The sequence below is a fragment of the Bombina bombina genome, chromosome 12 (genome assembly GCF_027579735.1).
Source record: "Bombina bombina isolate aBomBom1 chromosome 12, aBomBom1.pri, whole genome shotgun sequence".
Taxonomy (NCBI): domain Eukaryota; kingdom Metazoa; phylum Chordata; class Amphibia; order Anura; family Bombinatoridae; genus Bombina; species Bombina bombina.
The window spans coordinates 121,434,109-121,577,656 of NC_069510.1; the positions used below are offsets into that span (position 1 = coordinate 121,434,109).

At 41.1% G+C, this 143,548-nt stretch overlaps 1 protein-coding gene across 3 annotated transcripts; it reads right to left on the bottom strand.

Moving 5' to 3' along the window:
* Window positions 1-8,305: 8,305 nt before the first annotated feature.
* Window positions 8,306-121,233, bottom strand: ZER1 (zyg-11 related cell cycle regulator). 3 transcript variants are annotated; one of them, XM_053695733.1, is made up of 16 exons: window positions 121,163-121,233; window positions 115,646-115,911; window positions 115,269-115,419; window positions 107,091-107,530; window positions 99,934-100,110; window positions 80,125-80,239; window positions 79,891-80,037; window positions 79,563-79,736; window positions 78,653-78,868; window positions 70,141-70,182; window positions 69,506-69,625; window positions 38,319-38,434; window positions 29,374-29,562; window positions 28,650-28,747; window positions 19,347-19,449; window positions 8,306-10,102 (listed from the first exon to the last, which is right to left on the bottom strand). In XM_053695733.1, exons 2-16 carry the CDS (start codon window positions 115,801-115,803, stop codon window positions 10,045-10,047), a joined length of 2,304 nt encoding a protein of 767 aa, XP_053551708.1. In that variant the 5' UTR covers window positions 115,804-115,911; window positions 121,163-121,233; the 3' UTR covers window positions 8,306-10,044. The 3 variants fall into 3 exon arrangements, with proteins under 3 accessions (XP_053551708.1, XP_053551710.1, XP_053551709.1); XM_053695735.1 differs by having other exon boundaries at window positions 121,146-121,223; XM_053695734.1 differs by having other exon boundaries at window positions 121,044-121,170.
* Between the last annotated feature and the right edge of the window lie 22,315 nt (window positions 121,234-143,548).

Sequence of the window (143,548 nt, forward strand, 5' to 3'; positions counted from 1 at the left end):
CCTGAAGAACAAATTTAACTTCACTTGGACGACCGAGCAGATTACCCATCTTGGAGTCAGGTTATCCAACAGTATAGCTCAGATGGTCAAGGATAACTATCTCCCACTCTTGGCAGAACTGAGAACCCTGAAGCATAAGTGGGACCATAAGTCCATTTCTTGGATGGGTCGAATTACTTCCCTTAAAATGTCTTTCCTCCCAAGGCTCACTTATCTTTTTAGATGTCTTCCGATTAGGGTTCCTACACACCTTCTATTACAATTTTAAAGCAAATTCACAAAGTTTATTTGGCAGGGTAAGCCTCCCAGAATTGCCCACAAAACCCTACAATACCCTGTTCACCTTGGCGGTCTGGCCTCCCCATCTATTGTTAAGTATTACGAAGGGGCAATGCTCACGCACATATCCCAATGGGGGGTACTTCAGTCACCTGACAAATGGAGAGACATTGAACAGGCCTCGCTCCCCCCCCAAGATACTCCTTAGAGATCTGATTTGGACCCCAGCCCATAGCCGCAGAACTCTTGAAATCACTAATCCCATAATCATAGAGTGCCTCTCTATCTGGGACAAGGTTTGTCACCGTCAACTGATAGCGCCTCACCCCTCTCCTGTTTCTTCTGTTGCTGGCCTCCTTACTGGATTAGCGGAAACCCACCCCAACACTTGGTCTCGCTTAGGCATTAAACAAGGATCAGACTTCTGGTCGACGGCCCATCAGAATAGGTTCATTGTGCTAGATCAACTAGAAAACCATACTGGTATTGCACCCTTCCTCCACTTCGAACTCACTAGGATTAAAAGTTTCCTTACAAGCTGGGGATTTGTCCCCAACTCTTCCCGTCCCCTTACCCCATGGGAGTCCATCTGGCGCAGGGTTCATAGGCTGTTCAAACCATTGTCAACACACTATAATCTATTAGAAGGTACTATACCTCCTGACCTAGCAAACCACCTACTTAGATGGGATGCCCTCCTACACACCCACATCCCAGCAGACACTTGTCAGAGATCTCTCACTTTGACTAAGAAAACATTGCACTGCATAACAATGTTCGAGACATACTATAAAGTTATATCCCACTGGTACCTTGTCCCCACAAGACTATCTAGGATGTTTCCAGGTACCTCCCCCCTATGTTAGCAGAAGTGTGGCCTTACGGGAGATATGTTTTATACATGGTGGGAATGCCCAGCCACAGCCCTCCTCCATTTAGACTTACATACTCTTCCTAAACACCACAGTCTACTATGCATATACCTCCTGTCCTCTATCAAAATTAATATTGCTAGGTCCTAGAAAAAGGAGTTCCCACCAAAATGGGCTGAAATCCTGAACACAATGGCATATCTGTACACTATGGAAAAAGACATACACCACTCACTTAATACATCTGACCTGTTTGAATTGGCCTGGGCTGACTGGAAGGATAAGTTTAGTACTCTCTGGCAGCCATCTATCATAGCGCAAAATGCCCTACCTAATAAATTAACTAATTGACTATACTCCCATCCCTAATATGCTCTCCCCCCACCAACTGCCTGCCTCCCCCAGATTTTTGAGACTTTACTGTAATGTATTGATTCTATTTTTATGTTGGAACTGTTCACTCAAATTTCCCTTCCAATATCAAGGAAGGGTTACCTACAGTATCAATGTTATGATAATAACTATAATTGGACCTGCGTGTCCCCAATTGTTACTTCCAATTACCTTTTATTATATGTGTTTTTGTTTTGATCTAAAAATTCCAATATAAATTTTTATTTAAAAAAAAAAAGTATCATTGCTCAATGCAATACTCTTGTTATTTTGATATATATATATATATATATATATATATATATATATATACACACATATACACACACATGATCATATATAGGCATAGATATATACAGATTTATATAAATACATAAAACATGACATGTGAAGTATATATAGACATATATAGACATCACAGACATATGTAGACATGTATATATCGCTATGTTAAAACCCTTTAGGTGTCTGAGATCTCATATTTTAGCCCTTATAATTTTTTTGTGCAATAGTTTTCTTAATAATTGTTATTAAATGTTGTTATTACGAGTGTAACTGTACTTTGTAGTGTATTTTTTATGTGTTTTGCAAAATAGTTAACCAGAGCTAAGGACGCGGTAATCATTCTAGCGTAAATCGCAACTGTGCTCAAGCGATCGCATTTACTTTCAACTCTTAGTATCAGCGGTAAACCTGACAAGCGCAAACACCCGCTATAAGCCCCTTATTGTTTTTGCGCAAATATTTCTGCTCCATTCGTAAGCTGGCCCTAAATGAGCAAGTAAATATTAAATGAGCAAGTAAATATTAAACAAGCAAGTAGATATTAAATGAGCAAGTAAATATTAAACAAGCAAGTAGATATTAAATGAGCAAGTAAATATTAAATGAGCAAGAAGATATTAAATAAGCAAGTAAATATTAAATGCGCAAGTAGATATTAAATGAGCAAGTAAATATTAAACAAGCAAGTAAATATTAAATAAGCAAGTAAATATTAAATGAGCAAGTAAATATTAAATAAGCAAGTAAATATTAAATGAGCAAGAAGATATTAAATGAGCAAGTAGATATTAAATTAGCAAGCAGATATTAAATAAGCAAGTAAATATTAAATAAGCAAGTAAATATTAAATAAACAAGTAAATATTAAATGAGCAAGTAAATATTAAACGAGCAAGTAGATATTAAATGCTACATTTCATTACATAATTTTGTTTTTAAACCAAAGTTTATTTCTCTGATGTTTAGCCTCACAAGGAGCTAAACAAATAGACAAACACACATACATGTTCCTGTACCACTCCAAATAAGGATAGATATAGTGAGCATGCGTAGGGACTCTAGTGTACAGTCTCTTGCTTACTGGTGATGTTTGCCCTTTACAGGAGTTAAACACAGTAAAAGTCATGGATTTGTATACCATTAAAAGTATTCAACAAAATAGTCCCTTTGTCCCTTTACAATGTAAACATAACCCAGCTTGGCTCTATAACAAAAAACTGTACTGTACACATCCTGTTGCATTGAACTAAGTTCTGTATATAGCGTTTGATATGCCCTTTATTTAACGTTTGGAAAATAAGCAACAATGCTTTCTCACCTTGTGTGTGCCCCAGACTGCCGTAGGTGCAGGTGTGCGGGGGAAGCCTGCGCTGTCCTCTCCTCACTTGGGAAGGAATGTGTGGAATTTCTGCTCAGTTTCTAATAAGGGAGGGAAGAGGCAGGGACAACGAGGCACCTCCCAATCTTTGTAATCCAGCAGTTTAAAGGGGCAATGGGATCTTTATCATTTAGATGTTCTACTGATCTTCTAAAAGATTACACTATACTCCAATATAATATAAGAAAGGAGATGATTGTGCGCTGGTTTTACGAGTTAGGTGCAACACGGAAGCTTTGCGCTCAGAAGAACGCGCTTCCATAGGCTCAAATGGGAACCTCGTTCTCATGCTGTGTCTAGCACAGCGAAGGGGGTAAGTCGCGAAGCGATGGGCAGCAAATATAAATATATATGTATATCAGCATATACATATATTTACTGGGGACACACAATACAGATAGACAGCAATGTAAAGGCACTTTTCAGTGCTGTTTTTTTTCTAACACCCCACACCAGCCACTTTAACCCCTTAAAAACTGCTTTGTGCAGTTAATTAAAAAAAAAAATGCTGATTTTTTTAAAAATTTTACTAAACTACAAAACACTTAATTTAGGGGCCAATTGGGGGATATTTTAATAATTTATCAGAGGTCTGACCTCTGGTTAATTTCTGAGTGCTAATTGTTACAGTGAGCTCACAGTAACAATAACCAGCCACTTGTGATTGCTGGTTATTTATCGCTTGCCCGTAAACTGGCGAATTTGCTCATTTACAGGCGCGCAATAAGTTAGTGCTCCACTTGTAATCTAGCCCATAATCCTTTATTAATAAAACAAATCCTTGGTTACAAGATGGTCAATACATGGTTTATGCGGCTATTAATAGTACTTTATAGATCTGCTGAAATGCAGCTATGTGTGCTAAGTGGCATAAACAGGCTATGGGGTCGATTTATCAAAGGCTTCGCAAGCTACAGCTGCAGGGTCTCACAAGAGAACCTGCACGCCGTATTTAACAAGCAGCGATCATCAGACCGCTGCTCTCCTAACCTCTTCGCCACCTTAGAGGTCTTGTCCGACCAGGGAGATTGACAGCTACTGGGGGGTTGAATCTTTGCCTCCTCCTACTGGTCAGGAGTGGAATCACCAGGAATAATGGCTTATGGACTCTCACTACCTTTATGAAAGAAAAAAGATCCCTTGCAGTTCTCGTTCTAGAGTGAGTGTGATTCCCTTTTTGTAGAATTTATAATTAAAATCAGGCTTAACATTGGAGGGCTGTGTCAGAACTGAACCTACCACTCTTGTATAATCAAGTGACAGAGGCATTTAGGTAGACTGGTAGTTTATATTTTTCACTTGTGGTCTTGCATTTGGTGGAGCACTAGGAGATGTTGCAAGGGGCCCATTTGGGTGCTAAGGGGATTGTGTATGGAGGAGGGGGGGCTGGCAATGGAGGAGGGGCCAGTATGGTAACAGTTAATGTGGACGGGTAGGTTGCAGTGAGTGTTCTAGAGGGATTATTACTGAGACACAATAAGTACCTATGCTTATCATTACTGGACGTTTGCTCACAGACCAGCTGTCAGGCACATGCCTACAGGGAAGATTACAGGAAATGAGCAGACAGTACAGCATCTATGGAGCATGTAGGCAAATGATAATGAGATCCTATGTAGCCAGGTTAAGTCTTAGGTGCCTCTCGATAGTTTAATGTCTAGATACAGTATTATGGGTCAGCTAGAATCACTGATACACAGAGCTCTCTTCTGCTAATACAGCAAGGAACATGAAAACTCCTGCAACCTCTGTTTAAAATGCTACAATAAATGTGTCCAACCCAAATGATCACAGAATGCAGACATGTCAGACAGAATATTTATCTGTGCCTAATTCAGTTTCTACCAGAGATGCTAACACATGGCAGGCTTGTAAAATGATAGATGTATCACTAACGTTACCAGCTCACAATGATTTGAAGACAACTGCAGTCACAGGAGGAACCATAATAGCACAGTGAATAGTAAGTAACCTGTAGTTGTACTCAGCAGTTTAACCCTTTCGCTGCTTTTTTGCGACCTACATTTAAACCCTATTGTAAGTCAAATCTCAGTGAGTGACCCACACAAATTATATATATTTTTTTTTCAGTAGGTCCAGCAGATTCACAATATATCATTATTATATTTCTATTTCATGGCATATGTGATAGGTGCAGCAAAAACTGTAATAAATAAATAAATAAAAAAACATATAGTTTTGCTTAGATTTTAGTAAATAATATTTAAAATAGACAAGTGACCACTGTTGTTACTGTGATTAGTAAATTGTCATCATGCCACTTGTGAAATAGGGGCCAATATAGATTAGCACTTTTTTTCTTGCAAGGTATTTACTGTTACCCCAGTGATCACCAGACTATACCGTTACCACAGTGGTCACCTGACTATACCGTTACTACAGTGGTCACCTGACTATACCGTTACTACAGTGGTCGCCTGACTATACCGTTACCACAGTGGTCACCTGACTATACCGTTACTACAGTGGTCGCCTGACTATACTGTTATCACAGTGGTCACCTGACTATACCGTTACTACAGTGGTCACCTGACTATACTGTTATCACAGTGGTCGCCTGACTATACCGTTACTACAGTGGTCGCCTGACTATACTGTTATCACAGTGGTCGCCTGACTATACCGTTACTACAGTGGTCGCCTGACTATACTGTTATCACAGTGGTCTCCTCACTATACCGTTACCCCAGTGATCACCAGACTATACCGTTACCACAGTGGTCACCTGACTATACTGTTATCACAGTGGTCGCCTGACTATACCGTTATACCGGCCAATATAGATTAGCACTTTTTTTCTTGCAAGGTATTTACTGTTACCCCAGTGATCACCAGACTATACTGTTATCACAGTGGTCGCCTGACTATACCGTTACCACAGTGGTCACCTGACTATACTGTTATCACAGTGGTCGCCTGACTATACCGTTACTACAGTGGTCGCCTGACTATACTGTTATCACAGTGGTCGCCTCACTATACCGTTACCCCAGTGATCACCAGACTATACCGTTACCACAGTGGTCACCTGACTATACTGTTATCACAGTGGTCGCCTGACTATACCGTTACCACAGTGGTCGCCTGACTATACCGTTACCACAGTGGTCACCTGACTATACCGTTACCCCAGTGATCGCCTGACTATACAGTTACCACAGTGGTCGCCTGACTATACCGTTACCACAGTGGTCACCTGACTATACCGTTATCACAGTGGTCGCCTGACTATACCGTTACCACAGTGGTCGCCTGACTATACCGTTACCCCAGTGATCACCTGACTATACCGTTACCACAGTGGTCTCCTGACTATACCGTTACCACAGTGGTCGCCTGACTATACCGTTACCCCAGTGATCACCTGACTATACCGTTACCACAGTGGTCTCCTGACTATACCGTTACCACAGTGGTCGCCTGACTATACCGTTTCCACAGTGATTGCCTGACTATACCATTGCCCCAGTGATTGCCTGATTATACCGTAACCACAGTGATCGCCTGACTATACCATAACCACAGTGATCGCCTGACTATACCGTAACCACAGTGATCGCCTGACTATACCGTAACCACAGTGATCGCCTGACTATACCGTAACCACAGTGATCGCCTGACTATACCGTTACCACAGTAATCGCCTGACTATACCGTAACCACAGTGATCGCCTGACTATACCATTACCCCAGTGATCGCCTGACTATACCGTAACCACAGTGATCGCCTGACTATACCGTAACCACAGTGATCGCCTGACAATACCGTTACCACAGTGGTCACCTGACTATACTGTTAGCACAGTGGTCGGCTGACTATACCGTTACCACAGTGGTCGGATGACTATACCGTTACCACAGTGGTCGCCTGACTATACCGTTATCACAGTGGTCGCCTGACTATACCGTTACCCCAGTGATCACCTGACTATACCGTTACCACAGTGGTCGCCTGACTATACCGTTACCACAGTAGTCGCCTGACTATACCGTTACCACAGTGGTCGCCTGACTATACCGTTTCCACAGTGATCGCCTGACTATACCGTAACCACAGTGATCGCCTGACTATACCGTAACCACAGTGATCGCCTGACTATACCGTAACCACAGTGATCGCCTGACTATACCGTTACCACAGTAATCGCCTGACTATACCGTAACCACAGTGATCGCCTGAATATACCATTACCCCAGTGATCGCCTGACTATACCGTAACCCCAGTGATCGCCTGACTATACCGTAACCACAGTGATCGCCTGACTATACCGTAACCACAGTGATCGCCTGACTATATCGTAACCACAGTGATCGCCTGACTATACCGTAACCACAGTGATCGCCTGACTATACCGTTACCACAGTGATCGCCTGACTATACCATTACCCCAGTGATCTCCTGACTATACCGTAACCACAGTGATCGCCTGACTATACCGTAACCACAGTGATCGCCTGACTATACCATTACCCCAGTAATCGCCTGACTATACCGTTACCAAAATGATCGCCTGACTATACCGTAACCACAGTGATCGCCTGACTATACCGTAATCACAGTGATCACCTGACTATACCGTTACCACAGTGGTCACCTGACTATACTGTTATCACAGTGGTCGCCTGACTATACCGTTACCACAGTGGTCGCCTGACTATACTGTTATCACAGTGGTCGTCTGACTATACCGTTACCCCAGTGATCACCAGACTATACCGTTACCACAGTGGTCACCTGACTATACTGTTATCACAGTGGTCGCCTGACTATACCGTTACCACAGTGGTCGCATGACTATACCGTTACCACAGTGGTCACCTGACTATACTGTTATCACAGTGGTCGCCTGACTATACCGTTACCCCAGTGATCGCCTGACTATACAGTTACCCCAGTGATCACCTGACTATACCGTTACCACAGTGATCATCTGACTATACAGACAAAATTTATATATTTTTTAAGAGAGGGACTTCTCCAAAAATTTGGCTTTCATACTCCTTTAAAGTTTAATTTTGGCTTTAATTTACCTTTAAATAAACATAACCTCATTAAAAAAAATACAGTAAAGCACATTTCTTATAATGGAAGTTTATTGACTTCATTGATAATTGTATCCTTTTACAAAACACACTGCACATGGCATGGAACACGTCTCTCTCATTTTACTGTCTGCGGACAGCACACGGGCCCTTACAAATGAGTGGATATGAGGTCTTGTGGTTAGTTCTCAAGATAATCTGCTTGATTCTGAATGTTCTTTACAAATCAGGAGATAAGATGTACATTTGATAAAATAACAAAAAGGTGTGCTAGATAGAACATCAGGGCCTTTATCTGGCAACAAGGCTTCCGAATTACTATTCAAATGTTCAGCCATAAAAATCATCAGCTGAAGCTATCCGAGGAGATACAGAAGCACCCCATATTCAGCTATACTGATCTCTCACCAATGCCACGGTATTAAGGGGAGCGTTTTGCAAGAGCCCTTGATCACTCTGCCTCACTGGTTTCTGCTGCCAGTGCAGATCTGCTAAGGAACACTTGGAAACAGTTGGATGCAAGGGGGGGGGGGGGAGAAAATAAGTAAGAAGAATTAAATCATAACACTTAAAGCAAAGAGAAAAAATATATATATTTATACATATACTTACAGGATTCATACGGATTAAAGAGCATTACTAACATATTGCTTAGGCAGTACACCTCGTAATGCAAACAGCAGTATTCTTTGTTAACCCTCGAGAGGGCAGCATTATAGCTTCCACCTGTGAGTTAGCACTAACAACGCGAACCAGCAGCTAAAATAATTCACCCAAAGCTGCTTTGGCACTGTGACCATAAGAACAATTTCATCCATATGAGAAAGAGCAGCCAGATACAAATACACTTTACTCTCCCGGTAGTGATGGGACTGATCTACGTCAGGAAATGGCATAGACCTATTATGGCCTAAACAGCACAGTAAATACATTAGATTTTTAAAAGAAAAGGGGATTCTATATTGTTTTTGTTGCAATGATTTAACATGCTATGACGTAAGCAATGTGTGTGCTGGAATAGAATATGTTATGAACGCTATGGAATTGCAGATGATCATTTTCAGTCCTAGGTCTCAATAACAAATGTTTCTTTGCATGACAGTGTCAGTTGAGCAACACTAAACACTTTATTGGTGTCATTAGCCTTTGTCACTCTTAGCCTGAACTTCTGGGAATGTTCAGAATACAGGACCTAGAATTCCACAAAAATAAAGCCAATGAAACCCATTCGTATAATTCCAGAAAACTGCGTGTATGATGTGAAGGAGCACACAATCTCACAAACTGCTTGTAACCCTAACGTACTAGAGAGTGTAGTGTAAAACACAAAGCAGTGCTCTCTCTCCCGTGTTCTCTCATTGGGGGAAGTATTTACAGATTTACTAATATCTTGTGATGGTTATTGAGGTGAACAATATCTGTATATTACAATTCTACCACATTGCTTTCTGGGTTTTAAGCAAGTCAGTGAACAACCTTGAGTTGTGTATGTGATTAACTGCTGCTAAAGTGCCTTTTTACCCAATCCCTAGAAAGTCTGCCAGAGAAAATGAGAGGCCTCTGAAGCGCAGCTTCCATGGAAGCCTACGCGCGTTTTCAGTTTTCTTCTGCTGCAATCACACCCAAAGTTATAGATAACCAACAAAATGAACCACGAATAAAAAGACTCTCTTGTGCAAATGAGTCCTCTCTCCAGACCAGAGACAGACAGGGAACTCTTTAGCTTTTCCGTTCTCTGTGAAGAACTCAGTCTTTTATTGAGTAGCTTTTCCTCATAACATAGTATCCATCCCTTCCTCGTTATAATTACTGCAATGGTCAAGGACTTTCCTGTAAAAAAAAAACAGGTGGATTTAGTAGAATATATAGCAGAATGCAGACACAACGAATATTAATTACAAATACAGAAGCTAATGTTAAAGGAAGCTAAAGGTCAAGGATCCATTGTCAAACTTATCTGACAAATCTCAATTCATAACAAATTCAATGTTAATACTCAGCCTTGTTCTGTGTTGTAATAGCTTAACCCTTTACCTGCTGAGCCATTTCCACCCAATGGGCTGAACGGTTATAGAGCTTAAGTGCGGCACACATTTAACCCTTACTGTAAGTAATTTTCTTCGTGAGAAAACTACACAAATTATAAAATACAAAAAATAGAATGCGCCTCATGGTACAGATCAATAAGTAACAGAGCAGGGATGAAGGAGTTAATCAGTCCTACTCACATGTAGAGGAGCACTAATATGTGCTAAACAGGCAAGAAATAGATGGAATGAACACTACAGAAACATGAAGAACAACGTCAAATTCCATAGTGTCCCCAAACTTTGTAATATGACTCATGATGGTAATTTGAACACTTTCTCTATTTGCCCGTTAGAGACTATACCTCCTTCCTATCTATATAATAGGTTGAGACAAAGTGAAACATATTGGATTTATAAGCTGAAGACTTTGTTTCCCTTTGGACTCAACATGAATATGAATTTAGCTGCTTTCTGATGATCATCGTGTAGGGGTTTTTTAGATATTTTTTCAGATATTTTTAGTATTTGATTTATTTGATATTTGATGTTATTACTAATATCAATTTTATATCTCTCGAGTCACGAATAGGATTATACACGAGTACATTTATTGATTTGTTTATTAATGTTTCTATATTCCCACTTTGTAGTAATAGTTTATTATAGACACCACCTTTCCATATTTTGCACTTCCTGATATGTATTCTTTTAGAAATTCTTCTAGGTGTTGCTTACGCCCTCTTCAAACAGATAAACCTATAGGCAGTTATTTTGTCCATGTCAGCAAGGGCGTATAATCTTGTAAACTTTCTGATTGGTTATGACGTCACTAAGGGTGTGTTATTCAGCGCACCGTTCTGATTGGTTATGTATTCTTTTAAATTTAGCAGCTGTTTGTTTGTAAAGCCTGAGGAAACGGTGCTGTGACACAGAGAAACGCGTTGCTGTTGGTTTTAAATAAACCTTTTAACCTTATCTTGCTGCTATTTCTCTCTGTTTGAGAAATCCTGCTGTGATCCACTGGTTCATCTATTGTGTTGCACGTCAGCTTCCTTCTGATCCCTGGACACCTGTGATCGTTGGATGAGGATTGCTCCTGCTGCTGTGCTGTTTGTGAGTATGTCGGATGATCTGACTTGCCTGTTTAGCACGTATTAGTGCTTCTCCACATGTGAGTAGGACTGATTAACCCCTTCATCCCTGCTATTACTTATTGATCTGTACCATGAGGCGCATTCTATTTTTTGTATTATAGAATTCTTTTTGGCTGGCGGGACATTCTAGAAAAGCTGCCTTTCTATTTGGTACTTCATCACATGTTGGGAGATCCATTCCCTACCGTCATTGGTTTGAAGAGAGTTCTGGTGTATTATTGGACTGTGTCCATATAGCACGATTGCGTGTAGAGCTGCAACAACTAATCGTCATAATCGATAATAATCGATTATGAAAATAGTTGTCAATGAATCTCGTAATCGATTAATCGATAAGTTGGTTTGCAATTAGTTGGTCTGTGCACAACACCAGCTGCTTCACTCCAATGAACTCCTGCATATGGTATTGTGTTTTATGGTTATGCCCTTAGCCTAAAGGACATCTACAGACGTTTACTTTTCACGTTTTCAGGACAGTAAGTTTACAACTACCCCTGGCTTATGTGCAACCCATATATAATAGTCATCATTTGGATTGTTTATATTAAATCTGGTGATTTGGGACTATGCTTTGTATGATATAGTGCCAAGCTTGTTGTTTACACCTTGCCCCTAGATTCATGGGAGTTATTTGAATTGATGTGCACTATTATCTGTTTGCACAATTATTAGCGTATTGCTTGCTATTGCTGATAATATGTACTGTATAAATAAATGTGTAAGGCTTTGTGCTGTTAATGATATACAGTCCTTAGCGCTTTTGATTTAGTTTATTGTTTTTTTATATTTTTAATAAATTGTGATAATATGTACCAGATTCAACCTTTATAAGTATATATTCGTTATTTTTAGAGGTGACTAGATGTTTCCCCTAACCTTATAGCTGGTTATTTACCATTGCATATAGATATTCAAGATATTTTTATGTTAGAATGAAGTCAAGGGTTACTTTATTGAGAGGCCCCTTGCCAAGGTAGAAAACACTTAGCATTGGTGAAGAGCTAACAAAGATAAATATCCCACTTTGGTGAAATTGGCAAAACCCTACTTATACACCTCAACAGCCTTTTCTCTGCTGCAGGAAATATAGCTGCAAACAGAGAACCAGCCTTAGCCAGAAGCATATGGACATGTTGAGATGTTTGCTTTTCAATGCAAAGTTTCTGAAAGAGTGAACAACAGAATGTTATTAAGTGATAGTCTAACTCTTTCTAGTTCTCTCTCTTTTCAAACAGTTTGTGGTTTTGTTTTGTTTAATTATAAAACTGTGCTCTGCTGCTTAAACATTGAAGAAACAGTTGTGTTAATGTAAAGTTTTAGTCTGAAGTTTATATTTGTAACACTCATTATGTGGATTTTATTTAAAACATAGAAAACTATTATTGATTCTCTTTTTATCCGATTAGTCGATTAATCGAAAAAATAATCGGCCGATTAATCGATTATGAAAATAATCGTTAGTTGCAGCCCTAATTGCGTGTATTTTACACTGACTTACTCATCATTACTTTGTAAGCGATACTATTTTGTATATATTTGTGACTTATATGTTGCCATCTATTATTACATTTGTTACATTTATTCTTGTACTCTAGCATAGAGAGATCTGGTCTTTATATTATTATCCTAACTTGGTTAGGCGCCTCATAAAGATACAGTCTAGGACACAGCGATCACTGTGACCTGACAGATCTGTGTATTTTACACAAATTTATATATTGTTTTCCGCAGATTCAATCTATTGCATTATTTTTATAAAAACGTTGATAACCAAGGTTGTAGCGAGTGGGTTTTTTCTAAACTGTACTGTAAAAATAAGAGGTTATCCTCATATAAAAAAAGGCCTTTGGCTATATCTATATAAGGTTTGTTTGCACATAGGGGCTCCCAAGCGCCTCTACTCAAATGCATGATCACTATTACAACAGTGGTCACCTGGCTATTAACAGGGGGCTTCTGAGCTTTAAATGTAGGGGTCTTGTGGGTCTCTACACCTTTCCGATGAGCTGTTACAGACCCATAGAGACTCCCTATCTACAAAATGTGTTTTTTTTATTTTTTTTAAATTGTGCTTTTCAAACGATTTAGCCTTTCAAATTATGGATTTTGGGGGAATCTAGGGCTTAAAAGGACAGACAACCCCAAAATTACTGTTACTTATTTAGATTAGTTAATTAACGATCTTTACATCAAACTCTAGCCCAATATTCATCTAAATAAACTTTGGCAGAAAATACACTTACTAGATCTCATCTGGCCGTTTTGAAATGGCCACCTGACTCCACCTTCTCTGACGTCTCCCAAAAGCTTGCACTGCAGCACTAGTACAGGATCCTTTCGTCCCTGCGCGCTCCTTTCATTCAGTTCAGTGAGACACTGGCACCCCCCTCACACTAACTATCTCCCCTCACTTCCTTTCAGCAGAACGTTCTGTCTGCACAAACACACCCACACGCTTACGAGCAGCAGGAGCTGTCTTTCACTGTAATCGCTGTGCAGAGTAAAAGTCGTTCTACATCTAATCCTTACACATTACCTTACATAAGCCGTATAAGCCAATAACACAAGGCTCTCTACTCCCCACACTCACAGCCAGAGTGAAGGACCACACTTTATGCCACCAACAAATAACGGCACATCCTATAAAATAGCCGTTGAGACCCATACACTGTAGGCGGTATTTACCCACCCTTACACAGCGATGTCAGCTTCAAAGGGAGACATCAAGCTCAAAGGTTGAATCTGTGATAAAACACTTCTTTATTCCGGAGTCATCTGCATGTGTTTTTATCACAGATTCAACCTTTGAGCTTGATGTCTCCCTTTGAAGCTGACATCGCTGTGTAAGGGTGGGTAAATACCGCCTACAGTGTATGGGTCTCAGCGGCTATTTTATAGGATGTGCCGTTATTTGTTGGTGTCATAAAGTGTGGTGCAAAGCAGCCTTCACTCTGGCTGTGAGTGTGGGGAGTAGCGAGCCTTGTGTTATTGGCTTATACGGCTTATGTAAGGTAATGTGTAAGGATTAGATGTAGAACGACTTTTACTCTGCACAGTGATTACAGTGAAAGACAGCTCCTGCTGCTCGTAAGCGTGTGGGTGTGTTTGTGCAGACAGAACGTTCTGCTGAAAGGAAGTGAGGGGAGCTAGTTAGTGTGAGGGGGGTGCTAGTGTCTCACTGAACTGAATGAAAGGAGCGTGCAGGGACGAAAGGATCCTGTACTAGTGCAAGCTTTTGGGAGACGTCAGAGTTAGGTGGCCATTTCAAAACGGCCAGATGAGATCTAGTAAGTGTATTTTCTGCCAAAGTTTATTTAGACGAAAATTGGGCTAGAATTTGATGTAAAGATCGTTAATTAACTAATCTAAATAAGTAACAGTAATTTTTGGGTTGACTGTCCCTTTAAGGGAGTTGAGAGTGAGGGGTATGAATACTTATCCCTTACACCCAGCTTTCTCAAGCCCTCTGCAGCAACCCAGTATCAGGTTTCCAGGGCCTGGTGATGTCACTGGCATCCTCAGATTCCCCGGTGATGCTAGGCCACCAGACGGTAGCACTCAAGCAGGGAATGAACAAAAGCTCACTACGGCTAGTCACCGACCCAGTCTCTTTATGCCAAGAAGGTAGCACTCAAGCAGGGAATGAACAAAAGCACACTACGGCTAGTCACCGACCCAGTCTCTTTATGCCAAGAAGGTAGCCCTCAAGCAGGAAATGAACAAAAGCCCACTACAGCTAGTCACCACCCCAGTCTCTTTATGCCCAGAAGGTAGCACTCAAGCAGGGAATTAACAAAAGCACACTACAGCTAGTCACCGCCCCAGTCTCTTTATGCCCAGAAGGTAGCACTCAAGCAGGGAATGAACAAAAGCACACTACAGCTAGTCACCGCCCCAGTCTCTTTATGCCCAGAAGGTAGCGCTCAAGCAGGGAATGAACAAAGCACACGACTAGTCACTGACCCAGTCTCTTTATGCCCAGAAGGTAGCGCTCAAGCAGGGAATGAACAAAAGCACACTACGGCTAGTCACCGACTTAGTTTCTTTATGCCAAGAAGGTAGCACTCAAGCAGGGAATGAACAAAAGCACACTACGGCTAGTCACCGACCCAGTCTCTTTATGCCAAGAAGGTAGCCCTCAAGCAGGAAATGAACAAAAGCCCACTACAGCTAGTCACCGCCCCAGTCTCTTTATGCCCAGAAGGTAGCACTCAAGCAGGGAATTAACAAAAGCACACTACAGCTAGTCACCGCCCCAGTCTCTTTATGCCCAGAAGGTAGCGCTCAAGCAGGGAATGAACAAAGCACACGACTAGTCACTGACCCAGTCTCTTTATGCCCAGAAGGTAGCGCTCAAGCAGGGAATGAACAAAAGCACACTACGGCTAGTCACCGACTTAGTTTCTTTATGCCAAGAAGGTAGCCCTCAAGCAGGGAATGAACAAAAGCACACTACGGCTAGTCACCGCCCCAGTCTCTTTATGCCCAGAAGGTAGCGCTCAAGCAGGGAATGAACAAAAGCACATTACAGCTAGTCACCGCCCCAGTCTCTTTATGCCCAGAAGGTAGCGCTCAAGCAGGGAATGAACAAAGCACACTACGACTAGTCACCGCCCCAGTCTCTTTATGCCCAGAAGGTAGCGCTCAAGCAGGGAATGAACAAAAGCTCACTATGGCTAGTCACCGCTCCAGTCTCTTTATGCCCAGAAGGTAGTGCTGAAGCAGGGAATGAACAAAAGCACATTATGGCTAGTCACCGCTCCAGTCTCTTTATGCCCAGAAGGTAGCGCTGAAGCAGGGAATGAACAAAAGCACATTATGGCTAGTCACCGCTCCAGTCTCTTTATGCCCAGAAGGTAGCGCTGAAGCAGGGAATGAACAAAAGCACATTATGGCTAGTCACCGCTCCAGTCTCTTTATGCCCAGAAGGTAGCGCTGAAGCAGGGAATGAACAAAAGCACATTATGGCTAGTCATCGCTCCAGTCTCTTTATGCCCAGAAGGTAGCGCTGAAGCAGGGAATGAACAAAAGCACATTATGGCTAGTCACCGCTCCAGTCTCTTTATGCCCAGAAGGTAGCGCTGAAGCAGGGAATGAACAAAAGCACATTATGGCTAGTCACCGCTCCAGTCTCTTTAGGCCCAGAAGGTAGCGCTGAAGCAGGGAATGAACAAAAGCACATTATGGCTAGTCATCGCTCCAGTCTCTTTATGCCCAGAAGGTAGCGCTGAAGCAGGGAATGAACAAAAGCACATTATGGCTAGTCATCGCTCCAGTCTCTTTATGCCCAGAAGGTAGCGCTGAAGCAGGGAATGAACAAAAGCTCACTATGGCTAGTCACCGCTCCAGTCTCTTTATGCCCAGAAGGTAGCGCTGAAGCAGGGAATGAACAAAAGCACATTATGGCTAGTCATCGCTCCAGTCTCTTTATGCCCAGAAGGTAGCGCTGAAGCAGGGAATGAACAAAAGCACATTATGGCTAGTCATCGCTCCAGTCTCTTTATGCCCAGAAGGTAGCGCTGAAGCAGGGAATGAACAAAAGCACATTATGGCTAGTCATCGCTCCAGTCTCTTTATGCCCAGAAGGTAGCGCTGAAGCAGGGAATGAACAAAAGCACATTATGGCTAGTCACCGCTCCAGTCTCTTTATGCCCAGAAGGTAGCGCTGAAGCAGGGAATGAACAAAAGCACATTATGGCTAGTCATCGCTCCAGTCTCTTTATGCCCAGAAGGTAGCGCTGAAGCAGGGAATGAACAAAAGCACATTATGGCTAGTCATCGCTCCAGTCTCTTTATGCCCAGAAGGTAGCGCTGAAGCAGGGAATTAACAAAAGCACATTACGGCTAGTCACCATCCCAGGAGCAGTCTATTTATGCCCAGAAGGTTTCTTTCACAACTTTCCTGGTCCTGTATTAGAACGGGTTTAGTGATATTGGTTCGGCTGTAAACACATCTAACACAACTGTTTCAGCATTCCTTTGTTTTGTCACTATAGACATTAAATATGTTTATGGCTATTTCTGATTGGTGCATTTGAATAAAAATACTTTGCAACATAACTTTTTGACTACACACAAACTAAAGTGTTCTCTAGAAATGTTGGTTCTTGATCAAGTATTGCCTGTCATACTAAAATGATTCAGAACGATAACTGTTTCTAGTTTACACCGGCCTATTGCCTACTAGCTTATAGGGGCTCAGTACCCACTAGTGATTACCTGGCCATGTCTTTACTATTGCCTACTAGCTTATAGGGGGCTAATTACCCACTAGTGATTACCTGGCCATGTCTTTACTATTGCCTACTAGCTTATAGGGGCTCAGTACCCACTAGTGATTACCTGGCCATGTCTTTACTATTGCCTACTAGCTTATAGGGGGCTCAGTACCCACTAGTGATTACCTGGCCATGTCTTTACTATTGCCTACTAGCTTATAGGGGGCTAATTACCCACTAGTGATTACCTGGCCATGTCTTTACTATTGCCTACTAGCTTATAGGGGGCTAATTACCCACTAGTGATTACCTGGCCATGTCTTTACTATTGCCTACTAGCTTATAGGGGCTCAGTACCCACTAGTGATTACCTGGCCATGTCTTTACTATTGCCTACTAGCTTATAGGGGGCTAATTACCCACTAGTGATTACCTGGCCATGTCTTTACTATTGCCTACTAGCTTATAGGGGGCTCAGTACCCACTAGTGATTACCTGGCCATGTCTTTACTATTGCCTACTAGCTTATAGGGGGCTCAGTACCCACTAGTGATTACCTGGCCATGTCTTTACTATTGCCTACTAGCTTATAGGGGGCTCAGTACCCACTAGTGATTACCTGGCCATGTCTTTACTATTGCCTACTAGCTTATAGGGGGCTCAGTAGCCACTAGTGATTACCTGGCCATGTCTTTACTATTGCCTACTAGCTTATAGGGGCTCAGTACCCACTAGTGATTACCTGGCCATGTCTTTACTATTGCCTACTAGCTTATAGGGGGCTCAGTACCCACTAGTGATTACCTGGCCATGTCTTTACTATTGCCTACTAGCTTATAGGGGGCTCAGTACCCACTAGTGATTACCTGGCCATGTCTTTACTATTGCCTACTAGCTTATAGGGGGCTCAGTACCCACTAGTGATTACCTGGCCATGTCTTTACTATTGCCTACTAGCTTATAGGGGGCTCAGTACCCACTAGTGATTACCTGGCCATGTCTTTACTATTGCCTACTAGCTTATAGGGGGCTCAGTACCCACTAGTGATTACCTGGCCATGTCTTTACTATTGCCTACTAGCTTATAGGGGGCTCAGTACCCACTAGTGATTACCTGGCCATGTCTTTACTATTGCCTACTAGCTTATAGGGGGCTCAGTACCCACTAGTGATTACCTGGCCATGTCTTTACTATTGCCTACTAGCTTATAGGGGGCTCAGTATCCACTAGTGATTACCTGGCCATGTCTTTACTATTGCCTACTAGCTTATAGGGGGCTCAGTACCCACTAGTGATTACCTGGCCATGTCTTTACTATTGCCTACTAGCTTATAGGGGGCTAATTACCCACTAGTGATTACCTGGCCATGTCTTTACTATTGCCTACTAGCTTATAGGGGGCTAATTACCCACTAGTGATTACCTGGCCATGTCTTTACTATTGCCTACTAGCTTATAGGGGGCTCAGTAGCCACTAGTGATTACCTGGCCATGTCTTTACTATTGCCTACTAGCTTATAGGGGGCTCAGTACCCACTAGTGATTACCTGGCCATGTCTTTACTATTGCCTACTAGCTTATAGGGGGCTCAGTAGCCACTAGTGATTACCTGGCCATGTCTTTACTATTGCCTACTAGCTTATAGGGGGCTCAGTACCCACTAGTGATTACCTGGCCATGTCTTTAGTTTCCTGGTGGCTTGAAGCCATGCTGACGACATCTATCAGAAGAGGCAGCCCTCCTTCCTTGATCAGCAAAGGGCAGTATTTATCAGCTAGAAATAAGGAGAGCACAAATAAAACATCAGTAGCAGGCGGCTTATTACATGGAATCAACGGTTTGTAAACACAACGCCTCATGTTGTTTATACTTTATAGGCTGGATTACAAGTGGAGCGCAAACAAATATTAGTACTATAGATTACTAACACCACTAACGTTAAATCAATAGCGCTACTATTCTTGCGCTCATATTGCAAGTAAAACGTTTTCACTTAAAGAGGAAGCCTCATGCGCACTAACATTTGTAGGTCAGAGAGTGCAGCCGCTCTATTTCCCCCTCCCTATACACTACAAAAGCGCTAACCCAAAGGTGCACTAATCCAAGTGCGCTAAAGCTGAAGGTGTATTAAGTTGTTCTTCACTTTTTATTTTCAAATCGCTCTCTCTCTTAATAAAAATGGCATTTCTTTCCTAAGATATGGTGAGTCCACGGCATCATCAATTACTGTTGGGAATATCACTCGTTGGCCAGCAGGAGGGGGCAAAGAGCACCACAGTTAAACTGTTAAAGGGACATGAAACCCAAAAATGTTCTTTCATGATTCAGATTTTTTATACAAATTTGATAGTTTTGCCTCAACTGAGGCTTCTTTTTGGAGAAGTGTTCTTCAAACAGTGGTGCTTTCTATTTAGGTCTACCTGCCTTGTCCCTCCCTAATCATCTGTGTCCTCTAGCTTGCGTATTGATTCCCAACAGTAATTGATGATGCCGTGGACTCACCATATCTTAGGAAAGAAGACAAAATGTATGTTTACCTGATAAATTTATTTATTTCCGGATATGGTGAGTCCACAACCCCACCCGTTTTATTAAGACAGTTATTTTTGACTAAACCTCAGGCACCTCTATTCCTTTGTGTTGCTCCTTTTTTCTCAATATCCCTTCGGTCGAATGACTGGGGGTTGTGGGTAAGGGAGTGATACTTAACAGTTTAACTGTGGTGCTCTTTGCCTCCTCCTGCTGGCCAGGAGTGATATTCCCAATAGTAATTGATGATGCCGTGGACTCACCATATCCGGAAAGAAAGAAAATTATCAGGTAAGCATACAATTTGTTTTTCCTCTGAGTGAAGAACAATGCACATGCATACATACACATATATAAACATATATACATAAACATACACACACATATTTATATATATATATATATATATAAAGCAATAGTTGTGCGATAAGCACTCTCACCTCCTCATTGACTGGCCAGGGTGTAAGGAACAATGGTTTTCAATACTGCAAAATAGATCCGCTCTCACTGGACTTTAAATAATAAAACGTGGTTTATTGTTGTTGTGTGGTTTGGTCTGATGAAGGGGACGGTTTGATCCCCCGAAACATCACAACAATAAACCACGTTTTGTTATTTAAAGTCCAGTGAGTGCGGATCTATTTTGCAGTATATATATATATATATATATATATATATATATATACACACACACAAACGTTTTCGGTGCCTTCACCCCTTCCTCAGACAAATAAGGTGCAATGCACAGGTGCTTAATAAAGATGTAGTGAACACCGCCCCCAATGCATGTCCAGTAAAAAAAACAGTACCTCATTCATTTAAATTGTTAACATATATATCAGCAGATACAGTACTGTATATCAATATACAAAATGTGTGTATAGGTAAACCCAACTCCAAACATCTTGTTTATACAAAATCAGCATGAACCTACCTATATGTTTATATCTATTGTTATGATGTAAGCAATCCCACACTGCCTACAACTCGCACCAATCATTCCCCAAACCAACAGACACGTAGACACCCACGGAGTCCGTGGTAGTGATGTCATCAAGGGGGACACATCAGAACCGCACATTCCGTAAGTTGGATAATGGGTCCAATCTTTGAGTCTAAATGGTTACCCTAGATCTGTTTTAGTACCGGATATATTTCACTATAGATAGGTTTGGTATTGTATTATATGTGTGTGATGCTATATTCTTTTTGTGATGATTTTAATAGATCATTTCTGTTGATATATGTTTGAAATTTAAATGATTGAGGTACTGTTTTTTAACTGGACAGTTGCTGCGGGGGGGACTGTGTACACTACATGTGTATTTCACTGGATATTCAAAATTCAAATTTACTGTGACAAGTGTAACGTTTCGGGAACTTTACATCCCCTTCCTCAGACACAAGTGATACAAAAAAGGAGATGTAAAGTTTGAATGATGGAAGGTGAGAGTGCACATCCTGGCTACAGTATATATATATATATATATATATATATATATATATATATATATATATATATATATATATATATATATATATATATATACAGGTAGCCCTCAGTTTACGCCTGGGTTAGGTTCCAGAAGGAATGGTTGTAAATTGAAACCGTTGTAAATTGAAACCCAGTTTGTAATGGAAGTCAATGGGAAGTGAGGGAGATAGGTTCCAGGCCCCTCTCAATATTGTCATAAGTAACACCTAATACATTATTTTTAAAGCTTTGAAATTAAGACTTTAAATGCTAAACAGCATTATAAACCTAATAAAATAATCACACAACACAAAATATATACTTAAACTAAGTTAAATGAATAAAAACATTTGCTAAACAGCATTATAAACATAATACAATTATCACACAACACAGACTTCACTTGCATTTTTCTGCAAACAGTTCTTTCTATGTATTCCAATCTGGACTGATTTATAGACAGGAAGATCTTGTTCCTTTGAAATCTGCTCGATAGCTCAGGTCTGGTTAAACTGAATAATTTCAGCTTGCTTGGCTTTGCTGCAACACAAGCGGACAGCTCCACCTACTGGCTATTTTAATAAATGCACTGCTTCTCAATGCTTTTCAGTAGCAGTCACATGACTGGAAAAAAAGGTTGTTATTCTGAAACGGTGTAAATTGAACCGTTGTAAAACGAGGGCCACCTGTATATATATATATAACATAATTTATGTAAGAACTTACCTGATAAATTCATTTCTTTCATATTAGCAAGAGTCCATGAGCTAGTGACGTATGGGATATACATTCCTACCAGGAGGGGCAAAGTTTCCCAAACCTCAAAATGCCTATAAATACACCCCTCACCACACCCACAATTCAGTTTAACGAATAGCCAAGAAGTGGGGTGACAAAAAAGTGCGAAAGCATATAAAATAAGGAATTGGAATAATTGTGCTTTATACAAAATCATAACCACCACAAAAAAAGGGCGGGCCTCATGGACTCTTGCTAATATGAAAGAAATGAATTTATCAGGTAAGTTCTTACATAAATTATGTTTTCTTTCATGTAATTAGCAAGAGTCCATGAGCTAGTGACGTATGGGATAATGACTACCCAAGATGTGGATCTTTCCACACAAGAGTCACTAGAGAGGGAGGGATAAAATAAAGACAGCCAATTCCTGCTGAAAATAATCCACACCCAAAATAAAGTTTAACGAAAAACATAAGCAGAAGATTCAAACTGAAACCGCTGCCTGAAGTACTTTTCTACCAAAAACTGCTTCAGAAGAAGAAAATACATCAAAATGGTAGAATTTAGTAAAAGTATGCAAAGAGGACCAAGTTGCTGCTTTGCAGATCTGGTCAACCGAAGCTTCATTCCTAAACGCCCAGGAAGTAGAAACTGACCTAGTAGAATGAGCCGTAATTCTCTGAGGCGGAGTTTTACCCGACTCAACATAAGCAAGATGAATTAAAGATTTCAACCAAGATGCCAAAGAAATGGCAGAAGCTTTCTGGCCTTTTCTAGAACCGGAAAAGATAACAAATAGACTAGAAGTCTTACGGAAAGATTTCGTAGCTTCAACATAATATTTCAAAGCTCTAACAACATCCAAAGAATGCAACGATTTCTCCTTAGAATTCTTAGGATTAGGACATAATGAAGGAACCACAATTTCCCTACTAATGTTGTTGGAATTCACAACTTTAGGTAAAAATTCAAAAGAAGTTCGCAACACTGCCTTATCCTGATGAAAAATCAGAAAAGGAGACTCACAAGAAAGAGCAGATAATTCAGAAACTCTTCTGGCAGAAGAGATGGCCAAAAGGAACAAAACTTTCCAAGAAAGTAATTTAATGTCCAATGAATGCATAGGTTCAAACGGAGAAGCTTGAAGAGCTCCCAGAACCAAATTCAAACTCCAAGGAGGAGAAATTGACTTAATGACAGGTTTTATACGTACCAAAGCTTGTACAAAACAATGAATATCAGGAAGAATAGCAATCTTTCTATGAAAAAGAACTGAAAGAGCAGAGATTTGTCCTTTCAAAGAACTTGCGGACAAACCCTTATCTAAACCATCCTGAAGAAACTGTAAAATTCTCGGTATTCTAAAAGAATGCCAAGAAAAATGATGAGAAAGACACCAAGAAATATAAGTCTTCCAGACTCTATAATATATCTCTCGAGATACGGATTTACGAGCCTGTAACATAGTATTAATGACAGAGTCAGAGAAACCTCTTTGACCAAGAATCAAGCGTTCAATCTCCATACCTTTAAATTTAAGGATTTCAGATCCTGATGGAAAAAGGGACCTTGTGACAGAAGGTCTGGTCTTAACGGAAGAGTCCACGGTTGGCAAGAGGCCATCCGGACAAGATCCGCATACCAAAACCTGTGAGGCCATGCCGGAGCTACCAGCAGAACAAACGAGCATTCCTTCAGAATCTTGGAAATTACTCTTGGAAGAAGAACTAGAGGCGGAAAGATATAGGCAGGATGATACTTCCAAGGAAGTGATAATGCATGTACTGCCTCCGCCTGAGGATCCCGGGATCTGGACAGATACCTGGGAAGTTTCTTGTTTAGATGGGACGCCATCAGATCTATTTCTGGAAGTTCCCACATTTGAACAATCTGAAGAAATACTTCTGGGTGAAGAGACCATTCGCCCGGATGCAACGTTTGGCGACTGAGATAATCCGCTTCCCAATTGTCTATACCTGGGATATGAACCGCAGAGATTAGACAGGAGCTGGATTCCGCCCAAACCAAAATTCGAGATACTTCTTTCATAGCCAGAGGACTGTGAGTCCCTCCTTGATGATTGATGTATGCCACAGTTGTGACATTGTCTGTCTGAAAACAAATGAACGATTCTCTCTTCAGAAGAGGCCAAAACTGAAGAGCTCTGAAAATTGCACGGAGTTCCAAAATATTGATCGGTAATCTCACCTCCTGAGATTCCCAAACTCCTTGTGCTGTCAGAGATCCCCACACAGTTCCCCAACCCGTGAGACTTGCATCTGTTGAAATTACAGTCCAGGTCGGAAGCACAAAAGAAGCCCCCTGAATCAAACGATGGTGATCTGTCCACCATGTTAGAGAGTGTCGAACAATCGGTTTTAAAGATATTGTTTGAGAAATCTTCGTGTAATCCTTGCACCATTGCTTCAGCATACAGAGCTGAAGAGGTCGCATGTGAAAACGAGCAAAGGGGATCGCGTCCGATGCAGCAGTCATAAGACCTAGAATTTCCATGCATAAGGCTACCGAAGGGAATGATTGTGACTGAAGGTTTCGACAAGCTGCAATCAATTTTAGACGTCTCTTGTCTGTTAAAGACAGAGTCATGGACACTGAATCCATCTGGAAACCCAGAAAGGTTACCCTTGTCTGAGGAATCAAAGAACTTTTTTGTAAATTGATCCTCCAACCATGATCTTGAAGAAACAACACAAGTCGATTCGTATGAAATTCTGCTAAATGTAAAGACTGAGCAAGTACCAAGATATCGTCCAAATAAGGAAATACCACAATACCCTGTTCTCTGATTACAGACAGAAGGGCACCGAGAACCTTTGTAAAAATTCTTGGAGCTGTAGCTAGGCCAAACGGCAGAGCCACAAACTGGTAATGCTTGTCCAGAAAAGAGAATCTCAGGAACTGATAATGATCTGGATGAATCGGAATATGCAGATATGCATCCTGTAAATCTATTGTGGACATATAATTCCCTTGCTGAACAAAAGGCAAGATAGTCCTTACAGTTACCATTTTGAACGTTGGTATTCGTACATAACGATTCAATATTTTTAGATCCAGAACTGGTCTGAAGGAGTTCTCCTTCTTTGGTACAATGAAGAGATTTGAATAAAACCCCATCCCCTGTTCCGGAACTGGAACTGGCATAATTACTCCAGTCAACTCTAGATCTGAAACACATTTCAGAAACGCTTGAGCTTTTACTGGATTTACTGGGACACGGGAAAGAAAAAATCTCTTTGCAGGAGGTCTCATCTTGAAACCAATCCTGTACCCTTCCGAAACAATGTTCTGAATCCAAAGATTGTGAACAGAATTGATCCAAATTTCTTTGAAAAAACGTAACCTGCCCCCTACCAGCTGAGCTGGAATGAGGGCCGCACCTTCATGTGGACTTAGAAGCAGGCTTTGCCTTTCTAGCTGGCTTGGATTTATTCCAGACTGGAGATGGTTTCCAAACTGAAACTGCTCCTGAAGATGAAGGATCAGGCTTTTGTTCTTTGTTGAAACGAAAGGAACGAAAACGATTATTAGCCCTACTTTTACCTTTAGATTTTTTATCCTGTGGTAAAAAAGTTCCTTTCCCACCAGTAACAGTTGAAATGATGGAATCCAACTGAGAACCAAATAATTTGTTACCCTGGAAAGAAATAGAAAGTAAAGTTGATTTAGAAGCCATATCAGCATTCCAAGTTTTAAGCCATAAAGCTCTTCTAGCTAAAATAGCTAGAGACATAAACCTGACATCAACTCTGATAATATCAAAAATGGCATCACAGATAAAATTATTAGCATGTTGTAGAAGAATAATAATATCATGAGAATCACGATGTGTTACTTGTTGCGCTAAAGTTTCCAACCAAAAAGTTGAAGCTGCAGCAACATCAGCCAAAGATATAGCAGGTCTAAGAAGATTACCTGAACACAGATAAGCTTTTCTTAGGAAGGACTCAATTTTCCTATCTAGAGGATCCTTAAACGAAGTACCATCTGACGTAGGAATAGTAGTACGTTTAGCAAGGGTAGAAATAGCCCCATCAACTTTAGGGATTTTGTCCCAAAATTCCAATCTGTCAGACGGCACAGGATATAAATGCTTAAAACGTTTAGAAGGAGTAAATGAATTACCCAATTTATCCCATTCTTTGGATATTACTGCAGAAATAGCATTAGGAACAGGAAAAACTTCTGGAATAACCACAGGAGCTTTAAATACCTTATCCAAACGTTTAGAATTAGTATCAGGAGGACCAGAATCCTCTATTTCTAAAGCAATTAGTACTTCTTTAAGTAAAGAACGAACAAATTCCATTTTAAATAAATATGAAGATTTATCAGCATCAACCTCAGAGACAGAATCCTCTGAACCAGAGGAGTCATCAGAATCAGAATGATGATGTTCATTTAAAAATTCATCTGTAGGGAGAGAAGTTTTAAAAGATTTTACGTTTACTAGAAGGAGAAATAACAGACATAGCCTTCTTTATGGATTCAGAAACAAAATCTATTATATCATCAGAAACATTCTGCACCTTAGATGTTGAAGGGACTGCAACAGGCAATGGTACTTTACTAAAGGAAATATTATCTGCTTTAACAAGTTTGTCATGACAATCAATACAAACAACAGCTGGAGAAATGGCTACCAAAAGTTTACAGCAGATGCACTTAGCTTTGGTAGATTCAGCACTTGACAGCGATTTTCCTGTAGTATCTTCTGACTCAGATGCAACGTGAGACATCTTGCAATATGTAAGAGAAAAAACAACATATATATAAAGCAAAATTGATCAAATTCCTTAAATGACAGTTTCAGGAATGGGAAAAAATGCCAATAACAAGCCTCTAGCAACCAGAAGCAATAAAAAATGAGACTTAAATAATTGAAACTAAAGCGACGCCCATATTATTTGGCGCCTAAATGCTTTTGGCGCCAAAATGACGCCACATCCGGAACGCCGACATTTTTGGCGCGAAATAACGTCAAAAAATGACGTAACTTCGAATTTTGCGCCAAAAAAGTCCGCGCCAAAAATGACGTAATAAAATGAAGCATTTTCAGCCCCCGCGAGCCTAATAGCCCACCGGGAAGAGTCAAATTTTTGAAGGTAAGAAAAATGAATAAATCAAAAAATGCATTATCCCAAATATGAAACTGACTGTCTGAAAATAAGGAAAGTTGAACATTCTGAGTCAAGGCAAATAAATGTTTGAATACATATATTTAGAACTTTATAAACAAAGTGCCCAACCATAGCTTGGAGTGTCACAGAAAATAAGACTTACTTACCCCAGGACACTCATCTACATATAGCAGATAGCCAAACCAGTACTGAAACGAGAATCAGTAGAGGTAATGGTATATATAAGAGTATATCGTCGATCTGAAAAGGGAGGTAAGAGATGAATCGCTACGACCGATAACAGAGAACCTATGAAATAGACCCCGTAGAAGGAGATCACTGCATTCAAATAGGCAATACTCTTCTCACATCCCTCTGACATTCACTGCACGCTGAGAGGAAAACCGGGCTCCAACTTGCTGCGGAGCGCATATCAACGTAGAATCTAGCACAAACTTACTTCACCACCTCCATCGGAGGCAAAGTTTGTAAAACTGAATTGTGGGTGTGGTGAGGGGTGTATTTATAGGCATTTTGAGGTTTGGGAAACTTTGCCCCTCCTGGTAGGAATGTATATCCCATACGTCACTAGCTCATGGACTCTTGCTAATTACATGAAAGAAATATATATATATACACACACATACACACACACTTTTGAGCCCTTCTCAGTCAAACACCTTGACATGTACCATATATCTTTAAAACACTTTTTATACATTTATTTCAATAATATTTTACACTTAATATGTTAATATATGTATGAGTGTAATATTTTAATATATTTAACGTGTTTTGTGATACTTTTATTTTAATCCTAATACTTTACTTCAGGTTTCAAGTCGTGCTAACTTTTTTATTTTTAACAACTCACAACTTGAGCAATGTTTAGCGCGGCAGCATTATTCATTGAAAGTGTAGGACACTCTGCTTTATATTGTACATAAAACAGGAGAGCCCTGAAGTTTAGCGAAATGTGTAGTTAACTGGCAGCTTAAACACTTATTTGTGGTGTTTAAAGTAAATCTGTCTGGTTTAACAAAAATTATTACCCCCGAGAATGTGCTTTTAGCATGTTGAGATACTTACGATATACAGACACAAGGTTATATAGAGCCCACGTTGCCCAGTGCTGGCTAACAGGGGCGACGCTCTGAGGAAGGAGCCGAAGAATTGGCTCGAATGACCTACAAGAAGAAAGCGAGAAACTGGCTCATCGTCAAGAACTCCTGTGGTTAAGGGGCCTGGTACAAAAAATGTTTTCTGCCATACAGATAAAAGAGCAGCAGAACAAAAATATAACATCTCAAGTACAAAACAGTTTACATTTAAACAGAAATGAATACTGCAGTACTGGGTTTGTACTTCCTACTAATTCCTACTGGCTGATGAGAACAACTATCTCTGGTTTACTGGTGGAGAGGGACACCCACGCATGTACGGCAACACTACATCTGTTTATTCAGGAACACGAGTTTATCAAAAAGCAAAAACCTATTGTTTGTTTCTAGTCCCCTTTAAGGGAAAACGATCTAAAGAAAATCATGTGAATTGAGCATTTCATTGGTTTAGGTGTATATTTAAATATAACTGGGACAATGCAATGAGTCTAACCAATAATACATTATTTTGTTTCAAAGTAAATCATTCCTAATGTTTTGACATTTTATTGGAAACAACCACAATAGCCACCTGCTTGAAAAATGCTTACAATTTACTCTTGTAATATATTTCATTGGAGGTACTGTGTGTGTGTGCGTATCAAGATGATTTCTGTAATGTTTGATTAATCTGGGTATATTCACATTCTGACCTGTAGTTAATGTTTCTTCTGGAATTGAGGTCCCAGCTCTGGATAGCCCCCCACATTCGATCCACCACCTCCTGCCGAGTAGGTTCTCCAATGAACCATGCCTGAGGGCCATCAAACATGATGTGTGACAGCACACCGCAGGCATTGTACGACACCTCAATGCCATCCGCCTTGCTCTCTAAGAGGTTGCTGACAAAAGAACAAAAAACAGAATTTATGCTTACCTGATAAATTACTTTCTCCAACGGTGTGTCCGGTCCTCGGCGTCATCCTTACTTGTGGGATATTCTCTTCCCCAACAGGAAATGGCAAAGAGCCCAGCAAAGCTGGTCACATGATCCCCCCTAGTCTCCGCCTTCCCCAGTCATTCGACCGACGTAAAGGAGGAATATGCATAGGAGAAATCATATGATACCGTGGTGACTGTAGTTAGAGAAAATAATTCAACAGACCTGATCAAAAACCAGGGCGGGCCGTGGACCGGACACACCGTTGGAGAAAGTAATTTATCAGGTAAGCATAAATTCTGTTTTCTCCAACATAGGTGTGTCCGGTCCATGGCGTCATCCTTACTTGTGGGAACCAATACCAAAGCTTTAGGACACGGATGATGGGAGGGAACAAATCAGGTCGCCTAGATGGAAGGCACCACGGCTTGCAAAACCTTTCTCCCAAAAATAGCCTCAGAAGAAGCAAAAGTATCAAATTTGTAGAATTTGGTAAAAGTGTGCAGTGAAGACCAAGTCGCTGCCTTACATATCTGATCAACAGAAGCCTCGTTCTTGAAGGCCCAAGTGGAAGCCACAGCCCTAGTGGAGTGAGCTGTGATTCTTTCAGGAGGCTGCCGTCCGGCAGTCTCATAAGCCAAACGGATAATGCTTTTAAGCCAGAAAGAGAGAGAGGTAGAAGTTGCTTTTTGACCTCTCCTTTTACCAGAATAAACAACAAACAAAGAAAATGTTTGTCTGAAATCCTTAGTAGCTGCTAAGTAAAATTTGAGAGCACGAACTACATCCAAGTTGTGCAACAAACGTTCCTTCTTTGAAACTGGATTAGGACACAAAGAAGGCACGACTATCTCCTGGTTAATATTTTTATTAGAAACAACTTTCGGAAGAAAACCAGGTTTAGTACGCAAAACCACCTTATCTGCATGGAACACCAGATATGGAGGAGAACACTGCAGAGCAGATAACTCTGAAACTCTTCTAGCAGAAGAGATTGCAACCAAAAAACAAAACTTTCCAAGATAATAACTTTATATCAACGGAATGTAGGGGTTCAAACGGAATCCCCTGAAGAACCGAAAGAACTAGATTGAGACTCCAGGGAGGAGTCAAAGGTTTGTAAACAGGCTTGATTCTAACCAGAGCCTGAACAAAAGCCTGTACGTCTGGTACAGCCGCCAGCTTTTTGTGAAGTAAAACAGATAAAGCAGAAATCTGTCCCTTCAAAGAACTTGCAGATAATTCTTTCTCCAAACCCTCTTGAAGAAAGGATAGAATCCTAGGAATTTTTATCTTGTTCCATGGGAATCCTTTAGATTCACACCAACAGATATATCTTTTCCATATTTTATGGTAGATTTTTCTAGTTACAGGCTTTCTAGCCTGAACAAGAGTATCAATGACAGAATCTGAGAACCCTCGCTTTGATAAAATCAAGCGTTCAATCTCCAAGCAGTCAGTTGGAGTGAGGCCAGATTCGGATGTTCGAACGGACCTTGAACAAGAAGGTCCTGTCTCAGAGGTAGCTTCCATGGTGGAGCTGATGACATATTCACCAGGTCTGCATACCAAGTCCTGCGTGGCCAAGCAGGAGCTATCAAGATCACCGATACCCTCTCCTGTTTGATCCTGGCTACCAGCCTGGGAATGAGAGGAAACGGTGGGAACACATAAGCTAGGTTGAAGGTCCAAGGTGCTACTAGTGCATCCACTAGAGCCGCCTTGGGATCCCTGGATCTGGACCCGTAGCAAAGAACCTTGAAGTTCTGTCGAGACGCCATCAGATCCACGTCTGGGATGCCCCATAATTGAGTTATTTGGGCAAAGATTTCCGGATGGAGTTCCCACTCCCCCGGATGAAATGTCTGACGACTCAGAAAATCCGCTTCCCAATTTTCCACTCCTGGGATGTGGATTGCAGACAAGTGGCAGGAGTGATTCTCTGCCCATTTAATTATTTTGGTCACTTCTTCCATCGCCAGGGAACTCCTTGTTCCCCCCTGATGGTTGATATACGCAACAGTCGTCATGTTGTCTGATTGAAACCTTATGAATTTGGCCTTTGCAAGCTGAGGCCAAGCTCTGAGAGCATTGAATATCGCTCTCAGTTCCAGAATGTTTATCGGTAGAAGAGATTCTTCCCGAGACCAAAGCCCCTGAGCTTTCAGGGGTTCCCAGACCGCGCCCCAGCCCACCAGACTGGCGTCGGTCGTGACAATGACCCACTCTGGTCTGCGGAAGCTCATCCCTTGTGACAGGTTGTCCAGGGTCAGCCACCAACGGAGTGAATCTCTGGTCCTCTGATCTACTTGTATCGTTGGAGACAAGTCTGTATAATCCCCATTCCACTGTCTGAGCATGCACAGTTGTAATGGTCTTAGATGAATTCGCGCAAAAGGAACTATGTCCATTGCCGCAACCATCAAACCTATTACTTCCATGCACTGCGCTATGGAAGGAAGAAGAACAGAATGAAGTACTTGACAAGAGTTTAGAAGTTTTGATTTTCTGGCTTCTGTCAGAAAAATCTTCATTTCTAAGGAGTCTATTATTGTTCCCAAGAAGGGGACTCTTGTTGACGGTGATAGAGAACTTTTCTCTACGTTCACTTTCCACCCGTGAGATCTGAGAAAGGCTAGGACAATGTCCGTATGAGCCTTTGCTTGTGGCAGGGACGACGCTTGAATTAGAATGTCGTCCAAGTAAGGTACTACTGCAATGCCCCTCGGTCTTAGCACCGCTAGAAGGGACCCTAGTACCTTTGTGAAAATTCTCGGGGCAGTGGCTAATCCGAATGGAAGTGCCACGAACTGGTAATGTTTGTCCAGAAACGCGAACCTTAGGAACTGATGATGTTCCTTGTGGATAGGAATATGTAGATACGCATCCTTTAAATCCACCGTGGTCATGAATTGACCTTCCTGGATGGTAGGAAGAATTGTTCGAATGGTTTCCATCTTGAACGATGGAACCCTTAGAAATTTGTTCAAGATCTTGAGATCCAAGATTGGTCTGAATGTTCCCTCTTTTTTGGGAACTATGAACAGATTTGAGTAGAATCCCATCCCTCGTTCCTTCAATGGAACAGGATGAATCACTCCCATTTTTAACAGGTCTTCTACACAATGTAAGAATGCCTTTTTTTTATGTGGTCTGAAGACAATTGAGACCTGTGGAATCTTCCCCTTGGGGGTAGTTCCTTGAATTCCAGAAGATAACCTTGGGAGACTATTTCTAGAGCCCAAGGATCCAGAACATCTCTTGCCCATGCCTGAGCGAAGAGAGAAAGTCTGCCCCCCACCAGATCCGGTCCCGGATCGGGGGCCAACATCTCATGCTGTCTTGGTAGCAGTGGCAGGTTTCTTGGCCTGCTTACCTTTGTTCCAGCCTTGCATGGGCCTCCAGGCTGGCTTGGCTTGAGACGTATTACCCTCTTGCTTAGAGGGTGTAGAGCTTGAGGCTGGTCCGTTTCTACGAAAGGGACGAAAATTAGGCTTATTTTTAGCCTTGAAAGACCTATCCTGAGGAAGGGCATGGCCCTTTCCCCCAGTGATATCTGAAATAATCTCTTTCAAGTCAGGGCCAAACAGCGTTTTCCCCTTGAAAGGAATATTAAGCAATTTGTTCTTGGATGACGCATCCGCTGACCAAGACTTTAGCCATAGCGCTCTGCGCGCCACAATAGCAAACCCTGAATTTTTCGCCGCTAATCTAGCTAATTGCAGGGTAGCGTCTAGAGTAAAAGAATTAGCCAATTTAAGAGCACGAATTCTGTCCATAATCTCCTCATAAGGGGTAACTTTATATAGCTAAAAAGGTAATTACACACAAGTATGATAGATTTAAAATTATATTTATTTGGTGTAAAACAATGGAGGTTAAAATCTCCTAGGAAGATTTTAAAACAAATAAAATAAACTAGTAATCTTTAGAAATATTAGCTGCGTTAGCAACAATGTTACCATAACATAACATAAAGTAACTCAAAATGATATTGGAAATAATAATGTAAAACTCACATTAGTTTTATTAGACCCTGTCCCAAAACATATGGATTGGAATGGGGTATAATTAACCTCCCGTTAAACACGGTGGGAATAACTAAAAATGCAGAGCTTGATGGTACTGTTCTTTAGGCTACGAGACTGATAAATAGGGTGCTAAAAATAGGAGCACGGTATATATCAGTGGAGCTATGGATCCATAACAGTGTGGCAGCCGCAGTTAGGATTCAAAAGAGGGAGTGCTTGACAAACGCCGCACTCGATTGAGAATCTTTAACACTAACCCCTTGTTACAAGGGTAGCTGCGGTACCAAAAGGAAATATATATATATCATAAATACGTAATTATGTATCACAAGCTGGTAAATATATACTGAAGAAAAATCATAACAAGGGTGTCAGCAATCTGTGCAACACTTCAATTAGAATACAAGTGCAACTTATTCTGTGCAAATGTAAAAATCAATACATACAATAAAAAATCAATACATACAATAAAATTCCAAAAATAACAGTGTCAATCCTATATGATAAAAGCAAATATGTGAAACAATGAGTGGGTGACAAGTAGTAAGTGTAAAATTGGGTAAAAAGAACAATATCACATAAAAAAATCACATAAAAAGTTGTGCGTGAACGCTAAAAACTGTGCGTGAACACTAAAAAACTTTAAATGAATTCCTGACTTGTTAAAAAATGTATATATAACGATCCAAAAAACGTTCGTGGTGATATAATGTTAGTGAAAAAAGAATAAATCCCTTAAAAATAGAAAGTACAAAATGCCAATGTCAATTTATCCAACAAGGTGATTATAAGTAAAATCTTATTCCCTGTGAAAAAACTTGTTACAATTGCTGGTGAAGGATCGTCCAAAGGAATCCTTTTGGGGATCTCAGCTGGGTCTGTGAGGTATCGATGTGCCCTAAAAACAAAGATACAACATAGTGTAGCCGAATTTCCAAAAAAGAATAATCAAAAAGATGCTTACCAATGTTGTCTACGCGTTTCGGTCCATACAAGACCTTTTTCAAGACTGATTCATTGGTAAGCTAAGCATCTTTATATAGGCCTACTGATTGTTTGACCGGAAATGGCTGAATTTACTTCCGGTTTTCGATATTACTATAAATTGTCTTATAAGTAATATCGAAAACCGGAAGTAAATTCAGCCATTTCCGGTCAAACAATCAGTAGGCCTATATAAAGATGCTTAGCTTACCAATGAATCAGTCTTGAAAAAGGTCTTGTATGGACCGAAACGCGTAGACAACATTGGTAAGCATCTTTTTGATTATTCTTTTTTGGAAATTCGGCTACACTATGTTGTATCTTTGTTTTTAGGGCACATCGATACCTCACAGACCCAGCTGAGATCCCCAAAAGGATTCCTTTGGACGATCCTTCACCAGCAATTGTAACAAGTTTTTTCACAGGGAATAAGATTTTACTTATAATCACCTTGTTGGATAAATTGACATTGGCATTTTGTACTTTCTATTTTTAAGGGATTTATTCTTTTTTCACTAACATTATATCACCACGAACGTTTTTTGGATCGTTATATATACATTTTTTAACAAGTCAGGAATTCATTTAAAGTTTTTTAGCGTTCACGCACAGTTTTTAGCGTTCACGCACGACTTTTTATGTGATTTTTTTATGTGATATTGTTTTTTTTTACCCAATTTTACACTTACTACTTGTCACTCACTCATTGTTTCACATATTTGCTTTTATCATATAGGATTGACACTGTCATTTTTGGAATTTTATTGTATGTATTGATTTTTTATTGTATGTATTGATTTTTACATTTGCACAGAATAAGTTGCACTTGTATTCTAATTGAAGTGTTGCACAGATTGCTGACACCCTTGTTATGATTTTTCTTCAGTATATATTTACCAGCTTGTGATACATAATTACGTATTTATGATATATATATATTTCCTTTTGGTACCGCAGCTACCCTTGTAACAAGGGGTTAGTGTTAAAGATTCTCAATCGAGTGCGGCGTTTGTCAAGCACTCCCTCTTTTGAATCCTAACTGCGGCTGCCACACTGTTATGGATCCATAGCTCCACTGATATATACCGTGCTCCTATTTTTAGCACCCTATTTATCAGTCTCGTAGCCTAAAGAACAGTACCATCAAGCTCTGCATTTTTAGTTATTCCCACCGTGTTTAACGGGAGGTTAATTATACCCCATTCCAATCCATATGTTTTGGGACAGGGTCTAATAAAACTAATGTGAGTTTTACATTATTATTTCCAATATCATTTTGAGTTACTTTATGTTATGTTATGGTAACATTGTTGCTAACGCAGCTAATATTTCTAAAGATTACTAGTTTATTTTATTTGTTTTAAAATCTTCCTAGGAGATTTTAACCTCCATTGTTTTACACCAAATAAATATAATTTTAAATCTATCATACTTGTGTGTAATTACCTTTTTAGCCTTTTTATGGCGCTGTGATCACTACCACCTTTTTTAGTATACATTTTTGAGGGGATTGGTTAGACCCCTTTTGTGACTCACAGCTTAAGGTATATCTTAGCGCTGATATATCACATTATCCTTTATCGTAACTTTATATAGCGACTTTTCTAGTTCATCAAACCAAAAAGACGCTGCTGTAGTAACAGGAACAATGCATGAAATTGGCTGTAGAAGGTAACCTTGCTGAACAAACATCTTTTTAAGCAAACCTTCTAACTTTTTATCCATAGGATCTTTGAAAGCACAACTATCTTCTATAGGTATAGTGGTGCGTTTGTTTAAGGTAGAGACCGCCCCCTCGACCTTAGGGACTGTCTGCCATAAGTCCTTTCTGGGGTCGACTATAGGAAACAATTTCTTAAATATAGGGGGAGGGACAAAAGGTATGCCGGGCCTTTCCCATTCTTTGTTTACAATATCCACCACCCTCTTGGGTATAGGAAAAGCTTCGGGGGGCACCGGGACCTCTAGAAACTTGTCCATCTTACATAATTTCTCTGGAACGACCAAATTGTCACAATCATCCAGAGTAGAAAGCACCTCCTTAAGCAGAGCGTGGAGATGTTCCAATTTAAATTTGAATGTAATAACATCAGGTTCAGCTTGTTGAGAAATTTTTCCTGAATCTGAAATTTCTCCCTCAGACAAAACCTCCCTAGCCCCTTCAGACTGGTGTAAGGGCAAGTCAGAACCATTATCCTCTGCGCCCTCATGCTCTACAGTATCTAAAACAGAGCAGTCGCGCTTTCGCTGATAAGTGGGCATTTTGGCTAAAATGTTTTTAATAGAATTATCCATTACAGCCGTTAATTGTTGCATAGTAAGAATAATAGGCGCACTAGATGTACTAGGGGCCTCTTGTGTGGGCAAGACTGGTGTAGACACATAAGGGGATGATGCAGTACCATGCTTACTCCCCTCACTAGAGGAATCATCTTGGGCATCATTTTCACTATCACATGCATCACATATATTTAAATGAGAAGGAACTTTGGCTTCCTGACATACAGAACATAGTCTATCTGAAGGTACAGACATGATAAACAGGCATAAACTTGATAACAAAGTACAAAAAACGTTTTAAAATAAAACCGTTACTGTCACTTTAAATTTTAAACTGAACACACTTTATTACTGAATATGCGAAAAAGTATGAAGGAATTGTCCAAAATTCACCAAAATTTCACCACAGTGTCATAAAGCCTTGAAAGTATTGCACACCAAATTTGAAAGATTTAACTCTAAAAATAACGGAACCGGAGCCGTTTTTACATTTAACCCCTATACAGTCCCTGGTATCTGCTTTGCTGAGACCCAACCAAGCCCAGAGGGGAATACGATACCAAATGACGCCTTCAACACGCTTTTTCAGTGTATCTGAGCTCCTCACACATGCATCTGCATGCTCTGACTCCCAAAAAACAACTGCGCATTAGTGGCGCGAAACTGAGGCTCTGCCTAAGACTAGAGAAGGCCCCCAGTGAAAAAGGTGTCCAAAACAGTGCCTGCCGTTTTTATTACCAACATACCCAGATAAAAACAACTCCTCAGAGAAATAAACCATTAAACATGCTTATAAAACAAACGTTTTAGCCCAGAAAAATGTCTACCAGTCTTTACAGCCCTTGTGAAGCCCTTTATAAATTGTTATTAAAATGGCTTACCGGATCCCATAGGGAAAATGACAGCTTCCAGCATTACCAAGTCTTGTTAGAAATGTGTCATACTTCAAGCAGTAAAAGTCTGCACACTGTTCCCCCAACTGAAGTTACTTCATCTCAACAGTCCTGTGTGGAACAGCCATCGATTTTAGTAACGGTTGCTAAAATCATCTTCCTCTTACAAACAGAAATCTTCATCTCTTTTCTGTTTCAGAGTAAATAGTACATACCAGCACTATTTTAAAATAACAAACTCTTGATTGAAGCAATAAAACTACATTTAAACACCAAAAAACTCTAAGCCATCTCCGTGGAGATGTTGCCTGTACAACGGCAAAGAGAATGACTGGGGAAGGCGGAGCCTAGGGGGGATCATGTGACCAGCTTTGCTGGGCTCTTTGCCATTTCCTGTTGGGGAAGAGAATATCCCACAAGTAAGGATGACGCCGTGGACCGGACACACCTATGTTGGAGAAAAGTGTGTATGAATATATAAATGCATTAGCTTGCTGCCCTTGTAAATCATATCTGTGCAATACTCTTACCTGAAAACTGTAATGAACTGTGAGGTCATCAGTTGCGGACGTAGCTCACGCACTTCTGCTACATTTCCCAGCAGCCCGAGCATGTTGCGATGAAGTTCTTGCTTCTCTGGAAATTCCTAAAGTTACCAGAGGTAGAAAAGGTAAAAAGACGATTACAGTGGCATTGCAATCATCACACGCTAGCACTCAAGCAAAAGAACTGCACTATCAGTCAAAAGTTGTACAACACCTCCATTTTACACAGTTTAAAGTCTCAATGTACTTTTAAATGAAAGCACAAACAAATGGAGATAGAAAATGAATCATGGCATTGTTATGATTAAAGGACCAGTAAATACATACTAGATTTGCACAAACAACAAACACATGATAAAAAAACAATGCAATAGCACTTAGTCTGAACTTCACATGAGTAGTAGATTTCTTTTCTATTTCCACTCTCCCTGTATCATGTGACAGCCATCAGCCAATCACAAATGCATATACGTATATTCTGTTAATTCCTGCACATGCTCAGTAGGAGCTGGTGACTCAAAAAGTGTAAATATAAAAAGACTGCACATTTTGCTAATGGAAGTAAATTGGAAAGTTGTTTAAAAATCGCTGCTCTATCTGAATCATAAAAACTTAGTTTTGACTTGAGTGTCCCTTTAACAAAATGTAATCTAAATTTTTGACTCATCAATAAAGACATTGTTAGCAGATACCGTATAAGAGCCAGATACACTAGTGGCATTCTTACTACAATGGAAATTAAATTTTGTTCCAAAAACTGTTGCAGTAGATCCCACAAATATGTTGCATGTGTTGTCTGCTTTCACCCTTCTGTCCAGTTTATCCCAACCCAGCTTGATGGGTATTAAGTCTAAAGGTTGATTTGAAGCCTTAACGTCTTGTTCTTTTCTTCTAAGGTAATTCTGTCATAGCCTGATTTGTGCCATTGCCTTGCTATAGGATGAACCCTTACAAACTAGACATACAGTGGGGCAAAAAAGTATTTAGTCAGCCACCAATTGTGCAAGTTCTCCCACTTAAGAAGATGAGAGAGGCCTGTAATTTTCATCATAGGTATACCTCAACTATGAGAGACAAAATGTGGAAACAAATCCAGACAATCACATTGTCTGATTTAGAAAGAATTTATTTGCATATTATGGTGGAAAATAAATATTTGGTCACCTACAAACAAGCAAGATTTCTGGCTCTCACAGACCTGTATCTTCTTCTTTAAGAGGCTCCTCTGTCCTCCACTCATTACCTGTAGTAATGGCACCTGTTTGAACTTGTTATCAGTATAAAAGACACCTGTCCACAACCTCAAACAGTCACACTCCGAACTCCACTATGGTGAAGACCAAAGAGCTGTCGAAGGACACCAGAAACAAAATTGTAGACCTGCACCAGGCTGGGAAGACTGAATCTGCAATAGGCAAGCAGCTTGGTGTGAAGAAATCAACTGTGGGAGCAATAATTAGAAAATGGAAGACATACAAGACCACTGATAATCTCCCTCGATCTGGGGCTCCACGCAAAATCTCACCCCGTGGGGTCAAAATGATCACAAGAACGGTGAGAAAACATCCCAGAACCACACAGGGGGACCTAGTGAATGACCTGCAGAGAGCTGGGACCAACGTAACAAAGGCTACCATCAGTAATACACTACGCCGCCAAGGACTCAGATCCTGCAGTACCAGACGTGTCCCCCTGCTTAAGCCAGTACATGTCCGGGCCCGTCTGAAGTATGCTAGAGAGCATTTGGATGATCCAGAAGCGGATTGGGAGAATGTCATATGGTCAGATGAAACCAAAGTAGAACTGTTTGGTAGAAACACAACTCGTCGTGTCTGGAGGAGAGAGAATGCTGAGTTGCAACTAAAGAACACCATACCTACTGTGAAGCATGTGGGTGGCAACATCATGCTTTGGGGCTGTTTCTCTGCAAAGGGAACAGGACGACTGATCCGTGTACATGAAAGAATGAATGGGGCCATGTATCGTGAGATTTTGAGTGCAAACCTCCTTCCATCAGCAAGGGCATTGAAGATGAAACGTGGCTGGGTCTTTCAGCATGACAATGATCCCAAACACCCCGCCCGGGCAACAAAGGAGTGGCTTCGTAAGAAGCATTTCAAGGTCCTGGAGTGGCCTAGCCAGTCTCCATATCTCAAACCCATAGAAAACCTTTGGAGGGAGTTGAAAGTCTGTGTTGCCCAGCGACAGCCCCAAAACATCACTGCTCTAGAGGAGATCTGCATGCAGGGATGGGCCAACATACCAGCAACAGTGTGTGGCAACCTTGTGAAGACTTACAGAAAACGTTTGACCTCTGTCGTTGCCAACAAAGGATATATAACAAAGTATTGAGATGAACTTTTGATATTGACCAAATACTTATTTTCCACCATAATATGCAAATACATTCTTTCCAAATCAGACAATATGATTGTCTGGATTTGTTTCCACATTTTGTCTCTCATAGTTGAGGTATACCTGGGATGAAAATTACAGGCCTCTCTCATCTTCTTAAGTGGGAGAACTTGCACAATTGGTGGCTGACTAAATACTTTTTTGCCCCACTGTATATCAGAGGCTATTGCATGGTGCTGCAGAAGACTGTGGCAGTGTTTTTGGTTCAGGGTGCCACTCATTGTGCAAGTCCAGCAAAATAGCCCCAGAGAATCTTGCTTCAATCAGTTGTTGTCACACAATTAGTAACTATCATTTTGCCAGCTCAGAACCCAAGATTTCAAATGTTGGCTCATCTGTCCCTAAGACCTTCTTCCAGTGTTCTGTAGTCCACCGGTAGTGTTTCCTGGTCCAGTAAAGCCTCTTTTTGATATTTCTTTTTATTGAGGATTGAACACGTACACATAGTTAAAGGGACACTGAAACCAATTTTTTTATTTCATGATTCAGATAGAGCAGCAATTTTAAGCCACTTTCTAATTTATTCCTATTATCAATTTTTCTTCGTTCTCTTGCTATCTTTATTTTAAAAAGAAGACATCTAAGCTTTTTTTTAATTCAGAACTCTGGACAGCACTTTTTTATTGGAGGATGAGTTTATCCACCAATCAGCAAGAACATCCCAGGTTGATCACCAAAAATGGGCCGGCATCTAAACTTACTTTCTTGCATTTCAAATAAAGATACCAAGAGAATGAAGAAAATTTGATAATGGGAGTAAATTAGAAAGTTGCTTAAAATGTCATGCTCTATCTGAATCACGAAAGAAAAATTTTGGGTACAGTGTCCCTTTAACATTTACAGTATCATGTACCATTTAGAATTTTACCACTAATAAAAAAAAGGAAAAAACTGTGTACAGCTTATTAAACAATTATAAGACATGTCAAACAGAAACCATACCCATGAATCAACCCTCAGCCTCATTTAAATAATATCAATAACCCACAAAAACTGCATAGGGCCTGATATTCGAGAGAAATCACACAACATATATTTAGCCTGAGCGGTGAGGCTATGAATATCAGGCTCATAGACAAAAACAACCTTATAATGCATAGCCCCTTCTTCCGTTCTCTCTCCCCCAGACACTTCATTGCCACCACCAGCTACACAGCCATTCTCCTCTTAGGTTCGCTTCCAATAAATATTACTTCAAAAGGTGAAATAAGTCTCTGAATCCTAATATCTAAAGTCTGGAGATCTGTACCCCACTTGTTAAAAATAATAATCAATATTTATATCCAACACAAACTGTTTTCCGCATGTTCAAGTAATAGTTTGATCTAATAAATTATCTTTAAATTCTGAGAATTTCGGGATTTCCAATATTTTGAAACTATATTTCTTCCTAGGAGAATAGCTGTGTTCAGAAATATCCTATCACCAACTTCACCAATTAACAAGAAGAGAATTTGTTTCCAAGAAAATGTAATACTTTTTGTTACCCCTTTACCACTCCAGTAACTCAGTGTCCCCCAAAACCAATGTAGTATAGGGCATGACCATAGGCAATGTATCAGGACAACGCACTCTATCACTATTTATATTTATTTTACCAAAAGACTCTGGGGTGAGATAGACCTGATAAAATCATTTTTTAATGTTGCTCCCTATACGATTTAGCAATCATAGCTCATAGCTTTTTTAAACTCCAGACACTTGACTGTACATCCACATTTCTCCAACCCTTGGCAACCAATTTGATTCTAAGAAAATGAACATTACTTTTGTCTTGTGTAGTTAACAATAATTTATAAATATTAGATATTGAACAGAAATGAAAATGCACTTTGATTAAATAACATACAAATATAATTGACCCAAGTTCCTTCAGAGTCTACTGCCCCCAGTTTTACTAATTCCTCACCATAGCTTATTACTTGTAAATAAGAAAAAAGTAGTTTATTGGGAATGTTAAATTCTCCCTTAAAGACTTTAAATGTTTTAAAGGTTTTACTACTTGATATAATTAATTGTTAGATATAGCAGTGTTCTCCCCAGGACCTTTTTTAGCAGGTGCACCACCCGGCTAATTTTACTGAACACCCAGCTAAAATGTTTGTCAATATTAAGCGAAAAACCATTAAATATTTTTATGTTAAATTATGCAATAAATGTGTCCTTTGGATAGCAGGAAATTATAAAATATTACACTGCCCCCACCCGGCTACTTCATAATGCCGCCCGGCTACAATGCCACCCGGATAATTCATAATGCTACCCAGCTACTTCATAATGCCACCTGGATAATTCATAATGCTACCCAGCTACTTCATAATGCCACCTGGATAATTCATAATGCTACTCAGCTACTTCATAATGCCACCAGGATAATTCCAAATGCCACCAGGATAATTCATAATACCACCCGGATAATTCATAATGCCTGCCACTCAGCTACTTCATAATGCCACCTGTATAATTCATAATGCCACTCAGCTACTTCATAATGCCACCCGGATAATTCATAATGCCACCCAGCTACTTCATAATGCCACTCAGCTACTTCATAATGCCACTCCGCTACTTCATAATGCCACCCGGATAATTCATAATGCCACCCTGCTACTTTATAATGTCACCCGGATAGTTCATAATGCCACTCAGCTACTTCATAATGCCACTTAGCTACCTCATAATGCCACCCGGATAATTCATAAAGCCACCCTGCTACTTTATAATGTCACCCGGATAGTTCATAATGCCACTCAGCTACTTCATAATGCCACTTAGCTACCTCATAATGCCACCCGGATAATTCATAATGCCACTCAGCTACTTCATAATGCCACCCAGTTACTTCATAATGCCACGGTCTACTTCATAATGCCATCCAGCTACTTCATAATGCCATCCAGCTGTTAAAATTATCTGTGGAGAACACTGTAATAGAATACCCCATAAAGTTTCCAATCTTTAAATCTTTGCAATGCGATCCAAGCTAAACAATTGGTGTTGCCTATGATGAGATAGAGAAACTGACTCTCTCTAGAATACACACCTTGTGCCATGCCCTCAAGGCACTACTTTTAGGAAGAACGTTACATTTCATTTGTGGGAGGGCTTTTAAACTATTAGGGGCAACCATCCTTTCTTCATAAGTTGGTAAAATAAAATGCCCAACCTCTATAAACCAATCAAATACATATTTAATTACTGCAGCTATATTAAAGTCTGGAAGTGCTACACCAAACGCCTCCTTATTGGCACAATCTTTCTGTGCTATTCTAGGTCTCTGTCCTCTCAAATAAAGTTCCTAATGTAGACATTTAATAGTTTCAAATCTTTATTCCTTAAAAGGATAGGAAACCACAACATTTTCTTTCAAGATTTGGATAGAACATACAATTTTAAACAACTTTACAATTTACTTCCATTATTAAATTTGCTTCATTCTCCCGTTATCCTTTGCTGAAGGAACAGCATTGCACTACTGGCAGCTGAACACATCTAGTCAGCCAATCACAAAAGACAAATTTGTGCAGGCACCAATTAGCAGCAGCGCCAACTAGTGTAGGATATGTGCATATTCTTTTTCAACAAGGGATACCAAGAGATCAAAGCACATTTGAAAATAGAAGTGAATGTAACAGGGTCTTAAAATTACATGCTCTATTAGACTCAGGCACGTTTAATTTTGACTTTGCTATCCCTTTAATAGCCGTGGAATCATTTGAAATTAATGAATACATTTAAGACTAATCATCTAAACTAGATTAATTCTTCCTATAAAGGATATGGGGAGATTATTCCAGTTGTGCAAATCTCTTTTCAGCTCCTGAACTGCTGGAAAAAAATCCAATTGATATCTTGAGATCTAAATATACCAGAAAATATTTTGCTTCTTTAAACAGAGTTTGAGGCGAGTTCTTAACCTTAATTAACCACAATATTTTTTATTTTGTTTTGTTAATTTTATAACCCAAGAAAGGACCAAATTTATCCAATATATCATTAATTAATAGATGGTTCTTTCGCAAATTCTCTGTACAAATTAGTAAATCGTCTGCAGTTAATGATATTTTGATTGCTGGAGTCCCTAACTTTATACCCTCCACTGATTCCCTAACCTAGAGAGTGGTTCAATCTCCAATTTGCGAGATTGGGCGTCCTTGGCGAGTCCCTCTGTACAATCTTTTCCAAAGATGTAAACATGTTGTCCCAAGCAAGTCGGTCAAAAGCTTTTTGTGCATCTAAAGCCATGACTGCTGCATCTACATAAAAACAAAATTTATGCTTACCTGAGAAATGTATTTCTTTTTGACACGATGAGTCCACGGATCATCTTAATAACTAATGGGATATTCACCTCCTGGTCAGCAGGAGGGGGCAAAGAGCACCACAGCAGAGCTGTTAAATATCACCTCCCCTCACTCCCAACCCAGTCATTCGACCAAAGTCAAGGAGAGAAAGGAAGTAATAAGGTGCAGAGGTGTCTGAAGTTTATAAGCCCAACAACCTGTCTCTTACAAAAACAGGGCGGGCCGTGGACTCATCGTGTCAAAAAAGAAATACATTTATCAGGTAAGCAATAATTTTGTTTTCTTTTAATGACACGATGAGTCCACGGATCATCTTAATTACTAATGGGAATCAATACCCAAGCTAGAGTACACAGATGATACAGGAGGGACAAGACAGGGAACTTAAACAGAAGACACCACTGCTTGAAGAACCTTTCTCCCAAAAACGACCTCAACCGAGGCAAAAGAGACAAACTTATAAAATTTTGAAAAAAGTGTGAAGTGAGGACCAAGTTGCAGCCTTGCAAATCTGTTCCAGCGAAGCTTCATTCTTGAATGCCCATGAGGAAGCAACAGCCCTCGTGGAATGAGCCGTAACTCTCTCTGGAGGCAGCTGTCCAGCAGTCTCGTATGCAAAACAAATAATACTCCTCAGCCAAAAAGAAAGAGAAGTAGCTGTAGCTTTCTGTCCCCTACGTTTTCCAGATAAAACTACAAACAATGTAGAAGACTGACAAAAATCCTTAGTTGCCTGCAGGGGAAACGTTAAGGCACGAACCACATCCAAGTTGTGCAAGATACGTTCCTTCTGAAAAGTAGGAATGGAATACAAGGAAGGAACAACAATCTACTGATTAATGTTCCGGGCAGAAAACTACCTTAGGAAGAATCCTAGCTTAGTACGAAAAACTAACTTATCAGAATGAAAAATAAGGAAAGGGAACTCATACTGTAATGCCGAGAGCTCTGATATTCTGTGAGTAGAAGAAATATCAACCAGAAATAAAACTTTCCAAGATAACATTTTAATATCTAAGGAATGCATAGGCTCAAACAGAGCCCCTTGAAAACTTTAAGAACTGTTAGGGGTAATATGAACCTGGCTTTCGATCATAATGCTGCGTGGTCTGAGTCATTCTAAGGGGCCCTTATCAGGTAATCTACATGTGCCTCAGGTGGTACACTAGGCCCCAGGCTTTGGCCTGCACTGACACTTACCCCCTGAAGGGGACACCTAACAAGAACTAAGTTCAAAACTCCACGGAGGAGTAACTGGCTTGAACACAGCTCTGATCTTGATCACGGCCTGACAAAATGATTGAACATCTGGAACATCTGCCAGACGTTTGTGAAACAAAATAGATAAGGCAGATATTTGCCCCTTTAGGGAACTTGTGGATAATCCTTTCTCCAAACCCTCTTGGAGAAAAGATAAAATTCTAGGAATCCAAACGCTACTCCATGAGTAGCCCCTGGACTCACACCAATACAGATATGTTCACCATATCTTATGGTAAATCCTTCTAGTTACAGGCTTACGAGCCTGAATCATGGTCACAATGACCAAATCAGAAAAACCTCGCTTGGATAAAATTAAGCATTTAATCTCCAAGCAGTCAGCTTCAGAGAAACTAGATGTGGGAGAAGAAAGGGCCCTTGAACTAGAAGGTCCTTTCTCAACGGAAGTCTCCAAGGTTGCAGAGACGACATTTCCACCAGATCTGCATAGCAAATCCTGCGAGGCCAAGCCGGTGCAATGAGGATCACCGATGCCCTCTCCTGTTTGATTCGCGCAATGACCGAGGAAGAAAAGCAAACAGAGGAAATAGGTATGCTAGACTGAAAGTCCAAGGAACCGCCAAGGCATCTATCATTTCCGCCTTGGGGTCCCTGGACCTCGATCCGTATCTCGGGAGTTTGGCATTCTGCCGCGATGCCATGAGATCTAATTCCGGCTGACCCCATTTGAGAATCAGACTGGAAAACACTTCTGGATGGAGTTCCCACTACCCCGGATGAAAGATTTGTCTGCTCAGGAATTCCACCTCCCAGTTGCCCACCCCTGGGATGTGGATCACCAACAGGCAGCAAAAATGGGCCCCCCCCACTGAATTATTTTGGTTACCTCTGTCATCGCTAAGGAACTCCTCGTTCCTACCTGATTGACGTAAGCCACTGAAGTTATATTGATCGACTGGAACCTGATAAACTCAACCGAGGCTAACTAGGGCCAGGCCAGAAGATCATTGAAAATCGCTCTCAGCTCCAGAATGTTTATAGGTAGAACAGACTCTGACTGAGTCCAAACTCCCTGAGCCCTTAGGGAGCCCCAGACTGCTCCCCACCCTAGAAGGCTGGCGTCTGTTGTCACAATCACCCAGGATGGTCTGCGGAAGCAGTTTCCCTGGAAGAGATGATCCAGAAACAACAACCATAGAAGAGAATACCCTGTCTCCTGCTCCAGTAGTATTTGAGGAGACAAATCCGCATAATCTCCGTTCCATTGCCTGAGCATGCTTAACTGCAGAGGTCTGAGGTGAAACCGAGCAAACGGGATGATGTCCATTGTCGCCACCATCAGCCCTATTACCTCCATGCACTGAGTCACTGATGGCCTAGAAGCAGACTGAAGGACTAGACAAGTATAGATAATCTTTGATTTCCTGACTTTCGTCAGAAAAATCTTCATTGATAGCGAATCTATTATGGTTCCCAAGAAAGCTACACTCGAATTTGGGACTAGGGGACTCTTTTCCAAATTTATCTTCCACCCGAGAAATCTCAGGAAGGATAGCACTATTCACTTTACCCCTTCCTATCACTAATGTAGGCAAAGAGAATGACTGGGTTGGGAGTGAGGGGAGGTGATATTTAACAGCTCTGCTGTGGTGCTCTTTGTCGCCTCCTGCTGACCAGGAGGTGAATATCCCATTAGTAATTAAGATGATCCGTGGACTCATCGTGTCATTAAAAAGAAAGGAATATTTAGCTTTTTCTTCTGGTGGTCTGAAGACTAATTCTAATTTCCTTATGTTAGAATTGAAATTCTTCCTCTTATAAAACCGGTCTAGTCTGTGTGAACTAGCTTGCCTATTACTAATTGTAGTAAAGATTTTATAATTGAGGTTTAGTAAAGATATTGGCCTGTAGGCCTTTATATCCTTATCCAGTTTCAACAAGAAGATTATTTTAGATTCATTAAAATATTTAGATGGGCTTTTCCCTTTCACAAAATATCTGTTAAGTTCGCCAAAGAGGGAACAATTTCATCCTTCAGAATCTTATAAAATTTACCAGGCCCTATTACTTTATTTAGAGACAGCTCTCTCTAGACTACACGTCTTGTGCCAAGCCCTCAAGGTATTACACACACAAAAAAGATTGTTTACTACTTTTAGGAAGAACGTTACATTTCATTTGTGGGAGGGCTTTTAAACTATAAGGGGCAACCATCTTTGGCCCCATTACTTTATTTAGAGACAGCTCCTCCTCATTGATTGTTCTGTTTATTAATTCTAGGCCCACTTTATGTAAAGAAGGTAACTTAATTTTATTACGAAATTCTCTCTTCAAATTATGTTCTGTTACTGGTACAGAATAAATCTCTTAAAAGTATTGTGAAAATCGTGCTAGGCTTTACTTTCCCCACCTTTTAATGGCAGAAATATATTTAGACCCTTTTTGAGATCTAATCATATTGGGTAGAAATTCCCTCCTATGTATTACCTAGTTAAACCTACTAGTTTTTTTTCATTTCTGCTTTATGCTTCTCTTGTGTAAAAAAAACAGAATCTCTTCTAGTTTTCGCTGTCAAATAACTTTCCCGATTTTTTAAAGATGATTCTTGCAAATATCTATTATATTTATTTTTCAATTGCTTTGTGATTTCAATTGAATATTTTTCATTGTTTCTATCAAACAGCATACACCAGTATTTACCCCTTTTTAACAGCTTTAAAAGGTTTCTGTAAAATGTCAACATTATCAGTTGAAACTTTGTATTGTTATAAAGAAAACTAGGGAAGAAAAAGGTGCTCACCGGGCTTGATAACTTAGATTTAATAACCATAGTAATAGGTGTATGATCAGATAACATAATGGGGTAAATATTCACTTCTTCAACTATATGCAATACAGAATAAGCAATTGCAAACATATCAATGTGTGAGAAGGATTTGTAGGCTTTGCATACAAGTTAACTGTCCTCCATATATCCCCTAGATTAAAAAAGGGGTCTACACCAGAATTGTTACTGTTTAAAAAGCTAGATAACACATTCCCCAGCTTTGCACAATCAACATTGTTATATTAATATACTTTATAACCTTTAACGCTCTAAATTTCTGCCTGTTACTAAGCCACTAAAGACAGCTTCTTATCACATGCTTTTTTATTAGCTTTTCACAACAGGAGACTGCTAGTTCATGTGAGCCATATAGATAACATGGTGTTAAAGCCCATGGGTTGTGGCAGACACTGCACTAATTGGATGAAATGCAAGTCAATAGATAATAAATAAAAAGTTATGTGATCGGGGGCTGTCAGAAAAGGCTTAGATACAAAAGGTAATCACAGAGGTAAAAAACAAAATTTGGGGGGGGCGTGTCCTAACAGCGAACCTGAACGGTCGCACTCTCCATGAGCTCCAGTAGATTGACTAATAAACCGCCGATTATTGTCTACATTTTACAGCTGAAATACAACTCTGACCATATACTGCCCTAAAGTGAGCATACCACTGTTTTTGGGCTGTATTTGTGAAACCGGAGCCCAGGATTGGATCAGATAGGCCTGAAGCGGCGGCTTGCAACAGGAAGCGTTCCCCCCTCGGCACGCCGAGGTAGTTGACCACAACGGTTAAGACATCTCTAAACAACACAGCACAACATTCAAGACCTAGCATCAACACGCACCTAAGACTCTACTTACGATGGATACATACAGGGAGTGCAGAATTATTAGGCAAATGAGTATTTTGACCACATCATCCTCTTTATGCATGTTGTCTTACTCCAAGCTGTATAGGCTCGAAAGCCTACTACCAATTAAGCATATTAGGTGATGTGCATCTCTGTAATGAGAAGGGGTGTGGTCTAATGACATCAACACCCTATATCAGGTGTGCATAATTATTAGGCAACTTCCTTTCCTTTGGCAAAATGGGTCAAAAGAAGGACTTGACAGGCTCAGAAAAGTCAAAAATAGTGAGATATCTTGCAGAGGGATTCAGCACTCTTAAAATTGCAAAGCTTCTGAAGTGTGATCATCGAACAATCAAGCGTTTCATTCAAAATAGTCAACAGGGTCGCAAGAAGCGTGTGGAAAAACCAAGGCGCAAAATAACTGCCCATGAACTGAGAAAAGTCAAGCGTGCAGCTGCCAAGATGCCACTTGCCACCAGTTTGGCCATATTTCAGAGCTGCAACATCACTGGAGTGCCCAAAAGCACAAGGTGTGCAATACTCAGAGACATGGCCAAGGTAAGAAAGGCTGAAAGACGACCACCACTGAACAAGACACACAAGCTGAAACGTCAAGACTGGGCCAAGAAATATCTCAAGACTGATTTTTCTAAGGTTTTATGGACTGATGAAATGAGAGTGAGTCTTGATGGGCCAGATGGATGGGCCCGTGGCTGGATTGGTAAAGGGCAGAGAGCTCCAGTCCGACTCAGACGCCAGCAAGGTGGAGGTGGAGTACTGGTTTGGGCTGGTATCATCAAAGATGAGCTTGTGGGGCCTTTTCGGGTTGAGGATGGAGTCAAGCTCAACTCCCAGTCCTACTGCCAGTTTCTGGAAGACACCTTCTTCAAGCAGTGGTACAGGAAGAAGTCTGCATCCTTCAAGAAAAACATGATTTTCATGCAGGACAATGCTCCATCACACGCGTCCAAGTACTCCACAGCGTGGCTGGCAAGAAAGGGTATAAAAGAAGAAAATCTAATGGCATGGCCTCCTTGTTCACCTGATCTGAACCCCATTGAGAACCTGTGGTCCATCATCAAATGTGAGATTTACAAGGAGGGAAAACAGTACACCTCTCTGAACAGTGTCTGGGAGGCTGTGGTTGCTGCTGCACGCAATGTTGATGGTGAACAGATCAAAACACTGACAGAATCCATGGATGGCAGGCTTTTGAGTGTCCTTGCAAAGAAAGGTGGCTATATTGGTCACTGATTTGTTTTTGTTTTGTTTCTGAATGTCAGAAATGTATATTTGTGAATGTTGAGATGTTATATTGGTTTCACTGGTAAAATTAAATAATTGAAATGGGTATATATTTGTTTTTTGTTAAGTTGCCTAATAATTATGCACAGTAATAGTCACCTGCACACACAGATATCCCCCTAAAATAGCTATAACTAAAAACAAACTAAAAACTACTTCCAAAAATATTCAGCTTTGATATTAATGAGTTTTTTGTGTTCATTGAGAACATGGTTGTTGTTCAATAATAAAATTAATCCTCAAAAATACAACTTGCCTAATAATTCTGCACTCCCTGTATTTGATGGCAAACATGGTTGTTGAGACCATGTGGCAGCGACATGATGCGCCCTTCCAGAGACTTGAGACTCTAATGCAGAGGCTGTTGGATAAAGCACCATCTGAACATATGATACAGCTTCTCTACCATGGACAAGCATCTGCGTTACTGACCATTAAGTCTCCAGAAACCAGGCAGCAGACAAGCAACGCGCCAGAGGTGAGGAGCCAGAAAAATAGCGCTGGTATACAACTGGACCTTCTGGAAAATCAACATGACACAGAGAATACACCAACTAAGCCCGTGAGTGACCCGCTGACTGCTAACTATCGGGTAAATAACCGACTGCATAGAAAGTCCAGCTGCATAGACGCAATCTTTCCCTTACCGTGTGGCCCACGGCGTAGCACAGAACCTCCGGAGGTGTCATGCGGCTCTCAAACGGCATCACCCAAGCTGGCGTCAACATTGAGTAAAGCAGCGAAGATAAATGTAAAGGGGACCCCTGACGCAACACTTCAGACAAGAGGTCAGATATTGGTGGCTGTGGGATTGCGGGAGTCTGTGGGGTGCTCCGGGGAGACTGCAGCCACTAACCTGAAATACCCCGGGCCTGTTACCGACCCTGTGCAGGAGGCACATGATGGGAGTTGTAGGGGATCTGAGGCCATATACCAAGTGGCTGATAACTTGCACTCGATGAACGCTCCAAAAAGAGCACCATATGAGGATGACTTTGGTCACTATTTTCCCCCAGACTAATTTTAGGAACTTTTTTACTTTCCACCTAAGTATTGAATTTTGGGGACATTAACGCAACAGTGACTTGAAAAACTCTATCATTACTTTAGAAGATCTTGCTTCATAACAGCGGGACATTAGCGGTATCTAGAATAATTAGTTCATGTTTTTTCACAGTTTAGTATTAGATTGTTATCTCCTATCATTTTTGAATATATTTAAAGAGTCTATTAACTGCCATCTTGAAGCTATACATCTTGCAACACCTTACTACTATCTATATTAAAAGGGCGGTACGGTGCTTTGACTTACAATAGTGGGACGCTTAATCCTACTTGGTGTAATTAATGTAAAGAGTATGGATTATTTCCAATTTCTCACAGTTTGATATATAAAAGTTAAATATTATTATCTTAAGTTTTTATCAACTAAGAAAAAACTTCGATCTGATATGGCTCTAATCATTGCTTCAAAGCCTTTGACCTGGCAACACTTTATATCGTCACCCAGACCAGAATGATTGTATAATAACTATGGTTGCTACAATGGTTACTATCATATTTATATCATCCTCAAATGCAGGAATAAGAAAATGCAGGCACTGTATCCTGTGGCCACCGGCCGGGGCTACAGGATATGAGCACAACATATATTAGCTGTAGTTTCTGCAAGCACAAGATCATGGTATGACACTGCTCCTGTTTACAATAACGCCAGCATTGGTGTCCAGGTCCCTTGCCCACTCATTTAGCTAAATCATCTATTTTATTATTTTATTTTATTTTTTCATCCCCCTAGAACACTCATTTATAGTCTCAACTCATCAGATGATCCAACTATATAACACTTTCCCAGTAGAAATGTCTTTTAAACTTTAGAGTGATGCAGATCAGAGCATGATGTAATCTAACTGTATTAATCATTACTTTGTACAATCCAGTTGTGGTCCCTAACAGGCATGTTTCATTATATTTGAATTGTATAGCTAAGCTTTTTTCTCCCTTTTTTTTTCTTTTGTTGTTTTATTTGTTTGTTTCATTTCTATATAATCCCTACCTATATGTTTATATATACATGGAAGACCCAAGAGTGGTCTGCAACGTCAGTCACAGGGACAAAAATGAGGCCTGCTATTTAAGATCCTCAGACATGTGTTTTGTTCTTGTTTTCTATTTGTCTTGCTTTTTAAACAAAATCTGTAACAACGGTATATCCTAATGCAAGCTTTACATCTGTTTTATGTATGCTATATAAGCATGTCAAGTGTACTATATTTTTCCTCAATAAAAAAACTTAAAAAAATAAATAAAATTTATGCTTACCTGATAAATTGATTTATTTCCGGACATGGAGAGTCCACGACGTCATTCCAATTACTAGTGGGATATTCAACTCCTGGCCAGCAGGAGACAAAGAGCACCCCAGCAAAGCTGTTAAGTGTAACTTCCCTTGCCCATAATCCCCAGTCATTCAGCCGAAAGAAAATGGAAAAAGAAGAAAACACAAGGGTGAAAAAGGTGCCTGAGGTTCACTTAAAAAAACTGCCGAATTATAATTTAAAAAAAGAGGACGGGGTCCTGGACTCTCCATGTCCGGAAATAAATCAATTTATCAGGTAAGCATAAATTTTGTTTTCTTTCCTAAGACATGGAGAGTCCACAATGTCATTCCAATTACTAGTGGGAACCAGTACCCAATCTAGAGGACACAGAATGAACAGGGAGGGCGAAAAAGGCAGACCTAAACAGAAGGCAGCACCGCTTGAAGAACTTTTCTCCCAAAAGAAGCCTCAGCCGAGGCAAAAGTATCAAATTTGTAGAATTTGGAAAAAGTATGCAGAAAGGACAATGTTGCCGCCTTGCAAATTTGTTCCACAGCAGCTTCATTTTTGAAAGCCCAAGAAGAGGAGACAGCCCTAGTGGAATGAGCCGTAATTCTCTCAGGAGGCTGCTGTCCAGCAGTCTCATAAGCTAACTAGATAACACTTCTGACCCTTACCTTTTCCAGAGGAAACAAGAAACAGGGCAGAAGAAGGTAAGTCTGCCAGACGTTTGTGCAAAAGGATAGAGCAGAAATCTGACCCTTTAGAGTACTGACCCATAAACCCTTCTCCAGGCCATCCTGAATAAAAGACAAAATCCGGGGAATCCACCAGGCTCCAGGAGAACCCTTTAAAATTAAACACCAATAAAGATATTTACACCATACCTTATGGTAAATCTTGCGACTAACAGGTTTGCGAACCAGGAGCATAATTTCAATGACCGCTTCAGAAAAACCACATCTAGACAGAACTAGGCGTTCAATCTCCAAGCAGTCAGCTTCAGAGAATCTAGGTTTGGATGGAGGAAAGGACCCTGAATTAGAAGGTCCTTCCTCAGAGGTAGCCTCCAGGGAGGTACAGATGACATCCTTACCAGATCTGCGAACCAGATCCTGCAAGGCCATGCAGGAGCTATTAGAATCGCCTATGCTCTCTCCTCTTTGATACGAGCAATGACTCGTGAAAGGAGAGCAAATGAAGGAAACAGATATGCCAGAGAGAAGATCCAAGGAACCGCCAGAGCATCTATCAGGACGGCCTGAGGATCTCTTGACCTTGAACCGTACTTTGGAACCTTGGCATTTTGGCGGGACGCCATCAGGTCCAACTCTGGAATCCCCCACCTGAGGGTTATCTGAGAGAACACTTCCGGATGGAGAGCCCACTCCCCGGGATGAAAAGGTTGGTCTTCTCTGAAAATCTGCCTCCCAATTGTCCACTCCTGGAATGTGGATGGCAGATAGGAGACAATTGTGAGCTTCCTCCCACTGCAGAATGCAAGTCACCTCTTTCTTGGCCAAGGAACGAGTTCCTCCCTGGTGGTTGATGTAAGCCACTGAGGTGATGTTGTCCGACTGGAATCTGATAAACCGGACTAAAGATAATTGAGGCCACGCTGTCAGGGCATTGAAGATTGCTCTCAACTCCAAGATGTTTATGGGAAGAAAAGACTCTTCCCGGGACCAAAGGCCCTGAGCCTTCAGAGAACCCCAAACAGCTCCCCAGCCTGACAGGCTGGCGTCCGTAGTCACAATCACCCAGGAAGGTCTCAGGAAACAAGTGCCGGAGACAGATGATCCTGTGAAATCCACCACAAGAGAGAGTCTCTTGTTAGGGGGTCTAGATTTATCCTCTGTGATAAATCTGAATGGTGTCCATGGAAGCCACCATCAGACCAATCACCTCCATGCATTGAGCCACTGATGGACGAAAGGCAGACTGGAGAGAAAGGTAGGAAGCAAGAAGTTTGTTCTTTCTGACCTCCATCAGGAAAATCTTCATGTACAGGGAATTTATTATTGTCCCTAGGAAACACACTTTTGTAGTTGGAACTAGAGAACTCTTTTCCATATTCACCTTCCACCCGTGGGAACGTAGATAAGTTAACAACATCTCTGTATGAGATTTTGTTAGTTGAAAAGATGACGCCTGAACCAAGATGTCGTCTCCATAAGGCGCCACAGCAATTCCCTGGGATCTGACCACTGCCAATAGGGCCCCAGAACCTTTGTGAATATTCTGGGAGCCAGACCAAACAAAAGCACAACAAACTGGAAATGCTTCTCCAGAAAAGCAAACCTCAGAAACTGGTGATGATCCCTGTGAATGGGAACATGAAGATACGCGTCCTTCAGGTCTATAGTCGTCATGAACTGACCGTGTTGTACCAATGGAAGAATGGAACAAACAGTTTCCATCTTGGAGGACGGAACCCTGAGGAATTTGTTGAGACACTCTAGATCTATGATGGGACGAAAAAGTTCCCTCCTTTTTGGGAACCACAAAGAGATTTGAATAGAATCCTAGACCTTGTTCCTTTAGAGGAACTGGTACAATAACTCCCAGGTAGGATAGGTCTGTCACGCAATTTAAGAAGGCCTCCTTCTTTACCTGATTTGAGGATAATCTTGACAGGAGAAATCTGCCCCTTGAAGGGCAAGACTTGAATCCTATTCTGTAACCCTGGGATACTATGTCCACAGCCCATAGCTCTGGGACATCACGTACCCAAGCCTGTCAAAAAAGAGAAAGCCTGCCCCCCCCCACCTGATCCAAACTCGGATATGGGAGGACCCTTTATGCTGATTTAGAGTCAGTAGAAGGCTTTTTGTTTTGTTCTCCCTTGTTCCAGGGCTGACTTGATTTCCAAGTGGACCTGGATTGATCTGGTTTGGAAGAGGAGAAGAAGGACTTCTGACCTTTAAAATTGCAAAAGGAATGAAAATTAGAAGACTGACGACCCCTAGGTCTATTCTTCTTGTCCTGAGGTAGGAAAGATCCCTTTCAACCCGTAATCTCTGAAATGATTTCCACCAGACCAGGTCCAAACAGAGTTTTACCCTTATAAGGTAAAGCCAAAAGCTTGGCCTTAGAAGAAACATCAGCCGACCAAGACTTTAACCACAGAGCTCTGTGGGCTAGCACAGTGAAGCTAGACATCTTAGCTCCCAGTCTGATTATCTGCATGTTGGCATCACAGATAAAAGTATTGGCCAGTTTAAGAGCTTTGATCCTATCTTGGATCTCATCTACCATAGTTTCCTCTGTAATAAGATCAGACAAGGCATTGCACCAATAAGATGCTGCTCCCGCTACCGTGGCAATACTTGCTGCAGGTTGCCACTGTAATCCCTGATAGATGTACATCTTTAAGTAAGCCTCAAGCTTCTTAGCCATTGGATCCTTAAAAGAGCAACTATCCTCTATAGGAATGGTAGTTTCTTAGCAAGAGTAGAAATAGCTCCTTCTACTTTAGGCACAGTGCGCCACGAGTCACGAATAGAGTCAGCGACAGGAAACATCTTTTTAAAAACAGGGGAAGGGGAAAAAGGAACCGCTGGCGTATCCCATTCCTAAACTATAATTTACGACATCTTCCTTGGAACAGTAAAAACTTAATCAGAAGATGGAGAATCATAAACTCTATCAAGTTTTGAAGACTTCGTAGGGTTGACAGCAACCGAAGGTTCAGAGTAGTCCAAAGTAGCTAAAACCTCCTTTAGTAGTAACCGGAGGTTTTCAAGTTTAAATCTAAAATAAACCTCTTCAGATTCTGAAGATTTTTCTGCTAAAGTGTCAGAGTCTGAGATCTCACCTTCAGTAGCTACTGAAGTATCCTCTTCATCACACATTTGAGAAAGGCTGACCAATGCAGATTTAGAAGAGTCAAAAACCTTACTAGCAGACAAATTCTTAGATTTCCTCTCACACTTACCCAGATTAGGGAAAGCAGACAAAGCCCCAGAAACTGCAGAAGTTATCTGAGCGGCAAAATCCCCTGGTACATAAACACCCCCAGGGGAATGAGAGGACACAGAAGGCACCGCATGAGAAACAACTAAGGCTGTATCCTGAGAGACACTTGGCTCAGAAGGGAGTAACTTGTCTTTAAATTTTAAAGTCTTAGCAAAACATGAACAGAATTGCATAGGTAAAACTATTTGAGCCTCTAAACATAATAAACATTTATCCTGTTCAGAGTCCATAGCTAACGAATTAGATCCCACTAACTATAATGAGAGAATTTTTATTTTTTTTATTATTTTTTTTATTAATTTGAGCCCAAAATGAATAAATTATAATCCAGAGGATAAACCAACAAAGAAATACATTTAGAATAACCTCTAAGAAATCTTCAAACAAAATATTGATTGTCTGAGGCTCCTACCTTAACTGGAGTATAATCCCACTAGTAAGAGGAGAGAAACCGTCAGTCGAGATTCCTGAGCTGAAACCGGTTTCCTCTGACCCCTACATTTATTGAACCAAAGCAGTCAAATGTTTGAGTGAGATAGTAAAGTCGGCACCTCTAAGTTCACGCCGCTCCGCTCCGATACAGCGGAAATGCGGAGGTCACGTGAGTGGCCGAAAAATTGCGGCACAGAGGAAAAGAGCGCGAAAGTTCAAAAGAAACGGCCCCTCCTGTTAAGCTATCCCATACAACTAAAAATAAAATAAAAATAGAAAGGTAACAAAAACGAAGCCAAGTAATAGAAAAATGAATCACTTTATTCCATTAAAAAAGTATGTGGACATACAAAAACATGTGGTTAGGCAGTTAGCAAAGCTGAATCTGACCGGTTTCAGTCGTATTGACCGTAATCATAGAATAACACCTGTAAGGGGGTGCTCCCTTTTATGCTAAACACACAATGATTTGATTGGTTAAAAACAAGTAGCTAACAGATTAACCCTTTAAAAGCTTACTGGCATGTATACAGACTCATTAGTCACAGTGATTTGATGACAATTAGATAGTTTTGGTGATAAAGTGTAAGATATTAAACTATAAATACGTTAGTCACTGGAGTATATGACAACTAAAATAAAAGTGGTCAATAATATTCATTAAACTAACTAATGAAAAATATAGCAGAACAATTCGTATGTCTGTGTAATTTGTATGGTGTGAGAAATAATGCAGGACTAATGCTGAAGACATAAATGAGTGCACATACAAGCAAGTGCAAATGTATGCATTAAGGTATACAGATGATTAAATAAGTGAACGAGTAAATGAATGAATGAAAAGATGTATGTGTACCTGAAATTTCCTTATAAAGACAAATATGCATGTATAAAAATATAGAAGTGCCACAGTGAATACTACATCTATCCTTTGGAGTGTATTAACATTTAACTCAAAAGAAATGTAACCGTAGCAAACACTACATACTGTATGGATATGAAACCCATCAATATTAAAGGTATATTGTCTCGTTCAATATTAACTTTGAAATGAAAATTTCTAGTATTAAACCTACGCTGTTTTATACTATTGTTAAACAGTGTCTGTATAGAGAAAAAAAATTCCCTTTATCAACACTCTCGAAACATACATTAAGATGAAGTGTCTGAAAAACATACTATAAACAGACACCTAATAACGTATCGATGATTCTTCATTGGTAGCTGACTAATAAAATAGTAGCATAGGTATTTATAATGAAAAGACAAATGATATCAATTATTTTTGCCAGTAATTAATATCATACTCTGAGTTAAAGCCCAATGGTAATAAACACTTAGGCCTAGATTTAGAGTTCGGCGGTAAAAGGGCTGTTAACGCTCCGCGGGTTTTTTTCTGGCCGCACCATAAATTTAACTCTGGTATCGAGAGTTCAAACAAATGCTGCGTTAGGCTCCAAAAAAGGAGCGTAGAGCATTTTTACCGCAAATGCAACTCTCGATACCAGAGTTGCTTACGGACGCGGCCGGCATCAAAAACGTGCTCGTGCACGATTCCCCCATAAAAACAATGGGGCTGTTTGAGCTGAAAAAAAACCTAACACCTGCAAAAAAGCAGCGTTCAGCTCCTAACGCAGCCCCATTGTTTCCTATGGGGAAACACCTCCTAAGTCTGCACCTAACACCCTAACATGTACCCCGAGTCTAAACACCCCTAACCTTACACTTATTAACCCCTAATCTGCCGCCCCCGCTATCGCTGACCCCTGCATTACACTTTTAACCCCTAATCTGCCGCTCCGTAAACCGCCGCCACCTACGTTATCCCTATGTACCCCTAATCTGCTGCCCTAACATCGCCGACCCCTATGTTATATTTATTAACCCCTAATCTGCCCCCCACAACGTCGCCGACACCTACCTACACTTATTAACCCCTAATCTGCCGAGCGGACCTGAGCGCTACTATAATAAAGTTATTAACCCCTAATCCGCCTCACTAACCCTATCATAAATAGTATTAACCCCTAATCTGCCCTCCCTAACATCGCCGACACCTACCTTCAATTATTAACCCCCAATCTGCCGACCGGAGCTCACCGCTATTCTAATAAATGTATTAACCCCTAAAGCTAAGTCTAACCCTAACACTAACACCCCCCTAAGTTAAATATAATTTTTATCTAACGAAATAAATTAACTCTTATTAAATAAATAATTCCTATTTAAAGCTAAATACTTACCTGTAAAATAAATCCTAATATAGCTACAATATAAATTATAATTATATTATACCTATTTTAGGATTAATATTTATTTTACAGGCAACTTTGTAATTATTTTAACCAGGTACAATAGCTATTAAATAGTTAAGAACTATTTAATAGTTACCTAGTTAAAATAATTACAAATTTACCTGTAAAATAAATCCTAACCTAAGATATAATTAAACCTAACACTACCCTATCAATAAAATAATTAAATAAACTACCTACAATTACCTACAATTAACCTAACACTACACTATCAATAAATTAATTAAACACAATTGCTACAAATAAATAAAATTAAATAAACTATCTAAAGTACAAAAAATAAAAAAGAACTAAGTTACAGAAAATAATAAAATATTTACAAACATAAGAAAAATATTACAACAATTTTAAACTAATTACACCTACTCTAAGCCCCCTAATAAAATAACAAAGCCCCCCAAAATAAAAAATTCCCTACCCTATTCTAAAATACAAATATTACAAGCTCTTTTACCTTACCAGCCCTGAACAGGGCCCTTTGCGGGGCATGCCCCAAGAATTTCAGCTCTTTTGCCTGTAAAAAAAAACATACAATACCCCCCCCCCAACATTACAACCCACCACCCACATACCCCTAATCTAACCCAAACCCCCCTTAAATAAACCTAACACTACCCCCCTGATGATCTTCCTACCTTGTCTTCACCATGCCAGGTTCACCGATCCGTCCTGGCTCCAAAATCTTCATCCAACCCAAGCGGGGGCTAGACATCCACTGAAGAAGTCCAGAAGAGGGTCCAAAGTCTTCCTCCTATCCGGCAAGAAGAGGACATCCGGACCGGCAAACATCTTCTCCAAGCGGCATCTTCTATCTTCTTCCATCCGATGACGACCGGCTCCATCTTGAAGACCTCCAGCGCGGATCCATCCTCTTCTTCCGACGACTAGACGACGAATGACGGTTCCTTTAAGGGACGTCATCCAAGATGGCGTCCCTCGAATTCCGATTGGCTGATAGGATTCTATCAGCCAATCGGAATTAAGGTAGGAATTTTCTGATTGGCTGATGGAATCAGCCAATCAGAATATAGTTCAATCCGATTGGCTGATCCAATCAGCCAATCAGATTGAGCTCGCATTCTATTGGCTGATCGGAACAGCCAATAGAATGCGAGCTCAATCTGATTGGCTGATTGGATCAGCCAATCGGATTGAACTATATTCTGATTGGCTGATTCCATCAGCCAATCAGAAAATTCCTACCTTAATTCCGATTGGCTGATAGAATCCTATCAGCCAATCGGAATTCGAGGGACGCCATCTTGGATGACGTCCCTTAAAGGAACCGTCATTCGTCGTCTAGTCGTCGGAAGAAGAGGATGGATCCGCGCTGGAGGTCTTCAAGATGGAGCCGGTCGTCATCGGATGGAAGAAGATAGAAGATGCCGCTTGGAGAAGATGTTTGCCGGTCCGGATGTCCTCTTCTTGCCGGATAGGAGGAAGACTTTGGACCCTCTTCTGGACTTCTTCAGTGGATGTCTAGCCCCCGCTTGGGTTGGATGAAGATCTTGGAGCCAGGACGGATCGGTGAACCTGGCATGGTGAAGACAAGGTAGGAAGATCATCAGGGGGGTAGTGTTAGGTTTATTTAAGGGGGGTTTGGGTTAGATTAGGGGTATGTGGGTGGTGGGTTGTAATGTTGGGGGGGGGTATTGTATGTTTTTTTTTACAGGCAAAAGAGCTGAAATTCTTGGGGCATGCCCCGCAAAGGGCCCTGTTCAGGGCTGGTAAGGTAAAAGAGCTTGTAATATTTGTATTTTAGAATAGGGTAGGGAATTTTTTATTTTGGGGGGCTTTGTTATTTTATTAGGGGGCTTAGAGTAGGTGTAATTAGTTTAAAATTGTTGTAATATTTTTCTTATGTTTGTAAATATTTTATTATTTTCTGTAACTTAGTTCTTTTTTATTTTTTGTACTTTAGATAGTTTATTTAATTTTATTTATTTGTAGCAATTGTGTTTAATTAATTTATTGATAGTGTAGTGTTAGGTTAATTGTAGGTAATTGTAGGTAGTTTATTTAATTATTTTATTGATAGGGTAGTGTTAGGTTTAATTATATCTTAGGTTAGGATTTATTTTACAGGTAAATTTGTAATTATTTTAACTAGGTAACTATTAAATAGTTCTTAACTATTTAATAGCTATTGTACCTGGTTAAAATAATTACAAAGTTGCCTGTAAAATAAATATTAATCCTAAAATAGGTATAATATAATTATAATTTATATTGTAGCTATATTAGGATTTATTTTACAGGCAAGTATTTAGCTTTAAATAGGAATTATTTATTTAATAAGAGTTAATTTATTTCGTTAGATAAAAATTATATTTAACTTAGGGGGGTGTTAGTGTTAGGGTTAGACTTAGCTTTAGGGGTTAATACATTTATTAGAATAGCGGTGAGCTCCGGTCGGCAGATTAGGGGTTAATAATTGAAGGTAGGTGTCGGCGATGTTAGGGAGGGCAGATTAGGGGTTAATACTATTTATGATAGGGTTAGTGAGGCGGATTAGGGGTTAATAACTTTATTATAGTAGCGCTCAGGTCCGCTCGGCAGATTAGGGGTTAATAAGTGTAGGTAGGTGTCGGCGACGTTGTGGGGGGCAGATTAGGGGTTAATAAATATAACATAGGGGTCGGCGATGTTAGGGGTAGCAGATTAGGGGTACATAGGGATAACGTAGGTGGCGGCGATTTGCGGTCGGAAGATTAGGGGTTAATTATTTTAAGTAGCTTGCGGCGACGTTGTGGGGGGCAAGTTAGGGGTTAATAGATATAATACAGGGGTCGGCGGTGTTAGGGGCAGCAGATTAGGGGTACATAAGTATAACGTAGGTGGCGGTCGGCAGATTAGGGGTTAAAAATTTTAATCGAGTGGCGGCGATGTGGGGGGACCTCGGTTTAGGGGTACATAGGTAGTTTATGGGTGTTAGTGTACTTTAGGGTACAGTAGTTAAGAGCTTTATAAACCGGCGTTAGCCAGAAAGCTCTTAACTCCTGCTATTTTCAGGCGGCTGGAATCTTGTCGTTAGAGCTCTAACGCTCACTGCAGAAACGACTCTAAATACCAGCGTTAGAAAGATCCCATTGAAAAGATAGGCTACGCAAATGGCGTAGGGGGATCTGCGGTATGGAAAAGTCGCGGCTGAAAAGTGAGCGTTAGACCCTTTAATCACTGACTCCAAATACCAGCGGGCGCCCAAAACCAGCGTTAGGAGCCTCTAACGCTGGTTTTGACGGCTACCGCCGAACTCTAAATCTAGGCCTTAGTTTTGAAAATCCAATATGTTTCTTGTTTGCAGAGTATGGGAAGCTTATCTTCACCCTTAGGTGGTGTTTTGATCTGTTCAATAGCCTGCCATCTAAAATATGTCACATCCTGGTGATGGAAATCTATGAAGTGTGTAGAGAGTGCTGAGCATTTACGTTTATTCGTGATGTAGGACAAATGCTCTCTAACCCGTTTGCCTACCTCTCTAGTGGTTCTACCTGTGTATTGTTTCTTACACTGGGTACATTCTATGATGTAAATAACAAAAGTACTTTTGCAATTTATACATCCTTTTGTGTCAAATTGTTCTCCCGTGACATGGGATTTGAATGTAGTAGAAACATTTATGTGATCACATGACGTGCAGATTTTGCGGCCACATTTATAGGTGCCATTATACCGCATCCAGGATGACCCAGAGTTGGTTTCTGTCCTTAACATGCTAGGGGCAAGAATGTTGCCCAAAGTCACATTCCTTTTTGGAACAAACATGCATCCCTGTTCAATAGTTTTTCTAAGACCTTTACCCCCCATAAGTATAGGGAGGTTTTTCTTGATTATTCTGCACACATGATCATATTGGTTCGAATATGATGTGATAAATTTTGGTTTGTGTGAATTACACTGGTTGCTGTTGTCCTTGGATTGCCCCCTACTGTTTAGAAAATTGACTCTGTCAATGTCTTTACTTTCAAAATAGGCTTTATTAATTACTCTCTTAGGATAACCCCTCTTCATCATGCGTGTTCTCAAATCTCTGCTCTCTATACGAAAAGTGTTCTCCTGGGAACAGTTCCGTTTCGCTCGTAAAAATTGTCTTTTTGCTATGCCCTTGAATACATGCTGTGGGTGACAGCTTCGGGCATGTAGAAGACTGTTACCAGAGATAGGTTTTTGATAGAGAGCAGAGTTCACTTTTTTACCTTTCCAATTACCTGAAAGGGTAACATCTAAGAAATTAATCTGGGTTTTTTGCCATTCATGAGTGAATTGCAATCCCACATTATTAGTGTTTAGGATAGCAACAAAATCACTGGCCTTCTGTGAGTCTGATGACCATACAAAAATCAGGTCATCAATGAATCTAACATATTTGACTATATGTTCTGAAGGGGCGGTACTACCTCCATAGACGTGGCACCTCTCCCACCAACCCATAAATAGGTTGGCGTAGGAGGGGGCAAATTTTTACCTACACTCAGCAATTTTTCTTGGTAATTTGGAAGTTGATATCTACTCCTGGCCATAAACACTACTCTTTTCTCATATTTTTTCTTAACTAAAAATAAAGTTGAATATGTCAGGAAGCACAAGAAATTAAATACATTGAAAGTCCCTTGCCAAATAAATTAAGAGAAACACCAAGTAACTTGCGTTAACCCTTAAGTCTCTCAACATCTCATAAAAAGAGAAAAAGTGCCAGAAGTCTGCTTTTAGAACATTTTGATCCTAATGTGAAATAAGCTGCCCCAGAAAGTACCCTTAATCATAGAAGGATATACTATTTAGTCCCAAAATTATCCACCTGAGGGTTGACCTCAAAAGTGCTGTCCTTCAGAACCTAGTGGATCCAGCTGCAGGGCAGATGGCAGCTACTAAGGTGTGACCAGTACTCCACTGCCTGTCAGGGACCTGTAGTAAAAAAAAGAACAGAGTAACCAACCCTGGCTTTCTGCAAAGGGTTAGCAAAATGTTAGAAGTAAAGCAAAGACCACCTCACCGCCTTCTAACTGCTAAAAGCCACCACTACTCTTACTAAAGAGATTGACGTGGACACAGCTAGACCCAAATCCTTGCTTGCAGGGAAAAGTACCCATAGAAGGATTAAATATCTTCAGACACCATCTTCGCACAATCTCCATTGACAGAGGCAAAGAGAATAAATGGGGATTATGGGTAAGGGAAGTTACACTTAACAGCTTTGCTGGGGTGCTCTTTGCCTCTTGATGGCCAGGATTTGAATATCCCACTAGTAATTGGAATGACGTTGTGGACTCTCCATGTCTTAGGAAAGAAAGTATATTAATATAATCATGTTGGTTATGCAAAACTGGGGAATGGGTAATAAAGGCATTATCTATCTTTTTAAAATATAAACATTTTTGAGTAGACTGTCCCTTTAAACTATTCAAAATTGTTCCGAATAATTTAGTTTTGCTTTTTGAGTTAGAAACACGTTGACTAGGAAGTCTAGTTCTACCTAGCAGTACCAGTGTGGACCATATTAAAGTCATCCTCTAATATAAATTTTTTAATTTAAATATGAATGCAATTTAACTAACAATGAATTCTAATAATTTGTGTCTCTATCAGTTGGACCATATTACATAAGACAAACTCTTCACCTTCTAAAACAATATAGCTTTCATTAGGTCTATATCTTTGTTTTTAATAGTATAATGCAGAGACTCTCTAAGTAAAATAGCCACCCCATTTTTCCTCTTCTCACACTCTTCTATTCAGATACGTCTTTTGCAAAAAACACAACATCCATTTTTAATTTTATTTTAAAAGCTGTAAAATCTTTTCCGTTTGATCGGTGAGGTGCTCCCCCCTGCATCCCAGGGCCCAATTTTCCAAGCCACAGCACCACTTCAATTTGAAACAAAATCTACACGTAAAGAACCTGCTGTGTAACAGTACAGATCACCTAAAACAGACACAATAAAACAGACTAGTAAAGCTGAAAATACTTAAATGTAATCCTCAAGAGTAGTTTAGAAGACAGCACCTCAGTGTATGTGGCTTGTGGGGCACGGAACCCAGGGTCTGCCTTGTCCTGCAGGTACTCCAAACAAACAAAAGATTGTTCCAGCCACCAACAATTTTAAAAGACCTTTATTTTCTCATATCTTGGGTCTAAGCAGAAAAATACAACGTTTCAGGCCTGCTATAGGCCCTTAGTCACACATGACTAAGGGCCTATAGCAGGCCTGAAACGTTGTATTTTTCTGCTTAGACCCAAGATATGAGAAAATAAAGGTCTTTTAAAATTGTTGGTGGCTGGAACAATCTTTTGTTTGTTTGGAATACTTAAATGTAATCAATAACTACAAAACAAAACAAGAATAAACATAATCAGGTTAAAAAGGTTGTAAAAAATATGATATGGGGACAGCTTCCCTATAGAATGTCCTTCTTTACAAGAAGTTAGACAACCAACCTCCTAAGAGTTAAATATCAAAAGTCCTATGTAGAAAGAAGATAAATTTTAGCAGCGGCAAACTCAGAATAAACAGTATTGCTATTAACGTGGTGCTGAAGGTTATAATAGATATAATCATAGCTCAACCCACCCCTACTCCCTTTTGTGAAGAGTGAAAATATGTTTTTCTCACAAATCTTATGAGAAATGTAAAAAAGTCCTCTCGACAGTTCTCATAGTCAGGGCCATGAACCTGTGAATGGGATCCTTTGATTCACAATATACAACAGCTTGACAGACCTTTAGCCATCTCTTCCAAACCCGAGTTCTTAATCTTCTCAGAAAGCGTTATTTCAGGAATCAGGCAACAAGAAGATGAATCGGAGTAATAAACAATCATAAGAATGCCCAGACATTGTTGCTTTTGCCTCTCAGATGTCTACTCCCCAGATTCCTGCTCCCCGTTGCAGCGTGATTAGGGGAACTTGACTGATAAGCCCTAAATGTTACTTGAACATGTTCCTTTGCCTTTCACTGTTATTCAACAGCATTTTTACACAATATTGTAGATGCCATATAAGCATTAAATAACTGATGCTCAAAGACTCATTACAAGACGTACTTCTGCAATAAGTTAATTTGTATAATCCACCTTAGGTCAGCAAACATCAAAACTTCACTTTACAATCAAAGGGGCTGCAAATTATAAATTTTCCTCTTCGAATTATACTAAGCTTCCAGCCCTTCCATTAATATATTTCAGGAGCTGTCTGTACAACCTTTATCCTCCATAAGCTCCATGATCATTCAGACATATGCAACCCACCATAAAAAGGCATAACCATAGAAAGAGAAGAGTAAGACACAGTACATATCGTGATTGCACGTTTACACTTATCTCTGATGGATTAGACCTCAAACTCTTTGCTGCTATAAAATAGAAGTCTCCTGCAGCTTTTCCCTTATCCGCTACAGACAAAGATGTTATAGACAAGACATTCTGCCACCATGTAGTACTTGCTGTAAACTTTAAATACAAAAGTTGTTTTATAAATCCTCCTACATCCACTGTGCTGCAGCCATTCGGGCCTACAATCTATTACACTACTCCTCCGAGTGTTTCCTTGGCAGCGATACCTTGGTGGCTCAACCAGGAACCGCTTAACTCTCTCGCTCCTTGACTAAGCCCACTACACAAATGTGGCCACCCTGCTACTCCCAGCACAAGCAGGGATGGTCTTCTAAGTTACCATCTAAGATATTAGAGATATGGCTTTGGGCGTCGCTCTGTGGCCAGACCACACCAACACACAACTACTTTGCCAGGCTGAGTACATGTGTAACAGATTCTTTCTTGCAAAGTATCCACCTATGGGACTTGGGATATGGCTTCAGGCACATTGCTCCCCCTTGGTGCAGCTTTTGGCGAGCAGCCTATCACACAAACTGTTGTCCTGTGAGCAGCCAATCACACACGCTGTTGTCCTGTGAGCTGCCTATCACACAAGCTGTTGTCCTGTGAGCAGCCTATCACACAAGCTGTTGTCCTGTGAGCTGCCTATCACACAAGCTGTTGTCCTGTGAGCAGCCTATCACACAAGCTTTCTACCAATTCTGTTGTGGCTTTGAATCTGCCAGACTTCTCTCTGCTTCCAGTTTACAAGCGCCTTTCATGGTGTAGGAAACTGTACTCACTGACTTGGCTTTTTTTGTAATTTCTCTAAAGGAAAGACTTAGAGAATTATAATGGTATTTCTGCCTTCATTTGTTAATTACTTTTTTATGCTTAGGAGGGTTTCCCCACTGCTATTATAACGACAGAGGTTTTGTAGGTAATCAACAAAAGGTTTTACACTTTACTTTCATTATTGCAGAACAGTTGAAAGTTAATAATCTGTTACTTGTTCCCTGAAAAAGACCTTTGTTTATAACTCTGAAATGTACATTATTTTTTTAGTTTTTGGTAAACTTGTTTCTTTAACCTCTGCCAATTTGCCTCTCAACTTTGTTACAATTCAGTTTATGCACCGGACTTGAAATGCTTACATTTTTTTAAAAATGGAGGTGCTGTAAAACTTTAGGAATAAAATTTTCTTCAGAGCACCATCTTTACTTCCTCCTAGTTACAGAAGCAAAGAATGACTGGGGGAGTATGAGTAATGGGAAGATACTTAAAATGTGAAATGCTAGGATTGACTATTGAAACAAATAAAGGGGACTTTCAATCATGAAGTATATCATACTTCATGCAGAAAGCTCCTTTATATGTTTCAAGCGATCGCCGCTCTGAGCTGCTCAGGCAGCCCACGGCAGAAATTTATTTTGCTAAGAGGTGACGTTTTTCACCTCTTAGCCAATAGCGTGCGGGAAATCCTGCTCCGAAGGGTGCCAAGCCGGATTTACCGCACGGCTATTGGCTAAGAGGTGAAAACATCACCTCTAAAGCAAAACAGCTATCTGCTGTGTGCTTCCTTAGCAGCTCAGAATGGTGATCGCTTGAAACAAATAAAGGAGCTTTCTGCATGAAGTATCTTATATACTTCATGAATGAAAGTCCCCTTTATTTGTTTCAATAGTCAATCCTAGCGTTTCAAAAACACTAGGGTTGACTTTCACTTTAAGCTCTGGCGGAGGTGTTCTTTGCCTCCTCCTGGTGGCAAGGCAGTGAATTTCCTAACAGTAATTGAATGGATTTGTGGACTCTACATGCCATTGGAAAGAAAAAAATGGAGGCGTTGTAAAACTTTAGACCGGTAGTATAATTACTATTGTTAACTTACTTTTAGGCACTCCAGAAATAGCTTCATGCCGCTGTAGTTGAGAAACATTTCACAATTATCTGGAGTCTCATCTGTAATATTCCACAAGGCGCTCCAAGAGAATTCCATGACTTGGTCACACTGACAAGGAGAGACAAAAGTAATATGAAATTTAGCTGGACAACCGTATTTGTACATAGAGAAACAAAAGGCTGTTTCTCACAGTTTCAAAGATGAAAAAGTCAGACTCGCAGTTCATCTCTATTTATATGAATAAAGGAAAATGCGTGAAGACAATGATATTACAAAAAATAGTTTTATATTGTCTCATAACTAAATACCCTTAGGGATTTTTCCCATAATCTTACCAAGGACAAATTTCTGTTGCTGCTGTATACTGGGTAAACTGGTGGATACATAAAACATTCCCATAGACTTTATTGGAGATATTTATTATCACCAGTTTACACAATTTACAAAAGCAATGTAATAACTAGATTTCTTCTGTAGTTGAATCAGTGTGAGATAAAGCACAGAATATATGTTATAGCTCCAGACAAGCAAACTGCAGCACCACAGATGACCTTTATATGGTACAATGTTGGGGGAAGAGTCCAGGCACGTTATTAGTAAGTTGTAAGAGACCAAACACTTACCATTTTGTCTTGCAACTTCTTCTGTATTAGCTTCAGCATAGTCTGCAAGAAAGGAGAGACTAGTGAAAAAGCTATCCCAATATGGTGCCTGGGATAAGCGGAAGGCTATGCTACATACTAATTATTGCCTGGGATAAGCTTTTACATGTTTTCAGCCACTTGACTGTAAAAGGGCTCCGATGTACTTAAATATAATCTAAATATATGTCTATATGTGTGTACATATGTATTTATGAGTTTATATGTACACACATATAAATATATATATATATATATACACACAACACACACACACACATATATATATATATATATATATATATATATATATATAATTCCAATAGTAGACAATGGCAACAGCACTTTTCTTTAAAACATTCTAGGCACTAGATGAATTCCAGAGGGATCTCAAAGAAGTAAAAAGACAGAAGTTTGGTCGTGATGAAGATGATTACAAACAAAATCGTGTCTATCGGTGGTCCGGTGACAGTGAGACGCATGACGTCATCTGGAGGCGACCCGGAACCGGAAGAGGACTTGGAGCATGGAGAGGAGCAAGGAGCGCACCTCAAAGAGCGGCGGCCGCCGAAAAGGAATCATCCTCATCGGAGGATTTTTTAGGGTCCAGTACAGATGCAGATACAGGCGGGGAGGAAGGAAGCATAAACAACGACAGCCCCTACCCCCGGCAGTCCAACCGCCTACGCAACAGACCGTATCAGAGAGGCCAGAGAGGTCGGAAGAAATAGAAGAAGTCAAGTCACTAGAGAATGTGAATCCGGGTGGTAATGTACAAGATTCTAATTTACATACCCTAAGTCCCAATATAGAGACTGTAAATAACATGGACAGTAATCAAGAGACATTGGTAATAAACATATCTAAATACCAACTCACTAAAGATGAGACAAATGCATTAAATAAAGGGTTGTCTTTTTGCCCCACAATGTTTAATAATGAGTTTACAATAGATAAATACCTCTATAGGTTTTTTAGAAACTTATGGTTAAAAGCTCATTTCAGTACCCCACAAGAGCATGTAATTAAAACTATTCCAGAAGGTTTAGGAGCTAATTCTATGAAATTTGACACACACAGTTTAGGTCTTAAAAATAAATCTAATTTTGTACCAAATACAATTAACTCAGGTGTGGAGACATACATCAAGTTAGTACAAACAGACATCAAAAAAATGTATTCAAAGAACAAACCAAAAACAGATAGTAATATTACACCATCAGAACGAAAAGCCCTTAAAGATCTAGCAGACAATACTGCCATCACTATTAAAAATGCTGATAAGGGCGGAGCAGTAGTTGTCCTTGATAGACAATATTACATACAAGAGATCCTTACACAATTATCTGATGGTGGTATCTATTTGATATTGGATCATGATCCACTACCTGAAATACAAAAAGAGATTTCTGCAACTGTGAATAATGCATTGTCTAGAGATGTTATCACTAAGGATTTAGCAACATTTTTAATAAAAAAAGATCCTATTACACCGGTGTTTTATACAACACCTAAGATCCATAAAAATTTAAAAGAGCCTCCAGGAAGGCCCATTGTGGCGAGTACAGAATCTGTATTTTCAAATGTTGCAATCTTTCTTGATAAGATTCTGAATCCCATTGCTAAGATCCAACAGTCCTTTCTTAAAGACACAGGGGATTTTTTGGGAAAAATTAAAGAAATTAAAATAGAAGATACTGACATCTTATTTTCCCTTGACATAGTCAGCTTATATACAGCTATCCCCCACGAGGCAGGGGTGCAGGCAGTATTAGAAGCTTTAAAATCATCTGAAATATACACAAATTTACAATGTTCTTTCATAGAAGAAATGCTTAACATCATTCTATACCTAAATTATTTCTTGTTTCAAGATACATACTATATACAAAAGAAAGGGACTGCTATGGGCTCCAATGTGGCCCCTTCATACGCCAATATTTTTGTTAGCCAATATAAAAGAAAGTTTGTATATACTAATAACAGTTACTCAACAAACTGTAAAGTATGGCTACGTTTCATAGATGATATATTTGGCGTATGGAGGGGCACAGAGGAGTCCTTAGAGTCGTTTGTTGAAGAACTGAACCACTGCACAGGCTGCCTTAAATTTACCCTTAATTACTCTAGAAATAAAGTGAGTTATTTGGATACATGGGTATACAAACAAGCTGGTAATTTAGTTACTGATCTTTACTGTAAACCAACAGATCGTAACACAATATTACACTCTGAAAGTTTTCATCCTGAGCAAGTGTTTAAATCAATCCCTAAAAGCCAGTTTTTAAGGACAGCTAGAAATGTAAAAGAACCAAGATTGCAGGAAATAAGAATGAAACAAATGGCTGAGAAATTTTGTAACAGAGGCTATCCTATATCTATCATTGAGAAATGTGAACAGACAGTTAAGGAAGAGAGAACAGGGATTAAAAAAGATAAAGTTAAAAACCAACTTATTTTCACTTCAGAATATAATCAGTACAGTGAAGATATCTCCAGAATAATAAGAAAGCATTGGTATTTACTGGAGAGGACTAACCCCAATATCAAAGAATTTCAACAACTCCCCATCAGTTCTTATAAAAGGGTTAAAAACATAAGAGATTTTGTAGTGAAAGCAGATATAGGCAGCAATAAAAAAGACCCAGTTAACTATCTGACAACAGCAAATAAAGGGTCATACCCCTGTCTACATTGTGCTCAATGCAACTCAATGATAAAGGGTAAAAATGTTGCGCAAATTAATGACACCAAAAAGAGAGAAATTAATGGCCTCTTTACTTGTGATACTAATTATGTTGTATATATCTTGAAATGCCCATGTGGGCGGGGCTATGTAGGGGAGACAATTAACCCCATCAGGGACAGAATAAGTGCACACAAGTCCTCTATAACAGTGATTTTTAACCTTTTTTTTGCCGTGGCACACTTTTTTACATTAAAAAATCCTGTGGCACACCACCATCCCAAAATTTTAAAAAAATCACACATTGTAGCCTAATACAGCATATATATATACACATACACACAAACACACACATACTGTATGTATTGTACTGTTATGCCATGCCTCCTACAAACTACCCCTGCACTGGGAGTAAAAAACAAGCAAAGTTTAAAAAATATGTCACACTGTTGTCAGTCTGCCATGGCACACCTGAGGATCTCTCACGGCACACTAGTGTGCCACGGCACACTGGTTGAAAAACACTGCTCTATAAGATGCAAAGATATGACATTACCTGTCTCATCACACTTTATAACAGCAGGACATACTGTTAGCCAGTTAAGGTTTCAGGTCATAGACCATATCCCTAAACCAAGGAGAGGAGGCAATAGAGAGTTGCTACTTAAAAAGAAAGAAGTATGGTGGATAAAAAATTTGAAAACATTGTATCCGAATGGATTAAACAAGGATTATGATCTACATTTGTTTTTATAACTGTTTTTAAATTCCTGTGTATAATAATTATGGATATGTGTTTATTTGTAATGTAATGTAAAGAAACATATATGTCATACCACACAATTATACATCTAAGTGTTGAGAGATATACATTTAAAACATTAAAGTTAAAAAATAAAGTTAAAAAGTTTAGCTAGAACCTTACCGGTTGGGGATACCAACATGAGCTAAGTTCAGGTAAAAAATTCTGTAATTAAGTAAGCCACACCCTATACACAGGTGTACATAAGGGAGATGTTTGTTCTTAATCTATAGCATGAGGAAGGGCCCAAGAGGCTCGAAACGTCGCTGTGTTTTTATCCTAATGTTATTTTAATAAAGAAGAAATGTTTTAAAGAAAAGTGCTGTTGCCATTGTCTACTTTTGGAATTATATATGGGAGCATGGCAGGCCTCCCAGGCAAACGTGCACTGCAAAGGTAAACCTACCAGAAGCTATACCCAGTGAAGGGTTTTCCAAGAAAGTGCTGGACTTACTACTACATTTGGTTTTATATATATATATATATATATATATATATATATATATATATATACACACACACACACACATATATATATACAGTATATATATATATATATATATATATATATATATATATATATATATACACACCTATATAATTACACATATACATCTTTAGACATACAGTGTATATGTATGTATCTCTATGTTAAAGCCTTTTGCCTACCTTTTTTTTCTAACACCCGAGACCTCATATCTTATAAGCTTTTCATGCAATGTTATTATGTGTGTAACTATACTGTTAATAGTATTTTTTTTATGCGTTTTATGCAATTTTTTTGTCTCGTTTAACAGTTAACCAGAGCTCTGAAATCGCACTACCCCGATGCATATCAAATTCAATTGCGCTTGAGCGAATGTATTTACTTTCAACTCGTAATACACGTTACTTCCAACGCGGGCAAAAAGCCGCAATAAGCCCCTTTTCGCTTGTGCTCAACTGTTAGCGCGCCACTTGTAATCTAGCCCTAATTAAGCTCACAATTTAAGGACATTTTGGGCAGACTTGTTTGGCCTATGGTTCTTATCTGCCCATAAAATCTATCCAAACTATCTGGACTCGCAGTCGCGTCTCACTTTTACTAAGCTGACAAGGATTTTTTGTTCTTTTACGTTTTTTTATTAGGTTTTCATTTGTGCATATATTAAAGTAGACAGTTTAATATATGGTGTTTTATTTTTTATCTGTTTAGTCTGTAATGTTTTGAATGTGTTTTTGTGATGCTGGCATCCTTTGCAGTGGAGCCCTTCCCATTCTATGCAATGAAAACTGAATGATTTTGAGATAGATGTTGCTGCATTGTTTATAACGGAGAGTAATTGGGAGTATGTTGCAACTTGCGGATGCAAACCTTTCTATATTTGATGATGCAGCAGTTTTCCCTGCACAATATTAGTTACTAATGGGTTTTATTCTAAGCCATAACTACAGAAGCAATAACACTAGGTATCTGTAATGCTGAGGGAATTACACTGCAACATGAAAAAATAAACTAGAGGCTCCTTTAAAAAACAAAAACAAAAAAAAACTGTACATAAGGATTTTATATAAATATGGGATTAAACTATTCACATCTGGGGGGCGGAGCCAACCGCCAAGCTAGCAAGACGTGCCACTACAGAGCTCCTGAAGGCAGATTACTAAAACTATCTTTTATGGCATACTACATACCTAAATAGCCTATACCCTGATTCTGGCATAACTCTAGGACATGGACTTCAAGTTTGGGCTCAAGATAACCCAGCTGATATAGAAAGCTACCAGCCAGCTACAACCGCACCGGGGAGCTCGGTATCAGGACTGTCAGATACCCGTTAGTCGGGCTAGCCTAACTCCCGGTCCCACACCTAGCTGAATGTCAATTCTACTGTGCTACTCTCAAAATGGAGGAGCTCTCAGCATCCCTTATAACCTTACTGGAGGGCATAAGCAGCAAAGCCGACAGGAACTTCCTCGGCTTAAAGGCTACCCTTATTGAAATGCGCAACAAAGATGGCGTTGCTCCCCTGACCGCCTATGACACCCCTGGGGAAAATCAGATGGAAGACTCCCTGCCTGCTCGGCAACTGCATCGACACACTCAGGAGGAACTACCTGCTCGTGTCTTAACTAGCACACTGCAGGAGCCAGCAAATAGAGACTCGATGCTGCTGCATCCTGAGGCGCCATCCTGCACTACGGCTGCAATCATAGATTTTATAAGGCCCATCCGGACCGCTACCGGGCGACACCCTCAGCTCTCCTCCTCTCACTACCTACACTCCCAAACAGCTCTGACACTGGATCTGATCAAAAACCTGGGAGATGCGGACGATTGCTGCAGGCGCTCAGCGGCGACTGCCCACATCCTATCTAAGGCATCTCCAGTGGGGGGGAGGGAAGCCTGGACTGCGGACTTGTCTTCTTCCCACGAGGGCACAGCTCTCCACCTCTCCCTCCCACAGATGCTTCTCTTCACTAGAAGAGTTCACAAGGAAACAGGTAGAGATTCCTGGTATACCACTACCTCCTGTGGAACTTTACACCTGGTAATGCTCGATAGTCCAGTCAGACAGCATTTATATCCAGCTTTGTTGGGCCAAAGAGATAGACAGCTTACCGTGCTCCCTATAGCTGAGTCTCAGAGATGTGGAGTAGGCTAGGTCACACGCAGGTTTGGAGGCCCCATTCGTCATACTCCGCAGCTTGCCTCTTCAGTTTTCCTGGACTCTGCAAGTCTGACAATGCCACGGACATCTCAGCATGACAAGCGGGTCTTAATAGCTCAATCTATATTGACTTGCTCATAGACTATGCAGTAACCAAGTTTAAGGCGATGTTTATTATGTCTTTATATATTAGTTTGATTTGACATATGCAAACAGCTTATAAAATTAGTTTTAATTTCTCACCGGACACATGCTTAATTCTGGGTAAGATTTTCTTCCGGTATTGCTAAAATCATCTACCAGCAGCTGCCTACACGGCTGCAGATATTAATTGTTATGTGAGCTTGACAATTATGACTTATGTTAGGTAATATTTTATTATTGGATTTACTATCGTTTTTCTCTTCATCTCCTATGCCTCCATATCTATATGTAAAGTCACCCTACACTACTCTTATATTCTATGACGTATATACTCTGGCTTTTGTGACTAGGGGTAGATTTGGGGCATATTATGTATACCTGTATTGTGTATTAAAATGCTCCATCTGCATAACTGCATAATTTTTGCATAACTACTACTACTTAGGTGATATACACTCCTTACTCTATTTGATAACGTTTAGAGTGTTGCAGCTTTTATAGAATGTTCACTACTATATACACACTCATACCACAGCATTCTAAATATGTCACACTTTTTGCAGTATTAGATGCAGTGACCCTCTTCTAGCCATATGCCTTGCTAACACCCTTTCTATGTTATGACCCTGCTACTAGCGATACCCTATCTCAGTACAGGAGACAAGAGAACTCCTACAGTTTCTTTCTATATATTGTCTCGCCACTCTTGAGCTCACTGATAAATGTTGTTCATTAACTACTATATATACTGAGCTATACATGAGATTATGTTAACAGTCACACTAAATCTATCTACACTATGGAATGCTGTTTACACTTGATATGCCATGAAGTGAAACCCTTCTGACACTACATATCACCCTAAGCATGCAACTTCTGTCTGTTTTCACTAATGCTGGATTTTGTGTATATTCTCTTTATTCCTAAGAGGAGTTCCATTCTACATATTTATACTATACTCCTGTGTATGTCTGTGTTTGCTTTTGGCAAAGACGTGTAATTTTACTACCATAAGCATACTACACAGAGCTTAACTCTACTTAATTTAGAAAAGAACAGGTCCAGTATTGGTTCATAATAGTCTATTTGCATAACTTACATTTTGCGATTAAGAGCTCATGCCCTCTCTGTCATGGACCCTTATGCAATTACTATGGCTGTGTTTCTCCTCTCAGAGGCTGCTGAAATTCTAATGCTAAATAGAGGAGGTAGCTACATCTTTCTAATTAGCTTATTTATGTTCTTCTCTAAAACCTTCCCAGTTTATATGGTGGTTAGAGTTTAATAGATTTAGAAGTTTATAGGAAGTTTTGAATGTTTGTATCTTGTCATCAGCACTGTTCTTTATGCAAGATGCACTCTCATTGAAGGGATATGTGAACCCCTATTATTTTCTAGGCGCTAAGCGCAGAACAAGTGTACTTACCTCACACCCCTCTTTAAGCCCCTCCTGATTGCTTAACTCCTAAAGAATGTACGTATGAGATATATAACCAGAGCGACCATAGATATCCCTATGACCTATTAGTAGAGTTGTCAACGCACCCATCATTCCTATCTTATATTATTAATGCCAGACGGTATAACCAATTCTATATTTCTTAAAATGCCCTTGTTTAAATATAGCCCCCCCCCCATCCTGTCCCTCATTTGAAGAGCGGTGCTTATCCACTGAATCTCCCCCCTCCCCATACTACATAACTGTTCATTTGCTTTTTGCAGCTCATAGTGAGCCATCTATCTGGCCATCAGTTAGCTCTTTTTAATCATAGACCAATTGGCCTAGAAATATGCTCTTAACTGGTCAGTCAACCACACTAATGTATTATAAAATCGAGGTTATATCAGCCTACTAACTGTATATTTTACATTTGTTACATTATTTTGCTTAATTTTGCTTGTTTCTTTCTTCTGTTATCAAAAGGCGACCTATGCTTTTATGTTTGTTACACGAAACCTCAATAAAAAATATAAAAAAATAAATAAAAACTATTCACATCTCATGAGTCATCATCTTGTATTTAAACCTTAGAATTAGTGGCCATTAGTTAGATCTAAAGGTGTTTAATTAGCTGATAACCAGCTGGATCACTACACAAGTCCCGTAGAAAATAGCATTGCACAGACGCGGCTCTGTCTGGGAACCAGCACCGCTAAAAGCCCTCAATATGCCACTTCAGATTGGTTAGGACAATTACGTGAAGCGCTCACCATGACAAAACCCATCTTGCCAACAGCTTCCTTGTGGTCATTGTCCACCTGGCAGACAAGGGCGTTGCAGAGATGGACAGCGATGCGCTGGATGGACTCATCCTGCCGCGTGGGGATTAGGATGTTTAGGAGCAGTTCATTTACCCTCTGATACTGAAACTCAAGTTCTTCTGGGATACTGAAGTTACACAGGGTTAGGCAGCAGTTCCTCTGCACCTGCAGCGAGGGAGACAGCAAATGTCTAATCAGGGAGGCAGTGGAGCATAAGGTGAAAGAGAGCAACGTATGTACTTTAGATACTAAGCTGTGTTTAAGCATCTGAGCATTTAAAGGATATTAACAAAATGATTATGCATGCATAGTATATATAGTAGAAGATGAGGATGTAAGAAGACTGAAAGTCAGAGTTCAACCTGTACAGATCCTACCTGATTTACAATAAAAGCTCCAGTTGAGCCTAAATCAATACAATTAAAAAGCGGACTCATTTAACACAAGCAATCATATCCCTGAATTCTGTTTCTAGCCAGAACTGCATCTAAGCCATTTTAAATGTATCTAAGGTATTGGCATTTACTACCTACTTAGGCAATGAGCTGAACAATTTGATTGTTCTTGTTGTGAAAAAAAAAACATTACTAGAGATTAAATCTCATTTCCTCCAGCCTTAAATTGTGACCTATTTGACAAACAATTCCCTTGGAATAAACAGAGCTTCTTCTAGTTCTGTATATGGGCCTGGAATATATTTATATAAAGTAATCATATCTGCGCTACTACTAGATGATCCATAAGATACAGTAGCGTTTGTACACTGCTCTCTAGCACTCCGGAAGAACTGATACATGAAGACAATGCTGATTTTGATCACTATACAGAGAAAGTAGTTTGCTGTGCTGTGGCACCTTACCGTGACCTCCTGATAGGACTCCATTCCATTCAGAACCACCTGGATGACCTGTCTCCTTATCCGTACACTCTGCTCGCTGCGGTAATCAGAGTTGGTCAAATAAAACAGGGCGGCACTCCCTGTCACCTGAATTGTTTTGTCATATTTGTGACACTTGAGAGCTGCAATAACCAGCTGCAAAGAGAAGGAAAGAGTTGTGTCCAGGCAAAACAGATATTATTTACATAGTAGCATGGTACAAATAACAATTCATTAAACACCATTGAGCTATAGGGTTAGTTGCAGCCTTACATTTCTCTAGAGTTTACAGACATCACTTGGATGTTACCTGCAGCGCTCGCAGTGGCTGGTTGCAGCGCTCAATACGCGCAATGTCAAACAGGAGGTTGATAGCACGAGATGTTATTTCAGGACGATGTTCAGTGTATGATTCAATAGCATTCAGAACTTGTTCTTCGTTTTTGTCACCGCTCACCTTTACAAGAGAACATAAAATCAAGACTGTGCTTTCTTACACACAAACCATTATAACGCTAAAGTGAAAATCATGCAGCAATATTACCTTGTAGGCTGGAATGTGCATCAGGCGGCACAGGGAGGTTTCAAACAGACCCAGGAACTGTAAAGGCCTTTTCAATGCACGAAACGGCGCAATACTGCTCTTACAGAGGTCATTGCTATGATATAAAATAAAACCATAATAAAGTCATATATAACGTATAAAAGATTTTAGCTGAAATTCACTTTGCTCTGTTCTGTCCCCAATTAGTGAAGAATTACATTCTTTACAACATAAATTAGTAGCAGTATTTAAGTATTAAAGAGAGATTTATAGAATGTACGTTTTATTTGAAGTATACATACATATTACGTTAACCTTCCATGTATCTGTTATTCAAATAAACAGGACAATCCTATATCTAAAATGATCCCCTTTGCCTAAATAAGGTAAAACAAAGCAACACAACCACGTACATTTTATAGGTCATTATAGTCAAAAAAGAACATGCTCTAATGCGTTATCGACACTAGACTACTGTGTGTTTAAAGCCAGCGAAGGGGAGCAATGCTGGTCCCAAGCATCTCTAGTCGCACAACTTCGATGTGCAAATAGCGCTGCTGATTGGATGAGCAGCATTTTCCACTCAGGACCAGCAGTGCACTGAGAGTCCAGAGCGGTATTTCTACTTTGTGTTTAACCTCTTTGCTGGGTTTAAACACACAGTAGTGTAGGATTGATAGTCTTAAAATTCCATAACGGATTAGGGAAGGTCATTTTTCGACTGTAATTACACTTTAGTATTATTTCTGCCATTTATTGAGGACTTAGCCAAAAGCAGGTAAAGGAGAGACTCACACAGCTCTTCTGTCCAGGGCATCTTGCTGGATATCATTTATCTCTTCCAATCAATTATTTTACAACAAAGACGTCTAGTAGAAGCGTTTATAACAATACATAATGCTTCAGGTGTAATGGGTTGACATTACTGGAGGTATTACTATTGAGTACTTGTTATCAAACGTAAGCTGTTACTTGTAAGTCTGTGCAGTCATGTTATTACACGTCAGCTGTTGCCCATCAGTCTGTGCAGCCATGGTGTTTCACAATAACAGGCGCTAAGCACTTGTTATCACACGTCAACTTCTCTTTCTGTTTTGCATATGTAAATATGACCCTGGGGATAGTCTCCCTATGGGTGATGGGGGAAACCAGACGTGGACTCCTTGCCCAATGTGCTTAGAGGAATATGGCTGCACCTCACTGACGAGGCCCACGGAAGGCCGAAACGATCGTCTGGGGTTGCCTTTTCCTTGTTCAGAGGAGAATTGCCTGGTATTTCGGGGCTGGACTGACCTTGTCGGCGGGATCAGACTGATATACTACAGGAAAGTTTTCCTCTGTGAAAAGCACAAATGGGCAGAAAGAAGCTACTTCCAGGTGGTAACCGGGCCATAGAACAAGCTATTGATGCTGCTGTTCGTTCCTTGCAGACTGCTTCTCTTTCTGTTTTGCATACTTTTTATCACACGTCAGCTGTTACTCGTCGGTCTGTGCAGTCATGGTGTTTCACAATAACAGGCGCGGAGTACTTGTTATCACACATCAGCTGTTACTCGTCAGTCTGTGCAGACATGGTGTTTCACAGTAACAGGCGCTGAGTACTTGTTATCACACATCAGCTGTTACTCGTCAGTCTGTGCAGACATGGTGTTTCACAATAACAGGCGCTGAGTACTTGTTATCACACATCAGCTGTTGCTTGTCAGTCTGTGCAGTCATGGTGTTTCACAATAACAGGTGCGGAGTACTTGTTATCACACATCAGCTGTTACTCGTCAGTCTGTGCAGTCATGGTGTTTCACAATAACAGGCGCTGAGTACCTGTTATCACACATCAGCTGTTACTCGTCAGTCTGTGCAGTCATGGTGTTTCACAGTAACAGGCGCTGAGTACCTGTTATCACACATCAGCTGTTACTCGTCAGTCTGTGCAGTCATGGTGTTTCACAATAACAGGCGCGGAGTACTTGTTATCACACATCAGCTGTTACTCGTCAGTCTGTGCAGACATGGTGTTTCACAGTAACAGGCGCTGAGTACTTGTTATCACACATCAGCTGTTACTCGTCAGTCTGTGCAGACATGGTGTTTCACAATAACAGGCGCTGAGTACTTGTTATCACACATCAGCTGTTGCTTGTCAGTCTGTGCAGTCATGGTGTTTCACAATAACAGGTGCGGAGTACTTGTTATCACACATCAGCTGTTACTCGTCAGTCTGTGCAGTCATGGTGTTTCACAATAACAGGCGCGGAGTACTTGTTATCACACATCAGCTGTTACTCGTCAGTCTGTACAGACATGGTGTTTCACAGTAACAGCCGCTGAGTACTTGTTATCACACATCAGCTGTAGCTCGTCAGTCTGTGCAGTCATGGTGTTTCACAGTAACAGGCGCTGAGTACTTGTTATCACACATCAGCTGTTACTCGTCAGTCTGTGCAGACATGGTGTTTCACAATAACAGGCGCTGAGTACTTGTTATCACACGTCAGCTGTTGCTTGTCAGTCTGTGCAGTCATGGTGTTTCACAATAACAGGCGCTGAGTACTTGTTATCACACGTCAGCTGTTGCTTGTCAGTCTGTGCAGTCATGGTGTTTCACAATAACAGGCGCTGAGTACTTGTTATCACACATCAGCTGTTACTCGTCAGTCTGTGCAGACATGGTGTTTCACAATAACAGGCGCGGAGTACTTGTTATCACACATCAGCTGTTGCTTGTCAGTCTGTGCAGTCATGGTGTTTCACAATAACAGGCGCGGAGTACTTGTTATCACACGTCAGCTGTTGCTTGTCAGTCTGTGCTGTCATGGTGTTTCACAATAACAGGCGCTGAGTACTTGTTATCACACGTCAGCTGTTGCTTGTCAGTCTGGGCTGTCATGGTGTTTCACAATAACAGGCGCTGAGTACTTGTTATCACACGTAAGCTGTTACTCGTCAGTCTGTGCAGTCATGGTGTTTCACAATAACAGGCGCGGAGTACTTGTTATCACACATCAGCTGTTACTCGTCAGTCTGTGCAGACATGGTGTTTCACAATAACAGGCGCTGAGTACTTGTTATCACACGTCAGCTGTTGCTTGTCAGTCTGTGCAGTCATGGTGTTTCACAATAACAGGCGCTGAGTACTTGTTATCACACGTCAGCTGTTGCTTGTCAGTCTGTGCAGTCATGGTGTTTCACAATAACAGGCGCTGAGTACTTGTTATCACACATCAGCTGTTACTCGTCAGTCTGTGCAGACATGGTGTTTCACAATAACAGGCGCGGAGTACTTGTTATCACACATCAGCTGTTACTCGTCAGTCTGTGCAGACATGGTGTTTCACAATAACAGGCGCGGAGTACTTGTTATCACACGTCAGCTGTTGCTTGTCAGTCTGTGCTGTCATGGTGTTTCACAATAACAGGCGCTGAGTACTTGTTATCACACATCAGCTGTAGCTCGTCAGTCTGTGCAGTCATGGTGTTTCACAGTAACAGGCGCGGAGTACTTGTTATCACACATCAGCTGTTACTCGTCAGTCTGTGCAGACATGGTGTTTCACAATAACAGGCGCTGAGCACTTTTTATCACACGTCAGCTGTTACTCGTCAGTCTGTGCAGTCATGGTGTTTCACAATAACAGGCGCTGAGTACTTGTTATCACACATCAGCTGTAGCTCGTCAGTCTGTGCAGTCATGGTGTTTCACAATAACAGGCGCTGAGTACTTGTTATCACACATCAGCTGTTGCTTGTCAGTCTGTGCAGTCATGGTGTTTCACAATAACAGGTGCGGAGTACTTGTTATCACACATCAGCTGTTACTCGTCAGTCTGTGCAGTCATGGTGTTTCACAATAACAGGCGCTGAGTACCTGTTATCACACATCAGCTGTTACTCGTCAGTCTGTGCAGTCATGGTGTTTCACAGTAACAGGCGCTGAGTACCTGTTATCACACATCAGCTGTTACTCGTCAGTCTGTGCAGTCATGGTGTTTCACAATAACAGGCGCGGAGTACTTGTTATCACACATCAGCTGTTACTCGTCAGTCTGTGCAGACATGGTGTTTCACAGTAACAGGCGCTGAGTACTTGTTATCACACATCAGCTGTTACTCGTCAGTCTGTGCAGACATGGTGTTTCACAATAACAGGCGCTGAGTACTTGTTATCACACATCAGCTGTTGCTTGTCAGTCTGTGCAGTCATGGTGTTTCACAATAACAGGTGCGGAGTACTTGTTATCACACATCAGCTGTTACTCGTCAGTCTGTGCAGTCATGGTGTTTCACAATAACAGGCGCGGAGTACTTGTTATCACACATCAGCTGTTACTCGTCAGTCTGTACAGACATGGTGTTTCACAGTAACAGCCGCTGAGTACTTGTTATCACACATCAGCTGTAGCTCGTCAGTCTGTGCAGTCATGGTGTTTCACAGTAACAGGCGCTGAGTACTTGTTATCACACATCAGCTGTTACTCGTCAGTCTGTGCAGACATGGTGTTTCACAATAACAGGCGCTGAGTACTTGTTATCACACGTCAGCTGTTGCTTGTCAGTCTGTGCAGTCATGGTGTTTCACAATAACAGGCGCTGAGTACTTGTTATCACACGTCAGCTGTTGCTTGTCAGTCTGTGCAGTCATGGTGTTTCACAATAACAGGCGCTGAGTACTTGTTATCACACATCAGCTGTTACTCGTCAGTCTGTGCAGACATGGTGTTTCACAATAACAGGCGCGGAGTACTTGTTATCACACATCAGCTGTTGCTTGTCAGTCTGTGCAGTCATGGTGTTTCACAATAACAGGCGCTGAGTACTTGTTATCACACGTCAGCTGTTGCTTGTCAGTCTGTGCTGTCATGGTGTTTCACAATAACAGGCGCTGAGTACTTGTTATCACACGTCAGCTGTTGCTTGTCAGTCTGGGCTGTCATGGTGTTTCACAATAACAGGCGCTGAGTACTTGTTATCACACGTAAGCTGTTACTCGTCAGTCTGTGCAGTCATGGTGTTTCACAATAACAGGCGCGGAGTACTTGTTATCACACATCAGCTGTTACTCGTCAGTCTGTGCAGACATGGTGTTTCACAATAACAGGCGCTGAGTACTTGTTATCACACATCAGCTGTTGCTAGTCAGTCTGTGCAGTCATGGTGTTTCACAATAACAGGCGCTGAGTACTTGTTATCACACGTCAGCTGTTGCTTGTCAGTCTGTGCAGTCATGGTGTTTCACAATAACAGGCGCTGAGTACTTGTTATCACACATCAGCTGTTACTCGTCAGTCTGTGCAGACATGGTGTTTCACAATAACAGGCGCGGAGTACTTGTTATCACACATCAGCTGTTACTCGTCAGTCTGTGCAGACATGGTGTTTCACAATAACAGGCGCGGAGTACTTGTTATCACACGTCAGCTGTTGCTTGTCAGTCTGTGCTGTCATGGTGTTTCACAATAACAGGCGCTGAGTACTTGTTATCACACATCAGCTGTAGCTCGTCAGTCTGTGCAGTCATGGTGTTTCACAGTAACAGGCGCGGAGTACTTGTTATCACACATCAGCTGTTACTCGTCAGTCTGTGCAGACATGGTGTTTCACAATAACAGGCGCTGAGCACTTTTTATCACACGTCAGCTGTTACTCGTCAGTCTGTGCAGTCATGGTGTTTCACAATAACAGGCGCTGAGTACTTGTTATCACACATCAGCTGTAGCTCGTCAGTCTGTGCAGTCATGGTGTTTCACAATAACAGGCGCTGAGTACTTGTTATCACACGTAAGCTGTTGCTTGTCAGTCTGTGCAGTCATGGTGTTTCACAATAACAGGCGCTGAGTACTTGTTATCACACATCAGCTGTTACTCGTCAGTCTGTGCAGTCATGGTGTTTCACAATAACAGGCGCTGAGTACTTGTTATCACACGTAAGCTGTTGCTTGTCAGTCTGTGCAGTCATGGTGTTTCACAATAACAGGCGCTGAGTACTTGTTATCACACATCAGCTGTTACTCGTCAGTCTGTGCAGTCATGGTGTTTCACAATAACAGGCGCGGAGTACTTGTTATCACACGTCAGCTGTTGCTTGTCAGTCTGGGCTGTCATGGTGTTTCACAATAACAGGCGCTGAGTACTTGTTATCACACATCAGCTGTTGCTTGTCAGTCTGTGCAGTCATGGTGTTTCACAATAGCAGGCGCTGAGTACTTGTTATCACACATCAGCTGTTACTCGTCAGTCTGTGCAGACATGGTGTTTCACAGTAACAGGCGCTGAGTACTTGTTATCACACGTCAGCTGTTGCTTGTCAGTCTGTGCAGACATGGTGTTTCACAATAACAGGCGCTGAGTACTTGTTATCACACGTCAGCTGTTACTTGTCAGTCTGTGCAGTCATGGTGTTTCACAATAACAGGCGCGGAGTACTTGTTATCACACATCAGCTGTTACTCGTCAGTCTGTGCAGTCATGGTGTTTCACAATAACAGGCGCGGAGTACTTGTTATCACACATCAGCTGTTACTCGTCAGTCTGTGCAGTCATGGTGTTTCACAATAACAGGCGCGGAGTACTTGTTAACACACATCAGCTGTAGCTCGTCAGTCTGTGCAGTCATGGTGTTTCACAATAACAGGCGCTGAGTACTTGTTATCACACATCAGCTGTTACTCGTCAGTCTGTGCAGTCATGGTGTTTCACAATAACAGGCGCGGAGTACTTGTTATCACACATCAGCTGTTGCTTGTCAGTCTGTGCAGTCATGGTGTTTCACAATAACAGGCGCGGAGTACTTGTTATCACACATCAGCTGTTACTCGTCAGTCTGTGCAGTCATGGTGTTTCACAATAACAGGCGCGGAGTACTTGTTATCACACGTAAGCTGTTGCTTGTCAGTCTGTGCAGTCATGGTGTTTCACAATAACAGGCGCGGAGTACTTGTTATCACACGTCAGCTGTTGCTTGTCAGTCTGGGCTGTCATGGTGTTTCACAATAACAGGCGCTGAGTACTTGTTATCACACGTCAGCTGTTGCTTGTCAGTCTGGGCTGTCATGGTGTTTCACAATAACAGGCGCTGAGTACTTGTTATCACACGTCAGCTGTTGCTTGTCAGTCTGGGCTGTCATGGTGTTTCACAATAACAGGCGCGGAGTACTTGTTATCACACGTCAGCTGTTGCTTGTCAGTCTGTGCAGTCATGGTGTTTCACAATAACAGGCGCGGAGTACTTGTTATCACACGTCAGCTGTTGCTTGTCAGTCTGTGCAGTCATGGTGTTTCACAATAACAGGCGCTGCGTACTTTTTATCACACGTCAGCTGTTGCTTGTCAGTCTAAGCAGTCATGGTGTTTCACAATAACAGGTGCGGAGTACTTGTTATCACACGTCAGCTGTTACTCGTCAGTCTGTGCAGTCATGGTGTTTCACAGTAACAGGCGCTGAGTACTTGTTATCACACATCAGCTGTAGCTCGTCAGTCTGTGAAGTCATGGTGTTTCACGATAACAGGCACTGAGCACTTGTTATCATACATTAGCTGTTGCTCGTCAGTCTGAGCAGTCATGGTGTTTCACAGTAACAGGCGCTGAGTACTTGTTATCACACGTCAGCTGTAGCTCGTCAGTCTGTGCAGTCATGGTGTTTCATAATAACAGGCGCTGAGTACTTGTTATCACACGTCAGCTGTTACTCGTCAGTCTGTGCAGTCATGGTGTAACAGGCGCTGAGTACTTGTTATCACACATCAGCTGTTACTCATCAGTCTGTGCAGTCATGGTGTAACAGGCGCTGAGTACTTGTTATCACACATCAGCTGTTACTTGTCAGTCTGTGCAGTCATGGTGTAACAGGCGCTGAGTACTTGTTATCACACATCAGCTGTTACTCGTCAGTCTGTGCAGTCATGGTGTTTCACAGTAACAGGAGCCGAGTACTTGTTATCACACATCAACTGTTACTCGTCAGTCTGTGCAGTCATGGTGTTTCACAGTAACAGGCGCTGAGTACCTGTTATCGCACATCAGCTGTTACTCGTCAGTCTGTGCAGTCATGGTGTTTCACAATAACAGGCGCTGGGTACTTGTTATCACACGTAAGCTGTTACTCGTCAGTCTGTGCAGTCATGGTGTTTCACAATAACAGGCGCGGAGTACTTGTTATCACACGTAAGCTGTTACTCGTCAGTCTGTGCAGTCATGGTGTTTCACAATAACAGGCGCTGGGTACTTGTTATCACACGTCAGCTGTAGCTTGTCAGTCTGTGCAGTCATGGTGTTTCACAATAACAGGCGCTGGGTACTTGTTATCACACGTCAGCTGTAGCTCGTCAGTCTGTGCAGTCATGGTGTTTCATAATAACAGGCGCTGAGTACTTGTTATCACACGTCAGCTGTTACTCGTCAGTCTGTGCAGTCATGGTGTAACAGGCGCTGAGTACTTGTTATCACACATCAGCTGTTACTCATCAGTCTGTGCAGTCATGGTGTAACAGGCGCTGAGTACTTGTTATCACACATCAGCTGTTACTTGTCAGTCTGTGCAGTCATGGTGTAACAGGCGCTGAGTACTTGTTATCACACATCAGCTGTTACTCGTCAGTCTGTGCAGTCATGGTGTTTCACAGTAACAGGAGCCGAGTACTTGTTATCACACATCAACTGTTACTCGTCAGTCTGTGCAGTCATGGTGTTTCACAGTAACAGGCGCTGAGTACCTGTTATCGCACATCAGCTGTTACTCGTCAGTCTGTGCAGTCATGGTGTTTCACAATAACAGGCGCTGGGTACTTGTTATCACACGTAAGCTGTTACTCGTCAGTCTGTGCAGTCATGGTGTTTCACAATAACAGGCGCGGAGTACTTGTTATCACACGTAAGCTGTTACTCGTCAGTCTGTGCAGTCATGGTGTTTCACAATAACAGGCGCTGGGTACTTGTTATCACACGTCAGCTGTAGCTTGTCAGTCTGTGCAATCATGGTGTTTCACAGTAACAGGAGCTGAGTACTTGTTATCACACGTAAGCTGTTACTCGTCAGTCTGTGCAGTCATGGTGTTACAGTATTGAGCACTTTTTACCCATTAGCTGCATAAAAAAAACACCACAGTTGCACAGATGCTTTTTATTTGGGCACTAAGAGGCCCTGACAGAGATTCATGGTGCTTCTGTGTTAAAACTTGGACTAATATTTATCTATTTGCTTCAGATATCTCTAACAAAATAAACAGGTTACAGTGCTCCTGATGTTTATTGGATATAGACTATATGAAATTCTACACAACAAGGTCCTAGCTATTAATAAATATTAAGGACTATTACAACAGAATTATATGGTGTTCAGTATGACCCTGACAGTAACGCACCAATGTCAGCCATAGTGAAACCAATTACAAGTGAAGTATTATTTATTGGTATAGACACATCTGCACAATATCACACTCATTTGTAGTAGAGTTGATCAGATGCGATGAATGATACCAATTAACATAAAAACTGCCCAGGGCCACCACTACCCCTGCAATTGGCAATCAACAAACACCCCTAAGTAAACTGCAGGATCTATTTGCACAGCTGCAGTCTTCTGTTTATTCAGACATCACACTATACAATTTAGTAAGGAGAATATTTACCTTACTCATGTGAAACTTATAAGTGTTTTGCTATTTAAAGGGACACTAAACTGATTTATTTTCTTTCATGATTCCGATAGAGCATGCAATTTAAAGCAACTTTCTAATTTACTCCTATTATCAATTTTTCTTTGTTCTCTTGCTATTTATATTTAAAAAGCAAGAATTTAAAGCTTAGGGGCCGGCCCATTCTAGGTTCAGCACCCTGGATAGCGCTTGCTTATTGGTGGGTATTACATTTAGCAAACCAATAAGCAAGCATAACCCAGGTTCTGAACCACAAAAGGGTCGTAATCCTAAACGTTACAATCCTGCTTTTTTCAAATAAAGATAGCAAGAGAACGAAGAAAAATTGATAACAGGATTAGAAAGTTGCTTAAAATAGACCAGATGTTTACTGCACTTGCAATGGGAAGACAAATGCAATAGTTAAATAGTTAAATAGTTAAATATTTAAAACAGATATTTCAGACCCAACGAATGTCCACCTATGGCTGAAACCTTGGCTTTAACACATTAGGAGACATCAGCTAGCAGTGCCCTGAACCCACATACACAAGGATGACAAAGAGCACATGGAAACAATATCAGACATCCCTATGATCATACATGGGGTTTAATAAAATGTAACCCCTTTTGTTTTGCACATTTGATACAGGATCTTTCTAATTTAGAACAGATCACATTACTTTAGTTTGGCCAATCTACATCAGGAATGCTTTACCCAACACTGCGCAACACAGCAACAACTCTAATAACTCCCCTGTCCCACATTGCACAAACCTAGGAGAAGAAAAAGCTTAACCCAACACTGCGCAACATCTCTAATAACTCCCCTGTCCCACAATGCACAAACCTAGGAGAAGAAGAAAGCTTAACCCAACACTGCGCAACATCTCTAATAACTCCCCTGTCCCAGATTGCACAAACCTAGGAGAAGAAAGCTTAACCCAACACTGCGCAACATCTCTAATAACTCCCCTGTCCCACATTGCACAAACCTAGGAGAAGAAGAAAGCTTAACCCAACACTGTGCAACAGCTCTAATAAATCCCCTGTCCCACAATGCACAAACCTGCGAGAACAAGAAAGCTTAACCCAACACTGCGCAACAACTTTAATAAATCCCCTGTCCCACAATGCACAAACCTGGGAGAACAAGAAAGCTTAACCCAACATCGCGCAACAGCTCTAATAACTCCCCTGTCCCACAATGCACAAACCTGGGAGAACAAGAAAGCTTAACCCAACACTGCGCAACATCTCTAATAAATCCCCTGTCCCACAATGCACAAACCTGTGAGAACAAGAAAGCTTAACCCAGCACTGCGCAACATCTCTAATAAATCCCCTGTCCCACAATGCACAAACCTGGGAGAACAAGAAAGCTTAACCCAACACTGCGCAACATCTCTAATAACTCCCCTGTCCCACAATGCACAAACCTGGGAGAACAAGAAAGCTTAACCCAACACTGCGCAACAGCTCTAATAAATCCCCTGTCCCACAATGCACAAACCTGTGAGAACAAGAAAGCTTAACCAAACACTGCGCAACAGCTCTAATAAATCCCCTGTCCCACAATGCACAAACCTGGGAGAACAAGAAAGCTTAACCAAACACTGTGCAACAGCTCTAATAAATCCCCTGTCCCACAATGCACAAACCTGGGAGAACAAGAAAGCTTAACCCAACACCGCGCAACAGCTCTAATAAATCCCCTGTCCCACAATGCACAAACCTGGGAGAACAAGAAAGCTTAACCGAACACTGCGCAACAGCTCAAATAAATCTCCTGTCCCATAATGCACAAACCTGGGAGAACAAGAAAGCTTAACCCAGCACTGCGCAACAGCTCTAATAACTCCCCTGTCCCACAATGCACAAACCTGGGAGAACAAGAAAGCTTAACCCAACACTGCGCAACAGCTCTAATAAATCCCCTGTCCCACAATGCACAAACCTGGGAGAACAAGAAAGCTTAACCCAGCACTGTGCAACAACTCTAATAAATCCCCTGTCCCACAATGCACAAACCTGGGAGAACAAGAAAGCTTAACCCAGCACTGTGCAACAACTCTAATAAATCCCCTGTCCCACAATGCACAAACCTGGGAGAACAAGAAAGCTTAACCCAACACTGCGCAACAGCTCTAATAACTCCCCTGTCCCACAATGCACAAACCTGCGAGAACAAGAAAGCTTAACCCAACACTGCGCAACAGCTCTAATAAATCCCCTGTCCCACAATGCACAAACCTGGGAGAACAAGAAAGCTTAACCCAACACTGCGCAACAGCTCTAATAACTCCCCTGTCCCACAATGCACAAACCTGGGAGAACAAGAAAGCTTAACCCAACACTGCACAACAGCTCTAATAACAACTCCCCTGTCCCACATTGCACAAACCTGGGAGAACAAGAAAGCTTAACCCAACACTGCGCAACAGCTCTAATAAATCCCCTGTCCCACAATGCACAAACCTGGGAGAATAAGAAAGCTTAACCCAGCACTGCGCAACATCTCTAATAAATCCCCTGTCCCACAATGCACAAACCTGGGAGAATAAGAAAGCTTAACCCAGCACTGCGCAACATCTCTAATAAATCCACTGTCCCACAATGCACAAACCTGGGAGAACAAGAAAGCTTAACCCAACACTGCGCAACATCTCTAATAACTCCCCTGTCCCACAATGCACAAACCTGCGAGAACAAGAAAGCTTAACCCAACACTGCGCAACAGCTCTAATAAATCCCCTGTCCCACAATGCACAAACCTGGGATAACAAGAAAGCTTAACCCAACACTGCGCAACAGCTCTAATAAATCCCCTGTCCCACAATGCACAAACCTGCGAGAACAAGAAAGCTTAACCCAACACTGCGCAACAACTCTAATAAATCCCCTGTCCCACAATGCATAAACCTACGAGAACAAGAAAGCTTAACCCAACACTGCGCAACAGCTCTAATAAATCCCCTGTCCCACAATGCACAAACCTGCAAGAACAAGAAAGCTTAACCCAACACTGAACAACATCTCTAATAAATCCCCTGTCCCACAATGCACAAACCTGTGAGAACAAGAAAGCTTAACCCAACACTGCGCAACAGCTCTAATAAATCCCCTGTCCCACAATGCACAAACCTGGGAGAACAAGAAAGCTTAACCCAACACTGCGCAACAGCTCTAATAAATCCCCTGTCCCACAATGCACAAACCTGCAAGAACAAGAAAGCTTAACCCAACACTGCGCAACAGCTCTAATAAATCCCCTGTCCCACAATGCACAAACCTGGGAGAACAAGAAAGCTTAACCCAACACTGCGCAACAGCTCTAATAACAACTCCCCTGTCCCACAATGCACAAACCTGCGAGAACAAGAAAGCTTAACCCAACACTGCGCAACAGCTCTAATAAATCCCCTGTCCCACAATGCACAAACCTGGGAGAACAAGAAAACTTAACCCAACACTGCGCAACAGCTCTAATAAATCCTCTGTCCCACAATGCACAAACCTGCGAGAACAAGAAAGCTTAACCCAACAATGCGCAACAACTCTAATAACTCCCCTGTCCCACAATGCACAAACCTGCGAGAACAAGAAAGCTTAACCCAACACTGCGCAACAGCTCTAATAAATCCTCTGTCCCACAATGCACAAACCTGGGAGAACAAGAAAGCTTAACCCAACACTGCGCAACATCTCTAATAACTCCCCTGTCCCACAATGCACAAACCTGCGAGAACAAGAAAGCTTAACCCAACACTGCGCAACAGCTCTAATAAATCCTCTGTCCCACAATGCACAAACCTGCGAGAACAAGAAAGCTTAACCCAACACTGCGCAACAACTCTAATAAATCCCCTGTCCCACAATGCACAAACCTGCGAGAACAAGAAAGCTTAACCCAACACTGCGCAACATCTCTAATAAATCCCCTGTCCCACAATGCACAAACCTGGGAGAACAAGAAAGCTTAACCCAACACTGCGCAACAGCTCTAATAACTCCCCTGTCCCACAATGCACAAACCTGGGAGAACAAGAAAGCTTAACCCAACACTGCGCAACAGCTCTAATAAATCCCCTGTCCCACAATGCACAAACCTGCGAGAACAAGAAAGCTTAACCCAACACTGCGCAACAACTCTAATAACTCCCCTGTCCCACAATGCACAAACCTGGGAGAACAAGAAAGCTTAACCCAACACTGCGCAACAGCTCTAATAAATCCCCTGTCCCACAATGCACAAACCTGGCAGAACAAGAAAGCTTAACCCAGCACTGCGCAACAGCTCTAATAACTCCCCTGTCCCACAATGCACAAATCTGCAAGTACAAGAAAGTTTAACCCAACACTGCGCAACAGCTCTAATAAAACCCCTGTCCCACAATGCAAAAACCTGGGAGAACAAGAAAGCTTAACCCAACACTGCGCAACAGCTCTAATAAATCCCCTGTCCCACAATGCACAAACCTGCGAGAACAAGAAAGCTTAACCCAACACTGCGCAACAACTCTAATAAATCCCCTGTCCCACAATGCACAAACCTGGCAGAACAAGAAAGCTTAACCCAACACTGCGCAACAGCTCTAATAAATCCCCTGTCCCACAATGCACAAACCTGGGAGAACAAGAAAGCTTAACCCAACACTGCGCAACAACTCTAATAAATCCCCTGTCCCACAATGCACAAACCTGCAAGAACAAGAAAGCTTAACCCAACACTGCGCAACAGCTCTAATAACTCCCCTGTCTCACAATGCACAAACCTGGGAGAATAAGAAGGATTAACCCAACACTGCGCAACAGCTCTAATAACTCCCCTGTCCCACAATGCACAAACCTGGGAGAATAAGAAGGATTAACCCAACACTGCGCAACAGCTCTAATAAATCCCCTGTCCCACAATGCACAAACCTAGGAGAATAAGAAAGCTTAACCCAACACTGCGCAACAACTCTAATAAATCCCCTGTCCCACAATGCACAAACCTGGGAGAATAAGAAACCTTTACCCAACACTGCGCAACAGCTCTAATAAATCCCCTGTCCCACAATGCACAAACCTGGGAGAACAAGAAAGCTTAACCCAACACTGCGCAACAGCTCTAATAACTCCCCTGTCCCACAATGCACAAACCTGGGAGAATAAGAAAGCTTAACCCAACACTGCGCAACAGCTCTAATAAATCCCCTGTCCCACAATGCACAAACCTGGGAGAACAAGAAAGCTTAACCCAACACTGCGCAACAGCTCTAATAAATCCCCTGTCCCACATTGCTCAAACCTGCGAGAACAAGAAAGCTTAACCCAACACTGCGCAACAACTCTAATAAATCCCCTGTCCCACAATGCACAAACCTGGGAGAACAAGAAAGCTTAACCCAACACTGCGCAACAACTCTAATAAATCCCCTGTCCCACAATGCACAAACCTGGGAGAACAAGAAAGCTTAACCCAACACTGAACAACATCTCTAATAAATCCCCTGTCCCACAATGCACAAACCTGGGAGAACAAGAAAGCTTAACCCAACACTGCGCAACAGCTCTAATAAATCCCCTGTCCCACAATGCACAAACCTGGGAGAACAAGAAAGCTTAACCCAACACTGCGCAACAGCTCTAATAACTCCCCTGTCCCACAATGCACAAACCTGGGAGAACAAGAAAGCTTAACCCAACACTGCGCAACAACTCTAATAACTCCCCTGTCCCACAATGCACAAACCTGGGAGAACAAGAAAGCTTAACCCAACACTGCGCAACAGCTCTAATAACTCCCCTGTCCCACAATGCACAAACCTGCGAGAACAAGAAAGCTTAACCCAACACTGCGCAACAGCTCTAATAAATCCCCTGTCCCACAATGCACAAACCTGGCAGAACAAGAAAGCTTAACCCAGCACTGCGCAACAGCTCTAATAACTCCCCTGTCCCACAATGCACAAATCTGCAAGTACAAGAAAGTTTAACCCAACACTGCGCAACAGCTCTAATAAAACCCCTGTCCCACAATGCAAGAACCTGGGAGAACAAGAAAGCTTAACCCAACACTGTGCAACAGCTCTAATAAATCCCCTGTCCCACAATGCACAAACCTGCGAGAACAAGAAAGCTTAACCCAACACTGCGCAACAACTCTAATAAATCCCCTGTCCCACAATGCACAAACCTGCAAGAACAAGAAAGCTTTACCCAACACTGCGCAACATCTCTAATAACTCCCCTGTCCCACAATGCACAAACCTGGGAGAACAAGAAAGCTTAACCCAACACTGCGCAACAGCTCTAATAACTCCCCTGTCCCACAATGCACAAACCTGGGAGAACAAGAAAGCTTAACCCAACACTGCGCAACATCTCTAATAAATCCCCTGTCCCACAATGCACAAACCTGGGAGAACAAGAAAGCTTAACCCAACACTGCGCAACAGCTCTAATAAATCCCCTGTCCCACAATGCACAAACCTGGGAGAACAAGAAAGCTTAACCCAACACTGCGCAACAGCTCTAATAACTCCCCTGTCTCACAATGCACAAACCTGGGAGAATAAGAAGGATTAACCCAACACTGCGCAACAGCTCTAATAACTCCCCTGTCCCACAATGCACAAACCTGGGAGAATAAGAAGGATTAACCCAACACTGCGCAACAGCTCTAATAAATCCCCTGTCCCACAATGCACAAACCTAGGAGAATAAGAAAGCTTAACCCAACACTGCGCAACAACTCTAATAAATCCCCTGTCCCACAATGCACAAACCTGGGAGAATAAGAAACCTTTACCCAACACTGCGCAACAGCTCTAATAAATCCCCTGTCCCACAATGCACAAACCTGGGAGAACAAGAAAGCTTAACCCAACACTGCGCAACAGCTCTAATAACTCCCCTGTCCCACAATGCACAAACCTGGGAGAATAAGAAAGCTTAACCCAACACTGTGCAACAACTCTAATAAATCCCCTGTCCCACAATGCACAAACCTGGGAGAACAAGAAAGCTTAACCCAACACTGCGCAACAGCTCTAATAAATCCCCTGTCCCACATTGCTCAAACCTGCGAGAACAAGAAAGCTTAACCCAACACTGCGCAACAACTCTAATAAATCCCCTGTCCCACAATGCACAAACCTGGGAGAACAAGAAAGCTTAACCCAACACTGCGCAACAACTCTAATAAATCCCCTGTCCCACAATGCACAAACCTGGGAGAACAAGAAAGCTTAACCCAACACTGCGCAACAACTCTAATAAATCCCCTGTCCCACAATGCACAAACCTGGGAGAACAAGAAAGCTTAACCCAACACTGCGCAACAACTCTAATAAATCCCCTGTCCCACAATGCACAAACCTGGGAGAACAAGAAAGCTTAACCCAACACTGCGCAACAGCTCTAATAACTCCCCTGTCCCACAATGCACAAACATGTGAGAACAAGAAAGCTTAACCCAACACTGAACAACATCTCTAATAAATCCCCTGTCCCACAATGCACAAACCTGGGAGAACAAGAAAGCTTAACCCAACACTGCGCAACAGCTCTAATAAATCCCCTGTCCCACAATGCACAAACCTGGCAGAACAAGAAAGCTTAACCCAGCACTGCGCAACAGCTCTAATAAATCCCCTGTCCCACAATGCACAAACCTGGCAGAACAAGAAAGCTTAACCCAGCACTGCGCAACAGCTCTAATAACTCCCCTGTCCCACAATGCACAAATCTGCAAGTACAAGAAAGTTTAACCCAACACTGCGCAACAGCTCTAATAAAACCCCTGTCCCACAATGCAAGAACCTGGGAGAACAAGAAAGCTTAACCCAACACTGCGCAACAGCTCTAATAAATCCCCTGTCCCACATTGCACAAACCTGGGAGAACAAGAAAGCTTAACCCAACACTGCGCAACAACTCTAATAAATCCCCTGTCCCACAATGCACAAACCTGCAAGAACAAGAAAGCTTTACCCAACACTGCGCAACAGCTCTAATAACTCCCCTGTCCCACAATGCACAAACCTGCGAGAACAAGAAAGCTTAACCCAACACTGCGCAACAGCTCTAATAACTCCCCTGTCCCACAATGCACAAACCTGGGAGAACAAGAAAGCTTAACCCAACACTGCGCAACAGCTCTAATAACTCCCCTGTCCCACAATGCACAAACCTGGGAGAACAAGAAAGCTTAACCCAACACTGCGCAACAGCTCTAATAAATCCCCTGTCCCACAATGCACAAACCTGGGAGAACAAGAAAGCTTAACCCAACACTGCGCAACAGCTCTAATAAATCCCCTGTCCCACAATGCACAAACCTGGGAGAACAAGAAAGCTTAACCCAACACTGCGCAACAGCTCTAATAAATCCCCTGTCCCACAATGCACAAACCTGCGAGAACAAGAAAGCTTAACCCAACACTGCGCAACAGCTCTAATAACAACTCCCCTGTCCCACATTGCACAAACCTGCAAGAACAAGAAAGCTTAACCCAACACTGCGCAACAGCTCTAATAACTCCCCTGTCTCACAATGCACAAACCTGGGAGAATAAGAAGGATTAACCCAACACTGCGCAACAGCTCTAATAACTCCCCTGTCCCACAATGCACAAACCTGGGAGAATAAGAAGGATTAACCCAACACTGCGCAACAGCTCTAATAAATCCCCTGTCCCACAATGCACAAACCTAGGAGAATAAGAAAGCTTAACCCAACACTGCGCAACAACTCTAATAAATCCCCTGTCCCACAATGCACAAACCTGGGAGAATAAGAAACCTTTACCCAACACTGCGCAACAGCTCTAATAAATCCCCTGTCCCACAATGCACAAACCTGGGAGAACAAGAAAGCTTAACCCAACACTGCGCAACAGCTCTAATAACTCCCCTGTCCCACAATGCACAAACCTGGGAGAATAAGAAAGCTTAACCCAACACTGCGCAACAACTCTAATAAATCCCCTGTCCCACAATGCACAAACCTGGGAGAACAAGAAAGCTTAACCCAACACTGCGCAACAGCTCTAATAAATCCCCTGTCCCACATTGCTCAAACCTGCGAGAACAAGAAAGCTTAACCCAACACTGCGCAACAACTCTAATAAATCCCCTGTCCCACAATGCACAAACCTGGGAGAACAAGAAAGCTTAACCCAACACTGCACAACAACTCTAATAAATCCCCTGTCCCACAATGCACAAACCTGGGAGAACAAGAAAGCTTAACCCAGCACTGTGCAACAGCTCCAATAAATCCCCTGTCCCACAATGCACAAACCTGGGAGAATAAGAAAGCTTAACCCAACACTAGGCAACAGCTCTAATAAATCCCCTGTCCCACAATGCACAAACCTGCGAGAACAAGAAAGCTTAACCCAACACTGCGCAACAGCTCTAATAAATCCCCTGTCCCACAATGCACAAACCTGTGAGAACAAGAAAGCTTAACCCAACACTGAACAACATCTCTAATAAATCCCCTGTCCCACAATGCACAAACCTGGGAGAACAAGAAAGCTTAACCCAACACTGTGCAACAGCTCTAATAAATCCCCTGTCCCACAATGCACAAACCTGTGAGAACAAGAAAGCTTAACCCAACACTGCGCAACAGCTCTAATAAATCCCCTGTCCCACAATGCACATACCTGGGAGAACAAGAAAGCTTAACCCAGCACTGCGCAACAACTCTAATAAATCCCCTGTCCCACAATGCACAAACCTGGGAGAATAAGAAAGCTTAACCCAACACTGCGCAACAGCTCTAATAACTCCCCTGTCCCACAATGCACAAACCTGGGAGAACAAGAAAGCTTAACCCAACACTGTGCAACAGCTCTAATAACTCCCCTGTCCCACAATGCACAAACCTGCGAGAACAAGAAAGCTTAACCCAACACTGCGCAACAGCTCTAATAAATCCCCTGTCCCACAATGCACAAACCTGGGAGAACAAGAAAGCTTAACCCAACACTGCGCAACAGCTCTAATAACTCCCCTGTCCCACAATGCACAAACCTGCGAGAACAAGAAAGCTTAACCCAACACTGCGCAACAGCTCTAATAACTCCCCTGTCCCACAATGCACAAACCTGCGAGAACAAGAAAGCTTAACCCAACACTGCGCAACAGCTCTAATAAATCCCCTGTCCCACAATGCACATACCTGGGAGGACCCAGCTCTTCATCCATTTTGGAGACTGCACAGTTTTCCAGCATCATATGACCTGAGATATCTAAAGAGACAAGGTCTTCAAGGTTCTCTGCAAAGCGGCTCAGCACTTTACGTGTCAGCTTGAATTTGTAGTAACTGGACAGACGATCCCGAGAGATATCCAGGTGCCTAAAGGCAAAAGCAAAGCTTGTGAATGAGTCCAATCTAAATGGGTAGATAGCTCTGAACTCTACGTTATCCTTGGGAACACACATTTGTTCATTATTGATATGTGACTTGGGGAGGTGTCCCCAGATTGTATTTGTTTTTTTTATTTCTGTTTCATCTGTAAGTCTTTGTTATATGATTGGATGTTGATTAAATAGCTTTCCTTTAAACAAGTTATAGCTTTATAGGTGTTCTGTGATCTGATCTGTGCTAAAGTACTCTCATTGCATTAAGGATGTTATGGTTCAGTAAGAAAAGCAGTTTTAAGACAATTTCCAATTTACTTCCATTATCACATTTTTCAGTCTTTTTATATTCACACTTTCTGGGGAACAAGATTGTACTGAGCATGTGCACCAGCTTACAAAGTATACGTATACTAGTCTGTGATTGGCTGATGTCTGTCACATGATACAGGGGGGCCAGAAAATAGGAGAAAAAATACATTTGTCAGAAAAACAAATCTACTGCTTATTTGAAATTCAGAGTAGGTGTTACTGCATTGTCCTTTTATTATGTACTTGTTTATTATGCCATTCTACTGCATTCAGTGGTCTTTAACTGTAGATCAAGCAGGTTTTTTTGCCTTCTGAGCTACAGAGATATCCTGAATTCAATTAAAATCAATTATTTGCCCAGAGGTAGAACTTTGTTTCACTTTAAGCAATGAGAATTTTATTTCAGCAAAACTTTTTCTGTAGCTCATTTTGAAATAAAACGACATTTTAAATGTGGCAGTTACACTAAAGAACCAGCTCAAGAGCAGTGCGCTAATTAACTGGAGAATACAGCAATTGTTAGCATTGTATAATACATTGCATTGCAAATTAGTTGCATAGAAAAAAAGTTTTTAAAATACAAACAGGTAATAAAAGAGGGCGAGAGACCAACTCTTATTAAAGAATGCACCAATAGCACTCAAAGGATCAATCTAACAGCTTTAAAAATAAAGGCTGATCATAGTAAAACAACTTACAGTACTTGTATTATAAAAAAATGTGCTTCAACCATATTAAATTATATTATTAAGTGGAAGAAAATAGGATATTTATATTAAAAACACCCTCAGATACTTTACGGCACTATAATATTTGCTAGCTTAAAGGGACATTAAACCCAAATTTTGTTTCATAATTCAGATAGAAAATACAATTTTAAACAACATTCCAATTTACTTCTATTATCTAATTTGCTTTAATCTTTAGATATCCTTAGTTAAAGAAATAGCAATGCACACGGGTGAGCCAATCACATAAGGCATCTATGTCCAGCCACCAATCAGAAGCTACTGAGACTATCTAGATATGCTTTTCAGGAAAGAATACCAAGAGAATGAAGCAAATTAGATAATAGAAGTAAATAAGAAAGTTGTTTACAATGGTATTATCTATCTGAATAATCAAAGAAAAAAAATGGGTTTAATGTCCCTTTAAAGGGACATGAAACCCAAACATTTCTTTCATAATTCAGACAGAGAATACAATTTTAAACAACTTTCCCATGTACTTCTATTATTTAATTTGCTTCCTTCTCTTGGTATCCTTTGCTGAAAGGTTTATCTAGGCAAGTTCAGGAGCAGCAGATAACCTAGGTTCTAGGTGTTGATTGGTGGCTGCATAAATATATCGATTGTTATTGGCTCACCCGTGTGTTCAGTTAGAAACAGAAACCATTAGTGCATTGCTGCTCCTTCAACAAAAGATACCAAGAGAATGAAACAAATTAGATAATAGAAGTCAATTAGAAAGTGGTTTAAAATTGTATTCTCTATCTGAATCATGAAAGAATTCTTTTGGGTTTCGTGTCCCTTTAAGGAATAAAAAGCCCCACGGGAGTAATGCAATATAATCTGAAGTGGCTCAAATAAAATTCTACCTCACTTGTATGCGAGTCCACTTATATAAACAGTTGCCTTTATCCGTTATTGTCAAGGTTAGCTCAAATTATGTATCAATGTATGTTATTTATATACAGGCTGAACAAACTACTGTAAAGAAACACCACGGATTGTGTATTAGAGCAACTAGTTTAAGCGTTCCTCATACAGGAAAGCAACACTCTTAGGTGGGAAAGAAGGGGTTAATTAAGTAACCTGGTATACAATATATCGTTAACTAACTTGGAACTTAAATTAAAACCTCTTGTGCATATTGCATCAATAATATAGTTTCCGTATCTGTAAAGGAGTTCCAGTCGGTTATTAGTGAAAGGTTTGTTCTTTTGTGTTGGTAAATAATTTGATTGTACAATCAGTTTCATTCAAAAAAGTTACACTCTATTGTGGTAATATAGGGGTTAATTAAGTAGCCTAATATGCAGTATTAGGTTAAACTGTTAGGAGTTCAAGTTAGAACCTCTTATTCATATCGTATCTATAATATGGGTTCCTTATCAATAAAGAAACTCTTATCAGGTATTGCAATATGGCTGTCTTTTCAGTATGTTCGTATATATAACAGCTGACTTTGCTACTATAAAAGGAGTGAGCAAACACAGTATATTGTTTGGGACTCCTAGCGGCAAACGTAATTCTGCGGCAACAATACGGGGTTAAAATTAGCTAACAGTGCACTATGAAGTCAACCAGTTCCGTGCTCAGCTGATAGACTCCTTACATAATCCGACACTGATGCAGGTTACGTGTCGGAAAACAAGCTCCGGTCAGCTATTGCTGTAAACGTTACTTATAAGTATTACCACAGCGTTAAAGAGTAAATTACGGCAGTAGTTGAATATTACCACCTCAATGAAAGTTTAAAGTATAATGTGCAAAAGTGCTGTAAGTGGTAGAAATTCGCTCAATCAATTTAATGAGCCATATTAGTATTTAAGTTGTTCCAGGCTAAGTATTCAATAAGGCAAGTAAGCAAACTGCATTAAAGTAAAATGAGGCTATCTAAAAACACAGGAGCTCCTAGGACTCCTCACCAATACCCTAATGTCCCTAACATGTTTCGCCTTGAATGGCTTTATCAAAAGGATCTTCATCACAGCACCTCCTACCCAAACACAATTGTAATGTATTAAATTACATATGTTAAAGGGATAATAAGGTTTAATAAAGACTTGTGGAAGTGCCATTGGTACCTTTTTTGGTTATAAAGTTTTTCTCTTGAATAAAATGTGTTTCCTTTGCACTTGGTCTAACCATCACATAATTATGAAGGTAAAAATATGGTAATAAAAATTAAAAAAGGTACATTGCTCACAAGAACTTACATTCAGGAGTCACAGCTTTGCAAATGGGAAAAGGCTAAAAGCCAGGGTTGAAAAATTTCTGAGAGACAGTCTTTGCAGCACTACGCCATATTAAACTGCTTTCTTTAAACAGCGCTTTACTCTGGCTGCACTGTGTTAATGAAAACTTACACAGTGCAGCCAGAGCATAGTGCTGTTTGAAGAGAACAGTCTGATGTAGAGCAGCACTGCAAAGCAAAAGCGCTAATACTTCCTGCATGTATCCCTCTCTCTCTGCAGACATGCTGCATTTTCTGCAGACAGCAGCATGCTCTGCCTTGGGGATTATTTGTTCTTTAAAATACACTTGGAACCCTAATAGGGAGCACAGCAAGCGCTTACATTTGCAAGTTCACAGACATTCTCATAGTTTTTAGTAACTGAACAAACAATCTATTCTAGAGGACTGTAAAAGGTACCATATGTAGGCTCCACCCTTTACTGCACAAGCCTCAGTATCCAGCTGGCACTAGACACGCCTCTTTATAGTGCCATAAAACATGTTGAGATCTGTGCATATCCTAAAAGGGCTAATTAACCCTTTAAGGACACAGCTTTCAGTTTGCTCAATTGTTTTATGACGGAAGAATTCCGTCATATGTCCTTAAGAGGTTAAGTAAAAAAAAGTTTGAATAAAAAAATTGTTTAAAAATCACTGGCAAGTATTTTAAAATCATTTAAAAAAATAAGCAAAATTAAGTTACATAGCCACGCTGTCTGGAGTAGTCTGATCCACCCCCCTTATCAGTGTTTAGCATCAGAAACACAGGCATTGTATTTCAACTGAGTTCACAGCAGCTTATTTGCTTGTAGGCATGCTCCAGCAGATAATGAGTGTTAAAGTCTTGCATTCTACCAAATCAAAGCTGGATATAGATACAGCCATAGAATGAATTGTGTGGGTGGAGTTAGAGCTGTACAATTCATTACTTAAGAGAAAGGGTTAATGGCGAGGCTATGCAGTATAAATTTGCAGGTAAAGTAATTAAAGTACATATGATTATCTTTTTGCCTCTATCCCAACTTGTTTTATGTCCCTTTAATAGAAGTACTAACCAGAGCAGGTAACTATTTATCACAAAGACAGAAGCTTACTTTGAAATATAACAACAGCTTTTAGATAAGTGAAGAAACTGCTGGATATCACAAAACCGCCGTTGGGTACAGATTCCGCATATAACAACTTGTTAGGTCTCTGACTTATTTTGTATTAGTAAAACAATTAGAACTATTGAAACCTTCCTCCTAATGCCCTTAGGGCACATATCACGGCTATTTAACAGTGCACAAGACTAATCTATCAGCTGACTGCTATATCTTCTAAATGTAAAGAGATTTCCCCACTTTCTCTCTTCTCATACAACTATAAAAGCAACTGTCTTGTACTTCACCCAAGTCCTTTTCACCTAATGTTGAAAAACACAAAAGTGAGTAGACTGGAGGAATTACTAAGTGAACTAATAAAAATAACTAAATAATTCCCAGTATACTTAAAGTGACACAAATGTGTGTATGAAACCAGAGAGAAAGCCGTAACTGACAAATATTTTATATTATGAAGAAAACAGGGATTGTGGCTTAAAAGGACAGTCTACACTAGAATTGTTATTGTTTTACTAGATAGATAATCCCTTTATTACCCATTACCCAGTTTTGCATAGCTAACACTCACCTAGATTACAAGTTTTGTGTTCGGGTTTTAACGCTGAAAAAATGGCCATTTCAGCGTAAAAAACGCAAGCATTTTAGCCTGTAAACCAACGTCAGTCCCGCACTCAAAAAAATGACGTTTGTGCATGGGATTTCCATAGCGCTGCCATTACAAGTTTTGCAATGAGGCTAAAAAGCTTGCGTTCCAGTCTATACCGACATGATCCGTTCTGCAATCTGAGAGCAGTAGTTATGGATTTTGTGTAACAAAAATGTTTCACAAAACTCATAACTAAAGTGTTACAAAGTACACTAACACCCATAAACTTCCTACTAACCCCTAAACCAAGGCCCTCCCGCATTGCAAACACTATATTAAAGTTATTAACCCCTAATCTGCCGCTCCCAACATCGCCGCCACTAATAAAATTTATTAACCCCTATTCCGCCGCTCCCCGACATCGTCACCACTATAATAAAGTTATTAACCACTATTCGCCCACACTATAATAAAGATATTAACCCCTATTCCGCCGCTCCCCGACATCGCCGCCACTAAATAAAGTTATTAACTCCTAAACCTCTGGATTCCCACAGGGGGGTTAATAAGTTTATTTAGTGTTGGAGGCCAGAGGTTTAGGGGTTAATAACTTTATTTAGTGGCGGCAATGTCAGGGAGCGGCGGAATATGGGTTAATATCTTTATTTTATTGTGGGTGATGTTGGGGTGCGGGGCAATAGGGGTTAATAACTATTATACTGGTGGCGATATCGGGAGTGGCACATTAGGGGTTAATACATTTATTTTGGTGGCAGCAATGTCGGGAGCGGCAGATTAGGTTTTTAATAACTTTATTTAGGTGTCAGCGAAGTCAGGGGCAGCAGATTAGGGGTGTTTAGACGTGGGGTTTATGTTAGGGTGTTAGGTTTAAACGTAACTTTTTTCCCCATAGTCATCAATGGGGTTGCGTTACAGCAATCGCCATTCCGCACTTCAGGATTTTGTGCGGTATGGAGCTCATCGCCACCATATCGCACGCACAAGGCAGCTTTTCAAAAACTTGTAATGGCAGCGCTATGGAGAGTGAAATAACGCAACTTTTGTTGCGCTCGTTTCGCACCCTCTATAGCGCAAAACTTGTAATCTAGGTGACTGTTATATTAATACACTTTTTACCTCTGTGATTACCTTGTATCTAAGCCTCTTCTGACAGCCCCCTGATCACATGACTTTTTATTTATTATCTATTGATTTGCATTTTAGCCAATTAGTGCTGTGTTGTGCTAAATCTTAAATAACTCCACGGCATGAGCACAATGTTATCTATATGGCCCACATGAATTAGCAGTCTCCTGTTGTGAAAAGTGGCTTAGAAACAGGCAGACTGCTTAAATGTTATAAAGTATATTAATATAACAATGTTGGTTGTGCAAAGCTGGGGAATGGGTAGTAAAGGCGTTATCTATCTTTTAAACAATAACAATTTTGGTGTAGACTGTCCCTTTAAGCCTAATCTGCCTATGACATTTGATATGAATTACGGCAGCTCATTTGTACACCGGAATATTCCTTTAAATGTAGTGATAAGGAGAACTGACGTTTATCCCTACATACTGTGTATTACGGTCTGTTCTGGTGTTCACTATAATGTGCTTTTTTTTCTGGACTCTGTAGATCACCTCAATGAAACATATTTTATCAGTAGTTTTGCATATTAACCCATTTACTGCTCTCTCCTTTGTGTTATATATTTTTTTATTTTTTTTATTTTTAGACACATTTTTGAAAAGTGTTTCTCACACAGTAAGTTTATATCGATGCACGTGCAACAAAACTGTACTTCCTGTTATTAATAGACAAAAGATCACAGTAAGCAAGTATGGGTCCCAATGCCCTGAGGCTGAGCGTGTTATTTGTGCATTTATACACACTATGTATTTCATACAATATGTGTAATGATTGGCCCTAGCATGCTCTGTATGGTCTATGCATTTATACACTAGCCAGTGTCTCGGGCAAGACAGATGATAACATACATAAAACGTGGACAGACCTGAGCTTCAGCAGCTGCACTATAACCCGGATGTGTTCTTCAGACAGGTCCATATTGTATAGCACCAGAGACACAAGAGTGTCCTTCCACTGGGTCAAGAAGCCCACATCATTGAGCTGAATGCCTGACAGGTTTAGGGCTTTCAAGCAGATCAAAGGCTGCAACATCATCTCAACATTGATCCCTTTGGTAATGCAGCCAAGATTCAGGAAGCGCAAATGCTGGAAACCTTGGAATGTGAAGTCCCGGACCAAGACCTGGCGAGTGGGGTTCACTAGACAATCGTTCTCATCGTATCCTCCTAGATTCTCCTCCTCAAAGAATATGTTGATGCAGCCAAACAAGCTGAGAGACACCAGGGTGTTGCTGAAACGTGACAGAGTCTGCAGACTTTTAGCGGTCAACCTCTCACAGTTAGTTAAGTAGAGCTCAACGAGGTCCTGTGAGTAAGGAAGAAATGTTACTGTACACATAAAACACCCTAAAACAGACATCCTCAAACTTAGCCCTCCAAAGGTTTTGGAACTACATTTCCCATGATGCTCAGCCAACATATCAACTGGCTGAGCATCATGGGAATGTAGTTCCAAAGCCTCTGGAGGACCAAGTTTGAGTATGTCTGCCCTAAAATATACCTTAAATCTATGGCTACATTAGAGTAATCAGCATATGTAATAAGAGAATGTACATGGCAGCCAATACATTTATGACAAACCACTGTACACTGCAATGCACTAAGCCCCTTAGCTGCCAAAGAGAGTGGCTGTGAGTGGCATCCCACATTAACACTGTCCCACACACCGCCCATGTCACATCCAACATTAACACTGTCCCACACACCGCCCATGTCACATCCAACATTAACACTGTCCCACACACACCGCCCATGTCACATCCAACATTAACACTGTCCCACACACCGCCCATGTCACATCCAACATTAACACTGTCCCACACACCGCCCATGTCACATCCAACATTAACACTGTCCCACACACACCGCCCATGTCACATCCAACATTAACACTGTCCCACACACCGCCCATGTCACATCCAACATTAACACTGTCCCACACACCGCCCATGTCACATCCAACATTAACACTGTCCCACACACCGCCCATGTCACATCCAACATTAACACTGTCCCACACACACCGCCCATGTCACATCCAACATTAACACTGTCCCACACACACCGCCCATGTCACATCCAACATTAACACTGTCCCACACACCGCCCATGTCACATCTAACATTAACACTGTCCCACACACACCGCCCATGTCACATCCAACATTAACACTGTCCCACACACACCGCCCATGTCACATCCAACATTAACACTGTCCCACACACACCGCCCATGTCACATCCAACATTAACACTGTCCCACACACCGCCCATGTCACATCCAACATTAACACTGTCCCACACACACCGCCCATGTCACATCCAACATTAACACTGTCCCACACACACCGCCCATGTCACATCCAACATTAACACTGTCCCACACACCGCCCATGTCACATCCAACATTAACACTGTCCCACACACACCGCCCATGTCACATCCAACATTAACACTGTCCCACACACACCGCCCATGTCACATCCAACATTAACACTGTCCCACACACCGCCCATGTCACATCCCACATTAACACTGTCCCACACACACCGCCCATGTCACATCCAACATTAACACTGTCCCACAAACAACTCATGTCACATCCCACATATACACTGACCCAAGTACAACTCATGTCACATCCCACATTAACACTGACCCACATACAACTCATGTCACATCCCACATTAACACTGACCCACGTACAACTCATGTCACATCCCACATTTACACTGTCCCACGTACAACTCATGTCACATCCCACATTAACACTGACCCACGTACAACTCATGTCACATCCCACATTAACACTGACCCACGTACAACTCATGTCACATCCCACATTAACACTGACCCACGTACAACTCATGTCACATCCCACATTAACACTGTCCCACACTGCCCATGTCACATCCCACATTTACACTGACCCACGTACAACTCATGTCACATCCCACATTTACACTGACCCACGTACAACTCATGTCACATCCAACATTTACACTGACCCACGTACAACTCATATCACATCCCACATTAACACTGACCCACGTACAACTCATGTCACATCCCACATTAACACTGACCCACGTACAACTCATATCACATCCCACATTAACACTGACCCACGTACAACTCATGTCACATCCCACATTAACACTGACCCAATTACAACTCATATCACATCCCACATTAACACTGACCCACACTGCCCATGTCACATCCAACATTAACACTGACCCACGTACAACTCATGTCACATCCCACATTAACACTGACCCACGTACAACTCATATCACATCCCACATTAACACTGACTCACGTACAACTCATGTCACATCCCACATTAACACTGACCCACACTGCCCATGTCACATCCAACATTAACACTGACCCACGTACAACTCATGTCACATCCCACATTAACACTGACCCACGTACAACTCATGTCACATCCCACATTAACAAAGTACCAAGTACAACTCATGTCACATCCCACATTTACACTGACCCACGTACAACTCATGTCACATCCCACATTTACACTGTCCCACACACCGCCCATGTCACATCCCACATTAACACTGACCCACGTACAACTCATGTCACATCCCACATTTACACTGACCCACGTACAACTCATGTCACATCCCACATTTACACTGTCCCACACACCGCCCATGTCACATCCAACATTAACACTGACCCACATACAACTCATGTCACATCCCACATTAACACTGACCCACGTACAACTCATGTCACATCCCACATTAACACTGACCCACACTGCCCATGTCACATCCAACATTAACACTGACCCACGTACAACTCATGTCACATCCCACATTAACACTGACCCACGTACAACTCATATCACATCCCACATTAACACTGACCCACGTACAACTCATATCACATCCCACATTAACACTGACCCACGTACAACTCATGTCACATCCCACATTAATCTCTGATCTCTGATGAAGCGCATGTGCCCATGCGCGAAACGCGTAAGATAGGAGCTTACCTAGTGTCTGATGATAAGCCTGCTCCTAATAAAACTTCATTTCATCTACTTTAAAGACTCAGCATTCCTTTTTCCTCTTTTGTTAACACTGACCCACACTGCCCATGTCACATCCCACATTAACACTGACCCACATACAACTCATGTCACATCCCACATTTACACTGACCCACGTACAATTCATGTCACATCCCACATTAACAAAGTACCAAGTACAACTCATGTCACATCCAACATTAACACTGACCCACATACAACTCATGTCACATCCCACATTTACACTGACCCACATACAATTCATGTCACATCCCACATTAACAAAGTACCAAGTAAAACTCATGTCACATCCCACATTAACACTGACCCACGTACAACTCATGTCACATCCCACATTTACACTGACCCACACACCGCCCATGTCACATCCCACATTAACAAAGTACCAAGTACAACTCATGTCACATCCCACATTAACACTGACCCACGTACAACTCATGTCACATCCCACATTTACACTGACCCACGTACAACTCATGTCACATCCCACATTTACACTGTCCCACACACCGCCCATGTCACATCCCACATTAACACTGACCCACGTACAACTCATGTCACATCCCACATTTACACTGACCCACGTACAACTCATGTCACATCCCACATTTACACTGTCCCACACACCGCCCATGTCACATCCCACATTAACACTGTCCCACGTACAACTCATGTCACATCCCACATTTACACTGACCCACGTACAACTCATGTCACATCCCACATTTACACTGTCCCACACACCGCCCATGTCACATCCCACATTAACACTGACCCACGTACAACTCATGTCACATCCCACATTTACACTGTCCCACACACCGCCCATGTCACATCCCACATTAACACTGACCCACGTACAACTCATGTCACATCCCACATTTACACTGTCCCACACACCGCCCATGTCACATCCCACATTAACACTGTCCCACATACAACTCATGTCACAACCCACATCAACACTGACCCACGTACAACTAATGTCTCATCCCACATTAATACTGTCCCATGTACAACTCATGTCACAACCCACATTAACACTGTCCCACACACCGCCCATGTCACATTCCACATTAACATTGTCCCACGTACAACTCATTTCACATCCCACATTTACACTGTCCCACACACCGCCCATGTCACATCCCACATTAACACTGACCCACGTACAACTCATGTCACATCCCACATTTACACTGTCCCACACACCGCCCATGTCACATCCCACATTAACACTGTCCTACATACAACTCATGTCACAACCCACATTAACACTGACCCACGTACAACTAATGTCTCATCCCACATTAATACTGTCCCATGTACAACTCATGTCACAACCCACATTAACACTGTCCCACACATCGCCCATGTCACATTCCACATTAACATTGTCCCACGTACAACTCATGTCACATCGCACATTTACACTGACCCACGTACAACTCATGTCACATCCCACATTAACAAAGTCCCACGTACAACTCATATCACAGCCCACATTAAACTGTCCCACTCACCGCCTAGGTCACATCCCACATTATGACTGTCCCATGTACAACACGTCACATCCCACATTACCACTGTTCCACGTACAACTTATGTCACATCCCACATATACACTGACCCACGTACAACTCATGTCACATCCCACATTAACACTGACCCACGTACAACTCATGTCACATCCCACATTAACACTGATCCACGTACAACTCATGTCACATCCCACATTAACACTGACCCACGTACAACTCATGTCACATCCCACATTTACACTGTCCCACGTACAACTCATGTCACATCCCACATTAACACTGACCCACGTACAACTCATGTCACATCCCACATTAACACTGATCCACGTACAACTCATGTCACATCCCACATTAACACTGACCCAAGTACAACTCATGTCACATCCCACATTAACACTGACCCACGTACAACTCATGTCACATCCCACATTAACACTGACCCACGTACAACTCATGTCACATCCCACATTAACACTGACCCACGTACAACTCATGTCACATCCCACATTAACACTGACCCACGTACAACTCATGTCACATCCCACATTTACACTGACCCACGTACAACTCATGTCACATCCCACATTAACACTGTCCCACACTGCCCATGTCACATCCCACATTTACACTGACCCACGTACAACTCATGTCACATCCCACATTTACACTGACCCACGTACAACTCATGTCACATCCAACATTTACACTGACCCACGTACAACTCATATCACATCCCACATTAACACTGACCCACGTACAACTCATGTCACATCCCACATTAACACTGACCCACGTACAACTCATATCACATCCCACATTAACACTGACCCACACTGCCCATGTCACATCCAACATTAACACTGACCCACGTACAACTCATGTCACATCCCACATTAACACTGACCCACGTACAACTCATATCACATCCCACATTAACACTGACCCACGTACAACTCATGTCACATCCCACATTAACACTGACCCAATTACAACTCATATCACATCCCACATTAACACTGACCCACACTGCCCATGTCACATCCAACATTAACACTGACCCACGTACAACTCATGTCACATCCCACATTAACACTGACCCACGTACAACTCATATCACATCCCACATTAACACTGACCCACGTACAACTCATGTCACATCCCACATTAACACTGACCCACACTGCCCATGTCACATCCAACATTAACACTGACCCACGTACAACTCATGTCACATCCCACATTAACACTGTCCCACGTACAACTCATGTCACATCCCACATTAACACTGACCCACGTACAACTCATGTCACATCCCACATTTACACTGTCCCACGTACAACTCATGTCACATCCCACATTTACACTGACCCACGTACAACTCATGTCACATCCCACATTTACACTGTCCCACACACCGCCCATGTCACATCCAACATTAACACTGACCCACATACAACTCATGTCACATCCCACATTAACACTGACCCACGTACAACTCATGTCACATCCCACATTAACACTGACCCACACTGCCCATGTCACATCCAACATTAACACTGACCCACGTACAACTCATGTCACATCCCACATTAACACTGACCCACATACAACTCATGTCACATCCAACATTAACACTGACCCACGTACAACTCATGTCACATCCCACATTAACACTGACCCACGTACAACTCATATCACATCCCACATTAACACTGACCCACGTACAACTCATATCACATCCCACATTAACACTGACCCACGTACAACTCATGTCACATCCCACATTAATCTCTGATCTCTGATGAAGCGCATGTGCCCATGCGCGAAACGCGTAAGATAGGAGCTTACCTAGTGTCTGATGATAAGCCTGCTCCTAATAAAACTTCATTTCATCTACTTTAAGGACTCAGCATTCCTTTTTCCTCTTTTGTTAACACTGACCCACACTGCCCATGTCACATCCAACATTAACACTGACCCACATACAACTCATGTCACATCCCACATTAACACTGACCCACATACAACTCATGTCACATCCCACATTTACACTGACCCACGTACAATTCATGTCACATCCCACATTAACAAAGTACCAAGTACAACTCATGTCACATCCAACATTAACACTGACCCACATACAACTCATGTCACATCCCACATTTACACTGACCCACATACAATTCATGTCACATCCCACATTAACAAAGTACCAAGTACAACTCATGTCACATCCCACATTAACACTGACCCACGTACAACTCATGTCACATCCCACATTTACACTGACCCACGTACAACTCATGTCACATCCCACATTTACACTGTCCCACACACCGCCCATGTCACATCCCACATTAACACTGACCCACGTACAACTCATGTCACATCCCACATTTACACTGACCCACGTACAACTCATGTCACATCCCACATTTACACTGTCCCACACACCGCCCATGTCACATCCCACATTAACACTGTCCCACGTACAACTCATGTCACATCCCACATTTACACTGACCCACGTACAACTCATGTCACATCCCACATTTACACTGTCCCACACACCGCCCATGTCACATCCCACATTAACACTGACCCACGTACAACTCATGTCACATCCCACATTTACACTGTCCCACACACCGCCCATGTCACATACCACATTAAAACTGACCCACGTACAACTCATGTCACATCCCACATTTACACTGTCCCACACACCGCCCATGTCACATCCCACATTAACACTGTCCCACATACAACTCATGTCACAACCCACATTAACACTGACCCACGTACAACTAATGTCTCATCCCACATTAATACTGTCCCATGTACAACTCATGTCACAACCCACATTAACACTGTCCCACACACCGCCCATGTCACATTCCACATTAACATTGTCCCACGTACAACTCATGTCACATCGCACATTTATACTGACCCACGTACAACTCATGTCACATCCCACATTAACAAAGTCCCACGTACAACTCATATCACAGCCCACATTAAACTGTCCCACTCACCGCCTAGGTCACATCCCACATTATGACTGTCCCATGTACAACACGTCACATCCCACATTACCACTGTTCCACGTACAACTTATGTCACATCCCACACTATGACTGTCCCACGTACAACTCATGTCAATCTATGGCTACATCAGTTATCAGCATATGTAATAAGAGAATGTACATGGCAGCCAATACATTTATAACACATCACTGTACACTGCAATGCACTAAGCCCTTAGCTGCCAGAGAGAGCGGCTGTGAGTGGCACCCAGGCTCTCTGGCTACCAAGGGTTTGATAAATATCCCTTACTACCAATACAAAAACGACCTTGCTGTCAGGATACAGTTAACAGTCATGTCACGTAACCGCCCCTGTGTCACAGCTTACTTGCTTTCGGATTGCTTCCAGATCTTGATCTTGCACAATGTCCTCCCGCAGGTGAAGTCGGGTGAGCCGTGTGCTCTGTGGCTCAGAGAATAGGGTGAAGAAGCTCTCATGGGGCTCAAAGCTGCTGTCTGCATTCACCAGTTCAATGTACCTGTGATCAACAACAGGGTAAGAAGTTCTAGCAGGTTATTTTCTCTGTAACACTAAATCTATCATTAAATCTGGAGCAGAACAGATCTTGTGAACCCTTTTGCCAAGTACAAAACAAATGTACTTTTACAGCCTATACAGTACCAGATTTCATACACCTCCCACGTCTCACCAATTCACCTGATCAGCATTGTCTTATGCACCAGGTAACGTACGTGTTCACTTACTCATTCACAAGCCTGTCACAAATTTCACTTGGAAGAAAAATGTCTGGATGCAGACGAAGGGTCTCATTATCTAACAGATAGCAGAGAGTGCCCTTCAGGTTCCGGAGACAGTAGTCTGTGCAAATGGTCATCAGAGACTCTGGGCTATCACATGCCATCTTGGCGCTGGTCTACAAAGGCAGGATACGGTTTAGCAGAAAGATCTCCAAAAACAAGTTATTCTCCGAATCCCTTAACCTTCGTTGAGAATCATAGGGGCAAGTTCCCTGGAGAGGAGAAAATAAACATAAATTATTTTTAAGAAATTATTTTCTGCATTCCACTTTCTAATCATGTCCCACGTACAACTCATGTCAAAGCCCACTTTAACACTGTCCCACGTACAACTCATGTCACAGTCCACATTAACACTGTCCCACGTACAACTCACGTCACAGCCCACATTAACACTGTCCCCCATACAACCCATATCCCACTTACAACTCATTTACACTGTCCCACACACTGCCCATGTCACATCCCACATCTACACTGTCCAACGTCCAACTCACGTCACAGCCCACATTAACACTGTCCCATGTACAACTCACGTCACAGCCCACATTAACACTGTCCCATGTACAACTCACGTCACAGCCCACATTAACACTGTCCCATGTACAACTCACGTCACATCCCACATTAACACTGTCCCATGTACAACTCACGTCACAGCCCACATTAACACTGTCCCATGTACAACTCACGTCACAGCCCACATTAACACTGTCCCATGTACAACTCATGTCACAGCCCACATTAACACTGTCCCATGTACAACTCACGTCACATCCCACATTAACACTGTCCCATGTACAACTCACGTCACATCCCACATTAACACTGTCCCATGTACAACTCACGTCACATCCCACATTAACACTGTCCCATGTACAACTCACGTCACATCCCACATTAACACTGTCCCATGTACAACTCACGTCACAGCCCACATTAACACTGTCCCATGTACAACTCACGTCACAGCCCACATTAACACTGTCCCATGTACAACTCATGTCACAGCCCACATTAACACTGTCCCATGTACAACTCACGTCACATCCCACATTAACACTGTCCCATGTACAACTCACGTCACATCCCACATTAACACTGTCCCATGTACAACTCACGTCACAGCCCACATTAACACTGTCCCATGTACAACTCTCGTCACATCCCACATTAACACTGTCCCATGTACAACTCACGTCACAGCCCACATTAACACTGTCCCACGTACAACTCACGTCACAGCCCACATTAACACTGTCCCATGTACAACTCACGTCACAGCCCACATTAACACTGTCCCATGTACAACTCACGTCACATCCCACATACAACTCATTTACACTGTCCCACACACACCGCCCATGTCACATCCCACTTCTACACTGTCCCACACCGCCAATGTCACATCCCACATTTACATGTCCTATACACTGCCCGTGTCACACCCCACATTAACACTTTCCCACGTACAACTCATGTCACATCGCACATTAACACTGACCCACGTAAGACTCATGTCACAGTCCACATTAAGACTGTCCCAGGTACAACTCATGTCACGGCCCACATTTACACTGTTCCACATACAACACATGTCACAGTCCACATTTACACTGTTCCACATACAACTCATGTCACAGCCCACATTAACACTGTCCCACGTCCCAGTACTAGGTGCTTAGGTAACACTGTCCCACGTACAAATCATGTCAAATCCCATATTAACACTGTCCCACGTACAACTCATGTCACAGCCTACATTAACACTGTCTAACAAACAACTTATGTCACATCCCACATTAACACTGTTCCACGTACAACTCATTTCACAGCACACATTAACAATGTCCCACGTATACAACGTATGTCACAGCCCACATTAACACTGTCCCACGTATACAACATTAACACACCGCCCATGTAACAGACCACATTAACACTCTTCCACACACCGCCGTGTCACAGACCACATTAAAACGCTGTCCCACGCACACTAATTGCCACAACCCCCATTAAAACTCTGTCCCACGCACACTGTCACAACCCACATTAACACTGTCCCACGCCCACAAAGTGTCACAGCCCAAATTAACACTCTTTCCCACGCTCACTGTCACAGCCCACATTAAGGGCTCGATAATATAATCATTGAAAGCTCAAACCTACTTTTTCTCCTTGAATCTCGCAGGGCTGCCCCAGTGCAATGATCGTAAAAAAGGGGCAGTCCCTGTGAGTGGCGAGATGGCTCCTAATAAAAGTAATGAAGCGCGCTGGTTAGGGACACTTCGCTCCTTAGTGCGAAGTTAGCAGGGAGCAGGGGGAGCACTTTAAAATTAAAATCCTGCAGCCAATATAACTCACATTATGCTGCTTTCTGCATAGAGCATCTTACATTCGCCTATATTTTAGTATGCATTAGTTTTTCTATTGGGGTAATAAGTGTTCGTATTGTTTTAAGAAAAGCTCGCCACCTTTTAGTTGGCGAGAAAAAAACTGTGAGATTTGCAGTGCGAAAATCTTTATAGAATTGCTGGGATTAGTGAGACATTTTCATATAAGCTCATGGAACGCCCATGTCCAGCCGATTTTACGAAAAAAAACAACAATTACGCTTTGCATTTTGTATTTATAAGTTCAAATTTCTGTGTGATTTTTGCACATCCAGTGTACTACAATTACCATTTACGCTATACATATTTAATTTGATTTATTCCTGTGTAAATTACAAATTTAACTTTTTTGTTAACATACGATTTTTGGTGAAGAATTTTGTTACGATTTTTAATGCACCTTAACAATACAATTTTTCTCTGCAAATTTTTGTGTGAATGGTTCAAAGATTTGTTTTGTATAATGTTTAAAATACGAATTTTGTTGTGCACATTTCATATGAAAATGCAGTATACGCCCCTTAGCGAGACACCCTGTTTTCAGGGTAAAAAGTGGCTTTAGATCATTCCACCAAGGAAATAGCATTCTTTAATAATCTTGCCAGCTCAGAGAGCTTTCAATCATTGAGCCCTAAGTGTCACAGCCCACATTAACACTCTGTCCCACGCACACTAAGTGTCAAGGCAGACATTAACACTCTGTCCCATGCTTACTTAGTGTCACAGCCCACATAAACACTCTGCCCCACGCACACTAAGTGTTACAGCCTACATTAACACTCTGTCCCACGCACACTAAGTGTTACAGCCCACATTAATACTCTGTCCCACGCACACTAAGTGTCACAGCACACATTAACACTCTGTCCCACGCACACTAAGTGTCACAGCCTACATTAACACTCTGTCCCACGCACACTAAGTGTCACAGCACACATTAACACTCTGTCCCACGCACACTAAGTGTCACAGCCTACATAAACACTCTGCCCCACGCACACTAAGTGTCACAGCACACATTAACACTCTGTCCCACGCACACTAAGTGTCACAGCACACATTAACACTCTGTCCCACGCACACTAAGTGTCACAGCACACATTAACACTCTGTCCCACGCACACTAAGTGTCACAGCCTACATAAACACTCTGCCCCACGCACACTAAGTGTTACAGCCTACATAAACACTCTGCCCCACGCACACTAAGTGTTACAGCCTACATTAACACTCTGTCCCACGCACACTAAGTGTCACAGCACACATTAACACTCTGTCCCACGCACACTAAGTGTCACAGCCTACATAAACACTCTGCCCCACGCACACTAAGTGTCACAGCCCACATTAACACTCTGTCCCACGCACACTAAGTGTCACAGCACACATTAACACTCTGTCCCACGCACACTAAGTGTTACAGCCCACATAAACACTCTGCCCCACGCACACTAAGTGTCACAGCCTACATTAACACTCTGTCCCACGCACACTAAGTGTTACAGCCCACATTAACACTCTGTCCCACGCACACTAAGTGTCACAGCCTACATAAACACTCTGCCCCACGCACACTAAGTGTTACAGCCTACATAAACACTCTGCCCCACGCACACTAAGTGTTACAGCCCACATTAACACTCTGTCCCACGCACACTAAGTGTCACAGCACACATAAACACTCTGCCCCACGCACACTAAGTGTTACAGCCTACATAAACACTCTGTCCCACGCACACTAAGTGTCACAGCACACATAAACACTCTGCCCCACGCACACTAAGTGTTACAGCCCACATTAACACTCTGTCCCACGCACACTAAGTGTCACAGCCCACATTAACACTCTGTCCCACGCACACTAAGTGTCACAGCCTACATAAACACTCTGCCCCACGCACACTAAGTGTTACAGCCCACATTAACACTCTGTCCCACGCACACTAAGTGTCACAGCCCACATAAACACTCTGCCCCACGCACACTAAGTGTCACAGCCCACATTAACACTCTGTCCCACGCACACTAAGTGTCACAGCCTACATAAACACTCTGCCCCACGCACACTAAGTGTCACAGCCCACATTAACACTCTGTCCCACGCACACTAAGTGTCACAGCCTACATTAACACTCTGTCCCACGCACACTAAGTGTCACAGCACACATTAACACTCTGTCCCACGCACACTAAGTGTCACAGCCTACATAAACACTCTGCCCCACGCACACTAAGTGTCACAGCCCACATTAACATTCTTTCCCACGCACACTGTCACAGCCCACATAACACTTGCCCCACGCACACTAAGTGTCACAGCCCACATTAACACTCTTTCCCACGCACACTAAGTGTCACAGCCTACATTAACACTCTGTCCCACGCACACTAAGTGTCACAGCCCACATTAACACTCTTTCCCACGCACACTAAGTGTCACAGCCTACATTAACACTCTGTCCCACACACACTTAGTGTCACAGCCCATATTACCATTCTTTCCCACGCACACTGTCACAGCCCACATTAACACTCTGTCCCACGCACACTAAAAGTGTCACAGCCCACATTAACACTCTTTCCCACGCACACTAAGTGTCACAGCCTACATTAACACTCTGTCCCACGCACACTAAGTGTCACAGCCCACATTAACACTCTTTCCCACGCACACTAAGTGTCACAGCCTACATTAACACTCTGTCCCACACACACTTAGTGTCACAGCCCATATTACCATTCTTTCCCACGCACACTGTCACAGCCCACATTAACACTCTGTCCCACGCACACTAAAAGTGTCACAGCCCACATTAACACTCTTTCCCACGCACACTAAGTGTCACAGCACATGTTGATACGCTACATCCTGACCATCCCTGTGTCACACCAGCAGTTGCTTCTTCTATCCCCGCAAATCCCCCTGTCTAAGCCCACGGCTGACACTGTACCCCGGGCGTTCGGTGCATCACAGACCACGGTTAATACAGTAAAAGGACCGTGTCCCCCCAAAGGTCACTGAGCACTTCACGCTCCGCAGATTTATCCCGCACCCTCTAAAGTTCATTACACTGTTAGGGCCCGGGCCTCATTCACAGCTGTTCCTCCTCCTTGCAAAGCATCCTGCAGGCTCCGCTGTCAACAAATTCCGCCGTCACTTCCGTTACATCACCATAGCAACCGCATCGCTTCTGTCCGTTTCCCTATCCTTCCGGAAATTGGCACCGTGCACCATAGTTCCGTGTCTTCTGGTAATACCATAAATACTAGTTATACATAACCTGTGTGCCCATCATATCTAGACTATAATACCAGTTATACATAACCTGTGTGCCCATCATATTACTAGACTATAATACCAGTTATATACATAACATGTGTGCCCATCATATTACTAGACTATAATACCAGTTATATACATAACATGTGTGCCCATCATATTACTAGACTATAATACCAGTTATATACATAACATGTGTGCCCATCATATTACTAGACTATAATACCAGTTATATACATAACATGTGTGCCCATCATATTACTAGACTATAATACCAGTTATATACATAACATGTGTGCCCATCATATCACTAGACTATAATACCAGTTATACATAACACAGACATCCCAACTCTCCCTGAAATTCAGGGAGTCTCCCTGATTGTAATAGCAGCTCCCTGATGCCAGCAAAGGGAATGTAATCTCACTGAAACTACAAGTAACATCTTCCAATGTGGCCCAAATCCGCAAATGTGTTTCTTTATGGAATGCCTTTAGTTGTTGGGATGTTATAGAACCCTCAAAGCATGCACCAGTAACCAAAAAGCCCCCACTGATTTTAATAAAATAAACACACAAATACTACCATATTTACTGCACGTAATTAAACTTCGTATTCTAAAATATTTAAGCATTCAACAAGCGTACGATCACTGGAAAATAGGTTTGTTGTATGTGGTTGTGCAATAAAGCTACCTTTTTCTTAATGTGACTTCAGTGGGAAGCTACTTTAATGATAAGTCTATATCTTATTTAGGGTTTCAAGGTGTCCAATATATAACTGGGGGGAAAGGGGGGTGGTGGCGCAGTAGCGGGTGAAGCCTCCTCCCTGAAATGAGTTTTTGCAGGTTGAGATGTCTGCATAACATGTGTGCCCATCATATCACTGGACTATAATACCAGTTATATATACATAACCTGTGTGCCCATCATATTACTAGACTATAATACCAGTTATACATAACCCTGTGTGTCCATCATATCACTAGACTATAATACCAGTTATACATAACATGTGTGCCCATCATATCACTGGACTATAATACCAGTTATACATAACACTGTGTGCCATCATATCCAGTTATACATAACACTGTGTGCCATCATATAACAAGACTATAATACTAGTTATACATAACATGTGTGCAGTGTGCCCATCATATCACTAGACTATAATACCAGTTATACATAACCTATGTGCCCATCACATCACTAGACTATACCAATTATACATACCCCTGTGTACCCATTATATCACTAGACTATAGTATAATACCAGTTATATAGTGCCCTCCACTAATATTTGCAACCTTGGTAAATATGAGCAAAGAAGGCTTCGAAATGTTGTCTTTATTATTTAACCTTCTCTCATGGATATCAAAAAATTGAAAACACAACACAAGTTTATCCAAAACAAAAATCTTTGTAAAATATATGTGTGGCACAATTATTGTCCCCCTTTTAGTCAATACTTTGTGCTACCTCCCTTTGCCAAGATAACAGCTCTGAGTCTTCTCCTATAATGCCTGAGGTTGGAAAATACATGGCAAGGGATCTGAGCCCATTCCTCCATACATAATTTCTCCAGATACTTTAAATTTCAAGGTTGACGCTGATGGACTCTTCTCTTTAGTTTACCCACAGGTTTTCTCTGGGGTTCAAGTCAGGGGACTGGGATAGCCATGGCAGAACCTTGACTTTGTAGTCAGTAAACCATTTTTGTGTTTCCAAAGGGACTTAATAAAGATTTTGAGTTGTATCATTTTTTTGTAACCCACATCCTTATATGGAAATATATATATTTTTTATGTAGTTTTTTATATTTCTTTGTATCTTTTTATATCTGTTTAAACATTAACATACACATAGTTACTTAAAAAAAAAAAATAATTTTTTGCTTACCTGATAAATTATTTTCTTTCCTGGCATGGAGTATCCACAAATTCATTCAATTAGTAGTGGGAATTCAACTCCTGGCCACCAGATGGAGGCAAAGAACATCCCAGCAAAGCTTCAAGTATCCTCCCACTTCCCACAATCCCTAGTCATTCAGCCGAGGAATCATGGAAAGAGAAGAAGACACAAAGGGTATAAAGGTGCTTGAGGTTTAGAAAATGACAAAAAGCCATCTTAAAATAAGGGCGGGTCGTGGACTCTCCATGCCAGGAAAGAAAATAATTTATCAGGTAAGTATACATTATGTTTTTTTCCACAAATCCATTCAATTAGTAGTGGGAACCAATACCAAAACTAGAGACGAAAGCTCCGAAACTCTATGAGCAGAGAAAATTGCCAACAGAAACAAAAAAACTTTTAGGACAATAACTTTATATCAACAGAATGCATAGGCTCAAATGGAGCCTGCTGCAGAACTTTGAGAACTAGATTAAGACTCCAAGGAGGAGCATTTGACCTAAACACAGGCCTGATTCTATCCAAAGCCTGGACAAAAGATTGAACATCTGGCAAAATTGCCAGATGCTTCTGCAGAAGAATCGACAGCCGAAATCTGACCCTTTAGGAAACTTACTGATAAACCCTTCTCCAGGACCTCCTGAAGAAAGGACAGAATACAGGGAATTCTCACCTGACCCCTAGATCTGCACCAATGAAGGTATTTACGCCATACCTTATAATAAATCTTGCAGGTAACAGGCTTATGAGCCTGAATCCTAGTCCCAATAACCTTCACAGAAAAACTTTGTCTGAACAAGACTAAGCATTCAATCTCCAAGCAGTCAGCTTCAAAGAGACTAATTTCGGATGGAGGAAGGGACCCTAAAGTAGAAGACCCTTCTTCAGAGGCAATTTCCACTGGGGGAATTATGACATCTTCACTAGGTCCGCAAACCAAGTTCTGCAAGGTCACGCTGGAGCTATTAGAATCACTGAAGCCTGCTCCTGTTTGATATGAGCTATCACCCGAGGAAGGAGGGCAACCGGAGGAAACAGATAAATTAGACCGAAATCCCATGGCACTCCCAGGGCGTCTACCAGAGCTGTGTATTTTGGAAGCTTGGTGTTTAGACAAAATTACATTAGATCCAGCCCCGGAACTCCCCATTTGAGGGTTAACATCGAGAAAACTTCCAGATGGAGAGCCCATTCCCCTGGATGAAACGTCTGCCTGGTCAGATAATCCGCTTCCCAGTTGTCCACCCCTGGGATATGAATGGCAGAGAGATGACAATTGTGAGACTGCCTACTGAAGAATGCAAGTCACCTCCTTCATAGCTTATAAGATCCGTTCCTCGTGGTTGATATACGCCACCAAAGTGATGTTGTCTGATTGAAATCTGATAAACCAGACTAGTTATGGATGAGAGGGCGGACAGCGCCTAAGACTAAATACCGGCTACACTATTAGGAAGACCCCCTATTAGGTCTAGGAGTAATAGCAGTGGAGAATAAATAGGAGCGCCTAGGGCTTAGGTATAATCAGGAATCACACTGTGATTAAAAATGTATTAATTTATTACACTATCTCAATATAACAAAAATATTAAAATATTATAATATTAAAAAATGAGTGCGACCATTGATTTGTACAAGTAATTTGGACCCTTGTTAGAGGATCTTAGCTAAACTGGATCAATTTCTCTTCTGGTTGTAACAGATATAGAAATTAGAACAAGTAGTGTGCTTGATTGCAATAAGACATTAAAACAATACTGTGCTTAATCACAATAATAAATTAACTTAACTTAATTTACACAACATATGGTACATATAATTGTGACAAATAGTGGAATCAGTGATTAAAAAGCTAGGGTGAAAAAATGTGGTCCAAAAAATATAGTGCCAAACAGAAACGTGGTGAAAAATCCACAGAAAAAAAAAATTCACAAGAAAAAATTCAATTATTTAAAATCGAAAGATCAAAAAATCAAAAGATGATAAAAAATGAAAATAATGAAAAAATAAAGGACAAAACCGGTTTGTCAAAAAAGTGAATGACAAATATGTGCTTAAAATGTTAAGTGATAAATTATGTCACAATGGTGATAGTGATTCTTATTCAGGTCTACAATCAACCATAATACAGACTCCTAATATAAAATACTCATATAATATGCAATGATGTTGACCCAATAAGCAAATAAAAAAACAATATAGTAACAGTATTTCCGTTACCAATATAAGGCTAAACGCATTGCAATATTGCTGATAAAAACTTACAAATATGTCAATGAATTATTAAAAAATGCAAAATATTAAATATTAAAAAATTAGAATACAGATTCTATAGAATGTCCAAATGATTAGTCCAATTGGATATAATCCAAACTGTGGAAAACTGTCAGAGGGGAATAAAAACAATATCCTTAGAGGCTGTCCTGATCCAGAATCCTAGTCTTTACAACATGGACCTGAAAACAAAAAGGACCTGAAAACAAAAACAGAAAAAATCCTCACATAAAGAGCCTATAGGAAGAAGTCTAATGGTAATCAAACACACCCTAAAAGTGTAAAGACTAGGATTCTGGATCAGGACAGCCTCTAAGGATATTGTTTTTATTCCCCTCTGACAGTTTTCCACAGTTTGGATTATATCCAATTGGAAAAATCATTTGGACATTCTATAGAATCTGTATTCTAATTTTTTAATATTTAATATTTTGCATTTTTTAATAATTCATTGACATATTTGTAAGTTTTTATCAGCAATATTGCAATTCGTTTAGCTTTATATTGGTAACGGAAATACCGTTACTATATTGTTTTTTTTATTTGCTTATTGGGTCAACATCATTGCATATTATATGAGTATTTTATATTAGGAGTCTGTATTATGGTTGATTGTAGACCTGAATAAGAATCACTATCACCATTGTGACATAATTTATCACTTAACATTTTAAGCACATATTTGTCATTCACTTTTTTGACGAACCGGTTTTGTCCTTTATTTTTTCATTATATTCATTTTTTATCATCTTTTGATTTTTTGATCTTTCGATTTTAAATAATTGAATTTTTTCTTGTGAATTTTTTTTTTTTCTGTGGATTTTTCACCACGTTTCTGTTTGGCACTATATTTTTTGGACCACATTTTTTCACCCTAGCTTTTTAATCACTGATTCCACTATTTGTCACAATTATATGTACCATATGTTGTGTAAATTAAGTTAAGTTAATTTATTATTGTGATTAAGCACAGTATTGTTTTAATGTCTTATTGCAATCAAGCACACTACTTGTTCTAATTTCTATATCTGTTACAACCAGAAGAGAAATTGATCCAGTTTAGCTAAGATCCTCTAACAAGGGTCCAAATTACTTGTACAAATCAATGGTCGCACTCATTTTTTAATATTATAATATTTTAATATTTTTGTTATATTGAGATAGTGTAATAAATTAATACATTTTTAATCACAGTGTGATTCCTGATTATACCTAAGCCCTAGGCGCTCCTATTTATTCTCCACTGATAAACCAGACTAAACTTAGTTGAGGTCAAGCTGTTAAAGCATTGAGAATTGCTCTCAATTGTAGGATATTTATAGGGAGGGCAGACTCCTCCTGAGTCCAAAGTCCCTGAGCTCTTATAGACCCCCAAACTGCTCCCCAGCCTAACAGGCTGGCATCCGTGGTCACAATCTCCCAAGAAGAAGGAAACAAGTGCCCTAAGACAAATGGTCTTGGGAGATCCACCACAACAGAGAAATCCTTGTCTGAGAGTCTAAAACTATCCTTTGAGAGAGATCCGAGTGGTCTCCGTTCTATTGACTGAGCATACATAACTGTAGAGGTCTCAGATGGAAGCGAGCAAACAGAATAATGTCCATGGATGCCACCATGAGGACAATTACTTCAATGCACACTGCCACTGATGGACGAACAGTGGACTGAAGAGAATGACAGGCCTCCGGAAGCTTGAATTTTCTGACCTCCGTCAAAAAATCTTCATAGATACTGAGTCTATGATTGCACCAAGGAACTCTTCCCTAGATTCATCTTCCACCCGTGAGAGTGGAGAATGGCTAACAGAGAATCTGTATGGGATCTTGCTAACTGAAAATATGGCGCCTGAACCAAGATATCGTCCAGGTAAGGAGCCACCGCAATCCCTAGAGATCTAGCCACAGCCAAAAGAGCCCCTTGAACCTTCGTAAAGATTTAAGGAGCAGTGGCGAGGCTGAAAGGAAGGGCTACAAATTAGAAATGTTGATCCAAAAAAATCGAACCTCAGGAACTTGAAATGTTACCTGTGGATAGGCACATGAAGATACGCCTCCTTCAGATCTATGGTGGTCATAAATTGACCGTCCTGAACTATAGGGAGAATAGAACGAATAGTCTCCATTTTGAAGGACGGAACCTTGAGAAACTTGTTGAGAGACTTGAGGTCTAGAATGGGTTGATAAGTTCCCTCCTCTTTGGGAACCACAAAAAGATTTAAAAAAAATCCCTGACCCTGTTCTGCTAGAGAAACTGAAGACTCGCCAGAAACACGGGCCCACAAGCTCCGTTTGGAACATGATAAATGGGCCCCTAAATGTATTAACCCCTAAACCTAAGTCTAACCCTAACCCTAACACCCCCTAACTTAAATATAATTTAAATAAATCTAAATAAAAATTAATATTATCACCTAAATAATTCCTATTTAAAACTAAATACTTACCTGTAAAATAAACCCTAAGCTAGCTACAATATAACTAATACATACATTGTAGCTAGCTTAGGGTTTATTTTTATTTTACAGGTAAGTTTGTATTTATTTTAACTAGGTAGAATAGTTACTAAATAGTTATTAACTATTTAATAACTACCTAACTAAAATAAATACAAAAGTACCTGTAAATTAAAACCTAACCTAAATTACACTAACACCTAACACTACACTACAATTAAATAAATGACCTAAATTAAATACAATTAAATAAATTAAATACAAATAGCTAAAGTGCAAAAAAACAAAACATTAAATTATACAAAATAAAAAAAACAAAGTACAGATCTTTAAACTAATTACACCTAATCTAATAGCCCTATCAAATTAAAAAAAGCCCCCCCCAAAAAAATAAAAAAACCCTAGCCTAAACTAAACTAAACTATCAATAGCCCTTAAAAGGGCATTTTGCGGGGCATTGCCCCAAAGTAATAAGCTCTTTTACCTGTAAAAAAAAATACAAACAACAACCAACAGTAAAACCTACCAACCACACAACCCCCCCCCCAAATAAAAGCCTAACTAAAAAAAACTAAGCTCCCCATTGCCCTGAAAAGGGCATTTGAATGTGCATTGCCCTTAAAAGGGAAGTTACCTCTTTTGCGGCCCAAAGCCCTAACCTAAAAATAAAACCCACCCAATACACCCTTAAAAAAAAACTAACACTAGCCCCCTGAAGATCGACTTACTGTTCTGAAGACCGGACATCCATCCTCAAGGAAGCGGCAGAAGTCTTCATCCAACCGGGCTGAAGTCCTCAACAAAGCCGGGAGAAGTCTTCATCCAAGCCAGGCGAAGTGGTCCTCCAGACGGGCAGAAGTCTTCATCCAGACGGCATCTTCTATCTTCATCCATCCGACATGGAGCGGCTCCATCTTCAAGACATCCGACGTGGAGCATCCTCTTCATCCGGAGTCTTCTTACTGAATGAAGGTTCCTTTAAATGACGTCTTCCAAGATGGCGTCCCTTAGATTCCGATTGGCTGATATAATTCTATCAGCCAATCAGAATTAAGGTAGAAAAAATCCTATTGGCTGATGCAATCAGCCAATAGGATTGAACTTCAATCCTATTGGCTGATCCAATCAGCCAATAGGATTGAGCTCGCGTTCTATTGGCTGTTCCAATCAGGATGGATGTCCGGTCTTCAGAACAGTAAATTGATCTTCAGGGGGTTAGTGTTAGTTTTTTTTAAGGGTGTATTGGGTGGGTTTTATATTTTTAGGTTAGGGCTTTGGACCGCAAAAGAGCTAACTGCCCTTTTAAGGGCAATGCCCATCCAAATGCCCTTTTCAGGGCAATGAGGAGCTTAGGTTTTTTTAGTTAGGCTTTTATTTGGGGGGTTGGTTGTGTGGGTGGTGGGTTTTACTGTTGGGGGGGGTTGTTTGTATTTTTTTACAGGTAAAAGAGCTGATTACTTTGGGGCAATGCCCCGTAAAAGGCCCTTTTAGGGGCTATTGATAGTTTAGTTTAGGCTAGGGTTTTTTTTTTATTTTGGGGGGCTTTTTTTATTTTGATAGGGCTATTAGATTAGGTGTAATTAGTTTAAAGATCTGTAATTTGTTTATTATTTTCTGTAATTTAGTGGGGGGTTTTGGGATTTAGCTAATTTAATGTAATTTATTTAATTGTATTTAATTTATTTAATTGTATTTAATTTAGTTAATGTATTTAATTGTAGTGTAGTGTTAGGTGTTAGTGTAACTAAGGTTAGGTTTTATTTTACAGGTCAATTTGTTTTTATTTTAGCTAGGTAGGTATTAAATAGTTAATAACTATTTAATAACTATTCTACCTAGTTAAAATAAATACAAACTTGCCTGTAAAATAAAAATAAACCCTAAGCTAGCTACAATGTAACTATTAGTTATATTGTAGCTAGCTTAGGGTTTATTTTATAGGTAAGAATTTAGTTTTAAATAGGAATAATTTAGTTAATTATAGTAATTTTCTTTATATTTATTTAAATTATATTTAAGTTAGGGGGTGTTAGGTTAGGGTTAGACTTAGATTTAGGGGTTAATACATTTAATATAGTGGTGGCGACGTTGGGGGCAGATTAGGGGTTAATAAGTATAATGCAGGTGGCGGCAATGTTAGGGGCGGTTAATAATATTTAACTTGTGTTTGTGAGGCGGGAGTGCGGCGGTTTAGGGGTTAATATGTTTATTATAGTGGCGGTGATGTCCGGAGCGGCAGATTAGGGGTTAAAGATTTTATTATAGTGTTTGCGATGCGAGAGGGCCTCGGATTAGGGGTTAATAGACAGTTTATGGGTGTTAGTGTACTTTTTAGCACTTTAGTTATGAGTTTTATGCTACAGCGTTGTACCACAAAACTCTTAACTACTGACTTCATAATGCGTTACGGATCTTGGAGGTAGAGGGTGTACCGCTCACTTTTTGGCCTCCCAGGACAGACTCGTAATACCGGCGCTATGGAAGTCCCATAGAAAAAAGGGTTTACAAAGTTTACGTAAGTCGTTTTGCGGTAAGGCCAAAGAAGTGTGCGGTGCCCCTAAACCTGCAAGACTCGTAATAGCAGCGGTAGTGAAAAAGCAGCGTTAGGACCTGTTAACGCTGCTTTTTCAGATTAACGCACAACTCGTAATCTAGCCGACTGTTTTCTAAACAATTTCTGTGTGATAGAGGTAATAGCTATTAATGATGAATGAAGGGGATCTGTGACTTTATTCAGATAAGGGCATAATTTGTAATACCGATTTTATGTTGCAAAAAAAAATTTTTTCATTTTAACTTTTTTCGTATTACCTTTTCCTAAATTAGCAAAAGGGATTGTAATTATAACTAACGTGGAAAATAAATATTTAACCTTGTGGGGATTTTAGTGTTTTTAAGGATAAGTATATTAAATTAATTAAAATATGAAAATTAATTTATTTTAAGAATCTGGATTTGAATCCAAACAAGACAGTTTTAAGCATTTTTATATATTTTTTTGTATTTATTCTTTTATGTAAGAGAATTTTTTAGTAAACATTTAAAAATATATATTTTAATAAATAGTTTATATTCCAAACATGAGATAAGTAAAAAATTGTGCATATTGATTATTATGGTAAGCGCAAATAAATGTACATTAAAAAGTCTGGAGAGTGTGTAATGAAGGTTGATAAACGAAATAAATTTTTTTTGGATGCATTCAAATGTTTATTGTTAACCTTACCTGTATAAACCAGAAATCTGTACACAAAAGAGTTAACTAAAGGAACCAATCACAAACCATTTGAATTCATATATACACACACACGTATCTTTCAGCACTTCCCTTCTTTAGATTTTGGTTGTCTTCTATTTCTTTCTCTGTCCAGGCGATCCTATCCAGCCTCTATAATATTCAGGTCTGGACTCTATGGAGGCCAGTCCACAACTGTCAGTGTTTTATCAGCTGTTTTTCCCTCCAAATATAATTTCACTGTATTAGCAGTGTGCTTGGGATCGTTATGATGTTGAAAAATAAAACCATTCTCAATCAGGCGCTTTCCAGAAGGAATGGCATGATGAATTAAAACCTGTCTGTACTTTTCAGCATTCATGAGCCTATCAATTCGGACAATATGACCAACACCACTGTCAGAAATGCAGCCACAAACCAGGACAGAGCCTCCACCATGTTTCACTGAAGGCCGCAAGCATCTATTCTTGCATCTCTCTCCAACTATTCTTCTCACATATTGTCAACGATTGGACCCAAAAATGTCAAACTTGGATTCATCCCACTGATCTTCATTCCAATCTTTGTGAGCTTTAGCATATCTTAGCCTTTTCATTCTGTTCCCCTTCCGAAAAAGTGGTTTCTTGGCTGCTACCCTTCCACAAAGACCATTCCTGATCAAGCTTCTTCAGACTGTAGAAGGGTCAACTTGGCATCCCAATTAAAGTTTTCTTGGCCTTCCAGTCCTTTATTTTGTCCTTGACCTCTCCTGATTCTTCAAATTTCTTTATAACAGCTTGAATACCACATTCAGTTTGTTTGCGGATTTCCCTTTGAGAGTGGTCTTGCTGATGCAAAAGTATTATTTTATGTCTGTCAAAATCTGTGATCTTTCACATTTTGAATGGAATGATGTGATTGAAGTTGGTCTTATTAGTAATCTTCCAATAAATTAAACTCATACCACATGTGTATGTAATGCTCAAGCATGTCTTGCACAAACCTGGTGTAATAGACGTTTTTCACAGCAGTCATTTTGACATTAAATAGTAGGACAAATACAGGTATTAGCAATGACATTAATTAGAGTTCCAGTCCATTAAGGATTAGGAGAGCCAGGTTCCTGCTTTTGCTCAAGTGTAAGAGGAGGTCACAATAAATACTTGCCACTTTATCCTATAGAAGAAGTTTTTTTCTGATTTGTTTCTGGGTTTTTTTAATGCTGCATACAAATATCCTGTATTTTGTGGTTATATTCTAATAAAGAGACTGAGAAATAATTATATATGGTATCTAGATTGTAAGTTCCCACGGGAATAGGGCCCTCAATTCCCCCTGTATTTGTCTGAAAATTTCTGTCTTATCGTATTGTTTCTCCATTGTACTGTTATCCTTGTACCCATGGGCAGCGCTGCAGAATCTGTTGGCGCTTTATAAATAAAGAATAATAATAATAATAAATAAATAAATAAATAAATATGGTCATTATACCATTGCTAAAACAAATCTAATGCTGGCCTAAGACTTTTTAAATTAAACACAAAACAGAGGGGCGCTTCATGAGTAAATCAACCAAGGTGATTAAGAATACGTGAAACAGAAGCCAAATGGGTACTCACATTTGGCAATAGCACCCTAATGTGCTAGTAGTTGCAAGCTAATAGCTCAGGGTGTATCAGCTCACCCACTCCCGGTTCCACAAAGCAGGCTGGGTCATCGACAGGATACAGGGCTCATAACAGTGTGGCTGGGAAAATTTGGAGTGAAAAACAGCTGATACACCCTGAGCTATTAGATTGTGACTGTAATGCTCGTGGGATATTTCCCTATCAGACCAAACTTGGCCAGTAGTCTTCTTATCCCAGCGTCAAGTGGAAGGATAAGAAAATATCCCAGAACAAAGTGAGTTTAAGAAATGAGGTAAGCAGTACTCACGTAGACAGGGTAGTCCTTCACGGTAATAAGGGTAAGGCAGAGAATGGTCAGAGACAGGCAGTGTTCTGCAACAGAAAGGCAATCCAGCAGTTCAGGGGTTATCCAGTAGAATGGTCAGACACAGGCAGAGTTTGGCAACAGAACGAAAATCCAGCAGTTCAAGGGTTAACCAGTAGAATGGTCAGAGACAAGCAGAGTTTGGCAACAGAAAGGCAATCCAGCATTTTAGCAGTTTAGGGGGTAAACCAGTAGAATGGTCAGAGACAGGCAGAGTTTGGCAACAGAAAGGCAATCCAGCAGTTTAGCATTTCAGGGGAAAACCAGTAGAATGGTCAGGAACAGGCAGAGGTCCGCAATAAAAGGCAATCAGCAGTTCAGGAGTTAAGCAATAGGGTAGTCTTGAAACAGGCAAAGTTCAGTAACAATAAGGTAAGCAGCAGTTTAGCAGTTGAGCAAATAAGCACACAGGAGCACATACAGTAACACCTATACTTGGGCAGGGAATGTAAGTAAGTAAGGTACTTACATAGGTGTAGACTCGTGCCAAGGAGGAGACAGCTGATCCGAACCGGCATCAGAAGGACCCGGCATGCGGCGATGATGTCATCGCTGAGCGCCAGAAGGAACCACTGCGTCCATGGCAACGGCCATGGCAACAGGAGGACAGCCGACAGCGTCTGTGGCAACAGCAACAAGGAGACGGAGCAGCGAGCAGCATGACAGAGCCCCCTCCTCAAAGGGTACCTCCGGGACCCTATATAGGCTTGGCGGGATGTGTAGCATGAAACCTGGAGACACGGCCAGGAACCCAGGAACAATCTGCCACAGAGTAACCCTTCTAGTGCATGAGGTATTGAAGTTGCCTGCGTCTGTACCTAGAATCTAGAATCTTGGCAACCTTCGCCATGAACCAAGAGCGGAGGAGGAGGAGGTCTGAGTCAGGTATATCTGTTCATGATGTAGGGCTTGAGCAGAGAGATGTGGAAGACTGGATAAATGTGCAAGGTTCTGGGCAAGGCCACTTTGTAGGCTACAGGAGAAATTATTTTGAGAACTTTATAAGGACCGATATATTGAGGCCCTAATTTGTGAGAAGTTTGATGTAAGCGTATATGTCGGGTTTAGACCCAGACACGATCACCTGCAGAAAAGGCATGAATAGCAGCTCAATGATGGTCAGCAAAGCCCTTGTATCTGGAGACAGCTGAGCGTAACTGAGAGCGTATCTGTTGCCAATGGGTAGTGAGGTCGGTGAAGTGACGTTCTGTAGCAGGAACTTCTGTAGACTGAGCAGAAAGTGGAAAAACAAGAGGTTGATAACCAGCTGCGGTTTGGAAAGGAGAACATCGTAGGGAAAAATGCCAATGAGTATTCTTTGCCAGTTCAGCTAGGTATTCTTTGCCAGTTCAGCTAGGAGTAACAGCCCAGACCAATTAGTATGCTGTGAATTGACATATGTTCTAAAATAAGCTTCAAGATCTTGATTGGTTCTCTCCATCTGCCTGTTAGTCTGGGGGTGATAACCAGAGGACAAAGAAACAGTGGTTCCAAGCAATTTGCAGAAGCTTCTCCAAAAGGTGGAAATAAATTGAGGTCCTCTGTCAGAGACGATATTTACGGGTATACCATGAAGGCGTACCACGTGTAACAGAAAAAGAGTGGACAATTATTGGGCTTTAGGTAACTTAGGTAAAGGTACAAAATGAAAAAGTTTGGAGAATCAATCCACCACAACCCAGATGACTGTATGATGGTCAGAAGGAGGGAGGCCTACAACAAAATCCATGGCTATGTGTGTACATGGTTGTTTTGGTATGGACAATGGTTGAAGTAGGCCATGAGGTAGAGAACGGGGGATCTTATTAACAGCACAAGTCTGACAAGCCTTGACATAATTCTGAGAGTCCGACTTCATGGTAGGCCACCACTTGTGTTGGGAAAGGAGTTTAAAGGACAAGCAGGACAGTATATGCATTTTGGTAGTTTGTTAACCCTCTTCGTCCCCAGTGGCCTCACCCTTTTGACACAGGTTCTTATCACCGACCTGGAAGACCACCTTCTTACAGTGGGAGGCGTGTATCAAGTTTGGTTTCCCTTCCACTTTGACTGAGGTGGGTGTGGTCAGTAACACCTGGTATAGGCCAAATCGGGGCTCTAGGTGTCTCCTCACGTATCTTTTTACCACCACCCAGTCTCCAGGGTGCAGGTGGTGAGTTCCAGTTATTTCTTCTGGATCTGGTAATGAAGAGAAAACTTTTTCATGCAAATTGAATCGGTTGCTCATGCAGCTGGACAACATAATCAGTTAAAGAAGCATACTGCCCATGTAATTCTTGTGGAAAGAAAAGGCCTGTTAGTTGTGGTCTACCAAACAAAATCTCAAATGGCGAAAGGCCATGCTTTCCCTTTGGGGGGGGGGGGGTGTCTTACTGCAAAGATGGATGAAGGTAAGGCTTGTACCCAAGTAAGTTTTGTCTGCTCACAGATCTTGGCTATTTTATTTTTTAAAACACCATTTGCTCTCTCTACTTTCCCAGATGATTGTATCTAGCATGCATTTCTTGCACAATTCAGTTGCAAATTGTGAGAAACCTGGTGCAAACCAAAATTTATTAACACTTGCAATCATAATTTATTAATACTTGCAATCATTCCCCCTTTGGAAACATGGGAAGGGAGATGAGATAGATGAGATAGACTGGCTAAAATGGGATATAGCACTGGAGGTGCACACAATCTACCATTCCACCATTCCCATGTTTCCATACCTTATTCTCCAGTTTGTAACCAGCGTTTTTCCACTTGCTCTGAGTTAGGGAACCTGTTTGGTTTTGGAAGGTTTGTAAAACATCCATTGTCAAATTCTCCACAGTTTCAGAGGAGTATCATAAGAGCTGCCTTCTTGGCTGCTTCATCTACCCTATTATTACCCATAGTGATAGAATCTATTGCTCGCTGATGTACCTGGCATTTCATAACAGCTTCTGTTCTTTTGAGAATGCTGCAGGCTGCTCCAGTATCCATGGGACATGCTGGGTAAAATTACGGTCTGCTTGACTATCTGTGCCTAGGATGAATTGTTCTATGACGGGGTAAGCAGAGGCCCGAGGTGAAAAAAGTTCCTCAGTCATTCTGCCTACCTCCTCAGAGTCCACTTTGGGAGTAATTAGGAGTTCTCTCTCCACCCCACAACATACTTTTCCTCCCCTTGGGGCATACAGATCTTGCCATGAGGTGGTATGGGGCACAAATGATGAGGCAGTGGCCTTAACTTGGGGTTCAACATATAAAAGGGGGGTATAAAGGAAGAGGAGATTGCAATCCTCCAGTGGGGGCCACCGTGGTTAGGCTAGCAGGAGTCTTTTGTCTGGCCTCTAGGTCTATTAGGGCCTCTGCATTGTCCACGGTATACTTCACTAGAGAGACTGCAAGCTGCTCTATCTGTTTTGACTGACTTACCCCTCCCAGCTGGTCTGTTCTCCCTGTCTTGGTCTCTATAGTAAAAACACCTTGGGCCATTCACTGTCTCTGATAGGATTCTACAGTCCATCTACTCCAAGCTGCCTTCTCATTAGGCTCTATCAATTTTTTCTTAATTTTTTTTATAGAGTTTCTCCCAGTGGGATAATTCAAAAGTTCCTCCTTTGGGAATCCCAAAATCCATTCCCTTAGTCAGCTTGCACCATTTAGGCAGATGCCGGCTGACCCACATGCCATATTTTTTTATTCATATACTCCTTTGGTGTAGGAGGATTCTTTAGACGTCCATTGCTTAAGGATGACACCGCGTCACCCTTGCTAAGATTGTTTCCCATAGCCTAGCTATGATGGAGGGGACTCTTACCCTTCTCTCTCAACTCTTAATAGTACTGTGGCTGTCAGGGAAGGTCCCACACTAAAACCCCTCACTTTTGATCCCACCAAATTTTCCAACAAACCCTTATAATAAACAGTAGGGAGACAAACCCAAAACATATCTGGCCTCTTATATCATCAAAGTAAGACCATGCTAGGGGGCTTACATCAACTGTTTTATCTATCATGAGATACAAGTCTGCTACAGCTTAGTAGGGTTGCCACCCATCCCTTAAAATACAGGACACTTATGAGTTACACATGCTGCAGGGTGTGCAGGGAGGAATATGATTAGTGCTTTCAAGAAACACAATACATGTTCCTTCCTGCACACCCTGCAGCATGTGTAACTCATAAGTGTCCAGGAAAACATGGCTGAGGTGGCAACCCTACAGTTTAGGGATGCACCCTTCAGCATAGGAGAGTACAAGCTCAAACCAGCGTGACCAGGGTTGTCCAGAAGCAAAGCCGAGAGGGGATCAGAGATCAGGGTTCGCTCTCGTTCTCTAGGAATAGCCCTGTACCGAATAGCAGCATTGGAATGAAGTTGAACTTAATCAACGATGTCCAAAGGCAGAGCACAGAGGGTACCCAGAGACTTTGTACTGACAGCCAAGGCAGACTAGTAAGAAACTCTGCTCCAACCCACACTTAACCTTCCGTTGTCCCTTTGCTGTGCAGACAATGTTAGCAACAGTTTACTTGACAAACTAAAAAAATAGAAAACGTTCATGTCTGAGGACGATAGGGTCCTCTTACTTACCACACCACTGCTCCCACTTGCTTTCTCCACAGAGGGTCGTCTTGGAGCAGTGCATTCACAAGCCGTGAAGGACCTCTTACACTCACACTATCATAACAAAAGATGTTAAAACATAAAACAGTTGTTTTTAGGTTCTTGGGAGTTTGTACTTACGACAGGACAGAGGGTTTAGGAATCAGAGGAGGGGAGAGCAATTTGAGACACAAAGGTTGTCACCTGTTGGCGCCGGTGGTCTCCTGTCCTCAGGTTCCAGGCCTGGCTCAGTCCAGAATCGCTTTCAAACTCCCGGGTTTCAGCACCAAAATGTTGAAGAAAAAAAAAATACAACTTGAAACAACTGGTTTAAATTCAAAAGGTTATTATTGTACAATCAAGCAGGATTACAACAGAGTGACAGCATGTCATCACTTTACAGTAACACAAGCTGGCGCACAAAATCAGGTAAGAACAGTGTCTCTTCATAGGCTCAAATTGTCCCATGTGCTGTGCTTTGAGCCAAATCAGAATCTTCAAAAGTAGGCAACTCGTGGTCTTCTTATCTCACCCATACAGCACTTGGGTGGTTTACTTAACACTAGAAGTTTATATTTGTCAGATGTCAACAAAAGGCAATCAGCAGTACAGGGGCTAAGCAATAGAGTAGTCTTGAAACATTCAAAGTTCAGTTACAATAAGGTAAGCAGCAGTTTAGCAGTTCAGCATATAAGCACCCAGGAGCACATACAGCAACACCTATACTTGGGCAGGGGATGTAAGTAATGAAAGTACTTACATAGGTGTAGATTTGCACCAAGGAGGAGACAGCTGATCCGGACCAGCATCGGAAGGACCCAGCATGAAGCAATGACGTCATTGCTGAGTGCCAGAAGGAACTGCCGCATCCATGGCAACGGCCATGGCAACAGGAGGACAGCCGACAGCGTCTGTGGCAATGGCCACAAGGAGACGGAGCGGCGAGCGGCGTGACAGCGACTACTAGCACATTAGGGTGCTATTGCCAAATGTGAGTACCCTTTTGGCTTCTGTTTCACATATTCTTGATCAACTTGGTTGATCTACACATGAGGCGCCCCTCTGTTTTGTGTTTCATTTCATAATATCATCTGGATTCATCTGTGAGGAGGAGTGCAGCCAGTTTTCTGTGGAAATTATTTTACACCGTGGATAGTGCATAGCACTGACCCCATTTGGGACTGTAATAATACATTTGAGTATTTTGTATATAGGTGTATGTATATATTGTCTCTATATATTTGCTACATTATTGTATATTCTTTTTTTTGGTGCGCCCCCTCTATTCAGAATTTATTGTTTTGGCCTAAGACTTATATATAAAAACACACACACACACACACATATATATATATATATATACTGTGTATATATATATATATATATATATATATATATATACATACAGGGAGTGCAGAATTATTAGGCAAGTTGTATTTTTGAGGATTAATTTTATTATTGAACAACAACCATGTTCTCAATGAACCCAAAAAACTCATTAATATCAAAGCTGAATATTTTTGGAAGTAGTTTTTAGTTTGTTTTTAGTTTTAGCTATTTTAGGGGGATATCTGTGTGTGCAGGTGACTATTACTGTGCATAATTATTAGGCAACTTAACAAAAAACAAATATATACCCATTTCAATTATTTATTTTTACCAGTGAAACCAATATAACATCTCAACATTCACAAATATACATTTCTGACATTCAAAAACAAAACAAAAACAAATCAGTGACCAATATAGCCACCTTTCTTTGCAAGGACACTCAAAAGCCTGCCATCCATGGATTCTGTCAGTGTTTTGATCTGTTCACCATCAACATTGCGTGCAGCAGCAACCACAGCCTCCCAGACACTGTTCAGAGAGGTGTACTGTTTTCCCTCCTTGTAAATCTCACATTTGATGATGGACCACAGGTTCTCAATGGGGTTCAGATCAGGTGAACAAGGAGGCCATGTCATTAGATTTTCTTCTTTTATACCCTTTCTTGCCAGCCATGCTGTGGAGTACTTGGACGCGTGTGATGGAGCATTGTCCTGCATGAAAATCATGTTTTTCTTGAAGGATGCAGACTTCTTCCTGTACCACTGCTTGAAGAAGGTGTCTTCCAGAAACTGGCAGTAGGACAGGGAGTTGAGCTTGACTCCATCCTCAACCCGAAAAGGCCCCACAAGCTCATCTTTGATGATACCAGCCCAAACCAGTACTCCACCTCCACCTTGCTGGCGTCTGAGTCGGACTGGAGCTCTCTGCCCTTTACCAATCCAGCCACGGGCCCATCCATCTGGCCCATCAAGACTCACTCTCATTTCATCAGTCCATAAAACCTTAGAAAAATCAGTCTTGAGATATTTCTTGGCCCAGTCTTGACGTTTCAGCTTGTGTGTCTTGTTCAGTGGTGGTCGTCTTTCAGCCTTTCTTACCTTGGCAATGTCTCTGAGTATTGCACACCTTGTGCTTTTGGGCACTCCAGTGATGTTGCAGCTCTGAAATATGGCCAAACTGGTGGCAAGTGGCATCTTGGCAGCTGCACGCTTGACTTTTCTCAGTTCATGGGCAGTTATTTTGCGCCTTGGTTTTTCCACACGCTTCTTGCGACCCTGTTGACTATTTTGAATGAAACGCTTGATTGTTCGATGATCACGCTTCAGAAGCTTTGCAATTTTAAGAGTGCTGCATCCCTCTGCAAGATATCTCACTATTTTTGACTTTTCTGAGCCTGTCAAGTCCTTCTTTTGACCCATTTTGCCAAAGGAAAGGAAGTTGCCTAATAATTATGCACACCTTATATAGGGTGTTGATGTCATTAGACCACACCCCTTCTCATTACAGAGATGCACATCACCTAATATGCTTAATTGGTAGTAGGCTTTCGAGCCTATACAGCTTGGAGTAAGACAACATGCATAAAGAGGATGATGTGGTCAAAATACTAATTTGCCTAATAATTCTGCACTCCCTGTATATATAGAAATAAAGTGCAGAAGCAAAAGCTATCGTAGGTTGATATTGTAAAAGTAAAAACGGTTCTTTATTTCATCTAAACATTTGGTTAAAAAGACCACAGGAGGTCTGTAGCAAAAAAGTATCACAACACACACAGCAGTGAGTATTGAATTGCTGACATGTTTCGGCCTGAGCCGTAATCGTAGATATCCAATACACCTGCACAGAAAGTATTTAAAAGCAGTACTCATGCTCTATTGGACAATACATATGTAAACTTTATTGCTTATTACTATGTGTACTCTTGATAGATAATTAGTAGTATTTCAGAGATGACATTTATGCAATCAATCTTATTGTTATTATTAAAGGATCATTGTCCTCATACTGTTCTGGCGACATTATTACATATTACATATTATCATGCGGACAAGTTAACTTACACCAATTGGTGATAAATGTTGATATTGATACTCAATCATAACTTATGCATGTGTTCTAGATTGCCTTTAAAGCCTATATTATTGTCAAATAAATAATCCATGTATAAGATTCCAACTATGGATTTAAATGCAGGTTCAAAATAGTACCCATAACTCCAACTATTATGTTTGGAGGCTTTGCATACAAACTTCGCTATAAAGAAAATAGGAAAATATCCATAATAATGTCGTATATATAAAATCTAAACATACATATATAGATATTTTTATAAGGTGGAGATACACTCTTAGCAATTCTCCAATTGGTGTCAAACGTTATTAGCAACATTCATGTATATCACTTATAATACTTAGATCCTGTGTTTGTCGTAAGGACATGTAGGAAACCTAACTGCATGGAAAAGGCTGATTTTAAACTTATATGTGAATATCTTTAATTATGTTAGCAGTACAGTATTATATTCACAGACTGTATCTACATATATACTGTACGTAATAATGAATGATGGGCAAATCCTAATGAATAGTTCTAAAGCATAATTAGAGAGGATAAACTATTATATATATATATATATATATATATATATATATACACATGTACTAATAGACATACATATATATATAAGAGGATCAAGATAGCCTTGGAAAGAGAGAGAATGTCCAGGTACCACGCTATTTCCAATAGTTAATCAGATCATATTCCGAATTCAGACCTGTGGGGACTCTTGTTTTAAGTTTAAAAATCCAAAACATCTCTCTCTTTCCCAGAATCCTATCTCTGTCTCCCCCTCCTCTAGGAGGTAATCTGATTTGTTCAATGGTTTGCCATCTAAATGTATCATTTCTTTTTTTGATGGACCCTACTGAAGTGTTGTACCAGTGGGGTACTAGCATCTCCTTTTTTATTTGTCGATAAATAGTTTCTCATTTGAGTATTGACATAATTTGTCGTCAAACCTACATATTGTAGGTGACATTCTATGCAAGTGATTAAGTATATAACATAAGATGATGTACAATTCAAACGTTTCAATTTGATATGTCTCACCTGTAACAGATGACACATAATTGTCTGAAAAAATAGCAAATTCGCAAGGTCTACACTTGGCTCTCCCACACCTGTACATGCCTTCATAAATAGGCCCCTAGGACTCTAGTGGACTCTCTCCCCAAGAGTCAACTACTTAGGGTCAAAAGAATAATTAGTAAGTGAGGATAAGGCATGTGAACTCAGATTACAAGAAATGTAAAGAAATGTATAGACACCGTCTTATGCAGAATAACATGAGAGAAATAAAAGGGGAAACTTTGAAACAAAACAAGAAAGAGAATAGAATGGTCTTTGTTTCTAAGTATAGTCCATTAAGTGATAAGATCTCTAAAATCATACATAAGAATTGGCATATTCTGAGGGACTGTAACCAACAAGTTGACCTTCTAAAAAACCATCTCCTTATGGCACACAGGAGGGTGAAAAGCTTGAGAGATCATTTGGTTAAAACGGACGTAGGGCCTAGTAAAGAACTCAAACAAACTCAACTGGGTAGCAAAAGAATGGGTAGTTTCCCATGTTTAAACTGCATGAGTTGCAGTTCCATTATAAGAGGTGGCCAATATTCACCACCCACATAATGGTAAAAGATATAACATTAATGGTTTTTATACATGCAAAATTACCCATGTAGTATATCTTATAAAATGTCCGTGTTCCCTTGTTGTGTACATAGGGGAAACAACACGTAAAGTGAGAGACAGAATGAGCCAACATAAGGTGTAGGAATCTGGAGACCCTCTGTCCAAATATTTCCTGGAAAAAGGTCATGACATAAGCCAATTGAGATGGCAGATCATAGACCATATAAAGCCACCCAGGAACGGTATGGACAGGGCAAAATTACTGAAACAATGGGAGATGTGGTGGATACACAAATTAGAAACATTGGCAACAAGGGGGCTAAATAAAGATTGTCACGGATACTGGACTGCAAGGGTTAAACTCCTACCCCCCTACAACCTTACCCCTGTTGTTTCTCAGTGGTATTGGGCTCCTCAGAGCAACCACAATCTCTGGAAGCTTTTGTTTGCGTGTTTTGTGTTCTAAACTTGTTAAGAGAAGAGCTGATATATGACCGGGAAAATCCTCCTAGGCTGGCCGGGCTCCTGGAACTCTCGGTCGGCCGCCTCACAACAGACACCCGCATAACCCTTCTCTGGCTGGCCGAACTCCTGGAACTCCCGGTCGGCCACAGAACAGCAGGACACCTGCTAACTTTACCCCTGGTCGCTCCAGCAACCATGTGCCTCAGAGCTCCGCTCTTTTGGGGATTAGTAGCCCCTAGGGAGGACAAGAGGTGGGGGAATTA

Bases quoted from the DNA above. Each gene is read 5' to 3' on its own strand.
- ZER1 (XM_053695733.1), bottom strand. From the start codon at position 115,803: ATGGCATGTGATAGCCCAGAGTCTCTGATGACCATTTGCACAGACTAC. The intron at 107,531-115,268 runs GTAAGCTGTGAC...CCTTACTCACAG, and splicing joins TGGAAGCAATCCGAAAGCAA to GACCTCGTTGAGCTCTACTT. The intron at 80,038-80,124 runs GTAATATTGCTG...TCTCTTGTAAAG, and splicing joins TGCACATTCCAGCCTACAAG to GTGAGCGGTGACAAAAACGA.